Source organism: Aulonocara stuartgranti, assembly GCF_965226115.1.
Source record: "Aulonocara stuartgranti genome assembly, chromosome: 16".
Taxonomy (NCBI): Eukaryota; Metazoa; Chordata; class Actinopteri; order Cichliformes; family Cichlidae; genus Aulonocara; species Aulonocara stuartgranti.
In genome coordinates this window covers 33,368,244-33,512,422 of record NC_138952.1, presented here as the reverse complement: position 1 = coordinate 33,512,422, position 144,179 = coordinate 33,368,244, and the positions used below count along the sequence as shown (strand labels likewise).

The window sequence follows — 144,179 nt, the reverse complement described above, 5'->3', positions numbered from 1 at the left end:
GATAAGCACAGAGGCCAACTTTGACATTAAAAGGTCTTCAAACAAGTACAAGATATTTACAATAAGCAGACCTCAGTGCAAGAAAGAGTCTTTCCAACACGGAAAAAGCACAGAGGCCAACTTTGACATAAAAGGTGTAAAAACAAGTACAAGATATTTACAATAAGCAGACCTCAGTGCAAGAAAGAGTCTTTCCAACACGGAAAAAGCACAGAGGCCAACTTTGACATTAAAAGGTGTTCAAACAAGTACAAGATATTTACAATAAGCAGACCTCAGTGCAAAAACGTGTCTTTCCAACACTGACAAGCACAGAGGCCAACTTTGACATTAAAAGGTGTAAAATCAAGTACAAGATATTCACAATAAGCAGACCTCAGTGCAAGAAAGAGTCTTTCTAAAACTGCAGAAGCACAGAGGCCAACTTTGACATTAAAAGGTGTAAAATCAAGTACAAGATATTCACAATAAGCAGACCTCAGTGCAAGAAAGAGTCTTTCCAACACTGAAAAAGCACAGAGGCCAACTTTGACATTAAAAGGTCTTCAAACAAGTACAAGATATTTACAATAAGCAGACCTCAGTGCAAGAAAGAGTCTTTCCAACACTGATAAGCACAGAGGCCAACTTTGACATTAAAAGGTGTTCAAACAAGTACAAGATATTTACAATAAGCAGACCTCAGTGCAAGAAAGAGTCTTTCCAACACTGATAAGCACAGATGCCAACTTTGACATTAAAAGGTGTAAAAACAAGTACAAGATATTTACAATAAGCAGACCTCAGTGCAAGAAAGAGTCTTTCCAACACTGATAAGGTCAGAGGCCAACTTTGACATAAAAGGTGTAAAAACAAGTACAAGATATTTACAATAAGCAGACCTCAGTGCAAAAACGTGTCTGTCCAACACTGAAAAAGCACAGAGGCCAACTTTGACATTAAAAGGTGTTCAAACAAGTATAAGATATTTACAATAAGCAGACCTCAGTGCAAGAAAGAGTCTTTCCAACACTGATAAGCACAGAGGCCAACTTTGACATTAAAAGGTGTTCAAACAAGTATAAGATATTTACAATAAGCAGACCTCAGTGCAAGAAAGAGTCTTTCTAAAACTGCAGAAGCACAGAGGCCAACTTTGACATGAAAAGGTGTAAAAAAAAGTACAAGATATTTACAATAAGCAGACCTCAGTGCAAGAAAGAGTCTTTCCAACACTGAAAAAGCACAGAGGCCAACTTTGACATTAAAAGGTGTTCAAACAAGTATAAGATATTTACAATAAGCAGACCTCAGTGCAAGAAAGAGTCTTTCTAAAACTGCAGAAGCACAGAGGCCAACTTTGACATGAAAAGGTGTAAAAACAAGTACAAGATATTAACAATAAGCAGACCTCAGTGCAAGAAAGAGTCTTTCTAACACTGCAGAAGCGCAGAGGCCAACTTTGACATTAAAAGGTGTTCAAACAAGTATAAGATATTTACAATAAGCAGACCTCAGTGCAAGAAAGAGTCTTTCCAACACTGAAAAGCACAGAGGCCAACTTTGACATGAAAAGGTGTTCAAACAAGTACAAGATATTTACAATAAGCAGACCTCAGTGCAAGAAAGAGTCTTTCCAACACTGAAAAGCACAGAGGCCAACTTTGACATTAAAAGGTGTTCAAACAAGTACAAGATATTTACAATAAGCAGCCCTCAGTGCAAGAAAGAGTCTTTCTAAAACTGCAGAAGCACAGAGGCCAACTTTGACATTAAAAGGTGTAAAATCAAGTACAAGATATTCACAATAAGCAGACCTCAGTGCAAGAAAGAGTCTTTCTAAAACTGCAGAAGCACAGAGGCCAACTTTGACATTAAAAGGTGTAAAATCAAGTACAAGATATTCACAATAAGCAGACCTCAGTGCAAGAAAGAGTCTTTCTAACACTGCAGAAGTGCAGAGGCCAACTTTGACATTAAAAGGTGTTCAAACATGTACAAGATATTTACAATAAGCAGACCTCAGTGCAAGAAAGAGTCTTTCCAACACTGAAAAAGCACAGAGGCCAACTTTGACATGAAAAGGTGTAAAAACAAGTACAAGATATTTACAAAAAGCAGACCTCAGTGCAAGAAAGAGTCTTTTCAACACTGAAAAAGCAAAGAGGCCAACTTTGACATTAAAAGGTGTTCAAACAAGTACAAGATATTTACAAAAAGCAGACCTCAGTGCAAGAAAGAGTCTTTTCAACACTGAAAAAGCACAGAGGCCAACTTTAACATTAAAAGCTCTTCAAACAAGTACAAGATATTTACAATAAGCAGACCTCAGTGCAAGAAAGAGTCTTTCCAACACTGATAAGCACAGAGGCCAACTTTGACATTAAAAGGTGTTCAAACAAGTACAAGATATTCACAATAAGCAGACCTCAGTGCAAGAAAAAGTCTTTTCAACACTGAAAAAGCACAGAGGCCAACTTTAACATTAAAAGCTCTTCAAACAAGTACAAGATATTTACAATAAGCAGACCTCAGTGCAAGAAAGAGTCTTTCCAACACTGATAAGCACAGAGGCCAACTTTGACATGAAAAGGTGTAAAAACAAGTACAAGATATTTACAATAAGCAGACCTCAGTGCAAGAAAGAGTCTTTCCAACACTGATAAGCACAGAGGCCAACTTTGACATGAAAAGGTGTAAAAACAAGTACAAGATATTTACAATAAGCAGACCTCAGTGCAAGAAAGAGTCTTTCCAACACTGATAAGCACAGAGGCCAACTTTGACATGAAAAGGTGTAAAAACAAGTACAAGATATTTACAATAAGCAGACCTCAGTGCAAGAAAGAGTCTTTCCAACACGGAAAAAGCACAGAGGCCAACTTTGACATGAAAAGGTGTAAAAACAAGTACAAGATATTCACAATAAGCAGACCTCAGTGCAAGAAAGAGTCTTTCCAACAGGGAAAAAGCACAGAGGCCAACTTTGACATTAAAAGGTGTTCAAACAAGTACAAGATATTTACAATAAGCAGACCTCAGTGCAAGAAAGAGTCTTTCCAACACTGACAAGCACAGAGGCCAACTTTGACATGAAAAGGTGTTCAAACAAGTACAAGATATTTACAATAAGCAGACCTCAGTGCAAGAAAGAGTCTTTCTAAAACTGCAGAAGCACAGAGGCCAACTTTGACATTAAAAGGTGTAAAATCAAGTACAAGATATTTACAATAAGCAGACCTCAGTGCAAGAAAGAGTCTTTCCAACACTGAAAAAGCACAGAGGCCAACTTTGACATGAAAAGGTGTTCAAACAAGTACAAGATATTTACAATAAGCAGACCTCAGTGCAAGAAAGAGTCTTTCTAACACTGATAAGCACAGAGGCCAACTTTGACATTAAAAGGTGTTCAAACAAGTACAAGATATTTACAATAAGCAGACCTCAGTGCAAGAAAGAGTCTTTCTAACACTGATAAGCACAGAGGCCAACTTTGACATTAAAAGGTCTTCAAACAAGTACAAGATATTTACAATAAGCAGACCTCAGTGCAAGAAAGAGTCTTTCTAACACTGATAAGCACAGAGGCCAACTTTGACATTAAAAGGTCTTCAAACAAGTACAAGATATTTACAATAAGCAGACCTCAGTGCAAGAAAGAGTCTTTCTAACACTGATAAGCACAGAGGCCAACTTTGACATTAAAAGGTCTTCAAACAAGTACAAGATATTTACAATAAGCAGACCTCAGTGCAAGAAAGAGTCTTTCTAACACTGATAAGCACAGAGGCCAACTTTGACATTAAAAGGTCTTCAAACAAGTACAAGATATTTACAATAAGCAGACCTCAGTGCAAGAAAGAGTCTTTCCAACACTGAAAAAGCACAGAGGCCAACTTTGACATTAAAAGGTGTTCAAACAAGTACAAGATATTTACAATAAGCAGACCTCAGTGCAAGAAAGAGTCTTTCTAACACTGAAAAAGCACAGAGGCCAACTTTAAGATTAAAAGGTCTTCAAACAAGTACAAGATATTTACAATAAGCAGACCTCAGTGCAAGAAAGAGTCTTTCTAAAACTGATAAGCACAGAGGCCAACTTTGACATTAAAAGGTCTTCAAACAAGTACAAGATATTTACAATAAGCAGACCTCAGTGCAAGAAAGAGTCTTTCCAACACTGAAAAAGCACAGAGGCCAACTTTGACATTAAAAGGTCTTCAAACAAGTACAAGATATTTACAATAAGCAGACCTCAGTGCAAGAAAGAGTCTTTCCAACACTGAAAAAGCACAGAGGCCAACTTTGACATTAAAAGGTGTAAAAACAATTACAAGATATTTACAATAAGATGACCTAAGTGCAAGAAAGAGTCTTTCCAACACTGATAAGGTCAGAGGCCAACTTTGACATAAAAGGTGTAAAAACAAGTACAAGATATTTACAATAAGCAGACCTCAGTGCAAGAAAGAGTCTTTCCAACACGGAAAAAGCACAGAGGCCAACTTTGACATTAAAAGGTGTTCAAACAAGTACAAGATATTTACAATAAGCAGACCTCAGTGCAAAAACGTGTCTTTCCAACACTGACAAGCACAGAGGCCAACTTTGACATTAAAAGGTGTAAAATCAAGTACAAGATATTCACAATAAGCAGACCTCAGTGCAAGAAAGAGTCTTTCTAAAACTGCAGAAGCACAGAGGCCAACTTTGACATTAAAAGGTGTAAAATCAAGTACAAGATATTCACAATAAGCAGACCTCAGTGCAAGAAAGAGTCTTTCTAACACTGCAGAAGTGCAGAGGCCAACTTTGACATTAAAAGGTGTTCAAACATGTACAAGATATTTACAATAAGCAGACCTCAGTGCAAGAAAGAGTCTTTCCAACACTGAAAAAGCACAGAGGCCAACTTTGACATTAAAAGGTCTTCAAACAAGTACAAGATATTTACAATAAGCAGACCTCAGTGCAAGAAAGAGTCTTTCCAACACTGACAAGCACAGAGGCCAACTTTGACATTAAAAGGTGTTCAAACAAGTACAAGATATTCACAATAAGCAGACCTCAGTGCAAGAAAGAGTCTTTTAAACACTGATAAGCACAGAGGCCAACTTTGACATGAAAAGGTGTAAAAACAAGTACAAGATATTTACAATAAGCAGACCTCAGTGCAAGAAAGAGTCTTTCCAACACGGAAAAAGCAAAGAGGCCAACTTTAACATTAAAAAGGTCTTCAAACAAGTACAAGATATTTACAATAAGCAGCCCTCAGTGCAAGAAAGAGTCTTTCTAACACTGCAGAAGCACAGAGGCCAACTTTGACATTAAAAGGTGTTCAAACAAGTACAAGATATTCACAATAAGCAGACCTCAGTGCAAGAAAGAGTCTTTCCAACACTGATAAGCACAGAGGCCAACTTTGACATTAAAAGGTGTTCAAACAAGTACAAGATATTTACAATAAGCAGACCTCAGTGCAAGAAAGAGTCTTTCCAACACGGAAAAAGCACAGAGGCCAACTTTGACATGAAAAGGTGTTCAAACAAGTACAAGATATTTACAATAAGCAGACCTCAGTGCAAGAAAGAGTCTTTCCAACACGGAAAAAGCACAGAGGCCAACTTTGACATGAAAAGGTGTAAAAACAAGTACAAGATATTTACAATAAGCAGACCTCAGTGCAAGAAAGAGTCTTTCCAACACGGAAAAAGCACAGAGGCCAACTTTGACATGAAAAGGTGTTCAAACAAGTACAAGATATTTACAATAAGCAGACCTCAGTGCAAGAAAGAGTCTTTCCAACACTGAAAAGCACAGAGGCCAACTTTGACATTAAAAGGTGTTCAAACAAGTACAAGATATTTACAATAAGCAGACCTCATTGCAAGAAAGAGTCTTTCCAACATTGAAAAAGCACAGAGGCCAACTTTGACATTAAAAGGTGTTCAAACAAGTACAAGATATTTACAATAAGCAGACCTCAGTGCAAGAAAGAGTCTTTCCAACACTGATAAGCACAGAGGCCAACTTTGACATTAAAAGGTGTTCAAACAAGTACAAGATATTCACAATAAGCAGACCTCAGTGCAAGAAAGAGTCTTTTCAACACTGAAAAAGCACAGAGGCCAACTTTAACATTAAAAGCTCTTCAAACAAGTACAAGATATTTACAATAAGCAGACCTCAGTGCAAGAAAGAGTCTTTCCAACACTGAAAAAGCACAGAGGCCAACTTTGACATTAAAAGGTGTTCAAACAAGTACAAGATATTCACAATAAGCAGACCTCAGTGCAAGAAAGAGTCTTTCCAACACTGATAAGCACAGAGGCCAACTTTGACATTAAAAGGTGTTCAAACAAGTATAAGATATTTACAATAAGCAGACCTCAGTGCAAGAAAGAGTCTTTCCAACACGGAAAAAGCACAGAGGCCAACTTTGACATGAAAAGGTGTTCAAACAAGTACAAGATATTTACAATAAGCAGACCTCAGTGCAAGAAAGAGTCTTTCCAACACGGAAAAAGCACAGAGGCCAACTTTGACATTAAAAGGTGTTCAAACAAGTACAAGATATTTACAATAAGCAGACCTCAGTGCAAGAAAGAGTCTTTCCAACACGGAAAAAGCACAGAGGCCAACTTTGACATTAAAAGGTGTTCAAACAAGTACAAGATATTTACAATAAGCAGACCTCAGTGCAAGAAAGAGTCTTTCTAAAACTGCAGAAGCACAGAGGCCAACTTTGACATTAAAAGGTGTAAAATCAAGTACAAGATATTTACAATAAGCAGACCTCAGTGCAAGAAAGAGTCTTTCCAACACTGAAAAAGCACAGAGGCCAACTTTGACATGAAAAGGTGTTCAAACAAGTACAAGATATTTACAATAAGCAGACCTCAGTGCAAGAAAGAGTCTTTCCAACACTGATAAGCACAGAGGCCAACTTTGACATTAAAAGGTGTAAAAACAAGTACAAGATATTTACAATAAGCAGACCTCAGTGCAAGAAAGAGTCTTTCTAAAACTGCAGAAGCACAGAGGCCAACTTTGACATTAAAAGGTGTTCAAACAAGTACAAGATATTTACAATAAGCAGACCTCAGTGCAAGAAAGAGTCTTTCCAACACTGAAAAAGCACAGAGGCCAACTTTGACATTAAAAGGTGTTCAAACAAGTATAAGATATTTACAATAAGCAGACCTCAGTGCAAGAAAGAGTCTTTCCAACACTGAAAAGCACAGAGGCCAACTTTGACATGAAAAGGTGTTCAAACAAGTACAAGATATTTACAATAAGCAGACCTCAGTGCAAGAAAGAGTCTTTCCAACACTGATAAGCTCAGAGGCCAACTTTGACATGAAAAGGTGTTCAAACAAGTACAAGATATTTACAATAAGCAGACCTCAGTGCAAGAAAGAGTCTTTCCAACACTGATAAGCTCAGAGGCCAACTTTGACATGAAAAGGTGTTCAAACAAGTACAAGATATTTACAATAAGCAGACCTCAGTGCAAGAAAGAGTCTTTCCAACACTGATAAGCACAGAGGCCAACTTTGACATGAAAAGGTGTAAAAATCAAGTACAAGATATTTACAATAAGCAGACCTCAGTGCAAGAAAGAGTCTTTCCAACACGGAAAAAGCAAAGAGGCCAACTTTAACATTAAAAGGTGTTCAAACAAGTACAATATATTAACAATAAGCAGACCTCAGTGCAAGAAAGAGTCTTTCTAACACTGATAAGCACAGAGGCCAACTTTGACATGAAAAGGTGTAAAATCAAGTACAAGATATTTACAATAAGCAGACCTCAGTGCAAGAAAGAGTCTTTCCAACACTGAAAAAGCACAGAGGCCAACTTTGACATTAAAAGGTGTAAAATCAAGTACAAGATATTTACAATAAGCAGACCTCAGTGCAAGAAAGAGTCTTTCCAACACGGAAAAAGCAAAGAGGCCAACTTTGACATGAAAAGGTGTAAAAATCAAGTACAAGATATTTACAATAAGCAGACCTCAGTGCAAGAAAGAGTCTTTCCAACACGGAAAAAGCAAAGAGGCCAACTTTAACATTAAAAGGTCTTCAAACAAGTACAAGATATTTACAATAAGCAGCCCTCAGTGCAAGAAAGAGTCTTTCTAACACTGCAGAAGCACAGAGGCCAACTTTGACATTAAAAGGTGTTCAAACAAGTACAAGATATTTACAATAAGCAGACCTCAGTGCAAGAAAGAGTCTTTCCAACACTGAAAAAGCAAAGAGGCCAACTTTGACATTAAAAGGTGTTCAAACAAGTACAAGATATTTACAATAAGCAGACCTCGGTGCAAGAAAGAGTCTTTCCAACACTGAAAAAGCAAAGAGGCCAACTTTGACATTAAAAGGTGTTCAAACAAGTACAAGATATTTACAATAAGCAGACCTCGGTGCAAGAAAGAGTCTTTCCAACACTGAAAAAGCACAGAGGCCAACTTTGACATTAAAAGGTGTTCAAACAAGTACAAGATATTCACAATAAGCAGACCTCAGTGCAAGAAAGAGTCTTTCCAACACTGATAAGCACAGAGGCCAACTTTGACATTAAAAGGTGTTCAAACAAGTACAAGATATTTACAATAAGCAGACCTCAGTGCAAGAAAGAGTCTTTCCAACACGGAAAAAGCACAGAGGCCAACTTTGACATGAAAAGGTGTTCAAACAAGTACAAGATATTTACAATAAGCAGACCTCAGTGCAAGAAAGAGTCTTTCCAACACTGAAAAGCACAGAGGCCAACTTTGACATTAAAAGGTCTTCAAACAAGTACAAGATATTTACAATAAGCAGACCTCAGTGCAAGAAAGAGTCTTTCCAACACTGAAAAAGCACAGAGGCCAACTTTGACATGAAAAGGTGTAAAAACAAGTACAAGATATTTACAAAAAGCAGACCTCAGTGCAAGAAAGAGTCTTTTCAACACTGAAAAAGCAAAGAGGCCAACTTTGACATTAAAAGGTGTTCAAACAAGTACAAGATATTTACAAAAAGCAGACCTCAGTGCAAGAAAGAGTCTTTTCAACACTGAAAAAGCACAGAGGCCAACTTTGACATGAAAAGGTGTTCAAACAAGTACAAGATATTTACAATAAGCAGACCTCAGTGCAAGAAAGAGTCTTTTCAACACTGAAAAAGCACAGAGGCCAACTTTAACATTAAAAGCTCTTCAAACAAGTACAAGATATTTACAATAAGCAGACCTCAGTGCAAGAAAGAGTCTTTCCAACACTGATAAGCACAGAGGCCAACTTTGACATTAAAAGGTGTTCAAACAAGTACAAGATATTCACAATAAGCAGACCTCAGTGCAAGAAAGAGTCTTTCCAACACTGATAAGCACAGAGGCCAACTTTGACATGAAAAGGTGTAAAAATCAAGTACAAGATATTTACAATAAGCAGACCTCAGTGCAAGAAAGAGTCTTTCCAACACTGAAAAAGCACAGAGGCCAACTTTGACATTAAAAGGTGTTCAAATAAGTACAAGATATTTACAATAAGCAGACCTCAGTGCAAGAAAGAGTCTTTCCAACACTGATAAGCACAGAGGCCAACTTTGACATGAAAAGGTGTAAAAATCAAGTACAAGATATTTACAATAAGCAGACCTCAGTGCAAGAAAGAGTCTTTCCAACACTGAAAAAGCACAGAGGCCAACTTTGACATTAAAAGGTGTTCAAATAAGTACAAGATATTCACAATAAGCAGACCTCAGTGCAAGAAAGAGTCTTTCCAACACTGATAAGCACAGAGGCCAACTTTGACATTAAAAGCTCTTCAAACAAGTACAAGATATTTACAATAAGCAGACCTCAGTGCAAGAAAGAGTCTTTCCAACACGGAAAAAGCACAGAGGCCAACTTTGACATGAAAAGGTGTAAAAACAAGTACAAGATATTCACAATAAGCAGACCTCAGTGCAAGAAAGAGTCTTTCCAACAGGGAAAAAGCACAGAGGCCAACTTTGACATTAAAAGGTGTTCAAACAAGTACAAGATATTTACAATAAGCAGACCTCAGTGCAAGAAAGAGTCTTTCCAACACTGACAAGCACAGAGGCCAACTTTGACATGAAAAGGTGTTCAAACAAGTACAAGATATTTACAATAAGCAGACCTCAGTGCAAGAAAGAGTCTTTCTAAAACTGCAGAAGCACAGAGGCCAACTTTGACATTAAAAGGTGTAAAATCAAGTACAAGATATTTACAATAAGCAGACCTCAGTGCAAGAAAGAGTCTTTCCAACACTGAAAAAGCACAGAGGCCAACTTTGACATTAAAAGGTCTTCAAACAAGTACAAGATATTTACAATAAGCAGACCTCAGTGCAAGAAAGAGTCTTTCTAACACTGATAAGCACAGAGGCCAACTTTGACATTAAAAGGTCTTCAAACAAGTACAAGATATTTACAATAAGCAGACCTCAGTGCAAGAAAGAGTCTTTCCAACACTGAAAAAGCACAGAGGCCAACTTTGACATTAAAAGGTCTTCAAACAAGTACAAGATATTTACAATAAGCAGACCTCAGTGCAAGAAAGAGTCTTTCTAACACTGAAAAAGCACAGAGGCCAACTTTAACATTAAAAGGTCTTCAAACAAGTACAAGATATTTACAATAAGCAGACCTCAGTGCAAGAAAGAGTCTTTCTAACACTGATAAGCACAGAGGCCAACTTTGACATTAAAAGGTCTTCAAACAAGTACAAGATATTTACAATAAGCAGACCTCAGTGCAAGAAAGAGTCTTTCCAACACTGAAAAAGCACAGAGGCCAACTTTGACATTAAAAGGTCTTCAAACAAGTACAAGATATTTACAATAAGCAGACCTCAGTGCAAGAAAGAGTCTTTCCAACACTGATAAGCACAGATGCCAACTTTGACATTAAAAGGTGTTCAAACAAGTACAAGATATTTACAATAAGCAGACCTCAGTGCAAGAAAGAGTCTTTCCAACACTGAAAAAGCACAGAGGCCAACTTTGACATTAAAAGGTGTTCAAACAAGTACAAGATATTTACAATAAGCAGACCTCAGTGCAAGAAAGAGTCTTTCCAACACTGAAAAAGCACAGATGCCAACTTTGACATTAAAAGGTGTAAAAACAAGTACAAGATATTTACAATAAGCAGACCTCAGTGCAAGAAAGAGTCTTTCCAACACTGATAAGGTCAGAGGCCAACTTTGACATAAAAGATGTAAAAACAAGTACAAGATATTTACAATAAGATGACCTAAGTGCAAGAAAGAGTCTTTCCAACACTGATAAGGTCAGAGGCCAACTTTGACATAAAAGATGTAAAAACAAGTACAAGATATTTACAATAAGCAGCCCTCAGTGCAAGAAAGAGTCTTTCCAACACGGAAAAAGCACAGAGGCCAACTTTGACATTAAAAGGTGTAAAATCAAGTACAAGATATTTACAATAAGCAGACCTCAGTGCAAGAAAGAGTCTTTCCAACACTGAAAAAGCACAGAGGCCAACTTTGACATTAAAAGGTCTTCAAACAAGTACAAGATATTTACAATAAGCAGACCTCAGTGCAAGAAAGAGTCTTTCTAACACTGATAAGCACAGAGGCCAACTTTGACATTAAAAGGTCTTCAAACAAGTACAAGATATTTACAATAAGCAGACCTCAGTGCAAGAAAGAGTCTTTCCAACACTGAAAAAGCACAGAGGCCAACTTTGACATTAAAAGGTCTTCAAACAAGTACAAGATATTTACAATAAGCAGACCTCAGTGCAAGAAAGAGTCTTTCTAACACTGAAAAAGCACAGAGGCCAACTTTAACATTAAAAGGTCTTCAAACAAGTACAAGATATTTACAATAAGCAGACCTCAGTGCAAGAAAGAGTCTTTCTAACACTGATAAGCACAGAGGCCAACTTTGACATTAAAAGGTCTTCAAACAAGTACAAGATATTTACAATAAGCAGACCTCAGTGCAAGAAAGAGTCTTTCCAACACTGATAAGCACAGAGGCCAACTTTGACATGAAAAGGTGTTCAAACAAGTACAAGATATTTACAATAAGCAGACCTCAGTGCAAGAAAGAGTCTTTTCAACACGGAAAAAGCACAGAGGCCAACTTTGACATTAAAAGGTGTTCAAACAAGTACAAGATATTTACAATAAGCAGACCTCAGTGCAAGAAAGAGTCTTTCCAACACTGAAAAAGCACAGAGGCCAACTTTGACATTAAAAGGTCTTCAAACAAGTACAAGATATTTACAATAAGCAGACCTCAGTGCAAGAAAGAGTCTTTCTAACACTGAAAAAGCACAGAGGCCAACTTTAACATTAAAAGGTCTTCAAACAAGTACAAGATATTTACAATAAGCAGACCTCAGTGCAAGAAAGAGTCTTTCTAACACTGATAAGCACAGAGGCCAACTTTGACATTAAAAGGTCTTCAAACAAGTACAAGATATTTACAATAAGCAGACCTCAGTGCAAGAAAGAGTCTTTCCAACACTGAAAAAGCACAGAGGCCAACTTTGACATTAAAAGGTCTTCAAACAAGTACAAGATATTTACAATAAGCAGACCTCAGTGCAAGAAAGAGTCTTTCCAACACTGATAAGCACAGATGCCAACTTTGACATTAAAAGGTGTTCAAACAAGTACAAGATATTTACAATAAGCAGACCTCAGTGCAAGAAAGAGTCTTTCCAACACTGAAAAAGCACAGAGGCCAACTTTGACATTAAAAGGTGTTCAAACAAGTACAAGATATTTACAATAAGCAGACCTCAGTGCAAGAAAGAGTCTTTCCAACACTGAAAAAGCACAGATGCCAACTTTGACATTAAAAGGTGTAAAAACAAGTACAAGATATTTACAATAAGCAGACCTCAGTGCAAGAAAGAGTCTTTCCAACACTGATAAGGTCAGAGGCCAACTTTGACATAAAAGATGTAAAAACAAGTACAAGATATTTACAATAAGATGACCTAAGTGCAAGAAAGAGTCTTTCCAACACTGATAAGGTCAGAGGCCAACTTTGACATAAAAGATGTAAAAACAAGTACAAGATATTTACAATAAGCAGCCCTCAGTGCAAGAAAGAGTCTTTCCAACACGGAAAAAGCACAGAGGCCAACTTTGACATTAAAAGGTGTAAAATCAAGTACAAGATATTTACAATAAGCAGACCTCAGTGCAAGAAAGAGTCTTTCCAACACTGAAAAAGCACAGAGGCCAACTTTGACATTAAAAGGTCTTCAAACAAGTACAAGATATTTACAATAAGCAGACCTCAGTGCAAGAAAGAGTCTTTCTAACACTGATAAGCACAGAGGCCAACTTTGACATTAAAAGGTCTTCAAACAAGTACAAGATATTTACAATAAGCAGACCTCAGTGCAAGAAAGAGTCTTTCCAACACTGAAAAAGCACAGAGGCCAACTTTGACATTAAAAGGTCTTCAAACAAGTACAAGATATTTACAATAAGCAGACCTCAGTGCAAGAAAGAGTCTTTCTAACACTGAAAAAGCACAGAGGCCAACTTTAACATTAAAAGGTCTTCAAACAAGTACAAGATATTTACAATAAGCAGACCTCAGTGCAAGAAAGAGTCTTTCTAACACTGATAAGCACAGAGGCCAACTTTGACATTAAAAGGTCTTCAAACAAGTACAAGATATTTACAATAAGCAGACCTCAGTGCAAGAAAGAGTCTTTCCAACACTGAAAAAGCACAGAGGCCAACTTTGACATTAAAAGGTCTTCAAACAAGTACAAGATATTTACAATAAGCAGACCTCAGTGCAAGAAAGAGTCTTTCCAACACTGATAAGCACAGATGCCAACTTTGACATTAAAAGGTGTTCAAACAAGTACAAGATATTTACAATAAGCAGACCTCAGTGCAAGAAAGAGTCTTTCCAACACTGAAAAAGCACAGAGGCCAACTTTGACATTAAAAGGTGTTCAAACAAGTACAAGATATTTACAATAAGCAGACCTCAGTGCAAGAAAGAGTCTTTCCAACACTGAAAAAGCACAGATGCCAACTTTGACATTAAAAGGTGTAAAAACAAGTACAAGATATTTACAATAAGCAGACCTCAGTGCAAGAAAGAGTCTTTCCAACACTGATAAGGTCAGAGGCCAACTTTGACATAAAAGATGTAAAAACAAGTACAAGATATTTACAATAAGATGACCTAAGTGCAAGAAAGAGTCTTTCCAACACTGATAAGGTCAGAGGCCAACTTTGACATAAAAGATGTAAAAACAAGTACAAGATATTTACAATAAGCAGCCCTCAGTGCAAGAAAGAGTCTTTCCAACACGGAAAAAGCACAGAGGCCAACTTTGACATTAAAAGGTGTTCAAACAAGTACAAGATATTTACAATAAGCAGACCTCAGTGCAAAAACGTGTCTTTCCAACACTGACAAGCACAGAGGCCAACTTTGACATTAAAAGGTGTAAAATCAAGTACAAGATATTCACAATAAGCAGACCTCAGTGCAAGAAAGAGTCTTTCTAACACTGCAGAAGTGCAGAGGCCAACTTTGACATTAAAAGGTGTTCAAACATGTACAAGATATTTACAATAAGCAGACCTCAGTGCAAGAAAGAGTCTTTCCAACACGGAAAAAGCACAGAGGCCAACTTTGACATTAAAAGGTGTAAAAACAAGTACAAGATATTTACAATAAGCAGACCTCAGTGCAAGAAAGAGTCTTTCCAACACTGATAAGCACAGATGCCAACTTTGACATTAAAAGGTGTAAAAACAAGTACAAGATATTTACAATAAGCAGCCCTCAGTGCAAGAAAGAGTCTTTCCAACACGGAAAAAGCACAGAGGCCAACTTTGACATTAAAAGGTGTTCAAACAAGTACAAGATATTTACAATAAGCAGACCTCAGTGCAAAAACGTGTCTTTCCAACACTGACAAGCACAGAGGCCAACTTTGACATTAAAAGGTGTAAAATCAAGTACAAGATATTCACAATAAGCAGACCTCAGTGCAAGAAAGAGTCTTTCTAACACTGCAGAAGTGCAGAGGCCAACTTTGACATTAAAAGGTGTAAAAACAAGTACAAGATATTTACAATAAGCAGACCTCAGTGCAAGAAAGAGTCTTTCCAACACTGATAAGCACAGATGCCAACTTTGACATTAAAAGGTGTAAAAACAAGTACAAGATATTTACAATAAGCAGACCTCAGTGCAAAAACGTGTCTGTCCAACACTGACAAGCACAGAGGCCAACTTTGACATTAAAAGGTGTAAAATCAAGTACAAGATATTCACAATAAGCAGACCTCAGTGCAAGAAAGAGTCTTTTCAACACTGAAAAAGCACAGAGGCCAACTTTGACATTAAAAGGTGTTCAAACAAGTACAAGATATTTACAATAAGCAGACCTCAGTGCAAGAAAGAGTCTTTCCAACACTGATAAGCACAGAGGCCAACTTTGACATTAAAAGGTGTTCAAACAAGTACAAGATATTTACAATAAGCAGACCTCGGTGCAAGAAAGAGTCTTTCCAACACTGATAAGCACAGAGGCCAACTTTGACATGAAAAGGTGTAAAAACAAGTACAAGATATTTACAATAAGCAGACCTCAGTGCAAGAAAGAGTCTTTCCAACAGGGAAAAAGCACAGAGGCCAACTTTGACATTAAAAGGTGTTCAAACAAGTACAAGATATTTACAATAAGCAGACCTCAGTGCAAGAAAGAGTCTTTCCAACACTGACAAGCACAGAGGCCAACTTTGACATGAAAAGGTGTTCAAACAAGTACAAGATATTTACAATAAGCAGACCTCAGTGCAAGAAAGAGTCTTTCTAAAACTGCAGAAGCACAGAGGCCAACTTTGACATTAAAAGGTGTAAAATCAAGTACAAGATATTTACAATAAGCAGACCTCAGTGCAAGAAAGAGTCTTTCCAACACTGAAAAAGCACAGAGGCCAACTTTGACATGAAAAGGTGTTCAAACAAGTACAAGATATTTACAATAAGCAGACCTCAGTGCAAGAAAGAGTCTTTCCAACACTGATAAGCACAGAGGCCAACTTTGACATTAAAAGGTGTAAAAACAAGTACAAGATATTTACAATAAGCAGACCTCAGTGCAAGAAAGAGTCTTTCTAACACTGATAAGCACAGAGGCCAACTTTAACATTAAAAGGTCTTCAAACAAGTACAAGATATTTACAATAAGCAGACCTCAGTGCAAGAAAGAGTCTTTCTAACACTGATAAGCACAGAGGTCAACTTTGACATTAAAAGGTCTTCAAACAAGTACAAGATATTTACAATAAGCAGACCTCAGTGCAAGAAAGAGTCTTTCCAACACTGAAAAAGCACAGAGGCCAACTTTGACATTAAAAGGTCTTCAAACAAGTACAAGATATTTACAATAAGCAGACCTCAGTGCAAGAAAGAGTCTTTCCAACACTGATAAGCACAGATGCCAACTTTGACATTAAAAGGTGTTCAAACAAGTACAAGATATTTACAATAAGATGACCTAAGTGCAAGAAAGAGTCTTTCCAACACTGATAAGGTCAGAGGCCAACTTTGACATAAAAGGTGTAAAAACAAGTAAAAGATATTTACAATAAGCAGCCCTCAGTGCAAGAAAGAGTCTTTCCAACACGGAAAAAGCACAGAGGCCAACTTTGACATTAAAAGGTGTTCAAACAAGTACAAGATATTTACAATAAGCAGACCTCAGTGCAAAAACGTGTCTTTCCAACACTGACAAGCACAGAGGCCAACTTTGACATTAAAAGGTGTAAAATCAAGTACAAGATATTCACAATAAGCAGACCTCAGTGCAAGAAAGAGTCTTTCTAACACTGCAGAAGTGCAGAGGCCAACTTTGACATTAAAAGGTGTTCAAACATGTACAAGATATTTACAATAAGCAGACCTCAGTGCAAGAAAGAGTCTTTCCAACACTGAAAAAGCACAGAGGCCAACTTTGACATTAAAAGGTGTTCAAACAAGTACAAGATATTTACAATAAGCAGACCTCAGTGCAAGAAAGAGTCTTTCTAAAACTGATAAGCACAGAGGCCAACTTTAACATTAAAAGGTCTTCAAACAAGTACAAGATATTTACAATAAGCAGACCTCAGTGCAAGAAAGAGTCTTTCTAACACTGATAAGCACAGAGGCCAACTTTGACATTAAAAGGTCTTCAAACAAGTACAAGATATTTACAATAAGCAGACCTCAGTGCAAGAAAGAGTCTTTCCAACACTGAAAAAGCACAGAGGCCAACTTTGACATTAAAAGGTGTTCAAACAAGTACAAGATATTTACAATAAGCAGACCTCAGTGCAAGAAAGAGTCTTTCCAACACTGATAAGCACAGATGCCAACTTTGACATTAAAAGGTGTAAAAACAATTACAAGATATTTACAATAAGATGACCTAAGTGCAAGAAAGAGTCTTTCCAACACTGAAAAAGCACAGAGGCCAACTTTGACATTAAAAGGTGTTCAAACAAGTACAAGATATTTACAATAAGCAGACCTCAGTGCAAGAAAGAGTCTTTCCAACACTGATAAGGTCAGAGGCCAACTTTGACATAAAAGGTGTAAAAACAAGTACAAGATATTTACAATAAGCAGACCTCAGTGCAAGAAAGAGTCTTTCCAACACGGAAAAAGCACAGAGGCCAACTTTGACATTAAAAGGTGTTCAAACAAGTACAAGATATTTACAATAAGCAGACCTCAGTGCAAAAACGTGTCTTTCCAACACTGACAAGCACAGAGGCCAACTTTGACATTAAAAGGTGTAAAATCAAGTACAAGATATTCACAATAAGCAGACCTCAGTGCAAGAAAGAGTCTTTCTAAAACTGCAGAAGCACAGAGGCCAACTTTGACATTAAAAGGTGTAAAATCAAGTACAAGATATTCACAATAAGCAGACCTCAGTGCAAGAAAGAGTCTTTCTAAAACTGCAGAAGCACAGAGGCCAACTTTGACATTAAAAGGTGTAAAATCAAGTACAAGATATTCACAATAAGCAGACCTCAGTGCATGAAAGAGTCTTTCCAACACTGAAAAAGCACAGAGGCCAACTTTGACATTAAAAGGTGTTCAAACAAGTACAAGATATTTACAATAAGCAGACCTCAGTGCAAGAAAGAGTCTTTCCAACACTGATAAGCACAGAGGCCAACTTTGACATTAAAAGGTGTTCAAACAAGTACAAGATATTTACAATAAGCAGACCTCAGTGCAAGAAAGAGTCTTTCCAACACTGATAAGCACAGATGCCAACTTTGACATTAAAAGGTGTAAAAACAAGTACAAGATATTTACAATAAGCAGACCTCAGTGCAAGAAAGAGTCTTTCCAACACTGATAAGGTCAGAGGCCAACTTTGACATAAAAGGTGTAAAAACAAGTACAAGATATTTACAATAAGCAGACCTCAGTGCAAAAACGTGTCTGTCCAACACTGACAAGCACAGAGGCCAACTTTGACATTAAAAGGTGTAAAATCAAGTACAAGATATTCACAATAAGCAGACCTCAGTGCAAGAAAGAGTCTTTTCAACACTGAAAAAGCACAGAGGCCAACTTTGACATTAAAAGGTGTTCAAACAAGTACAAGATATTTACAATAAGCAGACCTCAGTGCAAGAAAGAGTCTTTCCAACACTGAAAAAGCACAGAGGCCAACTTTGACATTAAAAGGTGTTCAAACAAGTACAAGATATTTACAATAAGCAGACCTCAGTGCAAGAAAGAGTCTTTCCAACACTGATAAGCACAGAGGCCAACTTTGACATTAAAAGGTGTTCAAACAAGTATAAGATATTTACAATAAGCAGACCTCAGTGCAAGAAAGAGTCTTTCTAAAACTGCAGAAGCACAGAGGCCAACTTTGACATGAAAAGGTGTAAAAAAAAGTACAAGATATTTACAATAAGCAGACCTCAGTGCAAGAAAGAGTCTTTCCAACACTGAAAAAGCACAGAGGCCAACTTTGACATTAAAAGGTGTTCAAACAAGTATAAGATATTTACAATAAGCAGACCTCAGTGCAAGAAAGAGTCTTTCCAACACTGAAAAGCACAGAGGCCAACTTTGACATGAAAAGGTGTAAAAACAAGTACAAGATATTAACAATAAGCAGACCTCAGTGCAAGAAAGAGTCTTTCTAACACTGCAGAAGCGCAGAGGCCAACTTTGACATTAAAAGGTGTTCAAACAAGTATAAGATATTTACAATAAGCAGACCTCAGTGCAAGAAAGAGTCTTTCCAACACTGAAAAGCACAGAGGCCAACTTTGACATGAAAAGGTGTTCAAACAAGTACAAGATATTTACAATAAGCAGACCTCAGTGCAAGAAAGAGTCTTTCCAACACTGAAAAGCACAGAGGCCAACTTTGACATTAAAAGGTGTTCAAACAAGTACAAGATATTTACAATAAGCAGCCCTCAGTGCAAGAAAGAGTCTTTCCAACACTGAAAAGCACAGAGGCCAACTTTGACATGAAAAGGTGTTCAAACAAGTACAAGATATTTACAATAAGCAGACCTCAGTGCAAGAAAGAGTCTTTCCAACACTGAAAAGCACAGAGGCCAACTTTGACATTAAAAGGTGTTCAAACAAGTACAAGATATTTACAATAAGCAGCCCTCAGTGCAAGAAAGAGTCTTTCTAAAACTGCAGAAGCACAGAGGCCAACTTTGACATTAAAAGGTGTAAAATCAAGTACAAGATATTCACAATAAGCAGACCTCAGTGCAAGAAAGAGTCTTTCTAAAACTGCAGAAGCACAGAAGCCAACTTTGACATTAAAAGGTGTAAAATCAAGTACAAGATATTCACAATAAGCAGACCTCAGTGCAAGAAAGAGTCTTTCCAACACTGAAAAAGCACAGAGGCCAACTTTGACATTAAAAGGTCTTCAAACAAGTACAAGATATTTACAATAAGCAGACCTCAGTGCAAGAAAGAGTCTTTCCAACACTGATAAGCACAGAGGCCAACTTTGACATTAAAAGGTGTAAAAACAAGTACAAGATATTTACAAAAAGCAGACCTCAGTGCAAGAAAGAGTCTTTCCAACACTGATAAGGTCAGAGGCCAACTTTGACATGAAAAGGTGTAAAATCAAGTACAAGATATTTACAATAAGCAGACCTCAGTGCAAGAAAGAGCCTTTCCAACACTGATAAGCACAGAGGCCAACTTTGACATAAAAGGTGTAAAAACAAGTACAAGATATTTACAATAAGCAGCCCTCAGTGCAAGAAAGAGTCTTTCCAACACTGAAAAAGCACAGAGGCCAACTTTGACATAAAAGGTGTAAAAACAAGTACAAGATATTTACAATAAGCAGACCTCAGTGCAAGAAAGAGTCTTTCCAACACTGATAAGCACAGATGCCAACTTTGACATTAAAAGGTGTTCAAACAAGTACAAGATATTTACAATAAGCAGACCTCAGTGCAAGAAAGAGTCTTTCCAACACTGATAAGCACAGAGGCCAACTTTGACATTAAAAGGTGTAAAAACAAGTACAAGATATTTACAATAAGCAGACCTCAGTGCAAGAAAGAGCCTTTCCAACACTGATAAGCACAGAGGACAACTTTGACATGAAAAGGTGTAAAAACAAGTACAAGATATTTACAAAAAGCAGACCTCAGTGCAAGAAAGAGTCTTTCCAACACTGAAAAAGCACAGAGGCCAACTTTGACATTAAAAGGTGTTCAAACAAGTACAAGATATTTACAATAAGCAGACCTCAGTGCAAGAAAGAGTCTTTCCAACACTGAAAAAGCACAGAGGCCAACTTTGACATTAAAAGGTGTTCAAACAAGTACAAGATATTTACAATAAGCAGACCTCAGTGCAAGAAAGAGTCTTTCCAACACTGATAAGCACAGATGCCAACTTTGACATTAAAAGGTGTTCAAACAAGTACAAGATATTTACAATAAGCAGACCTCAGTGCAAGAAAGAGTCTTTCCAACACTGATAAGCACAGAGGCCAACTTTGACATTAAAAGGTGTAAAAACAAGTACAAGATATTTACAATAAGCAGACCTCAGTGCAAGAAAGAGCCTTTCCAACACTGATAAGCACAGATGCCAACTTTGACATTAAAAGGTGTTCAAACAAGTACAAGATATTTACAATAAGCAGACCTCAGTGCAAGAAAGAGTCTTTCCAACACTGATAAGCACAGATGCCAACTTTGACATTAAAAGGTGTTCAAACAAGTACAAGATATTTACAATAAGCAGACCTCAGTGCAAGAAAGAGTCTTTCCAACACTGATAAGCACAGAGGCCAACTTTGACATGAAAAGGTGTAAAAACAAGTACAAGATATTTACAAAAAGCAGACCTCAGTGCAAGAAAGAGTCTTTCCAACACTGAAAAAGCACAGAGGCCAACTTTGACATTAAAAGGTGTTCAAACAAGTACAAGATATTTACAATAAGCAGACCTCAGTGCAAGAAAGAGTCTTTCCAACACTGAAAAGCACAGAGGCCAACTTTGACATGAAAAGGTGTTCAAACAAGTACAAGATATTTACAATAAGCAGACCTCAGTGCAAGAAAGAGTCTTTCCAACACTGAAAAAGCACAGAGGCCAACTTTGACATTAAAAGGTGTTCAAACAAGTACAAGATATTTACAATAAGCAGACCTCAGTGCAAGAAAGAGTCTTTCCAACACTGATAAGCACAGAGGCCAACTTTGACATTAAAAGGTGTTCAAACAAGTATAAGATATTTACAATAAGCAGACCTCAGTGCAAGAAAGAGTCTTTCTAACACTGAGGAAGCGCAGAGGCCAACTTTGACATTAAAAGGTGTAAAAAAAAGTACAAGATATTTACAATAAGCAGACCTCAGTGCAAGAAAGAGTCTTTCCAACACTGAAAAAGCACAGAGGCCAACTTTGACATTAAAAGGTGTTCAAACAAGTATAAGATATTTACAATAAGCAGACCTCAGTGCAAGAAAGAGTCTTTCTAAAACTGCAGAAGCACAGAGGCCAACTTTGACATTAAAAGGTGTTCAAACAAGTACAAGATATTTACAATAAGCAGCCCTCAGTGCAAGAAAGAGTCTTTCCAACACTGATAAGCACAGAGGCCAACTTTGACATTAAAAGGTGTTCAAACAAGTACAAGATATTTACAATAAGCAGACCTCAGTGCAAAAACGTGTCTTTCCAACACTGACAAGCACAGAGGCCAACTTTGACATTAAAAGGTGTAAAATCAAGTACAAGATATTCACAATAAGCAGACCTCAGTGCAAGAAAGAGTCTTTCTAAAACTGCAGAAGCACAGAGGCCAACTTTGACATTAAAAGGTGTAAAATCAAGTACAAGATATTCACAATAAGCAGACCTCAGTGCAAGAAAGAGTCTTTCTAACACTGCAGAAGTGCAGAGGCCAACTTTGACATTAAAAGGTGTAAAAATCAAGTACAAGATATTTACAATAAGCAGCCCTCAGTGCAAGAAAGAGTCTTTCCAACACTGAAAAAGCACAGAGGCCAACTTTGACATGAAAAGGTGTAAAAATCAAGTACAAGATATTTACAATAAGCAGCCCTCAGTGCAAGAAAGAGTCTTTCCAACACTGAAAAAGCACAGAGGCCAACTTTGACATAAAAGGTGTAAAAACAAGTACAAGATATTTACAATAAGCAGCCCTCAGTGCAAGAAAGAGTCTTTCCAACACTGATAAGCACAGAGGCCAACTTTGACATTAAAAGGTGTTCAAACAAGTACAAGATATTTACAATAAGCAGACCTCAGTGCAAGAAAGAGTCTTTCCAACACTGAAAAAGCACAGAGGCCAACTTTGACATTAAAAGGTGTTCAAACAAGTACAAGATATTTACAATAAGCAGACCTCAGTGCAAAAACGTGTCTTTCCAACACTGACAAGCACAGAGGCCAACTTTGACATGAAAAGGTGTAAAAACAAGTACAAGATATTTACAATAAGCAGACCTCAGTGCAAGAAAGAGTCTTTCCAACACTGAAAAAGCAAAGAGGCCAACTTTGACATTAAAAGGTGTTCAAACAAGTACAAGATATTTACAATAAGCAGACCTCAGTGCATGAAAGAGTCTTTCCAACACTGAATAAGCACAGAGGCCAACTTTGACATTAAAAGGTGTTCAAACAAGTACAAGATATTTACAATAAGCAGACCTCAGTGCAAAAACGTGTCTTTCCAACACTGACAAGCACAGAGGCCAACTTTGACATGAAAAGGTGTAAAAACAAGTACAAGATATTTACAATAAGCAGACCTCAGTGCAAGAAAGAGTCTTTCCAACACTGAAAAAGCACAGAGGCCAACTTTGACATTAAAAGGTGTTCAAACAAGTACAAGATATTTACAATAAGCAGACCTCAGTGCAAAAACGTGTCTTTCCAACACTGACAAGCACAGAGGCCAACTTTGACATTAAAAGGTGTTCAAACAAGTACAAGATATTTACAATAAGCAGACCTCAGTGCAAGAAAGAGTCTTTCCAACACGGAAAAAGCAAAGAGGCCAACTTTAACATTAAAAGGTCTTCAAACAAGTACAAGATATATTTACAATAAGCAGCCCTCGGTGCAAGAAAGAGTCTTTCTAACACTGCAGAAGCACAGAGGCCAACTTTGACATGAAAAGGTGTTCAAACAAGTACAAGATATTTACAATAAGCAGACCTCAGTGCAAGAAAGAGTCTTTCCAACACTGATAAGCACAGAGGCCAACTTTGACATGAAAAGGTGTAAAAACAAGTACAAGATATTTACAATAAGCAGACTTCAGTGCAAGAAAGAGTCTTTCCAACACTGATAAGCTCAGAGGCCAACTTTGACATTAAAAGGTGTAAAAACAAGTACAAGATATTTACAATAAGCAGACCTCAGTGCAAGAAAGAGTCTTTCCATCACTGATAAGCTCAGAGGCCAACTTTGACATGAAAAGGTGTAAAAACAAGTACAAGATATTTACAATAAGCAGACCTCAGTGCAAGAAAGAGTCTTTCCATCACTGATAAGCTCAGAGGCCAACTTTGACATGAAAAGGTGTAAAAACAAGTACAAGATATTTACAATAAGCAGACCTCAGTGCAAGAAAGAGTCTTTCCATCACTGATAAACTCAGAGGCCAACTTTGACATGAAAAGGTGTAAAAACAAGTACAAGATATTTACAATAAGCAGACCTCAGTGCAAGAAAGAGTCTTTCCATCACTGATAAGCTCAGAGGCCAACTTTGACATGAAAAGGTGTAAAAACAAGTACAAGATATTTACAATAAGCAGACCTCAGTGCAAGAAAGAGTCTTTCCATCACTGATAAGCTCAGAGGCCAACTTTGACATGAAAAGGTGTAAAAACAAGTACAAGATATTTACAATAAGCAGACCTCAGTGCAAGAAAGAGTCTTTCCAACACGGAAAAAGCAAAGAGGCCAACTTTAACATTAAAAGGTCTTCAAACAAGTACAAGATATTTACAATAAGCAGCCCTCAGTGCAAGAAAGAGTCTTTCTAACACTGCAGAAGCACAGAGGCCAACTTTGACATGAAAAGGTGTAAAAACAAGTACAAGATATTTACAATAAGCAGCCCTCAGTGCAAGAAAGAGTCTTTCTAACACTGCAGAAGCACAGAGGCCAACTTTGACATGAAAAGGTGTAAAAACAAGTACAAGATATTTACAATAAGCAGCCCTCAGTGCAAGAAAGAGTCTTTCCAACACTGATAAGCACAGATGCCAACTTTGACATTAAAAGGTGTAAAAACAAGTACAAGATATTTACAATAAGCAGCCCTCAGTGCAAGAAAGAGCCTTTCCAACACTGAAAAAGCACAGAGGCCAACTTTGACATTAAAAGGTGTAAAAACAAGTACAAGATATTTACAATAAGCAGACCTCAGTGCAAGAAAGAGTCTTTCCAACACTGAAAAAGCACAGAGGCCAACTTTGACATGAAAAGGTGTAAAAACAAGTACAAGATATTTACAATAAGCAGACCTCAGTGCAAGAAAGAGTCTTTCCAACACTGAAAAAGCACAGAGGCCAACTTTGACATTAAAAGGTGTTCAAAGAAGTACAAGATATTTACAATAAGCAGACCTCAGTGCAAAAACGTGTCTTTCCAACACTGACAAGCACAGAGGCCAACTTTGACATTAAAAGGTGTTCAAACAAGTACAAGATATTTACAATAAGCAGACCTCAGTGCAAGAAAGAGTCTTTCCAACACGGAAAAAGCAAAGAGGCCAACTTTAACATTAAAAGGTCTTCAAACAAGTACAAGATATTTACAATAAGCAGCCCTCGGTGCAAGAAAGAGTCTTTCTAACACTGCAGAAGCACAGAGGCCAACTTTGACATGAAAAGGTGTAAAAACAAGTACAAGATATTTAAAATAAGCAGACCTCAGTGCAAGAAAGAGTCTTTCCATCACTGATAAGCTCAGAGGCCAACTTTGACATTAAAAGGTGTTCAAACAAGTACAAGATATTTACAATAAGCAGACCTCAGTGCAAGAAAGAGTCTTTCCAACACTGATAAGCACAGAGGCCAACTTTGACATGAAAAGGTGTTCAAACAAGTACAAGATATTTACAATAAGCAGCCCTCAGTGCAAGAAAGAGTCTTTCTAACACTGCAGAAGCACAGAGGCCAACTTTGACATGAAAAGGTGTTCAAACAAGTACAAGATATTTACAATAAGCAGACCTCAGTGCAAGAAAGAGTCTTTCCAACACTGAAAAAGCACAGAGGCCAACTTTGACATGAAAAGGTGTAAAAATCAAGTACAAGATATTTACAATAAGCAGACCTCAGTGCAAGAAAGAGTCTTTCCATCACTGAAAAAGCACAGAGGCCAACTTTGACATGAAAAGGTGTTCAAACAAGTACAAGATATTTACAATAAGCAGACCTCAGTGCAAGAAAGAGTCTTTCTAACACTGCAGAAGCACAGAGGCCAACTTTGACATTAAAAGGTGTTCAAACAAGTACAAGATATTTACAATAAGCAGACCTCAGTGCAAGAAAGAGTCTTTCTAACACTGCAGAAGCACAGAGGCCAACTTTGACATTAAAAGGTGTTCAAACAAGTACAAGATATTTACAATAAGCAGACCTCAGTGCAAGAAAGAGTCTTTCTAACACTGCAGAAGCACAGAGGCCAACTTTGACATGAAAAGGTGTTCAAACAAGTACAAGATATTTACAATAAGCAGACCTCAGTGCAAGAAAGAGTCTTTCCAACACTGATAAGCACAGAGGCCAACTTTGACATGAAAAGGTGTAAAAACAAATACAAGATATTTACAATAAGCAGACCTCAGTGCAAGAAAGAGTCTTTCCAACACTGATAAGCTCAGAGGCCAACTTTGACATGAAAAGGTGTAAAAACAAGTACAAGATATTTACAATAAGCAGACCTCAGTGCAAGAAAGAGTCTTTCCAACACTGAAAAAGCACAGAGGCCAACTTTGACATTAAAAGGTGTTCAAACAAGTACAAGATATTTACAATAAGCAGACCTCAGTGCAAGAAAGAGTCTTTCCAACACTGATAAGCACAGAGGCCAACTTTGACATTAAAAGGTGTTCAAACAAGTACAAGATATTTACAATAAGCAGACCTCAGTGCAAGAAAGAGTCTTTCCAACACTGATAAGCACAGAGGCCAACTTTGACATTAAAAGGTGTTCAAACAAGTACAAGATATTTACAATAAGCAGACCTCAGTGCAAGAAAGAGTCTTTCCAACACTGAAAAAGCAAAGAGGCCAACTTTGACATTAAAAGGTGTAAAAACAAGTACAAGATATTTACAATAAGCAGACCTCAGTGCAAGAAAGAGTCTTTCCAACACTGAAAAAGCACAGATGCCAACTTTGACATTAAAAGGTGTAAAAACAAGTACAAGATATTTACAATAAGCAGACCTCAGTGCAAGAAAGAGTCTTTCCAACACTGAAAAAGCACAGATGCCAACTTTGACATTAAAAGGTGTAAAAACAAGTACAAGATATTTACAATAAGCAGCCCTCAGTGCAAGAAAGAGTCTTTCCAACACTGATAAGCACAGAGGCCAACTTTGACATTAAAAGGTGTTCAAACAAGTACAAGATATTTACAATAAGCAGACCTCAGTGCAAGAAAGAGTCTTTCCAACACTGAAAAGCACAGAGGCCAACTTTGACATGAAAAGGTGTAAAATCAAGTACAAGATATTTACAATAAGCAGACCTCAGTGCAAGAAAGAGTCTTTCCAACACTGATAAGCACAGAGGCCAACTTTGACATGAAAAGGTGTTCAAACAAGTACAAGATATTTACAATAAGCAGACCTCAGTGCAAGAAAGAGTCTTTCCAACACTGATAAGCACAGAGGCCAACTTTGACATTAAAAGGTGTTCAAACAAGTACAAGATATTTACAATAAGCAGACCTCAGTGCAAGAAAGAGTCTTTCTAACACTGCAGAAGCACAGAGGCCAACTTTGACATGAAAAGGTGTTCAAACAAGTACAAGATATTTACAATAAGCAGACCTCAGTGCAAGAAAGAGTCTTTCCAACACTGATAAGCACAGAGGCCAACTTTGACATGAAAAGGTGTAAAAACAAGTACAAGATATTTACAATAAGCAGACCTCAGTGCAAGAAAGAGTCTTTCCAACACTGAAAAAGCACAGAGGCCAACTTTGACATTAAAAGGTGTTCAAACAAGTACAAGATATTTACAATAAGCAGACCTCAGTGCAAGAAAGAGTCTTTCCAACACTGATAAGCACAGAGGCCAACTTTGACATTAAAAGGTGTTCAAACAAGTACAAGATATTTACAATAAGCAGACCTCAGTGCAAGAAAGAGTCTTTCCAACACTGATAAGCACAGAGGCCAACTTTGACATGAAAAGGTGTTCAAACAAGTACAAGATATTTACAATAAGCAGACCTCAGTGCAAGAAAGAGTCTTTCCAACACTGATAAGCTCAGAGGCCAACTTTGACATGAAAAGGTGTAAAAACAAGTACAAGATATTTACAATAAGCAGACCTCAGTGCAAGAAAGAGTCTTTCCAACACGGAAAAAGCACAGAGGCCAACTTTGACATGAAAAGGTGTTCAAACAAGTACAAGATATTTACAATAAGCAGACCTCAGTGCAAGAAAGAGTCTTTCCAACACTGAAAAAGCACAGATGCCAACTTTGACATTAAAAGGTGTAAAAACAAGTACAAGATATTTACAATAAGCAGACCTCAGTGCAAGAAAGAGTCTTTCCAACACTGAAAAAGCACAGATGCCAACTTTGACATTAAAAGGTGTAAAAACAAGTACAAGATATTTACAATAAGCAGCCCTCAGTGCAAGAAAGAGTCTTTCCAACACTGATAAGCACAGAGGCCAACTTTGACATTAAAAGGTGTTCAAACAAGTACAAGATATTTACAATAAGCAGACCTCAGTGCAAGAAAGAGTCTTTCCAACACGGAAAAAGCACAGATGCCAACTTTGACATTAAAAGGTGTAAAAACAAGTACAAGATATTTACAATAAGCAGCCCTCAGTGCAAGAAAGAGTCTTTCCAACACTGATAAGCACAGAGGCCAACTTTGACATTAAAAGGTGTTCAAACAAGTACAAGATATTTACAATAAGCAGACCTCAGTGCAAGAAAGAGTCTTTCTAACACTGATAAGCACAGAGGCCAACTTTGACATGAAAAGGTGTTCAAACAAGTACAAGATATTTACAATAAGCAGCCCTCAGTGCAAGAAAGAGTCTTTCCAACACTGAAAAAGCACAGAGGCCAACTTTGACATGAAAAGGTGTTCAAACAAGTACAAGATATTTACAATAAGCAGACCTCAGTGCAAGAAAGAGTCTTTCCAACACGGAAAAAGCAAAGAGGCCAACTTTAACATTAAAAGGTGTAAAAATCAAGTACAAGATATTTACAAAAAGCAGACCTCAGTGCAAGAAAGAGTCTTTCTAACACTGCAGAAGCACAGAGGCCAACTTTGACATGAAAAGGTGTTCAAACAAGTACAAGATATTTACAATAAGCAGACCTCAGTGCAAGAAAGAGTCTTTCCAACACTGATAAGCACAGATGCCAACTTTGACATTAAAAGGTGTAAAAACAAGTACAAGATATTTACAATAAGCAGCCCTCAGTGCAAGAAAGAGTCTTTCCAACACTGATAAGCACAGAGGCCAACTTTGACATTAAAAGGTGTTCAAACAAGTACAAGATATTAACAATAAGCAGACCTCAGTGCAAGAAAGAGTCTTTACAACACTGAAAAAGCACAGAGGCCAACTTTGACATTAAAAGGTGTTCAAACAAGTACAAGATATTTACAATAAGCAGACCTCAGTGCAAGAAAGAGTCTTTCCAACACTGAAAAAGCACAGAGGCCAACTTTGACATTAAAAGGTGTTCAAACAAGTACAAGATATTTACAATAAGCAGACCTCAGTGCAAGAAAGAGTCTTTCCAACACTGATAAGCACAGAGGCCAACTTTGACATGAAAAGGTGTAAAAACAAGTACAAGATATTTACAATAAGCAGACCTCAGTGCAAGAAAGAGTCTTTTCAACACGGAAAAAGCACAGAGGCCAACTTTGACATTAAAAGGTGTTCAAACAAGTACAAGATATTTACAATAAGCAGACCTCAGTGCAAGAAAGAGTCTTTTCAACACGGAAAAAGCACAGAGGCCAACTTTGACATTAAAAGGTGTTCAAAGAAGTACAAGATATTTACAATAAGCAGACCTCAGTGCAAGAAAGAGTCTTTCCAACACTGATAAGGTCAGAGGCCAACTTTGACATAAAAGGTGTAAAAACAAGTACAAGATATTTACAATAAGCAGGCCTCAGTGCAAGAAAGAGTCTTTCCAACACTGAAAAAGCACAGAGGCCAACTTTGACATTAAAAGGTGTTCAAAGAAGTACAAGATATTTACAATAAGCAGACCTCAGTGCAAGAAAGAGTCTTTCCAACACTGAAAAAGCACAGATGCCAACTTTGACATTAAAAGGTGTAAAAACAAGTACAAGATATTTACAATAAGCAGCCCTCAGTGCAAGAAAGAGTCTTTCCAACACTGATAAGCACAGAGGCCAACTTTGACATTAAAAGGTGTTCAAACAAGTACAAGATATTTACAATAAGCAGACCTCAGTGCAAGAAAGAGTCTTTCTAACACTGATAAGCACAGAGGCCAACTTTGACATGAAAAGGTGTTCAAACAAGTACAAGATATTTACAATAAGCAGCCCTCAGTGCAAGAAAGAGTCTTTCCAACACTGAAAAAGCACAGAGGCCAACTTTGACATGAAAAGGTGTTCAAACAAGTACAAGATATTTACAATAAGCAGACCTCAGTGCAAGAAAGAGTCTTTCCAACACGGAAAAAGCAAAGAGGCCAACTTTAACATTAAAAGGTGTAAAAATCAAGTACAAGATATTTACAAAAAGCAGACCTCAGTGCAAGAAAGAGTCTTTCTAACACTGCAGAAGCACAGAGGCCAACTTTGACATTAAAAGGTGTAAAAACAAGTACAAGATATTTACAATAAGCAGCCCTCAGTGCAAGAAAGAGTCTTTCCAACACTGATAAGCACAGAGGCCAACTTTGACATTAAAAGGTGTTCAAACAAGTACAAGATATTAACAATAAGCAGACCTCAGTGCAAGAAAGAGTCTTTACAACACTGAAAAAGCACAGAGGCCAACTTTGACATTAAAAGGTGTTCAAACAAGTACAAGATATTTACAATAAGCAGACCTCAGTGCAAGAAAGAGTCTTTCCAACACTGAAAAAGCACAGAGGCCAACTTTGACATTAAAAGGTGTTCAAACAAGTACAAGATATTTACAATAAGCAGACCTCAGTGCAAGAAAGAGTCTTTCCAACACTGATAAGCACAGAGGCCAACTTTGACATGAAAAGGTGTAAAAACAAGTACAAGATATTTACAATAAGCAGACCTCAGTGCAAGAAAGAGTCTTTCCAACACGGAAAAAGCACAGAGGCCAACTTTGACATTAAAAGGTGTTCAAACAAGTACAAGATATTTACAATAAGCAGACCTCAGTGCAAGAAAGAGTCTTTTCAACACGGAAAAAGCACAGAGGCCAACTTTGACATTAAAAGGTGTTCAAAGAAGTACAAGATATTTACAATAAGCAGACCTCAGTGCAAGAAAGAGTCTTTCCAACACTGATAAGGTCAGAGGCCAACTTTGACATAAAAGGTGTAAAAACAAGTACAAGATATTTACAATAAGCAGGCCTCAGTGCAAGAAAGAGTCTTTCCAACACTGAAAAAGCACAGAGGCCAACTTTGACATTAAAAGGTGTTCAAAGAAGTACAAGATATTTACAATAAGCAGACCTCAGTGCAAGAAAGAGTCTTTCCAACACTGAAAAGCACAGAGGCCAACTTTGACATGAAAAGGTGTTCAAACAAGTACAAGATATTTACAATAAGCAGACCTCAGTGCAAGAAAGAGTCTTTCCAACACTGATAAGCACAGAGGCCAACTTTGACATGAAAAGGTGTTCAATCAAGTACAAGATATTTACAATAAGCAGACCTCAGTGCAAGAAAGAGTCTTTCCAACACTGATAAGCACAGAGGCCAACTTTGACATGAAAAGGTGTTCAAACAAGTACAAGATATTTACAATAAGCAGACCTCAGTGCAAGAAAGAGTCTTTCCAACACTGATAAGCACAGAGGCCAACTTTGACATTAAAAGGTGTTCAAACAAGTACAAGATATTTACAATAAGCAGACCTCAGTGCAAGAAAGAGTCTTTCTAACACTGCAGAAGCACAGAGGCCAACTTTGACATGAAAAGGTGTTCAAACAAGTACAAGATATTTACAATAAGCAGACCTCAGTGCAAGAAAGAGTCTTTCCAACACTGATAAGCACAGAGGCCAACTTTGACATGAAAAGGTGTAAAAACAAGTACAAGATATTTACAATAAGCAGACCTCAGTGCAAGAAAGAGTCTTTCCAACACTGATAAGCTCAGAGGCCAACTTTGACATGAAAAGGTGTAAAAACAAGTACAAGATATTTACAATAAGCAGACCTCAGTGCAAGAAAGAGTCTTTCCAACACTGAAAAAGCACAGAGGCCAACTTTGACATTAAAAGGTGTTCAAACAAGTACAAGATATTTACAATAAGCAGACCTCAGTGCAAGAAAGAGTCTTTCCAACACTGATAAGCACAGAGGCCAACTTTGACATGAAAAGGTGTTCAAACAAGTACAAGATATTTACAATAAGCAGACCTCAGTGCAAGAAAGAGTCTTTCCAACACTGATAAGCTCAGAGGCCAACTTTGACATGAAAAGGTGTAAAAACAAGTACAAGATATTTACAATAAGCAGACCTCAGTGCAAGAAAGAGTCTTTCCAACACGGAAAAAGCACAGAGGCCAACTTTGACATGAAAAGGTGTTCAAACAAGTACAAGATATTTACAATAAGCAGACCTCAGTGCAAGAAAGAGTCTTTCCAACACTGAAAAAGCACAGATGCCAACTTTGACATTAAAAGGTGTAAAAACAAGTACAAGATATTTACAATAAGCAGACCTCAGTGCAAGAAAGAGTCTTTCCAACACTGAAAAAGCACAGATGCCAACTTTGACATTAAAAGGTGTAAAAACAAGTACAAGATATTTACAATAAGCAGCCCTCAGTGCAAGAAAGAGTCTTTCCAACACTGATAAGCACAGAGGCCAACTTTGACATTAAAAGGTGTTCAAACAAGTACAAGATATTTACAATAAGCAGACCTCAGTGCAAGAAAGAGTCTTTCCAACACGGAAAAAGCACAGATGCCAACTTTGACATTAAAAGGTGTAAAAACAAGTACAAGATATTTACAATAAGCAGCCCTCAGTGCAAGAAAGAGTCTTTCCAACACTGATAAGCACAGAGGCCAACTTTGACATTAAAAGGTGTTCAAACAAGTACAAGATATTTACAATAAGCAGACCTCAGTGCAAGAAAGAGTCTTTCTAACACTGATAAGCACAGAGGCCAACTTTGACATGAAAAGGTGTTCAAACAAGTACAAGATATTTACAATAAGCAGCCCTCAGTGCAAGAAAGAGTCTTTCCAACACTGAAAAAGCACAGAGGCCAACTTTGACATGAAAAGGTGTTCAAACAAGTACAAGATATTTACAATAAGCAGACCTCAGTGCAAGAAAGAGTCTTTCCAACACGGAAAAAGCAAAGAGGCCAACTTTAACATTAAAAGGTGTAAAAATCAAGTACAAGATATTTACAAAAAGCAGACCTCAGTGCAAGAAAGAGTCTTTCTAACACTGATAAGCACAGAGGCCAACTTTGACATGAAAAGGTGTTCAAACAAGTACAAGATATTTACAATAAGCAGACCTCAGTGCAAGAAAGAGTCTTTCCAACACTGATAAGCACAGAGGCCAACTTTGACATTAAAAGGTGTTCAAACAAGTACAAGATATTAACAATAAGCAGACCTCAGTGCAAGAAAGAGTCTTTACAACACTGAAAAAGCACAGAGGCCAACTTTGACATTAAAAGGTGTTCAAACAAGTACAAGATATTTACAATAAGCAGACCTCAGTGCAAGAAAGAGTCTTTCCAACACTGAAAAAGCACAGAGGCCAACTTTGACATTAAAAGGTGTTCAAACAAGTACAAGATATTTACAATAAGCAGACCTCAGTGCAAGAAAGAGTCTTTCCAACACTGATAAGCACAGAGGCCAACTTTGACATGAAAAGGTGTTCAAACAAGTACAAGATATTTACAATAAGCAGACCTCAGTGCAAGAAAGAGTCTTTTCAACACGGAAAAAGCACAGAGGCCAACTTTGACATTAAAAGGTGTTCAAACAAGTACAAGATATTTACAATAAGCAGACCTCAGTGCAAGAAAGAGTCTTTCCAACACGGAAAAAGCACAGAGGCCAACTTTGACATTAAAAGGTGTTCAAACAAGTACAAGATATTTACAATAAGCAGACCTCAGTGCAAGAAAGAGTCTTTCCAACACTGATAAGGTCAGAGGCCAACTTTGACATAAAAGGTGTAAAAACAAGTACAAGATATTTACAATAAGCAGACCTCAGTGCAAGAAAGAGTCTTTTCAACACGGAAAAAGCACAGAGGCCAACTTTGACATGAAAAGGTGTTCAAACAAGTACAAGATATTTACAATAAGCAGACCTCAGTGCAAGAAAGAGTCTTTTCAACACGGAAAAAGCACAGAGGCCAACTTTGACATGAAAAGGTGTTCAAACAAGTACAAGATATTTACAATAAGCAGACCTCAGTGCAAGAAAGAGTCTTTCCAACACGGAAAAAGCACAGAGGCCAACTTTGACATTAAAAGGTGTTCAAACAAGTACAAGATATTTACAATAAGCAGACCTCAGTGCAAGAAAGAGTCTTTTCAACACGGAAAAAGCACAGAGGCCAACTTTGACATTAAAAGGTGTTCAAAGAAGTACAAGATATTTACAATAAGCAGACCTCAGTGCAAGAAAGAGTCTTTCCAACACTGATAAGGTCAGAGGCCAACTTTGACATAAAAGGTGTAAAAACAAGTACAAGATATTTACAATAAGCAGGCCTCAGTGCAAGAAAGAGTCTTTCCAACACTGAAAAAGCACAGAGGCCAACTTTGACATTAAAAGGTGTTCAAAGAAGTACAAGATATTTACAATAAGCAGACCTCAGTGCAAGAAAGAGTCTTTCCAACACTGATAAGGTCAGAGGCCAACTTTGACATAAAAGGTGTAAAAACAAGTACAAGATATTTACAATAAGCAGACCTCAGTGCAAGAAAGAGTCTTTCCAACACTGATAAGGTCAGAGGCCAACTTTGACATGAAAAGGTGTAAAAACAAGTACAAGATATTAACAATAAGCAGACCTCAGTGCAAGAAAGAGTCTTTCCAACACGGAAAAAGCAAAGAGGCCAACTTTGACATGAAAAGGTGTAAAAATCAAGTACAAGATATTTACAATAAGCAGCCCTCAGTGCAAGAAAGAGTCTTTCCAACACTGAAAAAGCACAGAGGCCAACTTTGACATGAAAAGGTGTTCAAACAAGTACAAGATATTTACAATAAGCAGCCCTCAGTGCAAGAAAGAGTCTTTCCAACACTGAAAAAGCACAGAGGCCATCTTTGACATGAAAAGGTGTTCAAACAAGTACAAGATATTAACAATAAGCAGACCTCAGTGCAAGAAAGAGTCTTTCCAACACTGAAAAAGCACAGAGGCCAACTTTGACATTAAAAGGTGTTCAAACAAGTACAAGATATTTACAATAAGCAGACCTCAGTGCAAGAAAGAGTCTTTCCAACACTGATAAGCACAGAGGCCAACTTTGACATTAAAAGGTGTAAAAACAAGTACAAGATATTAACAATAAGCAGACCTCAGTGCAAGAAAGAGTCTTTTCAACACTGAAAAAGCACAGAGGCCAACTTTGACATTAAAAGGTGTAAAAACAAGTACAAGATATTAACAATAAGCAGACCTCAGTGCAAGAAAGAGTCTTTCCAACACTGATAAGCACAGAGGCCAACTTTGACATTAAAAGGTCTTCAAACAAGTACAAGATATTTACAATAAGCAGACCTCAGTGCAAGAAAGAGTCTTTCCAACACTGAAAAAGCACAGAGGCCAACTTTAACATTAAAAGGTCTTCAAACAAGTACAAGATATTTACAATAAGCAGCCCTCAGTGCAAGAAAGAGTCTTTCTAACACTGCAGAAGCACAGAGGCCAACTTTGACATGAAAAGGTGTTCAAACAAGTACAAGATATTTACAATAAGCAGACCTCAGTGCAAGAAAGAGTCTTTCCAACACTGAAAAAGCACAGAGGCCAACTTTGACATGAAAAGGTGTAAAAATCAAGTACAAGATATTTACAATAAGCAGACCTCAGTGCAAGAAAGAGTCTTTCCAACACTGAAAAAGCACAGAGGCCAACTTTGACATGAAAAGGTGTAAAAATCAAGTACAAGATATTTACAATAAGCAGACCTCAGTGCAAGAAAGAGTCTTTCCAACACGGAAAAAGCAAAGAGGCCAACTTTAACATTAAAAGGTCTTCAAACAAGTACAAGATATTTACAATAAGCAGACCTCAGTGCAAGAAAGAGTCTTTCTAACACTGCAGAAGCACAGAGGCCAACTTTGACATTAAAAGGTGTTCAAACAAGTACAAGATATTTACAATAAGCAGACCTCAGTGCAAGAAAGAGTCTTTCTAACACTGCAGAAGCACAGAGGCCAACTTTGACATGAAAAGGTGTTCAAACAAGTACAAGATATTTACAATAAGCAGACCTCAGTGCAAGAAAGAGTCTTTCCAACACTGATAAGCACAGAGGCCAACTTTGACATGAAAAGGTGTAAAAACAAGTACAAGATATTTACAATAAGCAGACCTCAGTGCAAGAAAGAGTCTTTCCAACACGGAAAAAGCACAGAGGCCAACTTTGACATTAAAAGGTGTTCAAACAAGTACAAGATATTTACAATAAGCAGACCTCAGTGCAAGAAAGAGTCTTTCCAACACTGAAAAAGCACAGAGGCCAACTTTGACATTAAAAGGTGTTCAAACAAGTACAAGATATTTACAATAAGCAGACCTCAGTGCAAGAAAGAGTCTTTCCAACACTGATAAGCACAGAGGCCAACTTTGACATTAAAAGGTGTTCAAACAAGTACAAGATATTTACAATAAGCAGACCTCAGTGCAAGAAAGAGTCTTTCCAACACTGATAAGCACAGAGGCCAACTTTGACATGAAAAGGTGTAAAAACAAGTACAAGTTATTTACAATAAGCAGACCTCAGTGCAAGAAAGAGTCTTTCCAACACTGATAAGCTCAGAGGCCAACTTTGACATGAAAAGGTGTAAAAACAAGTACAAGATATTTACAATAAGCAGACCTCAGTGCAAGAAAGAGTCTTTCCAACACTGAAAAAGCAAAGAGGCCAACTTTGACATTAAAAGGTGTAAAAACAAGTACAAGATATTTACAATAAGCAGACCTCAGTGCAAGAAAGAGTCTTTCCAACACTTAAAAAGCACAGATGCCAACTTTGACATTAAAAGGTGTAAAAACAAGTACAAGATATTTACAATAAGCAGACCTCAGTGCAAGAAAGAGTCTTTCTAACACTGATAAGCACAGAGGCCAACTTTGACATTAAAAGGTGTTCAAACAAGTACAAGATATTAACAATAAGCAGACCTCAGTGCAAGAAAGAGTCTTTACAACACTGAAAAAGCACAGAGGCCAACTTTGACATTAAAAGGTGTTCAAACAAGTACAAGATATTTACAATAAGCAGACCTCAGTGCAAGAAAGAGTCTTTCCAACACTGAAAAAGCACAGAGGCCAACTTTGACATTAAAAGGTGTTCAAACAAGTACAAGATATTTACAATAAGCAGACCTCAGTGCAAGAAAGAGTCTTTCCAACACTGATAAGCACAGAGGCCAACTTTGACATGAAAAGGTGTTCAAACAAGTACAAGATATTTACAATAAGCAGACCTCAGTGCAAGAAAGAGTCTTTTCAACACGGAAAAAGCACAGAGGCCAACTTTGACATTAAAAGGTGTTCAAACAAGTACAAGATATTTACAATAAGCAGACCTCAGTGCAAGAAAGAGTCTTTCCAACACGGAAAAAGCACAGAGGCCAACTTTGACATTAAAAGGTGTTCAAACAAGTACAAGATATTTACAATAAGCAGACCTCAGTGCAAGAAAGAGTCTTTCCAACACTGATAAGGTCAGAGGCCAACTTTGACATAAAAGGTGTAAAAACAAGTACAAGATATTTACAATAAGCAGACCTCAGTGCAAGAAAGAGTCTTTTCAACACGGAAAAAGCACAGAGGCCAACTTTGACATGAAAAGGTGTTCAAACAAGTACAAGATATTTACAATAAGCAGACCTCAGTGCAAGAAAGAGTCTTTTCAACACGGAAAAAGCACAGAGGCCAACTTTGACATGAAAAGGTGTTCAAACAAGTACAAGATATTTACAATAAGCAGACCTCAGTGCAAGAAAGAGTCTTTCCAACACGGAAAAAGCACAGAGGCCAACTTTGACATTAAAAGGTGTTCAAACAAGTACAAGATATTTACAATAAGCAGATCTCAGTGCAAAAACGTGTCTTTCCAACACTGACAAGCACAGAGGCCAACTTTGACATTAAAAGGTGTAAAAACAAGTACAAGATATTTACAATAAGCAGACCTCAGTGCAAGAAAGAGTCTTTCCAACACTGATAAGGTCAGAGGCCAACTTTGACATAAAAGGTGTAAAAACAAGTACAAGATATTTACAATAAGCAGGCCTCAGTGCAAGAAAGAGTCTTTCCAACACTGAAAAAGCACAGAGGCCAACTTTGACATTAAAAGGTGTTCAAAGAAGTACAAGATATTTACAATAAGCAGACCTCAGTGCAAGAAAGAGTCTTTCCAACACTGATAAGGTCAGAGGCCAACTTTGACATAAAAGGTGTAAAAACAAGTACAAGATATTTACAATAAGCAGACCTCAGTGCAAGAAAGAGTCTTTCCAACACTGATAAGGTCAGAGGCCAACTTTGACATGAAAAGGTGTAAAAACAAGTACAAGATATTAACAATAAGCAGACCTCAGTGCAAGAAAGAGTCTTTCCAACACGGAAAAAGCAAAGAGGCCAACTTTGACATGAAAAGGTGTAAAAATCAAGTACAAGATATTTACAATAAGCAGCCCTCAGTGCAAGAAAGAGTCTTTCCAACACTGAAAAAGCACAGAGGCCAACTTTGACATGAAAAGGTGTTCAAACAAGTACAAGATATTTACAATAAGCAGCCCTCAGTGCAAGAAAGAGTCTTTCCAACACTGAAAAAGCACAGAGGCCATCTTTGACATGAAAAGGTGTTCAAACAAGTACAAGATATTAACAATAAGCAGACCTCAGTGCAAGAAAGAGTCTTTCCAACACTGAAAAAGCACAGAGGCCAACTTTGACATTAAAAGGTGTTCAAACAAGTACAAGATATTTACAATAAGCAGACCTCAGTGCAAGAAAGAGTCTTTCCAACACTGATAAGCACAGAGGCCAACTTTGACATTAAAAGGTGTAAAAACAAGTACAAGATATTAACAATAAGCAGACCTCAGTGCAAGAAAGAGTCTTTCCAACACTGATAAGCACAGAGGCCAACTTTGACATTAAAAGGTCTTCAAACAAGTACAAGATATTTACAATAAGCAGACCTCAGTGCAAGAAAGAGTCTTTCCAACACTGAAAAAGCACAGAGGCCAACTTTAACATTAAAAGGTCTTCAAACAAGTACAAGATATTTACAATAAGCAGCCCTCAGTGCAAGAAAGAGTCTTTCTAACACTGCAGAAGCACAGAGGCCAACTTTGACATGAAAAGGTGTTCAAACAAGTACAAGATATTTACAATAAGCAGACCTCAGTGCAAGAAAGAGTCTTTCCAACACTGAAAAAGCACAGAGGCCAACTTTGACATGAAAAGGTGTAAAAATCAAGTACAAGATATTTACAATAAGCAGACCTCAGTGCAAGAAAGAGTCTTTCCAACACTGAAAAAGCACAGAGGCCAACTTTGACATGAAAAGGTGTAAAAATCAAGTACAAGATATTTACAATAAGCAGACCTCAGTGCAAGAAAGAGTCTTTCCAACACTGATAAGCACAGAGGCCAACTTTGACATTAAAAGGTGTTCAAACAAGTACAAGATATTTACAATAAGCAGACCTCAGTGCAAGAAAGAGTCTTTCCAACACTGAAAAAGCACAGAGGCCAACTTTGACATGAAAAGGTGTAAAAATCAAGTACAAGATATTTACAATAAGCAGACCTCAGTGCAAGAAAGAGTCTTTCCAACACGGAAAAAGCAAAGAGGCCAACTTTAACATTAAAAGGTCTTCAAACAAGTACAAGATATTTACAATAAGCAGACCTCAGTGCAAGAAAGAGTCTTTCTAACACTGCAGAAGCACAGAGGCCAACTTTGACATTAAAAGGTGTAAAAACAAGTACAAGATATTTACAATAAGCAGACCTCAGTGCAAGAAAGAGTCTTTCCAACACTGAAAAAGCACAGATGCCAACTTTGACATTAAAAGGTGTAAAAACAAGTACAAGATATTTACAATAAGCAGCCCTCAGTGCAAGAAAGAGTCTTTCCAACACTGATAAGCACAGAGGCCAACTTTGACATTAAAAGGTGTTCAAACAAGTACAAGATATTTACAATAAGCAGACCTCAGTGCAAGAAAGAGTCTTTCCAACACGGAAAAAGCACAGATGCCAACTTTGACATTAAAAGGTGTAAAAACAAGTACAAGATATTTACAATAAGCAGCCCTCAGTGCAAGAAAGAGTCTTTCCAACACTGATAAGCACAGAGGCCAACTTTGACATTAAAAGGTGTTCAAACAAGTACAAGATATTTACAATAAGCAGACCTCAGTGCAAGAAAGAGTCTTTCTAACACTGATAAGCACAGAGGCCAACTTTGACATTAAAAGGTGTTCAAACAAGTACAAGATATTTACAATAAGCAGCCCTCAGTGCAAGAAAGAGTCTTTCCAACACTGAAAAAGCACAGAGGCCAACTTTGACATGAAAAGGTGTTCAAACAAGTACAAGATATTTACAATAAGCAGACCTCAGTGCAAGAAAGAGTCTTTCCAACACGGAAAAAGCAAAGAGGCCAACTTTAACATTAAAAGGTGTAAAAATCAAGTACAAGATATTTACAAAAAGCAGACCTCAGTGCAAGAAAGAGTCTTTCTAACACTGCAGAAGCACAGAGGCCAACTTTGACATGAAAAGGTGTTCAAACAAGTACAAGATATTTACAATAAGCAGACCTCAGTGCAAGAAAGAGTCTTTCCAACACTGATAAGCACAGATGCCAACTTTGACATTAAAAGGTGTAAAAACAAGTACAAGATATTTACAATAAGCAGCCCTCAGTGCAAGAAAGAGTCTTTCCAACACTGATAAGCACAGAGGCCAACTTTGACATTAAAAGGTGTTCAAACAAGTACAAGATATTAACAATAAGCAGACCTCAGTGCAAGAAAGAGTCTTTACAACACTGAAAAAGCACAGAGGCCAACTTTGACATTAAAAGGTGTTCAAACAAGTACAAGATATTTACAATAAGCAGACCTCAGTGCAAGAAAGAGTCTTTCCAACACTGAAAAAGCACAGAGGCCAACTTTGACATTAAAAGGTGTTCAAACAAGTACAAGATATTTACAATAAGCAGACCTCAGTGCAAGAAAGAGTCTTTCCAACACTGATAAGCACAGAGGCCAACTTTGACATGAAAAGGTGTAAAAACAAGTACAAGATATTTACAATAAGCAGACCTCAGTGCAAGAAAGAGTCTTTACAACACTGGAAAAGCACAGAGGCCAACTTTGACATGAAAAGGTGTAAAAACAAGTACAAGATATTTACAATAAGCAGACCTCAGTGCAAGAAAGAGTCTTTCCAACACGGAAAAAGCACAGAGGCCAACTTTGACATTAAAAGGTGTTCAAAGAAGTACAAGATATTTACAATAAGCAGACCTCAGTGCAAGAAAGAGTCTTTCCAACACTGATAAGCACAGAGGCCAACTTTGACATGAAAAGGTGTAAAAACAAGTACAAGATATTTACAATAAGCAGACCTCAGTGCAAGAAAGAGTCTTTACAACACTGGAAAAGCACAGAGGCCAACTTTGACATGAAAAGGTGTAAAAACAAGTACAAGATATTTACAATAAGCAGACCTCAGTGCAAGAAAGAGTCTTTCCAACACGGAAAAAGCACAGAGGCCAACTTTGACATTAAAAGGTGTTCAAAGAAGTACAAGATATTTACAATAAGCAGACCTCAGTGCAAGAAAGAGTCTTTCCAACACTGATAAGGTCAGAGGCCAACTTTGACATAAAAGGTGTAAAAACAAGTACAAGATATTTACAATAAGCAGGCCTCAGTGCAAGAAAGAGTCTTTCCAACACTGAAAAAGCACAGAGGCCAACTTTGACATGAAAAGGTGTAAAAACAAGTACAAGATATTAACAATAAGCAGACCTCAGTGCAAGAAAGAGTCTTTCCAACACGGAAAAAGCAAAGAGGCCAACTTTGACATGAAAAGGTGTAAAAATCAAGTACAAGATATTTACAATAAGCAGCCCTCAGTGCAAGAAAGAGTCTTTCCAACACTGAAAAAGCACAGAGGCCAACTTTGACATGAAAAGGTGTTCAAACAAGTACAAGATATTAACAATAAGCAGACCTCAGTGCAAGAAAGAGTCTTTCCAACACTGAAAAAGCACAGAGGCCAACTTTGACATTAAAAGGTGTTCAAACAAGTACAAGATATTTACAATAAGCAGACCTCAGTGCAAAAACGTGTCTTTCCAACACTGACAAGCACAGAGGCCAACTTTGACATTAAAAGGTGTTCAAACAAGTACAAGATATTAACAATAAGCAGACCTCAGTGCAAGAAAGAGTCTTTTCAACACTGAAAAAGCACAGAGGCCAACTTTGACATTAAAAGGTGTAAAAACAAGTACAAGATATTTACAATAAGCAGACCTCAGTGCAAGAAAGAGTCTTTCCAACACTGATAAGCACAGAGGCCAACTTTGACATGAAAAGGTGTAAAAACAAGTACAAGATATTTACAATAAGCAGACCTCAGTGCAAGAAAGAGTCTTTCCATCACTGATAAGCTCAGAGGCCAACTTTGACATTAAAAGGTGTTCAAACAAGTACAAGATATTTACAATAAGCAGACCTCAGTGCAAGAAAGAGTCTTTCCAACACTGAAAAAGCACAGAGGCCAACTTTAACATTAAAAGGTCTTCAAACAAGTACAAGATATTTACAATAAGCAGACCTCAGTGCAAGAAAGAGTCTTTCCAACACTGAAAAAGCACAGAGGCCAACTTTGACATGAAAAGGTGTAAAAATCAAGTACAAGATATTTACAATAAGCAGACCTCAGTGCAAGAAAGAGTCTTTCCAACACTGAAAAAGCACAGAGGCCAACTTTGACATGAAAAGGTGTAAAAATCAAGTACAAGATATTTACAATAAGCAGACCTCAGTGCAAGAAAGAGTCTTTCCAACACTGATAAGCACAGAGGCCAACTTTGACATTAAAAGGTGTTCAAACAAGTACAAGATATTTACAATAAGCAGACCTCAGTGCAAGAAAGAGTCTTTCCAACACTGAAAAAGCACAGAGGCCAACTTTGACATGAAAAGGTGTAAAAATCAAGTACAAGATATTTACAATAAGCAGACCTCAGTGCAAGAAAGAGTCTTTCCAACACGGAAAAAGCAAAGAGGCCAACTTTAACATTAAAAGGTCTTCAAACAAGTACAAGATATTTACAATAAGCAGACCTCAGTGCAAGAAAGAGTCTTTCTAACACTGCAGAAGCACAGAGGCCAACTTTGACATTAAAAGGTGTTCAAACAAGTACAAGATATTTACAATAAGCAGACCTCAGTGCAAGAAAGAGTCTTTCTAACACTGCAGAAGCACAGAGGCCAACTTTGACATGAAAAGGTGTTCAAACAAGTACAAGATATTTACAATAAGCAGACCTCAGTGCAAGAAAGAGTCTTTCCAACACTGATAAGCTCAGAGGCCAACTTTGACATGAAAAGGTGTAAAAACAAGTACAAGATATTTACAATAAGCAGACCTCAGTGCAAGAAAGAGTCTTTCCAACACGGAAAAAGCACAGAGGCCAACTTTGACATTAAAAGGTGTTCAAACAAGTACAAGATATTTACAATAAGCAGACCTCAGTGCAAGAAAGAGTCTTTCCAACACTGAAAAAGCACAGAGGCCAACTTTGACATTAAAAGGTGTTCAAACAAGTACAAGATATTTACAATAAGCAGACCTCAGTGCAAGAAAGAGTCTTTCCAACACTGATAAGCACAGAGGCCAACTTTGACATTAAAAGGTGTTCAAACAAGTACAAGATATTTACAATAAGCAGACCTCAGTGCAAGAAAGAGTCTTTCCAACACTGATAAGCACAGAGGCCAACTTTGACATGAAAAGGTGTTCAAACAAGTACAAGATATTTACAATAAGCAGACCTCAGTGCAAGAAAGAGTCTTTCCAACACTGATAAGCTCAGAGGCCAACTTTGACATGAAAAGGTGTAAAAACAAGTACAAGATATTTACAATAAGCAGACCTCAGTGCAAGAAAGAGTCTATCCAACACTGATAAGCTCAGAGGCCAACTTTGACATGAAAAGGTGTAAAAACAAGTACAAGATATTTACAATAAGCAGACCTCAGTGCAAGAAAGAGTCTTTCCAACACGGAAAAAGCACAGAGGCCAACTTTGACATGAAAAGGTGTTCAAACAAGTACAAGATATTTACAATAAGCAGACCTCAGTGCAAAAACGTGTCTTTCCAACACTGACAAGCACAGAGGCCAACTTTGACATGAAAAGGTGTAAAAACAAGTACAAGATATTTACAATAAGCAGACCTCAGTGCAAGAAAGAGTCTTTCCAACACTGAAAAAGCAAAGAGGCCAACTTTGACATTAAAAGGTGTAAAAACAAGTACAAGATATTTACAATAAGCAGACCTCAGTGCAAGAAAGAGTCTTTCCAACACTGAAAAAGCACAGATGCCAACTTTGACATTAAAAGGTGTAAAAACAAGTACAAGATATTTACAATAAGCAGACCTCAGTGCAAGAAAGAGTCTTTCCAACACTGAAAAAGCACAGATGCCAACTTTGACATTAAAAGGTGTAAAAACAAGTACAAGATATTTACAATAAGCAGCCCTCAGTGCAAGAAAGAGTCTTTCCAACACTGATAAGCACAGAGGCCAACTTTGACATTAAAAGGTGTTCAAACAAGTACAAGATATTTACAATAAGCAGACCTCAGTGCAAGAAAGAGTCTTTCTAACACTGATAAGCACAGAGGCCAACTTTGACATGAAAAGGTGTTCAAACAAGTACAAGATATTTACAATAAGCAGACCTCAGTGCAAGAAAGAGTCTTTCCAACACTGAAAAAGCACAGAGGCCAACTTTGACATGAAAAGGTGTAAAAACAAGTACAAGATATTTACAATAAGCAGACCTCAGTGCAAGAAAGAGTCTTTCCAACACTGATAAGCACAGATGCCAACTTTGACATTAAAAGGTGTAAAAACAAGTACAAGATATTTACAATAAGCAGCCCTCAGTGCAAGAAAGAGTCTTTCCAACACTGATAAGCACAGAGGCCAACTTTGACATTAAAAGGTGTTCAAACAAGTACAAGATATTAACAATAAGCAGACCTCAGTGCAAGAAAGAGTCTTTACAACACTGAAAAAGCACAGAGGCCAACTTTGACATGAAAAGGTGTAAAAACAAGTACAAGATATTAACAATAAGCAGACCTCAGTGCAAGAAAGAGTCTTTCCAACACTGATAAGCTCAGAGGCCAACTTTGACATTAAAAGGTGTTCAAACAAGTACAAGATATTAACAATAAGCAGACCTCAGTGCAAGAAAGAGTCTTTACAACACTGAAAAAGCACAGAGGCCAACTTTGACATTAAAAGGTGTTCAAACAAGTACAAGATATTTACAATAAGCAGACCTCAGTGCAAGAAAGAGTCTTTCCATCACTGATAAGCTCAGAGGCCAACTTTGACATTAAAAGGTGTTCAAACAAGTACAAGATATTTACAATAAGCAGACCTCAGTGCAAGAAAGAGTCTTTCCAACACTGAAAAAGCACAGAGGCCAACTTTAACATTAAAAGGTCTTCAAACAAGTACAAGATATTTACAATAAGCAGACCTCAGTGCAAGAAAGAGTCTTTCCAACACTGAAAAAGCACAGATGCCAACTTTGACATTAAAAGGTGTAAAAACAAGTACAAGATATTTACAATAAGCAGCCCTCAGTGCAAGAAAGAGTCTTTCCAACACTGATAAGCACAGAGGCCAACTTTGACATGAAAAGGTGTTCAAACAAGTACAAGATATTTACAATAAGCAGACCTCAGTGCAAGAAAGAGTCTTTCCAACACTGAAAAAGCACAGAGGCCAACTTTGACATTAAAAGGTGTTCAAACAAGTACAAGATATTTACAATAAGCAGACCTCAGTGCAAGAAAGAGTCTTTCTAACACTGATAAGCACAGAGGCCAACTTTGACATGAAAAGGTGTTCAAACAAGTACAAGATATTTACAATAAGCAGACCTCAGTGCAAGAAAGAGTCTTTCTAACACTGATAAGCACAGAGGCCAACTTTGACATTAAAAGGTGTTCAAACAAGTACAAGATATTTACAATAAGCAGACCTCAGTGCAAGAAAGAGTCTTTCCAACACTGATAAGCACAGATGCCAACTTTGACATTAAAAGGTGTAAAAACAAGTACAAGATATTTACAATAAGCAGCCCTCAGTGCAAGAAAGAGTCTTTCCAACACTGATAAGCACAGATGCCAACTTTGACATTAAAAGGTGTAAAAACAAGTACAAGATATTTACAATAAGCAGACCTCAGTGCAAGAAAGAGTCTTTACAACACTGAAAAAGCACAGAGGCCAACTTTGACATGAAAAGGTGTAAAAACAAGTACAAGATATTAACAATAAGCAGACCTCAGTGCAAGAAAGAGTCTTTCCAACACTGATAAGCACAGAGGCCAACTTTGACATTAAAAGGTGTTCAAACAAGTACAAGATATTTACAATAAGCAGACCTCAGTGCAAGAAAGAGTCTTTACAACACTGAAAAAGCACAGAGGCCAACTTTGACATTAAAAGGTGTTCAAACAAGTACAAGATATTTACAATAAGCAGACCTCAGTGCAAGAAAGAGTCTTTCCAACACTGATAAGCACAGAGGCCAACTTTGACATGAAAAGGTGTAAAAACAAGTACAAGATATTTACAATAAGCAGACCTCAGTGCAAGAAAGAGTCTTTCCAACACTGATAAGCTCAGAGGCCAACTTTGACATGAAAAGGTGTAAAAACAAGTACAAGATATTTACAATAAGCAGACCTCAGTGCAAGAAAGAGTCTTTCCATCACTGATAAGCTCAGAGGCCAACTTTGACATTAAAAGGTGTTCAAACAAGTACAAGATATTTACAATAAGCAGACCTCAGTGCAAGAAAGAGTCTTTCCAACACTGAAAAAGCACAGAGGCCAACTTTAACATTAAAAGGTCTTCAAACAAGTACAAGATATTTACAATAAGCAGACCTCAGTGCAAGAAAGAGTCTTTCTAACACTGATAAGCACAGAGGCCAACTTTGACATGAAAAGGTGTTCAAACAAGTACAAGATATTTACAATAAGCAGCCCTCAGTGCAAGAAAGAGTCTTTCTAACACTGCAGAAGCACAGAGGCCAACTTTGACATGAAAAGGTGTTCAAACAAGTACAAGATATTTACAATAAGCAGACCTCAGTGCAAGAAAGAGTCTTTCCAACACTGAAAAAGCACAGAGGCCAACTTTGACATTAAAAGGTGTAAAAATCAAGTACAAGATATTTACAATAAGCAGACCTCAGTGCAAGAAAGAGTCTTCCTAACACTGCAGAAGCACAGAGGCCAACTTTGACATTAAAAGGTGTTCAAACAAATACAAGATATTTACAATAAGCAGACCTCAGTGCAAGAAAGAGTCTTTCCAACACTGATAAGCACAGAGGCCAACTTTGACATTAAAAGGTGTAAAAATCAAGTACAAGATATTTACAATAAGCAGACCTCAGTGCAAGAAAGAGTCTTTCCAACACTGAAAAAGCACAGAGGCCAACTTTGACATGAAAAGGTGTTCAAACAAGTACAAGATATTTACAATAAGCAGACCTCAGTGCAAGAAAGAGTCTTTCCAACACTGATAAGCACAGACGCCAACTTTGACATGAAAAGGTGTAAAAACAAGTACAAGATATTTACAATAAGCAGACCTCAGTGCAAGAAAGAGTCTTTCCAACACTGATAAGCACAGAGGCCAACTTTGACATTAAAAGGTGTTCAAACAAGTACAAGATATTTACAATAAGCAGACCTCAGTGCAAGAAAGAGTCTTTCCAACACTGATAAGCACAGAGGCCAACTTTGACATGAAAAGGTGTTCAAACAAGTACAAGATATTTACAATAAGCAGACCTCAGTGCAAGAAAGAGCCTTTCCAACACTGATAAGCTCAGAGGCCAACTTTGACATGAAAAGGTGTAAAAACAAGTACAAGATATTTACAATAAGCAGACCTCAGTGCAAGAAAGAGCCTTTCCAACACTGATAAGCACAGAGGCCAACTTTGACATGAAAAGGTGTTCAAACAAGTACAAGATATTTACAATAAGCAGACCTCAGTGCAAGAAAGAGTCTTTCCAACACTGATAAGCACAGAGGCCAACTTTGACATTAAAAGGTGTTCAAACAAGTACAAGATATTTACAATAAGCAGGCCTCAGTGCAAGAAAGAGTCTTTACAACACTGAAAAAGCACAGAGGCCAACTTTGACATGAAAAGGTGTAAAAACAAGTACAAGATATTAACAATAAGCAGACCTCAGTGCAAGAAAGAGTCTTTCTAACACTGCAGAAGCACAGAGGCCAACTTTGACATGAAAAGGTGTTCAAACAAGTACAAGATATTTACAATAAGCAGACCTCAGTGCAAGAAAGAGTCTTTCCAACACTGAAAAAGCACAGAGGCCAACTTTGACATGAAAAGGTGTAAAAATAAGTACAAGATATTTACAATAAGCAGACCTCAGTGCAAGAAAGAGTCTTTCTAACACTGCAGAAGCACAGAGGCCAACTTTGACATGAAAAGGTGTTCAAACAAGTACAAGATATTTACAATAAGCAGCCCTCAGTGCAAGAAAGAGTCTTTCCAACACTGATAAGCACAGAGGCCAACTTTGACATGAAAAGGTGTTCAAACAAGTACAAGATATTTACAATAAGCAGACCTCAGTGCAAGAAAGAGTCTTTCCAACACTGAAAAAGCAAAGAGGCCAACTTTGACATTAAAAGGTGTTCAAACAAGTACAAGATATTTACAATAAGCAGCCCTCAGTGCAAGAAAGAGTCTTTCCAACACTGATAAGCACAGAGGCCAACTTTGACATTAAAAGGTGTTCAAAGAAGTACAAGATATTCACAATAAGCAGACCTCAGTGCAAGAAAGAGTCTTTCTAACACTGCAGAAGCGCAGAGGCCAACTTTGACATTAAAAGGTGTAAAATCAAGTACAAGATATTAACAATAAGCAGACCTCAGTGCAAGAAAGAGTCTTTTCAACACTGAAAAAGCACAGAGGCCAACTTTGACATTAAAAGGTGTTCAAACAAGTACAAGATATTTACAATAAGCAGACCTCAGTGCAAGAAAGAGTCTTTCCAACACTGAAAACCACAGAGGCCAACTTTGACATTAAAAGGTGTTCAAACAAGTACAAGATATTTACAATAAGCAGACCTCAGTGCAAGAAAGAGTCTTTCCAACACTGAAAAGCACAGAGGCCAACTTTGACATGAAAAGGTGTAAAAACAAGTACAAGATATTTACAATAAGCAGACCTCAGTGCAAGAAAGAGTCTTTCCAACACTGAAAAAGCACAGAGGCCAACTTTGACATGAAAAGGTGTAAAAACAAGTACAAGATATTTACAATAAGCAGACCTCAGTGCAAGAAAGAGTCTTTCCAACACTGAAAAGCACAGAGGCCAACTTTGACATTAAAAGGTGTTCAAACAAGTACAAGATATTTACAATAAGCAGACCTCAGTGCAAGAAAGAGTCTTTTCAACACGGAAAAAGCACAGAGGCCAACTTTGACATTAAAAGGTGTTCAAAGAAGTACAAGATATTCACAATAAGCAGACCTCAGTGCAAGAAAGAGTCTTTCCAACACTGATAAGGTCAGAGGCCAACTTTGACATAAAAGGTGTAAAAACAAGTACAAGATATTTACAATAAGCAGACCTCAGTGCAAGAAAGAGTCTTTCCAACACTGATAAGGTCAGAGGCCAACTTTGACATGAAAAGGTGTAAAAACAAGTACAAGATATTAACAATAAGCAGACCTCGGTGCAAGAAAGAGTCTTTCCAACACGGAAAAAGCACAGAGGCCAACTTTGACATGAAAAGGTGTAAAAATCAAGTACAAGATATTTACAATAAGCAGACCTCAGTGCAAGAAAGAGTCTTTCCAACACTGAAAAAGCACAGAGGCCAACTTTGACATGAAAAGGTGTAAAAATCAGGTACAAGATATTTACAATAAGCAGACCTCAGTGCAAGAAAGAGTCTTTCCAACACTGAAAAAGCACAGAGGCCAACTTTGACATGAAAAGGTGTAAAAATCAAGTACAAGATATTAACAATAAGCAGACCTCGGTGCAAGAAAGAGTCTTTCCAACACGGAAAAAGCACAGAGGCCAACTTTGACATGAAAAGGTGTTCAAACAAGTACAAGATATTAACAATAAGCAGACCTCAGTGCAAGAAAGAGTCTTTCCAACACTGAAAAAGCACAGAGGCCAACTTTGACATGAAAAGGTGTAAAAATCAAGTACAAGATATTTACAATAAGCAGACCTCAGTGCAAGAAAGAGTCTTTCCAACACGGAAAAAGCACAGAGGCCAACTTTGACATTAAAAGGTGTTCAAACAAGTACAAGATATTAACAATAAGCAGACCTCAGTGCAAGAAAGAGTCTTTCCAACACGGAAAAAGCACAGAGGCCAACTTTGACATGAAAAGGTGTAAAAATCAAGTACAAGATATTTACAATAAGCAGACCTCAGTGCAAGAAAGAGTCTTTCCAACACTGAAAAAGCACAGAGGCCAACTTTGACATGAAAAGGTGTAAAAATCAAGTACAAGATATTTACAATAAGAAGACCTCAGTGCAAGAAAGAGTCTTTCCAACACGGAAAAAGCAAAGAGGCCAACTTTAACATTAAAAGGTCTTCAAACAAGTACAAGATATTTACAATAAGCAGCCCTCAGTGCAAGAAAAAGTCTTTCTAACACTGCAGAAGCACAGAGGCCAACTTTGACATGAAAAGGTGTTCAAACAAGTACAAGATATTTACAATAAGCAGACCTCAGTGCAAGAAAGAGTCTTTCCACCACTGAAAAAGCACAGAGGCCAACTTTGACATGAAAAGATGTTCAAACAAGTACAAGATATTTACAATAAGCAGACCTCAGTGCAAGAAAGAGTCTTTCCAACACTGATAAGCACAGAGGCCAACTTTGACATGAAAAGGTGTAAAAACAAGTACAAGATATTTACAATAAGCAGACCTCAGTGCAAGAAAGAGTCTTTCCAACACTGAAAAAGCACAGAGGCCAACTTTGACATGAAAAGGTGTAAAAATCAAGTACAAGATATTTACAATAAGCAGACCTCAGTGCAAGAAAGAGTCTTTCCAACACTGATAAGCTCAGAGGCCAACTTTGACATGAAAAGGTGTTCAAACAAGTACAAGATATTTACAATAAGCAGACCTCAGTGCAAGAAAGAGTCTTTCCAACACTGAAAAAGCACAGAGGCCAACTTTGACATTAAAAGGTGTTCAAACAAGTACAAGATATTTACAATAAGCAGACCTCAGTGCAAAAACGTGTCTTTCCAACACTGACAAGCACAGAGGCCAACTTTGACATTAAAAGGTGTTCAAACAAGTACAAGATATTTACAATAAGCAGACCTCAGTGCAAGAAAGAGTCTTTCCAACACTGAAAAAGCACAGAGGCCAACTTTGACATGAAAAGGTGTTCAAACAAGTACAAGATATTTACAATAAGCAGACCTCAGTGCAAGAAAGAGTCTTTCCAACACTGAAAAAGCACAGAGGCCAACTTTGACATTAAAAGGTGTTCAAACAAGTACAAGATATTTACAATAAGCAGACCTCAGTGCAAAAACGTGTCTTTCCAACACTGACAAGCACAGAGGCCAACTTTGACATGAAAAGGTGTTCAAACAAGTACAAGATATTTACAATAAGCAGACCTCAGTGCAAGAAAGAGTCTTTCCAACACTGAAAAAGCACAGAGGCCAACTTTGACATGAAAAGGTGTAAAAACAAGTACAAGATATTTACAATAAGCAGACCTCAGTGCAAGAAAGAGTCTTTCCAACACTGAAAAAGCACAGAGGCCAACTTTGACATGAAAAGGTGTAAAAACAAGTACAAGATATTTACAATAAGCAGACCTCAGTGCAAGAAAGAGTCTTTCCAACACTGAAAAAGCACAGAGGCCAACTTTGACATTAAAAGGTGTTCAAATAAGTACAAGATATTTACAATAAGCAGACCTCAGTGCAAAAACGTGTCTTTCCAACACTGACAAGCACAGAGGCCAACTTTGACATGAAAAGGTGTTCAAACAAGTACAAGATATTTACAATAAGCAGACCTCAGTGCAAGAAAGAGTCTTTCCAACACTGAAAAAGCACAGAGGCCAACTTTGACATGAAAAGGTGTAAAAACAAGTACAAGATATTAACAATAAGCAGACCTCAGTGCAAGAAAGAGTCTTTCCAACACTGAAAAAGCACAGAGGCCAACTTTGACATGAAAAGGTGTAAAAACAAGTACAAGATATTAACAATAAGCAGACCTCAGTGCAAGAAAGAGTCTTTCCAACACTGATAAGCACAGAGGCCAACTTTGACATGAAAAGGTGTAAAAACAAGTACAAGATATTTACAATAAGCAGACCTCAGTGCAAGAAAGAGTCTTTCCAACACTGATAAGCACAGATGCCAACTTTGACATTAAAAGGTGTAAAATCAAGTACAAGATATTTACAATAAGCAGACCTCAGTGCAAGAAAGAGTCTTTTCAACACTGAAAAAGCACAGAGGCCAACTTTGACATTAAAAGGTGTTCAAACAAGTACAAGATATTTACAATAAGCAGACCTCAGTGCAAGAAAGAGTCTTTCCAACACTGAAAAAGCACAGAGGCCAACTTTGACATGAAAAGGTGTAAAAACAAGTACAAGATATTTACAATAAGCAGACCTCAGTGCAAGAAAGAGTCTTTCCAACACTGACAAGCACAGAGGCCAACTTTGACATGAAAAGGTGTAAAAACAAGTACAAGATATTTACAATAAGCAGCCCTCAGTGCAAGAAAGAGTCTTTCCAACACTGAAAAAGCAAAGAGGCCAACTTTGACATTAAAAGGTGTTCAAACAAGTACAAGATATTTACAATAAGCAGACCTCAGTGCAAGAAAGAGTCTTTCCAACACTGATAAGCACAGATGCCAACTTTGACATGAAAAGGTGTAAAAACAAGTACAAGATATTAACAATAAGCAGCCCTCAGTGCAAGAAAGAGTCTTTCCAACACTGAAAAAGCACAGAGGCCAACTTTGACATGAAAAGGTGTAAAAACAAGTACAAGATATTAACAATAAGCAGCCCTCAGTGCAAGAAAGAGTCTTTCCAACACTGATAAGCACAGAGGCCAACTTTGACATTAAAAGGTGTAAAATCAAGTACAAGATATTTACAATAAGCAGACCTCAGTGCAAGAAAGAGTCTTTCCAACACTGAAAAGCACAGAGGCCAACTTTGACATTAAAAGGTGTTCAAACAAGTACAAGATATTTACAATAAGCAGACCTCAGTGCAAGAAAGAGTCTTTCCAACACTGAAAAAGCACAGAGGCCAACTTTGACATGAAAAGGTGTAAAAACAAGTACAAGATATTTACAATAAGCAGACCTCAGTGCAAGAAAGAGTCTTTCCAACACTGATAAGGTCAGAGGCCAACTTTGACATAAAAGGTGTAAAAACAAGTACAAGATATTTACAATAAGCAGCCCTCAGTGCAAGAAAGAGTCTTTTCAACACTGAAAAAGCACAGAGGCCAACTTTGACATTAAAAGGTGTTCAAACAAGTACAAGATATTTACAATAAGCAGCCCTCAGTGCAAGAAAGAGTCTTTTCAACACGGAAAAAGCACAGAGGCCAACTTTGACATTAAAAGGTGTTCAAACAAGTACAAGATATTTACAATAAGCAGACCTCAGTGCAAGAAAGAGTCTTTCCAACACTGATAAGGTCAGAGGCCAACTTTGACATAAAAGGTGTAAAAACAAGTACAAGATATTTACAATAAGCAGCCCTCAGTGCAAGAAAGAGTCTTTTCAACACGGAAAAAGCACAGAGGCCAACTTTGACATTAAAAGGTGTTCAAACAAGTACAAGATATTTACAATAAGCAGGCCTCAGTGCAAGAAAGAGTCTTTCCAACACTGAAAAAGCTCAGAGGCCAACTTTGACATGAAAAGGTGTAAAAACAAGTACAAGATATTAACAATAAGCAGACCTCAGTGCAAGAAAGAGTCTTTCCAACACTGAAAAAGCACAGAGGCCAACTTTGACATTAAAAGGTGTAAAAACAAGTACAAGATATTTACAATAAGCAGACCTCAGTGCAAGAAAGAGTCTTTCCAACACTGATAAGCACAGAGGCCAACTTTGACATTAAAAGGTGTTCAAACAAGTACAAGATATTTACAATAAGCAGGCCTCAGTGCAAGAAAGAGTCTTTCCAACACTGAAAAAGCTCAGAGGCCAACTTTGACATGAAAAGGTGTAAAAACAAGTACAAGATATTAACAATAAGCAGACCTCAGTGCAAGAAAGAGTCTTTCCAACACTGAAAAAGCACAGAGGCCAACTTTGACATTAAAAGGTGTAAAAACAAGTACAAGATATTTACAATAAGCAGACCTCAGTGCAAGAAAGAGTCTTTCCAACAATGAAAAAGCACAGAGGCCAACTTTGACATTAAAAGGTGTTCAAACAAGTACATGATATTTACAATAAGCAGACCTCAGTGCAAGAAAGAGTCTTTCCAACACTGATAAGCACAGAGGCCAACTTTGACATTAAAAGGTGTAAAAACAAGTACAAGATATTTACAATAAGCAGACCTCAGTGCAAGAAAGAGTCTTTCCAACACTGATAAGCACAGAGGCCAACTTTGACATTAAAAGGTGTTCAAACAAGTACAAGATATTTACAATAAGCAGACCTCAGTGCAAGAAAGAGTCTTTCCAACACTGAAAAAGCACAGAGGCCAACTTTGACATGAAAAGGTGTTCAAACAAGTACAAGATATTTACAATAAGCAGACCTCAGTGCAAGAAAGAGTCTTTCCAACACTGAAAAATCACAGAGACCAACTTTGACATTAAAAGGTGTAAAAACAAGTACAAGTGTTAACTCAAAATACACGACGTCGTACTCTCAGTCACAGCGCTTTATTTGTTCCGCCATTTTTCATACGGACAACAACAACAACCCTTCGCGGGCTACAGTACTCTCGCGATAAAATAGAAAATAACAAGTTAACAATCTCCCTCTTTCTTAAAATAAAATAAAATAAAAGTATAAACACACCCCTGTAAACATTTGTATACATATATGTATATATTTATATAAACAAAAAAAATTTTCAAAAGTGCTTTGCTTTACTTAAAGCATACTATCATTGCACACAATAAACAATGGTACATTTGAATGCAAAGACAACTTTGTAAACAAAGGATTACAGTATCCAGAGTCCTTCATCTAGCGCCTTTAGAAGGGTTAAAGGTGAAACTCCCTTTTTTGTCAGACAATCAGCAAGTTGAGATTTTGAATCTGACCAACAAACCTGTCTGATTTTCTTGGCTTGTATGAGCTCTTTAATGCTGCTCATTTCTAGCCCCAGTCTCTTCTCTGTAACCTGCTTAGTAGACTTGAGTGCATCAAACAAGGAATGATTATCAGTCACACAGATCAAAGGAAGAGCGTTTAGACCAGTGTAAGACCAGTTGTAAGCTCAGAAAAAAGTGTTGCCAGGAAGACTGCACTGTCTATTCCATCTGACATGGCAAGAGTTTCTCCTGCCAGTGTACTTCTGACCACGCGCCTGATTTTTTTAGACTGCCAGAAGAGAGGACAAAACTTTCCTCCTTTACCCATAAGGACGATTAATGCCCCTCCTTGAGTACCGCCATCAGGAAGGTTGCCAAATGAAGCATCACTGAAAACAACCAATGCCAGATCCTCACTGTTACCCAAGTGCTGAAACTTAAGAGTCACTTTCTCTGCCTTAAGTTTACGGATTACTTTGTTCACTTCATGAATAGACTGTACAGTTGCATCTTTGATATTAGATCCAAGGCTACATGTGTCAAACATAACATCAGGCCTTGTTTGTTTGGCAACCCACAAAATCTGTCTTATTTTTGACCTGAGTTGCTCACGTTCTGTTTCACTTAAGGAAGCCTCCCTCTGTACAGCCCGTGCTGCTTGTAACTGAACCGGTTGTAGGTTGTCAATGTAAAGTTGTTGATGCACCTCTATTACATCATTAACTGTACAAATGTCCATACCAACATAAGAAAAGCTGTCATGTTCTTCACGGCCCACAAGGAAGGTAGATTTCAGTACAGGAATGATATGAGTTGCAAAGTGACTTGAACCAGCCCAAAGGAAATCATCAACGTGACATGCAAGCACTCCTGTAACCTCAGATTGTTCATTCTGCCAATAGAACACTGCAGGATCAACCTGTGATATTTTACCACCAGTTTTGAGCATAATGTCTTTGACCTTATTGTACCAATAAAGTGAAGCATCTGCAAGTCCATAAACACACTTTTTCAGTTTCCATAGAACATTGTCCTTGCCAGCTTCAGGTGGGGGACGAAGATAGATGCCTCTTGACAGTTCCATTCCCTGCAAGAAGGCAGATTTAATGTCCATTGAATTTACTCTCCACTTGTTTTGACATATCACAGCTAGCACCAGTCTGAGGGACTCAGACGCACATGTTGGAGAGTCTTTCTGTAGTGCTTTAGTATTTACCTCTTCAAACCCCCGTGCCACAAGTCGAGCCTTTGGGACAACACCATTAGTAGTTTCTTTGAGTGTACAGACCCATCTAGTAGACAGACATTTTTGACCCAGTTCTTTCACTTCATCAAACACACCATTACTTTGCCAGCTCTCAATCTCCTGCTGCTTATCAGAATCAAAGGAAATATCTTTTGTTATGAGTACATCTGCATCTCTGTTTTCACCTTCACTACCATCATGCTCAAGATATTGCACATTGTACCAGTTTTTGTATTGCCCTTTTGCTTTTCCCGCTCTGCCTAGCACTCTGGCTGTGTGTTGAACACCGTTGTCTCTGTTGGTAAAAGCAATCAGCTGTCCTGATCTTAATTTTACATTTGCAGAGACGTGATCAGTGGGTGTAGAGGGCTCATTTGCAGTTTGTGTGACAGACATGTTTTCTGTAGTGTTGGTTTCTCTGTCAATAGTGATGTCTTCTTCCTCACTAATACTCTGTTCACCATCGGGTGTGTCAGTGTCATCATTTTCAACTGCGTCTTTGTTGTCATCATCAGTAGTACTGTGTGGTATTTGTTTATCTCCAGTCTGTGAATCCACTTTAGTCAATCTTGACTGGTGTACTCTTACAAGAGTCCCCCCATGTCTTACAAATACAACAGTTCCATCCTGCCCAATAACTACACCTGGACCCTTCCACTCTGTACAGTCGACTCGTTTGTAGTATACTTTATCTCCTGCCTCATATTTGTCATCTGTAGGCCTAAGTTGTTTGCGTAGTGCTCTCCTGATCCTTTCTGAACACTCTGCCTCAGTAAATGCTTTCCTGGAAGCATGTAATGCTGAGATATGTTCAGCTACTCTTGCACTTACAGTTGTGCCCTCTAAGGCAGGTGGCTTATCCATCAACACAGAAGGAAGGTTGGGGTTTTGGCCAAACACAAGTTGATGTGGACTATAACCATGTACATTAAGCATACTGTTTTTGGCCATAAGGGCCCAGTCTAGCGCAGTGTGCCAGTCACATCCACGTTCCTTTTTTACCTTCAGGAGGATTTCTGTAAGTGTCATGTTATGTCTCTCCAGTAGTCCGTTGCTCCAGGGACTATACCCCGCCGTTGTTTTTACCTCAATGTTGAAGTTTTCAGCCATGTCCCGAATGTCTGTGTTGTTGAACTCTCCGCCGTTGTCTGTGTAGAGCCGTCTGGGGGCACCGTGAATGCTTATCCAGGTGTGAATGAAGGAGTTGATGATCTCTGCAGCTTTCTTTGTCTTTACGATGCTGCCGGCACTGAAGCGTGTGAAGTGGTCGATGATGTGAAGGTACCACACATTGGGCTCCAGCTCATGTAGATCCATCGCTACTGTCTCATTATACTCAGAAGCCAGGGGTAGACCAACAGCAGGTCTCGGCTTGGTTTTGCAATATTTCTGACAAATGTCACAGTCATGAACTATCTCTTGTAGAATAACTGCACATTGTTTATCTGTATTGCCAGAATTTTGGATGAGCCTCAATAACCTCTCTGCAGATGCATGACCAAACTGCTTATGAAGTTTCACAAGGACTTTCTGTTTCTCTTTTGTAGACATTTCAGCAGTTACCATGAGAACTTCATTTTCATTGCAACTTTCTGTAGTATTTTCATCTCTAATGTCCATGCAATAGTGTCCCGAACTAGTGAGCTCTAGAGGAACAGGCTGCTTGAACATGACAACACTGTCATTCTCCATGTCTAGAACAGTCCCTGCTTTCTTGAGAGACGTTTTGCTCAGTAGTAGTGGAATGTCAACAGGAACTACTTCACTTTCAATGTCACATTTTGTTTGTCCAATTTTGGCTGGAAGTTTCACTTTTCTGCTGGAATACACTACAATACCATCCCCAAAGCGAAATGGTCTGGAGCTGGGGGTTTCTGATTGCAACAGCTTGTTTACTTGGCCTTGGCTGAGGTCACGCATGTAACTATCTAGCCACTTCTGACCACAAACTGTACGTGTACATGCAGTATCAATAATGGTTGACCCCAGTGCCTCAGTCAGGAAAATTTCAGCGTCTGTCATTGAGGCTTTAGTGTACAAAGTAATGTTACACTCCTCCACTTTTTCATCCGGTTATAACGCTGTTCAAAGTCTATAATGTAGTCTGCCATGGACACGCTGTGGTTCTTTGCAATGGAGTCAAAACACGAGTAGGCTTCATAAGCGTGGTCTTTCTCTTCTCTCTGAAACACCGCGTCAAGTTTTGCAAGCAGTATTTCCATACCGTCATCTTTGTCTGCGGGTATCTCCATGGCCGTTTCTCTGGCTCTTCCCTCGAGGCCCAGCACCACCGCGAGTGCCTGTTTCTTTTTATCCAGCTCCGTAACTCGTCTCCAGATGTTGACTTCATTCTTCCAGCATTCGTATGGCCTGGCTTCATCAAGCTTTGGTGGTACTTTGTAATTGGAAACCATCCTCTGCTACCAATGTTAACTCAAAAGACACGACGTCGTACTCTCATTCACAGCGCTTTATTCATTCCGCCATTTTTCATACGGACAACAACAACAACCCTTCGCGGGCAACAGTACTCTCGCGATAAAACAGAAAATAACAAGTTAACACAATATATTTACAATAAGCAGACCTCAGTGCAAGAAAGAGTCTTTCCACCAATGAAAAAGCACAAAGGCCAACTTTGAAATTAAAAGGTGTAAAAACAAGTACAAGATATTTGCAATAAGCAGACCTCGGTTCAAGAAAGAGTCTTTCTAACACTGATAAGCACAGAGGCCAACTTTGACATGAAAAGGTGTAAAAACAAGTACAAGATATTTACAATAAGCAGACCTCAGTGCAAGAAAGAGTCTTTCCAACACTGATAAGCACAGAGGCCAACTTTGACATGAAAAGGTGTAAAAACAAGTACAAGATATTTACAATAAGCAGACCTCAGTGCAAGAAAGCAAGGTGGGGAGGGGGTACTCACCTTCCACTTCACTGACACGCATCAGCATCCAGTTCTTCATGAGAAGAGGGGGAGGATGAGAGGGCGATGTACTCACCTTTACTGACACGCACGGTATCAGTGTCCCACGCTTCATCAGAAGAGATGGCGCTCAGGAGACTGTCATCAAGGATCCTGATGACTTCAGAAAGGTCTCGTTCTTGGGACGTTCAACAATGTAGTCAAGACAGCCTGTAAGGAAACAAAGTTTAAAATAACAGTAGGAATGTAGTAAGCACCCAGTGCTAAAGCTACAGGCTACATTCATATCAGACTGAATGACACTTTACTTGTTCATGTGAGAAGAAAACAAGATTTCAACTATGTCCACAATCATTAAGTGAAGCATCCAAATCTCTGCCAAGGCAGCTCACTCTGTGCACACTACACTTTTAAGGTAACAGTATTGTATTTTGTATACATTCATTTTGTTTATTTGTTCTTTTTAAACCTTTATGCAAACACTACGTTGGACTAGGTCATGGATAATAGGTACTGATTTGTAAAGAACTGGACATGAATAGCATACTGCAGAAAATCCATAAATAATTTAGCAGCTCATTCTCATATTTTTTTTAATTCTTTCATTAACGATGTAAAATATAATGAAACATTTAATCTCCCCATGTACCAATTCCATGTCCTAAATATTGCTAATGCAAAAAAGGCAGTAGAACTCCACACACAATTTTAAAAATAAAACACATTTTTGTAACAGTTTGACTTTATGATTATTTTTGACTATGATTGATGTTTTAATATTCTTTTTTATATTATTTCATTTTATTTTATTTATCATCGCATATGTAGCTGGGGAAAAGTTATAGTTTATTCAAATGAAGCCTTTGAGAAGAAAATGATGTCAGGACCTACAGGGGACCTGGTGTGTTTACTCCTATATGTCCTAACATTGTGAGGAGATGCTGTTACCATAGAAACCGATATACACATATACATATGTATATTTGGGGAGGGGGGCATTTTACGAATTTTAAGCTAATTTTAACCATTTCATTGGAAAAAAGTGTCAAATTTGAAGGCTTCAAATCAAAGTAAAACCTTTTTTCACATTCATACACCAGTCGGTAATAAATTCTACACCTCTCCTGGAAAATTTAAAGCATAAAAGCGATTTGCCAGGAAAAGTCTTAGAACACACTTATTTTGATCACATTAAAACGTGATATTCACACTGGAACCTGTAAAATTACTATAGTCATCTAGTGATTCTTGAAATAATTGAAGAAATTTTGAAATGTACCTGGTGGCTGTCGACGAGTCGGGGTCCACGATCTTCAAGCTTTGCTGTTATGATGAAACACAAGTACAAAAGATCCAAAGATGCAGTAGTTGTTGTCGCTTTGTAGTAAAATCCGCTTTCTGTAGAAATATTCTCCAAAAGTTATCTTTCCACAAGCTGAGCTTGGAGCAGGTCAAGACAAATCCAAGAGCAAGTGTAAAGGAACAGCTGGAACCTTGCGCAGCATTCATATACCAACAGCCTGCATGGTTACGGTTGCTAACATGCGTGTGCACGTGATATAACTATATGAACTGAGCCCATCAGTGTAATTTACAGTAAAGTTATGGTCATTTATAGTTACTGCCTTTGTCACCCTTTATGTGGGATGTCTAATAACCATGTAGGTATATTCAGAAATAAACACAGATATTAGAAAGCAGTAAGTCAGTACCTGAGATGTTTGTTTCAGTGAATAACATTAGCATAGCTCATGCTAATATTACAGCTTCACATTTTTCTTTTCAAAGGTAACAAAAACTTTGCGTTCTCGCTACTTACCATGCTGTAATACAGGTATATGCTAGCAATGACAACATTTAACAGATGTTTTTTAAATGCTAGCCGTGCTAATTAGCCTTAGGATCGCTTGAGGTCTTGTTTCCAGCTCTAGTTGTCATAAGGGAACTTAGGCCTGTGCGAGCCTTTGGCACGAAAACGAGTCTCGTAAAGCTCACTATTAAACTGACAAAAAGCCTTAGAACCTAGAAACTATTATTCTTACAACTGTGCTGTGTTTATGTTATAACATATAGCAAGAACCTATAACGATAATTGACATTTGACCTCACTGTATGATTATAGCAGCTGTGTGTTATGTCATGGCATGTTTTTAAAATGCCACCTGAAATTTAGGAGGGGGGTTCTTGAGAGTTTTGTACTTTCATCTGATAACACATACTGTTTATGTATATTTAACACAACAGGCAAGGGATTGTGGTATAATTAGAATTAACACAGATTGTGTAGTCTTTAAATAGACGAGCATTTTTTAAAGCACACATATTATTTGAACACTTCCGTAACTTATTTTTAGTTTTGCTGCACATAAGTTGAATGCAATTAAATCTCATTACCTTTTATTATCCTTGAACTTATTTCATTACACGTAATATAAACACTGCTTATTTAGAAAATAATAATTAAAACACTCCTTGTAATGCGTTAAAATCAGCCCAACTTTTATTTTCAAATTTAAAGCATTTCAGCCAACATACTGGACACTGTTCTGCTGAACAACACACATATTTCCAATATTGTAGCTGGTGTTACTTAATAATTTATTATTTTATTTGTCACACACTTTAAAACTTTAATAACTTTTCAATGAAACAAAGTCTCAGATTTAATTATTCTGAAACTAAGTTTAAGCTTCCCATAACTTTTTATTGCAAGTTACATTACTAATATAATAAATATAAAATGTTTTTATTGTTCATCCACAAGTGCAGTCTCTGGCTCAAACAACACAGAAGCTTGGTATGTTCGTTTGTCAGTCGAGGCATTACTGCTTGAGTGCCTGTCATGAATTTAGCTCATCCAAATGCAATTGTCTGAAGAAAGTCTTTAACATTGTCCCAACTTCCCTTAAGTACAGTGGCAGTAGATGTGGGCTGGAGATGCAATGACCTTGAACCTGCAGGTGACCACACCATCTGTGATGGAGGGCTCATCTCTCCTGGTGTCCTGCAAGGAAACAACAATATTCTTTAGAACACCAAGTTATATTTGATCTACTTATTTCACTTATCTGTGACCGGGTTGTGGGGGCAGCAGCCTAAGCAGAGAACTCCAGACCTCCTTTTCCACACCCACCTCCTCCAGCTTATCTAGGGGAACTCCATCATGTCTTGGGTCTGATTCAGGGCCTCCTCCTGGTGGGAGCTCGTCCAGTACACCTCACCTGGGAGACGTCCAGGAGGAATCCTTGTCAGATGCCAGAACCACTTTAACCTGCTCCTTTTGATGTGGATCTTTGAAAAATACAGAAAAAACCCAATAATCATATGATTTCTGATGAGCATGCGCTTTGACAACAGTGGGAAGGAAAAACTCCATTTTAAAAGAAAGAATCCTCCAGTAGCACCAGGCTGAGGAAGGGACAGCCATCTGCCACAACCTGTTGGGATGAGCAGAGGAAGACAGGACAAAAGATAAAACTGAAGGCTCTGCCTCCCATTCTACTTTTAACAGGGAGCCATAGTCTGTCCCCCAGTGCATGTAGCAGGCATGGAGGAAATCCAGGCCCCAGACACCCAGAGGCCCCCAGAATGTGAGAGCCCAAGGAGGACCATCGGAGTTGCAGCCATGCCACCCTCCTGGGAAGCGCTGAGGAGAGCCCCAGATTAGAGGTCACCCAGCAGCCACGGAGCAGAAGCCACAGGGGGCCCGTGATGTGGCTGTGGGCTCTGCCGGCAGACAGCTGTGGCAGAGTGACCTGAGCCACAGGCCCAGAGGCCAGAGGACTGAGAGCCCCCCACCCCCCGGAAGTGGCCTGACGGAGCCACGGGTGCCAGACCTCGCCAAGCAGTCACTGGGAGTGAGCCGGTACATACCTGAGCGCCCAGCCCCGGACACCAGAACCACCAACACACCGACGCCTGAGGGCATCAACTAACGGCAAGGAGTGTGGTGAATCGAGATAGGCCTCCATACCTTGGAGGGCCTGAGATGTTCCCAGAGACGTGGAGTGTAACCGACCTGACATACAGACACAGTCGAACAGGCGCACGCAGCCACCAACGGGCATTCCCACCCTCATGCACACATATTCAAATACTCCACAATCACCCAATGTGGAGACAGACACAAATGGACACTGTACACAGTCCTCTTTTAAGGAAGAAAAATCATTGCAGATTCATGCATTACTCACTTTGAAACAGTTACAACAACATATCTAATAAAATGGACATTCTCAGTCACCCACACATGAAGTCCTACCCCACCACCCTCGGGAAAAAACATACGTTACTTATGTTGTTTCTTTTTATGTGTTTTACAACTGTGAAAGATTCACTGACTCTTACTAAATGACCTCACACAGTGCCTAATTTCTAAAAAGGATTTCACACTAATAGAAACACATCAACTTCTCTTTTTCTCAGAGAGAAACATGTAAACCTGCACTCACACTGTATTCTTTTTGTTAAACCGTCACTGGCTCCTTCACTGGCCTCCTCATGTTTGGGTGACACTTAACAGCTAATTACTGAAATGTTCTCATTGCATGTTTGTATATCAACTAACGCACGGTTGGATCACCCAGAGAACTTTCTACTCACACGAAACATTTTTGCAAATGCATCCTGACGCTAATTTGACCTGCAGGCTTTCAATTGCTCCTCTGTTGTAAACCCCACAGTAGCTTTTTCAGGCCAAAAGAAGGTTTTGCACTAGCACAGAATCTGACCCTGAATATCACCATGATAGCTCTGACCACTTGATTTCTCGTTATTAACTTTATCAAATGAAACACTCTGAAGATGACAGCTGAATTCCAATCAATTAAACTAACTCTGCATATTGTATTCCTGTCTTGGGATCAAAGTGCTGGAGAGGTGATCCGGTGAGTTCCTGCAGGACAACGTGATGTGAAAAATTCTTGTTTGGTTTGAACAACAAAACTGATGAGTTGCTGACTGTGAGCTGCAGCTAGTGTAAATCATGCTTTTGATGGATATTTCTCACTGACACACTTTTTGACCTCCTCTAATAACAAATGTTACCTGAGTTCAGTGTGCACTGCTTTCGTGTCAAGCAGATATGTGTCATATGTCATATGTGTTCTTGATTGAACCTCCTGCTCTGGTTGTTTCATGCAGGCTATACTTATGTTCTTGATCAAAACCGACCTCAAAAATAAATGATGTTTATCTTAAGATAGACACTCAGTGATGCTGCAATAGCAGGAACTGACCTACAAACCCTCATCCTGCCCTGCACCAGTGGTCACAGTGGGAGATTGAAGTAGTTTAAGCAGTTTTGTCCTGTTGAAATCATCTTTAGTGAGCCCCTCTGATAAATATTTAGACTTTCACACATTTCAGGTTGTAGGAGTGGGCTGATTAAAGTGTCTACTTTCTTCACTTTACAAGCAGCTTAAATATTGTACAAGGACATTGCTCAAAATTTTATAACACATCTGTTCTGCTATCCCTCCTGTCAGCTAAGCACAGAAAGCTGAGGCTACAGTTCATATGGGTTTGGAAAATTGGGAAACAATGCTGAGTCTCAATTTCAATCTTGTTGTAACACAGATTATATTTTTCATGAATAGAGTCAGCCAGGACACAGCCTTCCCCTGCACCCATACCTACTCCTAATACCTAATACACAGAAGAGTAAACACAGTCAGTAAGCTTGTCACTTACGGAACTCATCAGGAATCAGAAGACTGCAAATCCTGTAAAAGAGTTAAAGATGCAGCGTTAAGAGCATATGAGCTGGCATTATGGTTAGTTTATTGAAATTTAATTTTACACTTTTTTATTTAACAAGCAGACCTCAGTGCAAGAAAGAGTCTTTCCAACACTGAAAAATCACAGAGACCAACTTTGACATTAAAAGGTGTAAAAACAAGTACAAGATAAAAATGTAGGAGACTCTCACCCACGCTTGACTGCAAAAGGTAGAGATAACTTAAACAACCAGAGGAGAAGTAGGGCAAGGTCGTAGCCTTGCTGGAGCTGAGTAAAGACGTTTAGCAGCTAATAGACAACAACCTATGAGTACGCTATGCAACGTGCCTACCGAATGCTTGTGTAACACTGTTGTTTAGACTAGAGTGGGAAAACTGTTAAGCACACACCGTCATTTCGAGATTGGCAGCAGAGTGCCATGCAGGACACATCTCCCTTTTGTAAGAAATAAAAGTGTAAAATAAAAGTGTAAAATGGTCTACTGAGTGGCTCAGTAGACCATGTGCTGTCTTCCATCAGATGCCTATGAGGAATTAAACGAAACACGAAGTGTTGATACTTAACAATATTTATGGCTGAATCTTATAGAATTCAACATCCCCATGTTGTGCAAATGTTTTTTGCAGCTGTTTGATTTAAGATTTTCAAGTTACTCACAAAATAAAAAACTATAATTTGTTTTGTTTGAGAATGCCAAATGCATGTAACAGTAAGCATTACATGCAATAAAGCGTTTTTCTACAACTTCATATAAATAGCTGTAACTTTTGATAGAAGACTCAGACACACATATTTATGGCTTTATCTTAAATAATTCAAAATCCACGTGTTGGGAAAACAGGTTTTGCAGCTGTTTGAGCTAAGATTTTCAAGTTATTCACAAGATGAAAACCTATACTTTGTTTCGGTCGAGAACTCCATTCAAATGCATGTAATAGTCAGAAACGCACTGTCTTGGCGAAATAAAGCCTTTTTGTACAACTTCATGAAGTTAACTGTACCTTTTGATCAAAAGACTCAGATATACGCATTCATGGTTTTATCTTATAGACTTCAATATCCCCGTGCTGAGCAAACAGGTTTTGCAGCTGTTTGAGCTAAGATGTTAAAGTTATTCACATAATGAAAAACTTTTTTTTGTGCGAGAAAAGCACTGGCCACGGTGTAATGTTGATGGAATCAGCCAGCAACACAGGCCCTGGTGAAATGTGAATGGTATCAGCGAGCAGCACAGGCCCTGGTGTGGTGAATATGGCCTCACAGAGACCAGTGGCCCTGGTGCAATGTGAATGTCCTCAGCCAGCAACACTGGCCCTTGTGTATTGTGGATGGCAACAGCCACCAACACAGGCCCTTGTGAAATGTAGTTGGCCTCAGCCAGTAGCACAGGCCCTGTTGTAATGTCTCATCTAACAACACTGGCCCTGGTGAAATATGGATGGTATTGGTCAGCACCACGCACCCTGGTGTAATGTGGATGGCCTTAGCTAACACCACTGGCCCTGGTGAAATGTGCATGATATCGGTCAGCACCACAGGCCCTAATTTGGATGGCATCAACAAGCAGCAGAGGCCCCGGTGGGGTGAAGATGGCCTCACAGGAAGCACTGTCCCTGGTGTAGTGCGGATGGTAGAAGCCGGCATCACAGGCCCTGTTGTAATGTGGATGGTATTAGCCAGAACCATAGAACCTGGTGTAATGCGGATGGCCTCAGCCAACAGCACAGGCCCTGGTGTGGTGAAGATGGCCTCACAGGAATCACAAGCCCTGGTGTAATGTGAATGTCCTCAGCCAACAACACTGGCCCCAAGATGAAAACCTATACTTTGTGTCTGGCGAGAACTCCATTCAAATGCATGTAACAGTGAGAAACGCACTATCTTGGCGAAATAAAGCGTTTTTCATCAATTTCATAGAGATAGCTGTAACTTTTGATAGAAGACACATATTTATGGCTTTATCTTATAGAATTCAGCATCATGGTGTTGGGCAAACAGGTTTTGCAGCTGTTTGAGCTAAGATTTTCAAGTTATTCACAAGATGAAAACCTACACTTTGTGTCTGGCGAGAAGTCCATTCAAATGCATGTTACAGTGAGAAACGCACTGTCGTTGCCTGTTACCCACCAGCTTACCGCATTTTTATGTTTGTTTGTTTTTGTAATGGTATAAACAATGAAAGGAGGTGGATTAGCCAATTTGTCATGAGCAACTCTGGGCTGGACCAATTACAATACACAGTAGCGGTTATAGATACGGGCGACACTGGCGGTTGCCCGGGGCGGCATCGTGGTGGGGGGCGGCATCACGGGCATCGGCAAAAAAATTTTTTAAAAAAATGCTCGTACTCGTGCTGCCCTGACGTCAGCCAGCGCATATTGGGAATGGCATAGGCACCGATCGGTTTTCTATCGCCCATTTCCTGGGAGTATAGGGCGCCCTTCGTTTGCGAGGTGCGCCTGCTGCTTGCGGCGCAGAGAGGAGAGGGCGGAGCGGCGGGGGATTCTCTGACCGGCTGGAGCAGCATCTAATAACCAACTCGCAAAATAAAACAAAATAAAAACAAAACAACAAACACGAAAACACCAGACATTATAATACAGACTTATAATTTGCACCGGTGTTTTTTCGAAATTCTATACATGAAAAGTGAACGCGAGAGCCCTCGGTGCACCTGCTTGCTGCTGAAGTCAAAGTAAACTTTATTGTCATCTCCGCTACAGTCCAGTATATAGAGAGACGAGACGACGAGGCTCCAGTTACAGCAGTGCAAGTAAACAAACAATATATATAAGAAGAGTAAGAAAATAAAAATACACTTTAGGACTAGGGATAAAGGGATCAATAACAATTTAAAATTTACAGTTTGATGATTTAAAGTCTCACACACAAGCCGTCGAAAGGGGAGGGGGGCTTCCAAATAGAGCGCATTTCATTTATAATGTTGTAAATCCAAGCCTCACAGGGAGAAAATCTCAAATCTCAGAAATGCACCTTAGACAAAGTGAATCTGTGAACTAAGATGTAGGTGTGTTAGATCATGTTGGGTTGAGGGATGGGTGTTCATACTGGAGTGCAAAATTAAAACCAATGGAAGATGGACAAGAAAAGTTCAAAGCCATCAGGTCCTCAGTTTAGAAAAAAGAGAAAAGAAGAGGAAGAGAAACGAGCAAAAGATACAGGGAGGGAGTGTTCGCCCAGGGCGCCAAACAGGCTAGGACCGCCACTGAGAAGAACAGTACCAAAAAAGATGTGTCATAGTTTATGGATGATCCCTACATAAAATACTTCTAGTATTTATGTCTCTTTTAATTATGTTACTCACGAAGCCGTGCTAAGTTTGCCCGTCACTATGGCAGTGGGTGGGCCTGGACTCCGCAGTGGATCTGCCCATTATCCCATTTCTTATTAAATAAACACTCTTTTCTACAGTCATGGGCGCTTCATTACTCCCCATAATTCTTTAGAATGTAACTGTGTTGATTTGACACATGGATGCAATGAACAAGAGGAGAGGTGATTAGAGATCTGTAAAGTTTAGGGCCAGGGAAGAACAGAAGGAGACTCTTTTCGAGAATAATTAATTAGCATAGAGTTGAACTGATTGTAATTAACTAGTGAACCTGAAGGAGGCAGTAATGCAACACTTAGGATGCTGATTGTCGTTAAACCGGAGAGAAGAAGAGAAGCTGACGCTGCAGCCAGCTGATGTGCGCTGTGAGCGGAAGTAGAAAGTGACAGGCTGACTGGGCTTTAGGTTTGGTAAGCCTAGCTGCTCATCCGTGTCTCCAAAGCAGAAACACAGAACTCAGCTTGCAATGATGCTTTGGTTTCAGGGTTCAATTCCCGATGCCATTAAATCGGCTAAACAACGGAGTTTGGTCTTTGTCGTTGTCATCACAGGTAACAGTGGAAAACATGCGAAAACTCTACATGGTGCTAGCCAGTTAGCGTTGGAAGCCATTGTAGCCATTAGCTAATTAGCATAGTCAGTGTGGTATGAAAGAAGTCGTCATATGTATTTGATGAATACCCATCGACAGCAAGAATACAGAAGTCTAGTAACGTATCTATGGTGTACACGGTGTGTCGGTGTAACGTCCTGTGCAACAGCACCTGCTGTCCTCACAGCTGAACCGGGCTGACGTAACGCTAGCGTTAGTTGTTTGCATTCCGCAGGCCAGTCCGAGGATTTCATAAATGACGGACCGTCCGTCCACTTCCAGAACAGTAGCCGAGTACACTCGTGTGGCCAGCCGCGGCGCCTTCGTCGTTACATCACAGTATGACAGGGCACTCTGGAGCAAAAGGAGCTCCACATAGTCAGCATGGTTCACGATATGCCGCATATATCTCTGTGTTTTGTAATTAATCAGAAAGCGAAATGTAAAAAGAAACACATTTATGGAAAGGCCTACGATCATATGTATAATAAATAACGAATTATAAAGAACTAGACCCATGGCATGGTCTCCTTTAAACAGCTCTCTACAATAAGTCTCAGCATCACACTGGACCAGGTATAAACAGCCTGTGTTAGTAGTATACAACAGTTTATTGATTTTAATGTGACTTTTGATCTGAACAGATGTTGTCAAGCACAAAGCTGACACAAAGTGAAAAGCAGCTTCTGTTTTCTGTGGGGTAAAAAAAAGGTTTTGTGTCTCCGTCCTGGCACAGTTGTGTTTCTGTAATACATCAGTGCATCACAGAAACACTGAGAACAGAAGAGAGAAAAGTGGATCCCAGATTACGCAGAGGGACGTTACTGTAAGAGTTGGAAAAGATGAGACTTGCACTCTTCTGCAGTTCCATCTGTGAAGCTGGACCCATAGTTTTGACCACATGTCTCATCAGTTTTCTGTCACTCTGTCCTTAGGAGAAGATGAACAGTCAGCACAGCTGATGTCCAGCTGGGAGGATGACAGGGTCTCAGAGGCAGCCCAGAAATGTTGCGTGGCCATCAAAGTGGAGGCCAAGAGGTAAAGAGTCATTTTAGTTGAAAGTAAACTGCTAAATGATGAACCAGGATTTAAAGTTACCTGTGTGGAATTAACTGTACATAAAATCAACAATAGATTGAGGTGTACTAGCAAAACTTGCTGTGGTGACTTTAAAATCATATGACAGGGTGCTTCATGGATGTTTGTAGATATGATCTGTTACACATCATTTTGTTTCAGCTTCTCAATATTGAATCAGTTGAACATGACCTAAGTCTGTGTGTACCCTGTCTCCTACTCACCGTGTCGGCCAATCTGAATGAAACTCTGCATAAACATTGTCATAGGTACGGCGATTATGAATATTGATTGACATCGCATGTCACAGCATGATTTATTGACATAAAAAAGTTATTGTATTTGGCGATTAGACCCCGATGATCCATCATAGCAGGATGAATCACAGCAGTGATGGGATTTGAGACAGGACGCCCTGGAGTCTAGACTCTGGTGGCGATGAAGATGAAGACTGAGGCTTGGATGGAGCTATGACTGAGGTGTCTGAGGTGGAGATGGGGAGGAGGTTGGTTGCATGGACGAGAGTCTTTTTAAACCAGAGGCTAATTGGCTCAAAGAAGGTGGACAGGAAGATGATTGGACTAGAGTAATGATGCAAGTATTGAGCTTGACAGTGTGAGAAAGTAGAAGAACAGAAAACCAGACCTTATTAAACTTATGCATAAACTTATTGTTTTTAAAAAGATGTGTTATAAAGTCTTCTGTTACCTGTTCGTAGCTTAACAGTCACCAAAAATTGTATGTGCTGTGGAATTTTGTGTGAGTCACCACTAAATGTCGAATGAAGAATTTAGAAAAGTATTGATCATTGTGGGTTTTTGCCTTTTGATGTAGATCTCGATCACTCTGTCAGTCTAACAAGCATTTGATGTAATACCTCTAAACAGATGTTAATGTACATGGAGTTAAACCATGAAATGTTTCAATTTTTTCTTCTTTCCCCACAGTGACACGTGTGCACAGTTCTCCCAGATTTGTATCCTTCTGTTGTGCGAGGTTTGAACTTATTAACTAAACTTATTACTGACTTGTCTTTGGGAACTGGGTGTCTTGCCGGAGCCTCACAGTAAGAAAGTTCTGACTTGATCTGATTTTAGAGCTTTCTGTGAGCACGTTTTGCTTGTGTGGCTTTTCTCCAGGCTGCTGTGGCTTATCCTCACAGTTCAACAAAGGAGTTTTTAGAATTGTTGCTCAAGACAACTTAAAAACTTTACACAGAAGTCTGCCTTCATAGAAGCAAAATCCAAGGAAATGAAGGCAGGCTTGAGATGCTTGCAAAGTACTGTAAATTGAGACAACAGATGCTGATGTTAGCCCATATTTCTTAGCTTGAAACTGAGGTCACAGTACATGTTGCCTCTGTTTAGATATTTTTCTTAACTTTTAACTCTTAGCATTGTTATATTTATACTATTATTTCTAAGTTCTCGTCTCTTTTTAATTTCTCAGCCTCTGCTGATGATAATGTTGGGCACCTAGTAAACTCTTTTAATGAACATTGCCTTGCCATTATGATCAGGTTGCTCCTTACAAATATATAAAGTAATTGCTTTAATTTTACCTAATAGGCTGAAGGCTTTGGCTGGTGTTTCTGTCTCAGCACTTGACTGATTTTCCCCCTGTTTATCTGGAAGGACGTTCTCCTTTAGGGCAGCTTCTCCTCCTACACTGCTTGTTTGACCTGCGGTGTCTCTCAGGGTTCCATCCTGGGTCTGTTGTTATTCTCCTTTTACATGCTTGCTTTAGCCGGTATCATTCAATCTTTCTCTGGTGTTTTGTTTTTTACCATTTTTAAGCCAATGACATTCGATTGTAAGTAGAGCAGGGCGATATGATCAAAAATATTTATCACGATATACATTTGAAAATTTGCGATAACGATATAACTGACGATATAATTGACACTAGACAAAATACTTTACAACTCCACAACTTTATTAGTGCAAAAAACCCCATTAATGTATTTTCACTTAAACAAGCAGCTGTTTTTTAAGTGCATTAAAGTTATATAAAAATGTAACAGTGCAAAGGCAAATTACTTGCTGACAGTTTAACCAAAAGGCATTTCCAGTGGAAATTGGCCGACGTATCCTCAGCATAACCATGTATAATATCCACAAAACTTAAAAAGAGCTTATACACACACAAGATGTTGAAGCACATTACGTATCACTCCGCGAGGCTCCTGCCTACGATAGCCTTAATGCTCCGACAATCCATCAAGCGGTGCGGGTTCGTAGCTTAGCAAAGTCGTACTGAAACATTTGAGAGAGTTTCGAGCGCCGTGTACATAAACTCGTTTCGAGGTCAGTAAACACAACCAGAGTTCATACATAAGGCACACGGGATTATAAGAGGCACTGTCGACTTTCAGAAAAATCAAAGGATTGATTTTAAGTGTGCCGTATTTTCCAAGCAACACGGTAATAACGACGGCCCGCTAGCATGCGCTACCAAAAATAGTGCTTTGTTGTGTATCTGAGGGACGAAAGCTAAACCAGTTTCACACCACTGAAGCTGCAGCATTTTTACAAACCAGTTCTGGTTCATCCGTTTCATTTAACGATCTGCTTTCGCTCTTCTCATTCTGCGTCGCCGCCATGTGCGTATGTAAATATAGGCACTGCGCATGCGCGTTTTACCCATATTTTATCGCGATATTTCATTTTCCTATCGTTGCCCAAAATTACACCGGTATTACCGTGAACGGTATGATATGGCCCAGCCCTAATTGTAAGTGTCTTTTAAGCCTCACCAGCTGGATTGGCTGTCCACCCTAGTTGACTGTTAATCCCGCATTAGTGACCGGCTCACCGATAATTCCCTCATTTTAAACTCCAACAAGACTGAAGCCGTGATTATAACTCCTCCTCAGATACACTCAAGAATCAGTCAGACAATTGAAGTGTTAATGACGTGTGTGATATGAACTGAGATGGTAAGGTTTAAAGCCTTCAAAGAAAATAATGAGAGTAATGATGAGAACCTGCTACCAAGATCCATCTGCTTGTAACTAATGACTGGAATAAGTAACGTCGGGCTTGAATGAATGAGCACATTTTTTTTGCAGTTCTTAATGTCAGTTATCGTATTGTCATTTTTAGAAGGAAATGCAGTAAAGATTGTGCACATTCATGCTACCCTCACAAAGTCTCGTAGGTCAGCAGGCGTACTCAAATGTTTGGTGTTGTTTTGGTGTATTGTGTTTATTGGCAACCCTTTCTGCTCTGTATGCCTGTGGACTAGAATCCACTAGAAACCCTTTTAATGTAAATGATGTGTGCTATTTAAAGACTCAGTCAGTTCACATCACTCATGTGAGTTGCTTGAAACTTGGGCCTTAACAAAACCACCCTTAAGATCCAGTGGTGTGCGTACCATCGAGCTTCTTCATTGGAGAGAACGGGATTCCTTTGGAGGTCATCGCTGGAAGTGTGTCTGCTGAAGAACTGATAAAGAGAATCAACAGAGTTGATCAGGTACTGATGCAATGTGTGAATTATGTACAGTTACTTTTACAGCTACGGGCAACCCTACTGTTAATTATTTTTTTGAAATAACTGTTCCTGGAGTCGTGATTCTATTTTGCAGCTCAGCAATGTGATGTTTGTGTGTGTCTGTGTGCACATGACAAATTCTTTTAAATGAAGATGGCAGCAGAAATCAACCATACTTTGTCAGTACTTGGTATCCCGTTGGTAGAGAGATTGTGCCAGAGACCCTTTAAAGACTCACACTCTGGCCTTTGTAATGAGGTGACAGGTCATTTTTGTTTGCACAGTCATGCTGCACACTGTATCAGTGCAACATTATATTGATGTTAGTTAAAAGTTGCTGCTTTTGCAGTGGAATTGAGGTTCTTTTATCTGCTCATGACGTTAAAGTTCCATATGTTGTGAGGTTGAGCACGTATGATTTTATAGCCCTTCCAGTAGTGAGTTTCATAATATACAGTGCTCATCAAATGTATTAGACCACCACCCAATGTTACACATGAATTATACTTCTGTGTCAGATCTACGTCGTAATTTACACCACAAGGAGAGCCCCACCAAACGCAGCAGCCTTGTACATAACCTGGTGTGTACCTCCTGAGAAATGTAACTACACGTAGCGTTGACAGATAGCACAACGACTTGGAAGGTTGTGCTGTAAGGATACCAGTTACTATGTAAGCTGGGACATGAATTTCCTGAAGAATGCCACAGCTGCTCTAAATTATCAGTATTGGTAATAACCAAATACATGTAATGTTTCTTGGTTAACACGAGATATTTAATTCAAATAATTTTTTTGTGTTATGATTTTTCTCCCTGCTTTCTGGTAGATGCACACTCAGGAGAGTGGAAGTGGGACAGTGTCATCAGAGGCAGATGATCCTGTAGCGACCAGCTCAGCCACAGAACCTGCCTCAGCTTCAGCAGTGCCTCTATCATCTACAGAAACCACAGAGCCTGTAGCAGAAGCAGCAGGAGGTGATTGAGCCTGCGCCACATACTTTCCTCTTAGTGGAGGAAATTTTAAATCCAGTGCACCAAAGTTTAGAAATATGCTCTTTGACCACCTGAGAGTTTGTGTTTAAAAAAAAAAAAAAAAAAAACATGTCAGAAAAAAAAGTCCACCCTAGATTTGGGGATCATGTGTGATCGCTGTTCAGATAGCAATACCTGCTGTTAATGAAGCTATACAGCAAACAATCGTTGTTAACTGAAGATCTGAAACGGTCACTTGTTCAGACCACTAGCTGTGGAGATTTTGATCCATTTCCATTTTTTGATGGATCAGGAATTTAACGAGGTTGTGTGGATGTAGGGAAAAGATTATGCTCAGACTGTGTTCATGCTGACAAGGTCTTAACTCTGTGCTTCTCTTCTGCGTCCCTGTTCTACATAGTGTCTCCCTCAAGTCCAGAGAATGCATCTTTAGATCATCCGACTCAGGGTGAAGAAAACTTGGATGCTAAGGTGGAACGGTGGGTACACAAATGCATGTCAGGCTGAGTGTGATCTAAACAGAGGATGTTCTTTGTGTTAAATTGCAAAAAATGGCAACTTTTACAGCAGAATAACAATCAAGTCTAATGTTTCACTGCAGTATTAATAAAAATGTGAGAGTAGCTTTGTGAAGCTGTGCTTTGATCTTTGTGTTTGTAAGCTTAACGTCTGAGACGCTGCTTTTTTGACCCCTCAGCTATAGAAGGCTGATATTGCCAAAACCCTACTGGGCGGGTGGGCAACGTGGACAGTTTGAAAATACGATAACTCGTGAACAAGGCAACATGTGATTTTTTTTTTATTTTTTTTTTTAATTAAATTGATAGCAAAGGTGGAGCTACTAAAAATCTCTGATGAGTTTGCCTTCCAGTGACCTTAACCTCAAAGTCAGGTCGACTTTTCTGTAAATGTTCACATTTTCATCATAGATGGGTCTATTGGGAGGCCCAGGGGTAGCACTGGTGGCTGCCAGTATTCTCCAGGGTTCTAAGACACAAGCTTAGAACCCTGGAGAAATATTGGCAGCGTATTAAGGTGTGGCGTGATGGATGTCAACCAAACCTTCTGTGCCATAGCTCGATTAAAACATTACACGTAACCAGCAAAGAACAACAAAGACTCAGACTGCCAAGTTTAATCATAATTAATTTTGGCATTTCGGGACTGGGTTACGATTGACATGAGACTGGAAAGATAAAATACCAGCTCGATGTGTGATTGGATCATTTTCTTACTTTGTCAGATTGACCAAGAAGCTGGAGGAGAGACGAGAGCAAAGAAAGAAAGGAGAAGAAGAGGTAAGACATTTTGAACACTGAAAACTGTTTAACCAGAAAGAGCACAGTGTTTGTAGGCCCTGGTTTTTTGCAATGATGCTTACATAAAGTGAAAAGTGTAATATCAGAGAAACATAACAAATCCGATGCCTGGCCATAGCATAGCCCATTTATCTTTGTTTACGCTAAGGGAACAGTCAGACCACACTTGAAGGATTTTCACCATGTGATCCACTGGGGCATCTACAACAGCAATGTGTTGTTTCAACAGATATGAGTTAATTACCTTTGAGCTGAGGTCACACGAGGGCAAAGTGGGCTCTTCTGTGAAGGTGGCGTGGTGTTTTGATGCGCTCTGTTTATTCGTAAACTCTGCTTTGCATTCAACCAGAACTTCTTACACCAGAGATAAGCTGATGAACATAAGGGCTGCAACCCATTAAGACTTATTTCTATCATTCATCACCTCAACTGCCAACATTTGGACCGTTCTTATTCACAACGTGAGACACCGTAGGAGAGGAAAGCCAGACAGTGTGCTCGTGTGTCTCTTTCCTCTCCAGTGTGTCCTCACCAGTGTTGGTCAAGTTACTTGAAAAAAGTAATCAGTAACTAATTACTGATTACTTCCCCCAAAAAGTAATCCCATTACTTTACTGATTACTTATTTTCAAAAGTAATTAATTACTTAGTTACTTTTTTAAAACACGATTTACAACCTGAATAGGTGATAAAGTGATAGATCTTTCAGCCCAATTCTACTTTTTCTACATAATCCATCATACAAAATGTAATCCAATGGAAAAGTCCCTTTTTAAAACTTGTTTTATTAGTTTTAATCTTTTAACTTTATGCATCAAGCAAAAATTTAATTACATGCAACATTCTCTGACTGGAAGAAATTTGTTTAATATTTAAACCTATTTTCTGCACATTCCAGCACATAAAATAAAATATTTTTTTTGTGTGTTTACACTCACTAGATGCAAGTAAAACACAGCAGAAAATAAATAAAATCAAAGACTAGCGGTCCTTTTGCTCTATTTTCACCTGTAAAGCAGGAGTAGGGAAGGCGGAGGTTTACCCTGGTGCAGGTGTGCCGCAGCGGGCAGTGGAAGAATCCACGAGTTTCTCTGTGAATTTCCCATTACGTCGTAGCGCACTCGGTGCTTGCTTGGAAGTTTAGGGTTTTTTTTCGCTGTAAAAAGAAGTTTTCTTCCCACGCACAATGGACGCTAATGTTTTTGCCACGTTTTATGTAATCAAACTCAAAGTAAGATCAGTACTTCCACACTTTAAACGCTGCACGCTCATACTCTCTCCCGCACTCGATATATTGTTGATAACATTGTTGATCTGCACACAGCTGTTGTCACGAACCTCGCACTCACTTACGTCACTGTCATGAGACAGTCTCGCCAAAAAATCACGGTTTTAGTAGCGCAGTAACGCAGCGTTCCTACGGGAAAGTAACGGTAATCTTATTACCGTTTTTGCAATAGTAATCCCTTACTTTACTCGTTACTTGAAAAAAGTAATCGGATTACAGTAACGCGTTACTGCCCATCTCTGGTCCTCACAATAAAACAGATGAACTCCAGCGATTGAGAGGGAAAAACAGAGACCCCTCTTCATCGGCTGTTTTGTGGAAATGTAGCTGTGCGGATCAATATTGGGCTCTGCGATGCAGCTGGCAGGATTCCACTTCTTCAGAGCAGATTGGCACACGGAGATCTGCAGCAAGACAAAAGCTGGAGGAATCTGTGTTTATATAGGCAGTGGTTGGTTTAACCATGTGACTGTTATTTAATAACATTGCTATCCTTACCTAGAAACTTGTTTCATCCACTGCAAACCTTTTTCCCCGTTTTGAGTATACTTCAATTATTTTGCTCAGCGTGATTATTCTTCCAAAGGCCAGCGTACAGGAGGCCCAGTGTGTGGAGTGAACAAACCCAGAATCCTCAGGTATTGTTCTTGGTGATTTTAACAAAGCAAACCTCAGACAGGAACTCCCCAAATACAGACAAGTTATTAAATGTCTGACCAGAGAAGACAACATTTTGTTACGTCATAGTAAACAATGCCTACAGCTGTATACCATCATGCACCAGGGTGAGTTATAATGATAAGTCCTGGTTCCCAGCTAAGGAGGCCAAAGCAAGAAAAGAGGAAGTGTTTCAGAGTTGAGACAGCGACTGTTTCAAGTCATCAAAGTAAAGGTTTAGCAAGGCAGTATGAGAGGCTAAACAGACAGAAGAAAATACAGTGGCCGTCAGCTTATGACTCTCCTTCTGTCTGGAAAGGGCTCGAGAAGTTAACCAATTACAAGCCTAATGCCACCCAGTCCACCAACAGATCACCAACAACCTGAACAGCTTTTTCTGTCACTGACAAACAGTGAAAGAGTGACCTGCCCACCCCCCGACTCCAATACAGGAAATGGATTACTTATTACTAGGGGCAAGAATCTGGCGATGTGATATATATCACAGTACAGGGGAGACGATACGATATATTGTGATACTAAAAACCAGACTATATTTGTGATTTTTAAGACTGAATTTAATTGTAGGAACTAACAGTAAACAGTCCAAACTGTTAAATGCTTAACATCTCAACCAAAATAAATTTCACTAGAGGAAACAAAAACACTTGCTCTTTAAGTTCAAAAGAAATGGAGAAATTAACATCTTTATCAAAGTCATTTCAAATAAATAAAAAAAGGCAGTCACTGTAGTGTTACGTTCCCCTAAAAGGGTCCAGGCGATGAGAGAAAGTAACAAAAAAAGGAGACAGAGAAGCAAAATGGTTAAATTAAAGAGTTTTATTAAAGGTTCTATTAATAACTCAACTAACAGAGACTGACAAGCCGCTATCACCATTTAAAGAAACAAAACAAAACTGAAACGTTGGTCAGTAAACTGAAAAGTAAGTCAGAAAAGGGTTAGTAACTAAGCCAAGCCACCAAGCAGGACCAAACAACCAGCTGCAGCCACTCACATGGCACTCTGGCACCGGAGCTCACCTTTCTCTTGGCTGAAATACTTTTACTTGCTGATGGAAGGCAGCTGTACAAAAGAAAAAGGTGGCACCTAAGGCAGGAGAGCTGGTAGGACCACACAGGCAACTTCAGGAGGAGGCCCCGATAGGGCCGTAACAGTAGCAACACAAACACAACTACTTTCATCAAATATCAACTCTTTTGAATAACATGAAAAAATATGTGAACAAGGTAACATTGAGGTCTTTCTTATTAAGTACTTTGATTTTAAAATACTAACCCAAAAAATGCTCTCAGCAACATCAAAACAAAGCACTTTTATGTTACTTTAAGATACACGAATATAAATCAAAAATGAAACTGCCTGAAAAATTAACCAAGTAAATACTGACAAACAATATGTGCTATTACAATAAAGTACAGCCCTGCAATGTCCATCAGTAGAACACTTTTTGTGCAACCTGAAAAAGGAAATTTACTCGTCTTCCAATGTAAATAAGTGCCTATGAGACGGATGAGACCAAAATATCAAACTCAAACCTGACATTTTACATGTTCTAACTGATGCTCACGAGCGTTTGGTACCACAGTGTGTTCAAACACTGCAGACAGAGGGGGCTGTAAGTGACCCGGAAAAGTTTGAACACCTGTAGGAATTAGTAACACAAGCTTTCAAAGCTCGATCAACCCCCATTGGTGCAGAACAGCTTTAAACTGTGTTTAATCCTTGTTTTTATAGACAGCGGCACTTTTCATATCATGGGTATTGTCAGTAGTGCTTTGTTTTCATTTGGTGACTAATTTGTTTTGTAGTGTTCCTCTTAAACATGTTGTTACAGCTCTGACCTGTTAGTAGTGTGTTGGATGATGTCTTTTTAGAATATGAGCCACTCCACGCTTAACCTACCTGTGTTTTGTCTCTGATTCAGAATGAAATCAGAAAGGAAATGGAGAGACGGAAAGTGGGGAAAGACATGCAGGACTTCAAGAGGAAACAAGAAGAGGAGAAAACCAAGCGACTCTTAGAGGAAAGGAATAGAGAGAAGGCAGAGGAGAAGGCTGCCAGGGAACGGGTCAAACAGCAAATTGCTATGGTAACCTTATCTGCTCTGTTTGGAAGGAATACCAAAAACAATCATGTCCCCCTCAGAGAAATCTGTCCTTTGTGTTTTACATCATCAGACCTTTAGATAGTTGTTAAGTTATATATTAACTTATGCTCTATTTAGCATGTGTTGAGCTACTGTTGCTAAATCAGTTTTACCCCGGTTCTTTTATTCGTCGAGGCATCCAGAGACGGCACCGGAACTCAGTAGTTATTTCACAAAACCTTTATTCATCTTTATTCATCTTCATTTAAGCATGCATCTTCTAGAAGGGAAGCCTTGCCAGGCCGGTGCCCCCCTGCAAAATCTTCCCCCCTTTGTCTGTGAAACACAGTTTTGTAGGGGCGACCCTATCATAAAACCCCCACGGTGGGCTGTCTGTGTGTCTATGTGCACGAGCACATGAATGCCTACATGTGCGCGTTCCCGCATGTCTATGTGAGTGCTTGTGAGTGAGTGTGCGTGTGGATGTGTGTGCGTGACAGTTAAAACACTGTGGGTGTAGGTGACTCCCTAGAGGTCATAAAACCCATCTCCCTTCCAGACCACAGTTATCCAGTTACAAATGTTGAGACCCCCACCCAAACATTCTCTGGGGAATTTCCACTCAGCATTAACTCCTCTCTGTTTTACTTTCACAGTTCAACTGGGGAGGGTCTCCTATACTATACTCCTAAGTTCATGACACAGTCAGGCCTTTATTACATTGAGGGCAGTGTCAGTGTCTCTACAATAATTCTAGATTCTATGTTTACACATTTCTAAACTCTAAATCAGCTAAACATTTCTACACTACTTGCAGTATATATCTGTTTATCCCATTGTGGTCCCAGCTGTAATGGAGCGAGAGGTCAGTACACACTTGTACAGGCTGGAAGTCTGTGGAAGGGCTAACACAGAAAGTCCTGAAACACCCCTGCTGTGTCAGCTCTGTGACAGGAAAGAAAATGGATGGATGTGTTTTCATTTTGGTTTGGGTGAAACTTGAAAGAAAGGCATCAGAGCTCAAATGTGACATATTTAAAGTCTTTATACAGTATTTTCAACATGTTGACTACACACAAAGCACACTTGTAGGAATCCTAGTCTCTTCAGTTATAACAGTTTGTGTCACTGCTGAAAAAAATGTATCAGTAAGTTGAGCGTGAAGACTTCGGTGGATGTAAGGCACATTTTAATGGATCGTTTACATGACCCCATTGTTCACCCCTACAGAATTTTTTTCAAATTCATTCAAAACTTTTTCAGCTGTCTTGTTTACAGACAGAATGACACAAGCGTAGATGCAACCAAAAACATAACCTGGTAGAGGTGATTAAGTGTAGTCATGTGTTAGATTACTGGATTACAGACATCTTAACAGATTTTCTAACGTCTGTTTGAATTCCCATGCTAAGGACAGTTGTAGAGTTTACTGTGAAAGACCAAAGGTTTTGACAGTAAATTTTATTTCAGTTGTTGTAAACATCTTATAATCTGATATTTGAAATTTGCCCCACTCACATCCTGGGTGTAAAGGCGTCTGGGAAAGGATCTAAAAACTGGATTATAGATGGCAGACAGTTGGTGTCGTAAGCCCCGCCCTCCGGTCAAAGATGGTCGTTCACAGTGGACATAGATGGCTTCTTTCACTCCTCTTTCCATCTTCTCTGTCCAAAATGTGAACACTGGCATCCTCGAAAGAGTGACCTTTGTCCTTTAGATGCAGATGGACCGCCAGGTCCATGACCCTCTTGGGACGCTCCCATAGGGCTTAAAATCTGGGACTCTCCACCAGTTGCTCTTAGAACCAAAGAAGCTTCTCGGATGTGAGGTGAATCGTCTTCAAGGAAACTTAAAGAAATTCCAGACGCTTTTCTTTCCAAGCTTCTTAGACTACGATGACCTGGATCACTGAGGACATTCACAGACATTCTGTTTTGCGTTCTTCACTTTCTACCCCTCAGCTGTAAAAACCTGGTGGGGTGTTGTTGTCACCCTGCTGAGTGAGCAATGTAGACACCCAAGTTTTTAGATGCAGTAAGTCGAGAATGATGCGATCTAGGAACTTCAAATGAATACAATAGGTACATCTACTAAAAATCTTGGACGAGTTTGAATTTTGACCTCAACGTCAGAGTAAGTTTTCCAAAGATCTTGTGAATTTGATAACTTGAGAACAAGGTTACATAGGATTTTGAAATTAATACCATAGGTGTGTGTACTAGGGGCTGAGGGGTAGGACTGGTGACTGCCTGTATTTTTGTACTATTGGTTTTATTTAATTGGTGGCTGTAACAGAGTGATTTCCCAGTTTGGAGAGAAAATAGCATTTTTATTTTATCCTGTTTTTTATTTATTGCAAAAAGTAATTGTTACTACAGTATTGCATTACTTTGGAATGTGTTGTGCCCAACTCTGGCTGTATCTGCTTCCTGTCTTTGTGTTTTGCAGGACCGAGCTGACAGAGCAGCGCGCTACACCAAAACACGAGAGGACGAAAAGGCTGCTAAGCTGGCGCTGCTGCAGGCCAGGCAGGCAGAAGAGGAGGCCAGGAAGGAGGCATTAGTTAGGGAGAGGAGGTGAGTGGACCATTTAAATTTAAGAAGTAATGTACAGCAATCACATGCATTATTGAGTCAACTGATAGGTGAAGCGAACAATCTCTTCACATTTAGAGTCCGACTGATTTTTAAGACTGATGTAGATATTTGGTCAGTTAAAATTTGATATGTGAGCCAATATTTTTCCTTTCAAACTAATAAAACCTAAATATCTCAACATTTGTTGCGTAGTTACATATGAGTCCTTAATAAGATGACAATGGTATTTAAAAATACGTTTCTTTTATTGTCACAAGTTACTTGACTGACTGTGCTTGGATCAGCTGCTTTTTGCGATTGTGGCGTTCAAAACCAACATGGAAGTTGCAAAGTGCCCTCTGGTTGACAAACTATACAGTATAATATGGTTGAAGGGTGTTTATCCAGTCCTTTTTTTACTTTAATTTTCTCATACCAATATATTTTCAAATAGCCAATATTGGCCTTGAGCTCTAATCACAATCTGAATGAGCATCCACAAAACCCACACAGAACCCAAAAGATCCACTGCCAGTTTGAGAATTGCAGGTTAAGTAAGGGCACTGAGAGGAGATCCAGCATTATATGGTAAATTGACTTCTTATATAGCACTTTTTCTGCTCTACCTGAGCACTCAAAGCGCCTTGTTCACCCATTCAAATAAGCACTTTTTTTCTATACTTTTCTGTGTAAGTGTTCTCTAACAGTCACACACATTCATAGTGGTTTATACTCTAATGGATGCATCAGAGAGCAACTTGGGATTAGGCATGCAGACTGGAGTACCAGCCTTCTGATTGGTGGATGACCTGCTCATCTTCCTGAGCGACAGCCACCCCACATTTACATTTGATTTCCTGTTTGTTTCAAACTGGACTTATGACAAAAGGGACCCGAGGCATCATCATCGATTTTGGTAAGTTTAATGTGTAATTTGTTATCTGTTCAGTAATGAGTCTCAGCTAGCTAGCGCACAGTCAGCTATCAGAGGAAAGCCAGGGTAGATAATGCATGCACAAAAATGAAGTTCCTTACCCCAACTAAGGAAATCACTCTGTTGTGCTTAAATGTTAATTAAATGTCAGTGCTGTTGTTTAGCTATTAGCTTTGCTGGTCATACTGTAGTCGACTGAAGGATGTGAAGATCTGCAGCAGGTGTTGAAACTGTTGACATGAGAAACTGAGAAGTTATTAAGCTTGCCCCAGTCAGTAACCATTACTGTGCGTTTATTGTAAGTGATAGCAAGCGGAACTTGCTATTAAATGTAATTATGAATTTGCTACTAATGACAGGGAAAACACAGCATTAACCAAAGATAAATTACTGAGAAATCTGAACACTTTCCCACAGTATTTTGGGCTGAATTCACACACTGTTGGTGATATTAATTGAAATATGGATTAAATACTGAAAACACAGCTGATAACCATAAAATAAAAGAAACAGGGTTTAACTAAAGCTGTCTATGTGTGGCTGAGCTGTTACAGCTCAGTTTGTAATTCACATTAAAACTAGTTAGAGCCTGGTAAACTCAATCTGTGACTACTGGCGTTACATCAAGGCCTTATCACATCTAAAACTATATACAAAATTAAACTTTAACAAAGCAAATTGACATCTCCTTTCATTTCATAGAGCACTATCATAAAGCTCCTCATCCGTTTGCATTGATCATTTACATTACTTACCGCAGTGAGGCTATTTTCACCACAAGCTGCGCTTGTTTCGCACTTATAGGAGATTGATGCTGTCTCCGTTTTACAGGTGTTTCTGTCTCCCATTTATAATAACTTGAGATAGGCAAGCTGAGAAGCCAGCAGCTATTTTCTCATGGTTTACACATTGTGGATACATTTTTGGCCTTTGACAGTAAACTGATCAGAGACTTTTGCTGGTCTGAGATCATTTCTGTGGAAAGCTGTGTTCTGTGGAAGCACAGCAAGCATTACCGTGTAACCAAGTTCAGTAATTTGTCATTGTATTAGATCAGAGTATAAGAGATTGTGTCCTGGGGATCTCCTCCTAATTCTGGACCAGGGCATCACTGAGCTCCTGGACAGGGCATCACTGATCTCCTGGACAGTCAGGTGCAACCTGGCAGTGTCAGCAAAGCATCATTTCCCAGAGCTCTTCAATTAGATTTAAATCAAGCGAGCTTGGTGGCCACTCAATGGCATCAATTCCTTAATTCTTCAGGAACTGCCTGTATACTCTCACCACACGAGGCACCAGGAGGAACCCAGGACCCACTGTAGCAGTGCAGGGGTCTGACGATGGGTCTAAGAATTTCATTCTGGTACCTAATGGCAGTCAGGGTGCCATTGTGTAGGCTGCATGATTTAGGATGTTAGTGAGGCACTTTGAACTCTTCTTAGCAGAGTTCGAACCACATATGAGGAGGTAGAGAAATCATTTCAGAGAGCCAAGTGAGCTGGAGTATTGTTCAGCTGTGTGTCTGAGGTAAAACTGTATTTATTTTATTATTTTTATATCATTGCATATTCAGTACAATTGCGCAATTTGAGCCATGAGTGCAATTGTTGCCAAATGCAGTGATCTGATTGTCGGATCCGTTTATTCGGATCCCAAAATATTTTTACCCTTGAAATATTCACATGAATTTTACACATCCGGTGTGAAAGGGTCTTTACTCTGCTCAAAAAAAGTTAATCGGTACAGTGCTTAATCAGTCTTTTAAAAGGACAAAATTTTGAGAAATTTTTCAGCACCACATTTTAATATTTTTATTACAAAAATGTAGATACATACTGAACACATCAAATATATGAAGCAAGATATATGGAATTATGTATTAAAGAAGAAATTGATTTAAAAAAAAAAAAAGTCTGATATTTTAGATTCCTGAAAGTAACCACCCTTTACTTTCCAAAAGTTGATTCTGTTCATCTGGACATTTTCAGTGGGAGAAACGTTTCGTCACTCATCCAAGTGACTTCTTCAGTCTCAGATGACTGCAGGTTTCCAACTTTATAAACAGAACATTACCACAATGACTGAAACTAGCACCACTTAATGAACAACGGGCTGTGAGGTCAGTTCCTTCATCATAAATATGCAAATTGTCATGACCATTGATTAACAACTACTGATCACAGACCACTGATCAATGGCCATGAGTACCATTCACAGAGAGTTGGGGAATGGCTGCAATCACAGCATTGTAAGATGGTTAAAGATGTACCCTTAGGCCCCCTAATTGATTCAGAGAGGGTATTTCCCTTTTCACGTAAATGGCTCCTTGACTCCCCGCACAAACCAGTATTCTCTCCTGTCCAGGATGTGTACTTCCTCATCGTTGAAAGAGTGTCCACTGGCCTGAGCTGAGACTGAAGAAGTGACTTGGATGAGTGACCAAACGTTTCTCCCCCTGAAAACACTACGTCCCGAAGAACAGAATCAACCTTTTGTGACCAAGCTGTGTAAGGGCTATTTGACAAAAAAGAAGAGTGATGGAGTGCTGTGCCATACAGCCTGGCCTCCACAGTGACGTAAACCCAATCGAGATGGTTTTTTGATGAGGCGGACTGCACAGTGTAGGCAAGAAGGCCAACAAGTGCTTAGCATCGAGCAGGGATAGCTCAGTAGGTAGAGTGGTCACCCCATGATTGGAAGGTCGTGGGTACTAATGCACTGAATGCAAGGCTACCCTGAGGCATCCTTGTGCAAGGTTTTGTCTCTACACATTGCTCCCCCTGGCGCTGGACTGGTAGCTGCCCACTGCTTTGCTGAGTGAATGGGTTAATGTAGAGGAGGGGTTTGAAATTAAAAATCTCTGGGAACTCCTTCAAGACTGTTGGAAAACCATTTCAGGTAACTACTTTATAAAGCTCATTGAGAGAATGCCAAGAGTGTGCAAAGCAGAGGGTGGCTGTTTGAAGAGTCTAAAATATAAAACGTTTTGAGGTATTTCTTACTTTTTTTGTTTACTACTGTGTCCATTCATAGTTTTAATGTCTTCAGTGAGAATCTACAATGTAAATAGTCACGAAAATAAAGAAAAATGGATAAATGAGAAAGTATGTCCAAACTTCTGACTGGTAGTGCATGTTGTCAACTTCTAGGGCAGCAGATTAATATAATTGTGTTAATACCTCTGTATGTTTTGCTCTGTTTTTTTTTTTTTTTTTTTAATGTTGACAATGCTCGACTGGCCTGATCTTTGCTCAAAATAGGTAAAATAGTCTGCATTAGTAAAAATCTAAGAGCTGAGAAAATCAGGACCTGTTTCAGGACAGGGATGGACTTTATTTCAGCTTTGAGGGACAAACTGAACAGTTAACTATTTGTGATCATTGTTTTCTCTTTGTGATTTCAGGAGCTGCCCTCCGATTCAGAGCCCAGCAGCACACAGAGACGACATGGGCAAATCATTCTACGTGTCTAGTTCTTATACTGAACACACTTGTTTTTATATTGTAAATAAATCTAATTACCAAATACATCAAATGTATGTAATGTATGTATATATTAAAATTAAGTGATACCTTAAATATAAGTCATGACAAAAGCACGTTATGAGCTGTCAGTAGAAACTGTAGTTTCACCAACAAAATAAAAGAGAAAAAATTCAATAGGGATTAAATATGTTAATATCATCATTATATATCCACACGTACTCTGCTTCTCCTACTTTTGTATTTTAGGAGTATAAACTGTGATTTGGTGTTTAACAAAAAAAAATCCACTGTTACAAGCCGAAAAGTTGCTAATCTAAATGGGCTTGTGTCTGATACAAGTATGTTTTGAGAAAAATTAAAGCTGCAGAATAGCTGACACATAAATGTTAAAATAATGATGAAAGCTCTTTTCTTATAGCCTTCTGTAGGAAATTAGTTGAAAAGGAAATTTTCCACTAATAAGTGTGATGGCTGAAACCCAGTGGTGTTTCCCACTTGAGTTGTCATTCTTTTAATATTTTATCTAATTCTTTTCTGTTGATGCCGCTTTCTCCTGTAAAATGCACCGTGAAACAGCACAAATGTCATGCAGTAGTGTGCAGTGAAACAAAATCTAAAATATCCACTGATTCTTTAGATGACTTGGTTTGGAAATCTTTGACTTGGCTAAGTTTGGCCACAATGAAAGCGAGGATGATCACCCTCTTCATGTAAAACAGAGTTTGGTGCTCATGACATTTGTATCCTGTTGGGACTAAATGATGTGAATTTGAAACTGTAAACATTACCTGATTGTGTTAGGAATAATTGCTGCTTTTTAATCACTGTGAGGGAGGGAGAGTGTACTTTATGTGTCTGAAAATGTGAGGAGTAGTTAGATAACAACTCACGCATTTCAGTTTGTGTAAATGTGAAGGTCTCGCCTCGTCACACCACCGCCACCGCTGAAAGCCTTCTATAAGTGATGTCACCAATGGATGGATGTTGCACGTATTACACAACAAAAGTGAATGAGACATGAGGCAATTACAGAAGATTAAAAAAAAATGTTAAGACTGAATCCAAAAAACTAATGTGAAAGTGGAGAAATTATGTGTTTTTGTTTTTAGTGCAACTATAAATTAGTATGAAAATGTATCAAGTTGAGTTTACTTTAGGTAACCACGTGGAGTTTCCACAGCTTGCATTATTTCAATAGATAAACTACTATTATAGCAATTTGCTAACTTGAATTGTTAAAAGTCAATATAATGCATATCGAAAACATGACTAATTCATACGTGTACAATACAAAGTTCCCAGGCTCTGGCCCTAAAAAGTGGTTTCCCCTTCAGCAGGACTAACCTTTGCTTGACTGTAGCTTCTAGCAGTTCTGTGAACAGTCTGATGTGCATGTGTATATGCATATGCTGCTCAAATTTTATCCTCTCCTCGCTCTTCTTCAGTACCATAGCAAGGATCCAGTTCCGCCTCCCAGACGGCTCCTCCTTCACCAACCAGTTCCCCTCACAGAGTAGACTGCAGGAGGCTCGAAACTTCGCTGCTCAGGTCTGTCTTGATTCTTGAATTTCACATCCTCTCTGCTCTTGTTGAGCAGTCCAGATATCCTAATATATAAATATTAGGATCAGGTTATCTTTGTCACAATCGGCTCAAAGGATATGACAACTGGGAGACCACACACAGGCTTTTAAAGGCTGTAAGATATATTAATGAAATAAAGTAAAGAAACTCAAACACAGTTTAAATGTTACAAAGGCCATAACAGAACATAACCAAGGGAGCATAATGAGCCACAGACGGGGAGAGACAGAGGTTCAGTCAAAGTGGCTTTATAATGCACCATGACTGGATTTCTCTGGTGTGCTGCATCTGTAATTGGGTCAGCTCCTGAGACTTAAAACATGCGGTTGAACTACTAAAAGCAGAAGACAAATCAATAGGTCTGGCAGGACACCTCTCTCTTTCCAAGTGTTTAAGGAGCAAGTTAAGATATGTAGCATCTTCCACTCCTCTGTGGGGCTTGTAAGCAAACCGTAGAGGATCCAACATAAAGTCTCTTGCCTGGATGACTGTGGGACAATTACAGCATCCTCCCAGACACTAAGGAGATGTTGTCATTTTAAGGACTGATTAAAGATGTTGTGAAACACTGGACTCTGCTCCTTCGCACACTGTTTAAGGAGCTGTCCACTTATATTGTCTGGTCCACGGCACTTTTTACCTGAATGTGAAGAAATTTCTCACAACTGTTATAAAAGCAGTTTAGAGCATTGACAAATTCTGTGTGAATTAATACCCTCTAAAATATCCTGAGCACTGGTCTTTGCATCCTGGATTCCTACAGTGTTTTTTTTTTCTTTTCTTTTGCAATACCAAGCCAAGTCCAGGTTATTGCAGACGTTTTATTTTTGAAGAGGAAAAAAAAGTCTTTGTTCACAGCCAGCTGGATTTCTCCTCCTCAAATTTCTGCGGATCGATGAAAGGCTTGTCGGCTTGTTTAGCCTTTAGGATTTCTCCTTTCAGCTCTTTGGTAGCTGTCTGCAGCTCTGATGCCTCATTCTTTAAATTGTGGACAAAACTGCCCAGATTGCTTGAAGACATCCCATTCAGTGCATTGTAAACAGCCCCACAGGCAGAGCACTGCTTCCTCATTCCAGTTCTTAATGTACATGATTTGGACTTTTTCCCTCCTGACAACAGTTTTATAGCTAGGCAGATGTACACAGTTATGATGTGTCGATCCCAGAGGTGGGAATCTGAGGGATTTAAGAAAGACATGCTGATAAAGGTTAATGTTTTTGGGTGTTTTTTAAGACATACATGATTATAATCATCCAAAATAAAAATTCGGGGCACCAGGGATAGTGTTTGCACAGTGTTAACAACTAGAGACAGAGGCAGGCCTTCTGGTGAATGTACACTGTGGTACTAAATGTATCGCTTTCAGCTGTAGTGTGTAATGTATGTGTGGTTGCGCTGCATTTTTGCTAATTCAAGCATCAGGATGATTTTCTGCTTGCTGATTTTTGTAGCCTGTGTGTTAAACAAAGCTCTTCATTATTCAGAGTATGTTAAAGCATGTCACCCAGCACTGTATCACTTCATGCTAAGTCACTGTAAAATGTTTGTCCTGGTGTCCTCAGGAAGTTGGCAACCGCTATGGAAACTTTTCCCTCGCAACCATGTTCCCTCGGCGCGAGTTCACCAGTGAAGACCTAAACAAGACTCTGCTAGAACTGGACCTGGCTCCAAGTGCTTCTGTTGTTCTTTTGCCAGTGAGTAGTCTACTTTTTAGTAGTTAGTTACTAAGTTACTCAGAGAGTTTCATATTCAGCCCAGGCCTTGGCCTTAACAGGTTTCCTTGGCAACAATTGAAGTTTCACCTCAGCGGGTTTAGCAGAACGTGGAAATCCCTGCTAAACCTAAAAAAAAAAAGTTTCTTTCTACAAACCTTGACTAAATTAAAAACTGCAGATTTCTTTTATGGTTGGCAATATGTCTGTGAAGGTTTATGGTTTATGGTTGGCAAACATTTACAATACTCAAATGTCTTAAGTCACTTGTCATTGCTTTTCTGAAGGAATGTACTGTATTACCTTGTAACTTTTTACCCCTCAGCCATAAAAGGCTTGTATTGTCATCCTGGACGGACACAAACTTGGACGTCCAAGTTTGTGAATGTGATAACTAAGAACAAAGTGATTTAGTAGTTTCGAATTGATACTATAGGTGAAAAATCTCAGATAAGTTTAAATCTCATGCCAAGGTTAGAGCTCAAATTTTCTGAAAGTCTTGTAAATGTCATAACTTGAGAACAATGGGACCATTGGCAGTATTTTTAAAGTGGTCTTGAACAGTAGTTCTCCAGGCTTAAGAAATTACTTTCAAGTCAAGTCATCTTTATTTATATAGCACATTTAAAAGACATCAAGTGTCGGCCAAAGTGCTGAACAGAGGGATAATATAATAAAATAATTAAAATAGAAAGAAAACATTTTAAAAAAATAATTGTAAGACATGTAAGAGTATATAGCATATAATGTACATGCATATATGCACATACATATACAAAACTGTACACATTCACACACAAGCACACATATGTGAACATAACGTATATACACATACAACACCATCCAATAAGATAAGAGACCAAATAGACAGAATCAAAAAGATATCAAAGTCCCGTTTTTTCAGGGTTTGCTGTGGTGATATTTTTATGTTAAGTATTCTATTATACGGGGGGCTTTCCAGTACAGAGAGTGGATCTGGGCAGGTAAGCTGACCCTGAACCACTCTCGCCTCAAGGCACTTTATGTTGCAAGGTAGACCCTAAATAATACGCACAGAGAAAAAGCAAACAATCATGACCCCCTATGAGCAAGCACTTTGGCATCAGTGGGAAGGAAAAACTCGCTTCTAACAGAAAATAACCTCCAGCAGAACCAGGCTCAGGGAGGGGCGGGGCCATCTGCTGTGACGGTTGGGATGAGAGAAGAAAGACAGGATAAAGACATGCTGGTGAAGAGAAACGCAGATTAACATGTAGAGGGAGCCATGAAATTCTCTGAAATTTTCTTTGACTTATGCACAAACTCAGTTTAACATAGAAAAGTGTGGACACACACACACACACACACACACACACACGTGTGCATGTTTGAAAAGGTGAATCCTTTTTAAATGCGCCTCCTGTGACAGTGTATGAACTCTTCTTCTCAGCAATCAGGCAGGCCTGCAAACACAGTGGTCCAGTCCTCTGGTGGTGGCATTTGGGCAGTTCTGGGTACACTCCTCTACCCTCTGCTGGCTGTATGGAGATTTCTCAGTTCCTTTGTGTTTGCAACACCACCCCCCTCTGCAGCATCTGTCCAGCCCAGGGGTCCCGCTCAACAGTCCAGCTCTTACAACAGCTCATCAGCCTCAAACAAGGCAAAGAGGTGAGGGCCATTTTGCAGTCTCCACACATGTAGAAGCACACATCATTAATGCGCATATAATGCGACTTTAATGAGGTTCTTCTTAGGGCTAACATTGAATCCCTGATTTTCTGTATTTTTTTCTTGCAGAAATTCACATTAAAGGCCTTGACACCTGTGTGTAACATTTGTGCAGATATTTCCTATTTTTAAAAATATTTTTTGTACTTAATTGTTCTTAACGCAGTCTTTCATATCCAGCGCTTAGTGTCATTAGACATATTTGCAGCATTTCTTTTTTTGACCCAAGCTTTTTTCCACAGTATTTCTGATCTGACCAATCAGACCACTGCATTTGACAACAAGTGTGCAGGTAGCACAAAACACGCGCTGCTACTGAATATACAAATAGTTTTAAGTCAGACACACAGTTACATGCTGCTCCGGGTCACTCAGCTTCGTGAAATTACTTCTCTGCCTCCTCAGATGTGCACTGAAATATATACAAAAGCTTCCATGATGTTCCTGCTGAAGCCTCCTGTTGGGAATCGGATGACCCATAATCTCAGTTTTTTCTTTTCTTGTCTAAAAACATCAAGACCAACTCATTATCGCTTGATGTCGACTTCCTTTTTCTTTCTTCATTTTCAAGTTTGGATCGGGAAAATTCTAAATGTTGTTGTTTTTTCACAACGTGTGATGGCCTTAATATAATGACATTTTTAGACATCAGATGTATTGTTTCTTTTTCTTGATTTGGAGAGTTTATGTTCTGAATGTGGTAACTGGCTTACTGTCCTGTTATTTTCCATTTCAGGGGAAATCTCTCCAAACACACGTTGGAGAACCGTCCCAAGGAATTCAAGAAAGATGGTAAAGTCTGTAGGCTCAGGACTCAGGAGGACAGTGAGGATGACAACAACACTTGGAATGGAAACTCCACCCAGCAGATGTAGTACATTCAGTAACAGCAGCTTCTCCTTCCTCTCACTCTGTTGCTGTGAATTAGTTCAGTCTGACCAGTTCCAGATTTCTCATGCACGTAGACCTGATCTCTTTTTCGTTTTCTCTTACTGTGTTCCAGCCCTATGCTCTGCACCATGGGTAGCTCGGTTATAATAATCCACAGAGCCTCCTTTGGGCTTAATCTCAGTGCTTTGTGTTAATTTTGACATGATTCTGACACTTAATTAGGCTCCGATTTTAGCAGGTTGAAACCCCTGCGACCATAAAAGACTACACCAGCACCACCTCTTTCAGTTACAGCTCCTATGTGATTACTGTTAAGTACATGAGACTGTTAAACCAAACTGACTTTGTGGAGAAAATGACAGGAAAGAGTTGACCTACAGGTCTTGTAATCTGAGTCCAGCTTTATGTTTTGGAGTCACTGCGTTTTGAAAAGCGCGCACTGGTATGTCTGCTGCTGCAGTCAGAGTTCTACCAAGTGAGACGCAGCACACCTTCACAGGACTGTTGGGATTAGTTGGCAGTGGGTGACTGTTGTAGTTCTTCTAATTCAACATTAAAAATCAAAGCAGCTTGGTTTTGTTTTGTTTTGGGTTTTTTTTTTTTTAATAAAATCACTTAAACTGTGTCTGACTGCTTTAGTGATGTCATCTGAATTCAGACAAACTGGTTCAACAGACTCACTGTACTGTGGTTGCTTTTAAAACTGGAAGCGACCTGGTGACCAGAGACCACAGAATGAATATTTGCCTGTACGTAGTTTAGCATTTGTCGGCAATTTACCCAATTTAAGTGGATAAATTTTGGGACCCTTGCAAACTTAACTTTGCAGGAGCTGCAGTCTTTGAAGCTGACTTCTTGTGCCCCTCTTTGTTTAAAATTCAGTCATTTTCAAGTTTCACTCTTCCATTCACATTAAAATATGAAGAAGGGCATGAGAGAGTTAAAAAGTCAGCTTAATATGTATATAAAAACATATCAGAGAGGGGAAACAAATTGGCCCAGCCACTGCTACAGATATGCGGACGACACCTGGGTCAAAATCAAAACTCAAGAAGTATCCTTCACTGCAAACATAAACGCTGTGGATAAAAACAAAGTTCACCAGGGAAGACATAAAGAATAACTGTTTGCCAATCCTGGACTGTGCCGTGCACATTGAAGGGAATGGAAACCTCAACATTAAAGTTTACTAGAAGCCCACACATACGGACTAGTACCTCCTCTTTTACTCCCACCACCCTCTGGAACACAAACGTGGAGTAATCCGGACCCTACAACACCAGGCAAAAATATTCCCTCTAAGCCTGAAGGGGAAAAGAGGTAACGCACACCTGTAAAGAAAGCGCTTAAAACGTGGTTATCTTAACTGGGCTTTTATCAAGTCAGCAAAGATGCACAGAAAAGAAGATCAGACACCAACTAAGGATAAGAAGAACAATTGGAACAAAATTGTCATCCCCTATGTAGCAGGTTTATCAGAGAAACTCAGGAGTTTTCTCCAAGCACGACATCCCAGCTTACTTCAGACCCATCCACAAACTCAGACAAAAACTGGTTCATCCCAAAGACAAAACTCCTAAACACAAACTTAACAACGTAGTGTATGATGTACAGTGCAGCGAGGAATGCCCAGACCCAGGGCTGGACTGGGACAAAAAATCAGCCTGGGCATTTTGACTAGAGACTGGTCCACCAGGTATTATAGGAAAAACCATAAAGCCTTTCAATGAAAACAAACGTCGTTGTGACAGTGATGTACACTGTCTTGTACACTGTCTCTAATATTAGGGGACTTTAATCATGTCTCGCTGGACTCCACACTGCCCACCTTCACCCAGTATGTGACCTGCCCCACCGTAGGCAATAAAACATTGTACTTAATGTATGCCAATGAAAAAGTGGCATACAGTTCATCACCTCCCCCTGCCCAGGGAAGATCCGATCGTAACTGAGTGCGTCTTGTCCCTGTGTGCAGCCCTTACTGTGCAGGGAGCCACTAATCACCCACGCAGTGCAGAGATGGTCCGCGGAGGGCATATAAATAAATAATAAAAGCAAGTAAATGACAGTATGCTCTTTCTGAAACAAACAAAAGGAGACCTTAACTTTTATGAAAATACCGCTTTACTCAGTTTAAAGTAATACCACTGTATAATAGCCTTCAAATTTAATAATGTTAACAGTATCTCAGGAATATTTTTCAAATCTCACCTTTTCCCCTTATTTTTCAGAGATTACAAGTTCATGTGTGACATTTATTTAAACCACCATGTAGCTAAAAGTAAAAACAAACACTGTAGAAGCACTTGTGGCTGTGTCCTTTGTGAACACACATTAGGGAAAATGAAAAACATTCATTTATAGAGTGTTTGATCTATAAACATGTACCACTGTGTAATCCTGTTTTTGGATGAACTGAGGCTTAAAAATATAGGCTAGAAAGCGACTGTTCATTTCAGGGATTTTGGTTCCTTATCAGCGGAGTCAGACAGCATGAATATGATGAGGCTTGTAGAGATGACAGTAGGCAAGCAGACAAGTTTCCTGAGGTTGGGCTGAATGAACCTAGAACACAGGAAGAAACCTAAACAAGCATAAGGAACTTTAGCTAAATATATTGTCACGTACAGCCAAATGACAGTAATAAAGAAGGTAAGCCGTGACCATAGAAAAAGCAAAGCAATCACTGGATTGACTGTCCAAATTGCTACACACTTTTTAAGCATCGTTCACCAACAAACTGAGTCTAACAAATCATTTTCTTTACTTTGGTAATTACAGTTATTGCCTTATGTATAAAATATAATTTTAATACCAGTGTTCATTATCTTGACATTATTTTTTTACAAAAAAAACACTAGCTTTACAGCCATCATCTCTTACATAATTCTACCACAATACTACCAAATTCTACCACATTTACATAATTGATTTTTAACCAGGTTATAGTAAAAGGCCAGGTGCCAATCTCAGAGTTAACGCCGGAGTTTAAAGTCAGTTTGTTAAAACTGCTTTGTTCTCGAAAGCAGTAAAATTAATTCATAACTTTTAATTCTGAGTTGAGATGGATTCTTCAGTTCTTGGTTTGAGAACAGATGAGGGTAAATTCATTTAACCTTTTACCTTGACTTAAGCACATAATTGTACTTCATAGCCCTCGTCAATGGAACCCAATACCAGTATTTGACAGTAACAGGTAAGCCTCAAATTTAATTTTTAAATAGACAAGACACCATGAGAACTGACATTACAATATTTTATTTTACAAAAGTCAGTGTCTTTTAGTTCAAAGTTTGTCTGGCATCTCTTGTACATCTTGAAAATAAATAAATAAATAACTAAAAAAACCCACACTCTATGCAGTGTACTATAATTGAACATAAACAACAATTTTCCAAAAGAATATTTCTAGATGAATTGTCATTTGAACTATTTCCTGGAAACTTTCTGAACACCACTTATTTTGCATGGCTTGATGCATGAATACCCTAGTTGTCTTAACTGGACTATAAATATAACTATATACACAATGAACAGTCATTTGTAAAAACACTTTTAAAATGTAAAATCTTTAAGAAGCCTGAGTGCCAGGAGCAATCCCCTTTAAGAACACTTACAATAACAACTTCATCCCAAAAGGCCACAGGTTTTAACCACAGCTTCCCAGCATCAGTTCATGTATGCAGCTACACCTTTCCAAATCCCAGGGATCCTTTTAATGCATCGTTCATAAGATCTTTGAATTGATCTTCATCTGCAACACCTCTTGGGAGATACAGGGATAAGCTGCACATTGATTTGTATGGGAAGCGCCGCATCCCTGACTCCTGATCGTAAAAGTCTATGTTGCAGGACTGTGGGAACCCCAGTGGTGGAAGTAAGTCAGCCCCAGTTATAAAGACCAGCAGCTCTTCAAATGTGTGGTCCACCTCTTGCTCTGTTAAAATACATACAAGTGTTAAATAAGGTGCAATGTGTAGATTTATAATCAGTTACACTGACTGCATAGTAGAGCAGTTGCGTTAATGACTATTTTGGAGTCAAAAACAGGTTTTTAGGCAAAACCATTATTGCAAAGCATTGTATTAAAAAAAAAAAATACTCAAAGCAATCCTGCCCTCCTAAGACAGGAAATTAATTTTGGTCCTCCAAGTCAGACCTATATGTCAAGGACTGTTTATGCAATGTGTATTTTTTTTTTAAAGTTATTCATTCTGTCCTTGCAAGAGTACATTGGCTTTCTAGTGATGTCACATTTGCGCGGGTGTTGTCATTGCACCACTCGATTACCCTAGGACACTAATATACAGGAGGTTTCGTTATAGTCAATGGAATACCTGAAGGTTCTTCTAGTTAGGCAGTGCATCTAATTAACAAATGACACAAATAACACAATTTGAAACCTGTCTTAAACACTGCAAAAATACTGGGGGCGATCGTGGCTCAAGAGTTGGGAGTTCGTCTTGTATTCGGAAGGTTGCCGGTTCGAACCCCGGCTCGGACAGTCCCGGTTGTTGTGTCCTTAGGCAAGACACTTCACCCGTTGCCTACTGGTGGTGGTCAGAGGGCCCGGTGGCGCCAGTGTCCGGCAGCCTCGCCTCTGTCAGTGCGCCCCAGGGAGTCTGTGGCTACAATGTAGCTGCCATCACCATTGTGTGAATGGGAGAACGACTGACTCTAGTCCTTAGGGACTAGTAAAGCGCTATACAAATACAGGCCATTTACCATTTACTTAATTCTCAGATGTGCTAATACAATTGAATCTTAAATTTTACCATATTTTAAATACAAGTATGTAATATAACTATTTAATATTTTAGTGTTAGGAGATGTTTTCGGTCATGTAATAAAAATAATGTTTTACCAGAAATCACAATGAAAATCAAATTACATCCTATCAGTCTAAACAAGATCTGGTAGAGATGACAGAGGATAAAAGAAATAATCTTCAAAAAATATTTGTTGTAGGTGGTTTCCTTTCAAATACCTCACCTAAAAGGTAAAATAGTCAAAAACTTCCTCATATGCTCTAAGAAGGGGTGGATTTTGCAAAGTTCTAAGGTTTTATTGCACCCAAGTGTTGTTTCGATTTAGTTGTCTGTATTTTGTATTGTGGACACTGTATTTAACATGAAATGCCTGAAGCAATTCAAACAGAAACAAGACATGTGTTGTATTCTATGTACTCACCCTGAATGGCCATAAGCCACCATTCCCACTGAAAGATGGTGGCTTTTTCACGTCTGTCACTTCCAGCTGGACTCCATCCAATGGTGAAGAGATCCTGGAAGCTGTTTCTTGTAAGTTTATTTCCTGCAATTGTAAATACAGGAAGGAACTGCTTCCAGCATCTCTTCACCATTTGCCAGAACCGACCACACGAGTCCATACTGGCAACAAACTGCTGAATCATGCTGGCAACCCTGTTGACCACAGATTGTACTCTCAATTCATACAACATAGCAAAATTGTGAAACAAAACAAAAAGTTTTGTCAAAACAAAAAGTTTTCTTTTGTCAATTTAAACACCACCTTAACTGCAATACAGATATCAACTCAGCAGATTGATGATTTGTTTAAGTGTTAACTATTAGGGGGGAACACAATGGGAAGACGAGCCCTGACCAGGAAACTACTTTGGAATTTTCTAGCAAATTCTCACCTGTGAAATGCAAAATGAGATACAATCTTGCCCCTTATCCTCTTAACATCAAGTAGTGTGGCAGTGTAGATGTCAGGGATACCACAGCCTGCAATCCAGTCCCCAAGGTGACTTTTCAAGTCTGCCAGGTCTTCTAGGGTGCTGAAGTTGGAAACCTTGAAAATCAGGCACCTCCATAAATACATACGTTTAAAGCATTCACTAAGTGCACTTACATTTTGAGACGTTCCACTTATGAGTTAAGCTATGCATCGTTTCATTGAATTTAATTACACCTCAGCATGCACACAGCTTTACCTTTTCTATGTTCTGTTTGATGTCTTCGTCCATGAAGACCTCTACATCGAAGTCATCAAGAGATGTCTTCTGGCCACACATCATACAGAACAGGTGTCTGTTGATACACCGTGGCCCTGGCCCATTGTGTGCTATCGACCAAGCAATCAGTTTACCAGCCGTATAAAACTTGTTGCTTGACAGCAACTGCTGGCTATAGCTGAACAACAGACTGCCAGGCTTCCCCTCAAAAATCCCTAGGGAATTCTGAGTTTCGACCATAAGTAAGCTGCAGGAAAAGATAGTAAAAAATAAAAAAAATTGAGTCAAATTGTGATTTCATCTTTGCAACAACAAAAAACACATTCACACATTCTATTATTGTGTGGGAGAGATGGGAATGGGTTACCGAAAAAATTCCTGCCTTGGGCCTCCATAATCATCGGCCATTTCACCAACAAATTCAATATTTGGCAATTTATGCCAGGCAAAATATGACTTAGAAAGTGCCATGCAGGCACTATGTAGGATTTTCCTTCGTCTGGCTATTATTGTACAATAATTGCTGGTGTCAAGATGTGTGTCCTGGAAATCTTTCAACACAGTCGCAAGGTCCATCTCGTCCTGAAGAAAAGGGGGGGGGGGGAGAGAAAGGTCATGACTACATGAAACACATACACAGCAGTTCTGGCAGTGTTGTTCATGAGACATACATGTGAATCATTTCGTTCAGGGGAAGCCAGGACAGCCTCATCCAGGTCTGATACTTCTGACTCTGCAGAGTCGATGTAAAACTCTTCCCTAAACAGAACAAATGCATTTGATTTTTTTAATATCATGTGTACATACTGAAATGGAATGACTCATATGATAAAAGAATCTGATTTCACATTCTTTTACTGTATAGATACAGGCACTTAAAATGGCCATGTGGTCCTTGATTGCATCTGTTGGAGCCCTTTGTCTTTTAACAAATTTCAAAATATTAAAATATAAAGTTTGTTGTTAGTTTACTTCTATTTTTGGGCTAATCATTTTTTATTTGTAGGTTAATGCTCATTCCATTGTTTTGTTGTTTATCTTATCAAGTCAGCCAGGAAGAATTTCAGGGCTATTTTTGATAACTTAAGAGACTGGTATAAGACCAGCATGCACTGAGATGGGCCTTTTGTTTTGTTTTGTTTTTAATTCGAGAGACAAGCAGCATGAAGCAACAAAAATGGATCTTGTTATTGGTTGCCAAAATGGATCAATAAACTATACAATGCAACTTTCAAGTTTTGACAGTGCAGTTTTCCCTGCGCACAAAAGATTATCACAGGGCAGCAGTGTCTTCTTTTCCTTTTTTTGTGAAACATAAGGAACTGCCACTACAGGGCCCATTTACTGGGAATAGTTTGGGTGATTTGTAGTTCCAAGTGTCTGAATGGTCAGGCTGACTAAAGTGTTATCGATGCATTTTCAGCAATTAAAAATACCAATATCATGACATCAACAAATCAGAAAAACATGAAAAAGCAAAACAGAAACCGAATGAGGCAATTAAACCATTGGTCTATATTCAGGGCACATAAATGTTATCAGTTCAATACATGCAACCTTTAAAATTTTAATATTCGCTGGTCTCACCCCGTATATTGTACTAATTGAGTGTCTATTTACCTATGGTGTGTGCTTTATAAGTTCCAGTTTACACTTAAGTTTTGGCATGTTATTCAACAACTACCACTTGCCTGTTAACCTCTGGTTCCTGGAGACCATGCCTACTAGAATGAGCTGTATGGTTTTCATGCAGACCACTGCAAAGGAATAGCAGAAATATTTCATAGCAGGAAGAGGACCCCAATGCAGATATTTATTGATCTAGACTACACGAAATGATCCAAGTTATAATAATGATAGAATTAGTTTGTACAACAGTTGTTTTACCAAAAAATAAAATAAAATTGTGCAATAGTTTAAGATTAAAATTCCAACTCATAAACAAACAGAGTGCCATTTACCTGATAACCTCTGGCTCCTGTACATTGTGCCTGCCATGGTCAGGTGTCTCGGTGTCATGCAGCACACTGCAATATGGTAAATATTGATGATGAGAGGGTGTAATGCATTTACAGTGCTACAGTCCAAAGGCAGTTGTCAAACACTTACATTGTCATTTCAGACTGCACAACTTCTCCACCAGTTGAGTCCTCATTGGCTTCTGTAATCTAAAACACCAGAGTATTAAAATATAAAAGAAATGGAACAACAAATGACAAACAAGAACAGAGGACAAGTCAAAGACAAGAACCAAAACAGCCACACCTAAAATGAATGAAAGCATAACCACAAAAGATCAGTCTTTGGGTAGGTATAACTTAGGATAACTGAGGGGGGAAAATAAATAAATAAATAAATAAATAAATGAATAAAGCAAAGGTTAAGGACATTAACAAAAGACAATGAAAAAGCCAAAACCCAGGAAACTGGGATTACAAGAACAAAATGACCCTAACCCTAAAATACTGTTAGACCACAGTTCAAGCTTGCTCTACTGCATTTCTGTTATTAACAGTGAATCAACTGAGGGGGAATTATTTAAGCATAGCCATCTGGCATAGTGATCAGATGAATGTCTCAAATCCTTTTGGGAAAATCACAGCATTTATTATTCTGAGCAGTAACATGTTAAAGATGTCTTATACAATACTAGGTTGACTGGAGCGCCACTGAGTTACAGTAATAGTGACAATTATGCCATATCAGCCACCCGAGTGGAACATTTGAATACCTTTGGACGGACATAAAGATTGGAGCGACCCAGTAGGTTTCTTGCTCTAATTTCTTGGGGCGTCTCCTCTTCAAGAGGAAGAATGAGCCGCTGTCCATTCACTTTGCATAGATCGAACTGCAAAGGTATGTCTGCAATATTGTCCCGTAGTGCCTGCCTGAATTCAGTTGCATTTAGGTTTACAGGAACGACCACTCGAGTAGCAGGAGTGGCATCTGTAATCAAATTTAAACCAAATTAGCTTTCCCTAAAAACGGAAAAGGGTAAATTGTCACATTGTAGTGTCTCAACATCAACTTATTGGTGCAAGGAAATAAAGATTACAAAGGTGCTAAAAATCTAATGCCAAATTCTACAATTTGTAAACAACTGACACCATGATGTAATTCTCTTTTTTCAAACCCATCACTCCAAATAATTAATATTAATATAAATATTGATTACCCCTATGGGATCGGTAGTGTGTCAGTGTCGGATTCCTTAGTTCTGACACCTTAAACGTTAACTGGCGATGTCTGGTTCTCCCGCCTCTTGGTCTGCGCACTGGTCCACCTCCGTGCTGTTGGCGGAAAACTCCAAAGCTATCATTAGACCATGAGATAATTTAAGTCAAACTAATGACACAGAGACCCCCCCCCCCCCCCCCCAAGAAAAAAAACGAAAAGAAAAAAAAAACCACCCAACACACTTAGAGTAAGGAATGAGTGTTCAACACATCGGTGTTTATTGCATGCATTTTTCGATTGTCTCGCAAATTAAATGCTCCCTGAAACTATGGGATATGCTACATTTATAAACTAAAATCTTTATGCATAAATGCACATAACAGGGATTAAAATGACTGTCATTTGAAGTCGTCGATCTAGGATAGATATTTATGATTACAGAATTTGTTGTTAAATGCTGTCGATTGAATTGTAACAGATAATTAGTAAACGAGCCATTTATTATTTAAAAATGTTAAAGTTATTTCGTTTTGCAAGAACAAAGAAGGCGCAAAGCTAAAAGCTTGCCAATAGAGTAACCACCACCAAAGCATTTCACCTTTGTAGAAGAGATGTCCCCTCTTCACTGTCATCTTGATTCAGTAGCCGGTTAAATTGGGCATTCATTCTGTCTCTGATATCAGTGAGTCTCCGTCGAAATGCAGCGCTCCGTTCAGACATGACTGTCCACAAAAAGTCCGCCAAAAGGCTGGGCATATATATATATATATATATATATATATATATATATATATATATATAGCATCCCGAAAATTCAAAGTACGGCGGGAGAAGGTACATTGTTTGTGATTGGATCAGCAAGACTGAAAGTTGTGGGGTTTTTTTAATCCACCCCTTACCACAACCTGTGATCAGAATTTGTGGTAACCAATCACAGTCAACCTCATTTTTATGTTGTCTCAATCAAGCTATGTGCAACAACCTACATACAGGTGAATGGATACGAAATCTCTGCACCAACAAAAAACACCGTAAGTACCCTAGTTAATCTCAATTACTGTTCGACTTTGCTAACTAAAAGCTAAGCGATGATTCAGAAACATTGCTTTGTCCTTTTAAGCGCATGTTACATGTTAGCTTTGTAATAAGCGAAAAAAAAAAAGTCATGCTAACCTTGGTCCGTTAGGAATGTTGCCAACATGCCATTTTAGGTGAGGCATGTTAATAAGGTCTTTAATATGGTACTCCGTTTAGCCACTTTATATTATTTAAAATACGGTTTTATAACGGGGCAGCACGGTGGCACAGTGGTTAGCACTGTTGCCGCACAACAAGAAGGTCCTGAGTTCAATTCCACCATCAGGCCGGGGTCTTTCTGTGTGGAGTTTGCATGTTCTCCCCGTGTTTGCGTGGGTTCTCTCCGGGTACCACCGTCCAAAGACATGCAGCTTGTGGGGATAGGTTAATTGATTAATCCAAATTGTCACTAGGTGTGAATGTGTGAGTGAGTGTGAATGGTTGTCTGTCCCTGTGTGTTGGCCCTGCGACAGACTGGCGACCTGTCCAGGGTGTACCCCGCCTTTCGCCCTATGACAGCTGGGATAGGCTCCAGCGACCCTGAAAAGGATAAGCGAATGGATGGATGGACGGTTTTATAACACTTGTTACATTAGCCGGATTAGGCTAAACGGTACTGCACTGCCATCCCAGATAGCAAGACGATGTTGATTCTATAAAGTACCGGAGAAAGTAGATTGAATGTTCTTTTGTTATCACTGATTTATGGTCTAGTTACAGTTCACCAGCTATGTCGACGTGCAATTTATGTATATCTGACCGGGAAATTAAAGCAGCGATCACTTGGACTGTTCCGTATCACCCCTCTTACAGTGGTACATCCCTCCAGGTAACCATTCACAAGTCTTGTACAGTAGAGCGGGAATTACTCTCAGCGGAATTGAGAGGAGAAAGTGGATGCAAGCTACCGTTAAACTTGACTGAAGAAGAAGAGAGGAGAAAGCATATAAGTTCATGCACTTCACTGGCCTGCACCACGATTAGTATAAGGTAAGAATGAATGAATTATATTCTATTCTTTATTTATAGGTTGTTTACAGTACAGTAAAAAAAAAAAAAAAACTCGTTAATATACAGTTTCGGACAAAATGTGTAAGCCCGAAATTGTGTCTACTTTCATCTTATAGTCCGGCAACAAATAAATTGCACTGCGAACGCAGTCCATCAACAAAGAAAACATTTTCGTTTCATACTTTTCCACTAAGCTAAGGCTTCGAGGGTTCCTTTGTTAGCCTTGTCGTCGCCTCGGCCACCATTGACCCAGACTGTAGCTCTGTGGTTGCTTTTTTTGCATAGTACTAAAAAAATGTAAATCTGTGATAAATGGTAGGTAAACGTAAAGGTAACTGCATAAATGTGTTCAATGACTTTGTTACTTTTGATGATTGGAAAGCACCCGCTTCAGTTCGCACACGAAAACTTTAGACTCAGTTCGATTGCTCACGCGGCATGCCCACGTGACTTTACTTCGCAAGCTCACCGGAAAAATCAATGCGCAATTATGTGAGGTAAAAACTATAACTTTAATCTCAGCCAAACCCATTTACTCAGGAACAAATACAATAGTTTAAAAAGCCAAACAATAACATTTTTAAGTTATCTAAGTGACTTATATATATTTAACCTGAGTAGCGAAAGACGGCGGTGGGTTTGAAAACAATTTGCCAGGAGTCCGGTGTTCTCACGGCTCTAGCACTCGCATCCCCAGGCTTCTACCTTTCTACCTATAAAACCCGGAGAGCAGCCAAATGGCTGGTAGGCTTTTAGCTAAACTTTAGCTTCAGCCAAGTGGAAGCTTAATTGGCTTGTCATTCATATGTATATTAGGTTGTTACCTGGGAATTCTGGAGGGAGGGGAGTGGGGGTGTGTGATTGAGGGGGTGGGGGAGCTGCTAAAAGCTGTGCACTTCCTTTTGTGTTTCATCTTGATGCATTCTCAATCATCCAGGGAAATAAATCTCCAAAAGTCACCAACTTGGAGTGTTTCAGTTTGCCATCTTAGGGAGAAATCAACACACATGGGTGTATGTCCTTTGTTGCTGAGATTTATTGATAAAAACAGTACAAAAAACCAACCATTTTTACACATATTTACAAATAATAATAAAAAGTGAGTGAGTACATTTCAACATTTTCAGCAATCACTCACAATCCTGGCACTGCCATGGTATCTGTAGTCTGCATTTACCACATGTGTATCTGTTGCAGTGATATTTGAGGTTTACACAGCTACATTTCATCCTGAAAATATGTTAAATGTTTATTTTGTGACCCAGAAAGAATAATCAGAGTAATATTAAAACTAACTAGCTGCCGCCATTGTTGGAAACTGAGCAGGGCTGCGCTATGAATTCTGGGACAGAGCTACTACTTCTTCGGGGTTTAACGGCAGCTGGCATCCTTGTACATGCAGTGCTGCCATCTTCTGTTTCAGTCCATTATTACACTCTTAAATCCACAACGAGTAAAGAAATGAATAAAGAACAGTATATGCAGAAAATAAATAATAAAGTTAAAAGACAGCATGGTCTTCATGAACCCAGGGTACAATACAAAAATGTCGTTTTATTTAAGTGAACAAAACAATGTAGACCATGTTCATTTTGTTAATAAGTTGGAAAAAAAAACTAATGACAGCATTTAAAATAAACAAAGATAAATAACATAGATGGGAACATTTGACAATGGAATTGGAACATTATCAAAAATGATTTTTCAGATATGCAGAGTAGAAGATGCAGAGATTCAAATTTTTAACTTGGGTGTGTGTTTGAAATATGAAAATATTGGTTGACATCATTGACATACTGTTATTAAAGATAGGAATATGTATGAAACGTAGATTCAAAAGCTCTATTAACAGAACTATAACCTGTTAGAATCTGACATTTATTTCAGATGCATTCTGTAACTGTTCACAGTCCCAATACTTAGTGATGACAGAGTGTTTCCAAAAGTGCTCAGTCACAATTTTCAGAAGACTAATATGAAATTTTTTGATTTATTTAAATATATAAACCTGTTGAAGGTAATAATTTAATTTTTTGTCTTTGTGGGATCACAGTACAAAGTATGGCCTGGAGGATTTTCATCTCAAGGTGCAAGAACATTCTTAATGACTGTACACGGCGGCTGCTGATGGACGATGTTGGGCCAGATGTGCTACAGTTAGCGTTAAGGAGGTATGATCAAAGCATGATGGAAAACATTTAACATTTTAACTTGCATAAAATGTTTAAGGGGAATATGGCCTGAAAATATAACATGAATTAAGAAGTAATTTTTTGATATCTTTGAGGTTGGAGACAATGCAGAGAAGCCTTCGGTGGGCAAGAGGAAGACTGATCAGTGTAACTGCAGCAGATCAACTTCTGCGTGACTTGGCTGAATTGATTCAGGAGGTCGAACTGTCTACTCAGCATGGCCAACAAGGTAAGCACATATTGTGTCGATTCCTTGACTCATCAAAAGTGTGAAATAAATTATGACTCTGTCTTAACCCTTTTTTCCAAATACACCAAACGCTTATATATTTTCAGGCTCTTTTGGATACCAGGCACCAGTGGTTTTCAACAGAGGTAGAGGCAGATCCCTTTACCTTATCACTCGGGAACAGCTTTCATTCCTGAAGTCATGTGGATTCACTGCACCTCAGATGGCTGATATTTCGAATGTTTCACTTCGTACAATTCGAAGACGTCTGCGGTCAGTGACTTTTGAAACCAGTGTGACTTTCAGTTCTTTTGTGACACACACCCACTGTTTATTCAAATTAAATGGTATTGTGAAATTGTAAAAATTAGTATATTTGAATGTGCACTAACTAGTCAAGTAATGATGTATGTTGTTATGGCAGTGATAAAATACTCATGTTTTTTTTGTCTGATTTCAGACAGTATCATTTCACCCGTGCATCAATGTATGCGGAACTGACTGACAGTGCGCTGGATGAACATGTGCAGGACATTGTCGCTGGCAATGAACAAATTGGTCCTGAGGCTGTCAGAGCCTCCCTGCGAGTACGTGGACTACAGCGAAGGAGGGTTCGAGCAAGCATGCTACGGATAAATCCTGGAGCAGCTGCCATAAGAGCAGTTTTGCGGAGACCAGAACGAAGAACATATCAGGTTGCAGGTCCAAACTTATTGTGGCACATTGATGGAAATCACAAGCTGATAAGGTAACCAACCACACTGATTTGTTGAACACCTATTTTGACCAAAGTGAAATTCAGCATTACATCAAATATAATTGTTGAACAGTAAGACACGTCCAATAGAGCCAGGCCCTGGGATGGGCAGTCCTCTAACACAACTGGTTATGTTTAAAGGGGAAGATCAGAGAACACAGAGAGCGCAAGCAACGTACAGAGAAAAATTCAAACTTGACATGCAATAGTGCCATGTAAATCAATTAAGACTGTGTTTTCCATTGTTTCAATAACAAAGCAGAAATAATATTTTTCTTCTTATGGACCACGGTTTTAGGTGGAGGATAGTCATTCATGGGGCTATTGATGGATACAGTCGTCTTGTGGTCTTCCTTCATGCCTCAAACAACAACCGTAGCAGCACTGTTTTATCAAGTTTCATCAGAGCCGTGGTATCCTATGGTGTACCCTCGAGGGTCCGGACAGACAGAGGAGGGGAAAACAATGCTGTCTGCCTGATGATGAACATTTTCAGAGGCTTTGATCGTGGAAGTGCCCTAAGAGGAAGGAGTACCCATAATCAGAGAATTGAGAGGCTCTGGGGTGATCTGTGGCGAGGAATGACCAATGTGTACTGTGATTTATTTCACCACCTGGAGGAGGAAGGCATCATTGACATTGACAATGAAATGCACCTTTGGGCTCTCCATTACATCTATCTCCCAAGGATCAACAGAGATTTGAAAGACTTCACTCAACAGTGGAACAATCATGGCTTGCGGACAGAGAGACACTTGAGCCCATTACAGATTTTTGTCCGAGGCAGCCTCCAGCAACAGGGCCGAGCCTCAACTGCCATGCAGGACATCTTTCAGACCAGAGCAGCTGCTGCTGATGGGACTATTGGTGGGACAGCTGATGGTAGTGTGACAGCCACTGAGAGTGAGACGACTGCTGCTCAGGGCTCAGGTGCAGATTCTGGTGGTGGTGGTGGTGGTGGTGCTCATGGTACAGATGAGCTGGGATTGCTGGTTGACTGGCCTGAGAGGATTACTGCGCCAGACATTGAATTTACTCTGGACAGAACGGTGATGGAGCAAGTGGTAGAACTATTTAATCCACTAAGTGGCACCAGAGGGAGTCATGGTATTGAACTCATATCTGGCTTAATATACTTTCTGGACTCCACATATCACTGAGACAGGCGTGTCACAAATTTAGAGGAGAAATAGTTTGCTGCTTTATAAGAAAGCCCTCCGCAAAGCCAGAACATCTTACTATTCATCACTGATTGAAGAAAATAAGAACAACCCCAGGTTTCTCTTCAGCACTGTAGCCAGGCTGACAAAAAGTCAGAGCTCTTTTGAGCCAACAATCCCTTTAACATTAACTAGTAATGACTACATGAACTTCTTCACAAATAAAATTTTTATCATTAGAGAAAAAATTACCAGTAATCATCCCACAGATGTAATATTATCTACAGCTACTCTTAGTACCATTGATGTTAAGTTAGACTCTTTTTCTCTAATTGATCTTTCTGAGTTAACTTCAATAATTACTTCCTCCAAACCATCAACGTGTCTTTTAGACCCCATTCCTACAAAACTGCTCAAAGAAGTCCTGGCATTAATTAATTCTTCGATCTTAAATATGATCAACCTATCTCTAATGATCGGCTATGTACCACAGGCCTTCAAGCTAGCTGTAGTTAAACCTTTAGTCAAAAAGCCATCTGTAGACCCAGCAGTCTTAGCTAATTATAGGCCAATCTCCAACCTTCCTTTCATATCAAAAATCCTTGAAAGAGTAGTTGTCAAACAGCTAACAGATCATCTGCAGAGGAATGGCTTATTTGAAGAGTTTCAGTCAGGTTTCAGAGCTCATCACAGCACAGAAACAGCTTTAGTGAAGGTTACAAATGATCTTCTTGTGGCCTCTGACAGTGGACTCATCTCTGTGCTTGTCCTGCTAGACCTTAGTGCAGCATTCGATACTGTCGACCATAATATCCTATTAGAGCGATTAGAACATGCTGTAGGTATTACAGGTAGTGCACTGCAGTGGTTTGTATCATATCTATCTAATAGACTCCAATTTGTTCATGTAAATGGAGAGTCCTCTTCACACACTGAGGTTAATTATGGAGTTCCACAGGGTTCAGTGCTAGGACCAATTCTGTTTACATTATACATGCTTCCCTTAGGCAGCATCATTAGAAGACATAGCATACATTTTCACTGCTATGCAGATGACACCCAGCTCTATCTGTCCATGAAGCCAGATAACACACACCAATTAGTTAAACTGCAGGAATGTCTTAAAGACATAAAGACCTGGATGGCCGCTAACTTTCTGCTTCTTAATTCAGCTAAAACTGAGGTTATTGTACTCGGCCCTGAAAAGCCTAGAAATATGGTATCTAACCAGATTCTTACTCTGGATGGCATTACCTTGGCCTCCAGTAACGCTGTGAGGAACCTTGGAGTCATTTTTGACCAGGACATGTCCTTCAATGCACATATTAAACAAATATGTAAGACTGCGTTCTTCCATTTGCGCAACATCTCTAAAATTAGAAATATCCTGTCTCAGAGTGACGCTGAAAAACTAGTTCATGAATTTATTACTTCCAGGCTGGACGACTGTAATTCATTATTATCAGGATGTCCAAAAAACTCACTGAAAAGCCTTCAGCTAATCCAAAATGCTGCAGCAAGAGTACTGACAGGGACTAGAAAGAGAGAGCATATTTCTCCTGTTTTGGCTTCCCTTCATTGGCTTCCTGTTAAATCCAGAATTGAATTCAAAATCCTGCTCCTCACATACAAGGTCTTAAATAATCAGGCCCCATCTTATCTTAATGACCTTGTAGTACCATATCACCCTATTAGAGCACTTCGCTCTCGCTCTGCAGGCCTACTTGTTGTTCCTAGAGTATTTAAAAGTAGAATGGGAGGGAGAGCCTTCAGTTTTCAGGCCTCTCTTCTGTGGAACCAGCTTCCAGTTTGGATTCAGGAGACAGACACTATCTCTACTTTTAAGATTAGGCTTAAAACTTTCCTTTTTGCTAAAGCATATAGTTAGGGCTGGACCAGGTGACCCTGAATCCTCCCTTAGTTATGCTGCAATAGACGTAGGCTGCCGGGGGATTCCCATGATGCATTGAGTTTTTCCTTTCCAGTCACCTTTCCGCCACTCGGATGGCACCCTGAACGCACCATCCGAGTGGCGGAAAAAGCGGCGTTTGTTGGAACTGAACGCCGGTTTTTTCAGCGTTTTGAATGATTGAACGGCGTTTTTTACGCCATTTCTTAACCAAACGGGTTAGAAAAGTGGCGATTTTTGGCACTAATGGCTTACCATAGTTTGCATCGTCAAAACGCGTGAAACGCGCGTCAGTCTAGCGCGTCTGGCACGTTTGACTCGCGAAAAAAACCACGCGCGTTAGTTTTTGTGTTGCATTTTGTGCATACGCGCGTTTCGCAAGTACCACTCGAGTTGGAAAAATCTGAACTCCAGCGTCAAATCGCGCCGCGACAACCAATCAGCAGCCTGGTGACGTGGTTGTGACCTAGGTCAAAGAGGCAGATCCAGCCAAAGCCCTTCATTCTTCAATGGAGGGAAGGCTAATCAAAGCTGTAGCAAACAACCCGGAGCTGTACGACACCAGCTGCTTTCTGTACCGAGACAGGAATATAAAGGACCGAGCTTGGAGGAAGATATGTGAAGAGATCGGGCAACCTGGTAAGTTCATTCATTTGTCTTTTTTACATTTTTGACTGACCCGGGGAAGCCGCACAAAAGCTAGCAAGCCACCACTATTTTCCCACTGACGTACAAATACCGTTCTGCTTTTATGCATGTTGTCATATAGGAATATATTTTGTTCATTAATAAACAGCGCACAGTAGTCCCGCTCATCCGCCACTGCTTCGCTGTTTTGCTGATTTTTTATTGCACCGTACAGCATTGCATTCTGCAGCCTAATTGACAAATCTCCTCCGTGTCGTGTCTCCTGCGCTTGCCCAATTTATCATGTTTGGTTTTAATAACCATCATGTCCAATAGAAAAAACAGCACAAAAACACCCATAACTATGACCCTCATTCGGAAATAGACACCTGCACCGGCGCACGAAAGTGGCAGGCAGATGAAGACAAAACGCGGCATAATAATACTTTTACGTTTTGCAATCTACAAAGGTTTGCACTTTGAGAATCAGTTGTGAGAACTGTGACTAATGTTCGTGTGTGTGTGGAAAAAAGTGTATAAAGTGAAGTGTGTGGCGAGGGGCTAGTTATTCTGAGAACCCCTGATGCAGTAAATGAGGGACCACTGTATATACTTTCTCTAATTATATTCAACCTGTTAACATTTAATACTGTATTGATAGAACCAACTGATTCTGCAGCAGAGCATCCCCTGTTGTTTCTCATGGCTCCCCAGTCCCTGAGCTCCTGCTGCTGCACCCACAGGTAGTCAATTGTAGCATCAGATGTACAGCACGCACTGATAGCTTTGTACTCGGTGGGATTCCCTTGTGATCACCTTTACTAAATATCCACAACAAAACTGATTATATCCTGGTTTTTTTTGGTTTTTTGATGTTGAAATTAAAATCTAGTAGCAGCCTTCTCATTTCTTTGTGTTTTGTGCTGTGTTTTACAGGCCCACAGAGGAGGACGGCTCTGAGACAGATGAGGGACGGGTCCCAGGACGGTCCATCGGCGGTGGAGCTGGCCATCCTGGTGAAGAGGCCACACCAGTCTCCAATGGAGCATTTCCTCCTCAGCCTTGTTCCTGCTCTGGAGAGCAGCTGGGTCCTTTTTATTCCTGTCTCTCTGTAAATACTTATATTTTATATATTTATGTTTAATGTTTTTCTGTTTGAGAATTTTAATATTATTTCAAATAAATTTTTATAATGACTAATGTCTCAGTTCTACTACACAGCAAATGTTGGCACACGACTTGACACATGTACAATTTATTTCTTATTATACTAATGACAAAATACACTAATACAGTGGGATGCAAAAGTTTGGGCAACCTTGTTAATAGCCATTATTTTCCTTTATAATGGCTATTATTGTTGGTTGTTACAATAAAAAATGTCAGTTAAATATCATACAGGAGACACACACAGTGATATTTGAGAAGTGAAAAGAAGTTTACTGGATTTACAAAAAGTGTGCAATAATTTTTTAAACAAAATCAAGCAGGTGCATAAATTTGGGCACCACAAAAAAAGAATTGAAATAAACATTTAGTGTATATCAATGTGTGTGTCTCCTATATGATATATGGGGTGCCTTTGTCTGGACGTGCTTCCCATCCAGAGCTGCACAGCACAGAGGAAAGTTCCAGCGCTCCTGGAATCCCTCTGTGATGGACCGCCAGTCTCCAGGTGAAGGCACAGCCATGAAGTCGTCCACTAGACAGTCCCAGATGGCCGCCGCTACCTGTGGGGTGATCTGGCTCACCGTGGACACACCGACTCTGAAACTGAACGCGATGGTCCTGAAGGAGTCCCTGGTGGCAAGGAACCTGGACAAAATTGTTTAAAATTAGTATTATGTGTACTGCAGTTACAAAATACATTATTCAAATTCCAAAATACTTTTGTGATGTCAGATTTAAATTACAAATCATCAAATTTATAAAAAAAAACATTTTGCAATTATAAGGATAATTACATAATATATATTAGATATAAAACAGTCAGTTGTGTTTTGTTTTAACTTTAACATATCATAATGTGATTTGACTTTCACCCCTACAGTGAGCCAATCACTCATAATTCCTAAACATGTCAATCAGGTAGGGATGAAGTAAGACATTAATAGAAATAAAGAGTTGTATGTTGACATGTAGCCCTTTCCTTGCTTATATCATTGTTAATATTTTTGAAAAATTAACCTGTGATAAGACAGCATATCAAGATAGAATATGCTAGATAGAACCATATAACTAAAGATGAACCAAACTGTTCACAGTTTTATCAAACTCTCAGTTTAAAGAAAGGCTGGTGACCCCTGTTATAGAGTCTGACAGCTGCAGGGATTATATACAAATATTCAACTATACCAGAATTAAATCAGGTCTAAATAAAAAGGAGTGAGTATCACTACAAAGATTAACCCACAGTGGTCCTCGTACCAGTTTGATATCAGCAAACACTGAGAGCATATATTGATATGACACCACAGCCATGCTATCATTGCAAACACTGATAACAGCATAAATTGAATTAAATTGGGACTTGATGAGACCTTTCGAGTATCACTAGAAATATTATAAACAGTCGTCTCCATACCACAGTTTGCTATCAGTAAACACCAACGGCATTCATTGATAGCATACCACATCCATGTTAGCAGTCTATAAACGATAGTTTAGCATATATTAGCACAGGTATCAATAAAGGACTACCGTATTAAACACTTTTACTAACCTCAGGCAGATGGACAGGCGCTCTGCAGGTGGGATTGAGCGCCTGTAGTTGGTGTCTAGCCGGGCGATGCTTGGATCAACGCGGGACAGCAGGTCCTCAAACTGGGCGAGGGAAAGACGGCAATATCGCTGAAATGAACGTCATCCAGGCGCAGCTCCTGGAGCAAGTGGTGTGACAAGGGATTTCTTAAAATCACCCTGTAATTCTTCAGCTAAGACACCTGAGTTAGAAAACACAAACACTGCAGTCGTCTTTACACGCGTGGGCAGTGACGCACACTCTGCGATCTGTGTCTGCGTCTGCCTGTGTACTTTATTTATACATGTCTGTATGTCTGTGTGTGTGTGTGTACAAAAATAACAACGTCACTCAGAGCAACAGGTTCTTCCCCTTTTCTACATCTGCATGTTCTCAGAAAGAGCTGCGATTTTTCTTCTCTACAGCTAACTGTTCTCTGAAAACAGGAAGTGGTTTAGTAGCTGAATAAGTTCATCACAAAAGTTATTTGGTGAAAAGTCACATAGATATGTAGATTACTTAGTAAACAGAAAAAGCACATTTCATGAAGCTGATCAAATTATATAAAAAAAAATACTTTGACATGGTGAAACTCACCAAACTGCTCACACTTCAGGAGGACCTGATGGATCCAGGTATGGCGAGGACGTCCTTAACGCCGCTGCTCTGCTCTCCACAGTAAATAGAGCAGGGAGACTCTCTCTTCAAACGCTAGCTCGACAGCTGCCATCTAGCAAAGATACCGGTCTGGCACAACTTCCTCCCACATCCCTCCACATTTCCGGTTCACGCGCGTCAAAATATGCAATTTTGAGGCGCGATGGATTTTTCTTGGACACGCGTCGAGGTGCGAATATGCACGCGTCAAATTAGGGGCGTTTGGGGCGTTTTCGCTCGCGTCTATCGCGTTCGGTGTGAACACACCGTAAGAGGTCTGTGGGTCTCTTGTAAAAGGACAACATCTGCCTGTAGTTTTTTGAGTTGGTAAAATATTTTTAACCTCTTTTCTCTGGAGCCAGCTCCATTTATATTCCATGTAACGAACCTTAGTGCACCCATAGATGTCTGTGTATAACTAGGGGTGTATGCTGTGTGCGTCGCTTAGACAGGTGGAGAAAATACATCACTTGTTCATAAATAAAGAGAAGGAGAGAGAGAAAGAATGTGTGGCGAGAAATCACACTTAAGAGTCGCCCGTCCAGCTTCAAGCCAAGTTAGCTGGTGGGTCCGAGGAGCCCACCCAGCACCACGCCTCATCTGCTGGGGGTCCTGGAGGACCCAGCCAGCACATCCTCATGTCAACTGACGGTCCGGGGAAGTCTGTTCAGCCGTCACCTGCTGAATCATCCCCCGCGACTTCTACACCGTCACCTGCAGCATTCACATCACCGCCTGCAGCCTCACCGCCTGCTGCATCCACATCACCGCCTGCTGCATCCACATCGTTGCCTGCAGCATCATTGCCTGCAGCCCTGCAGCATGGCCACTGTCAGGTTCCGCAGCCGCCACGCTGCCGTCAGGTTTCGCAGCAGTGTCTTCATCTATGCCTGCAGCGTCAGCCTCATCCACACCTGGTCCTGCCTTGTCAGCTTCATCCACGCCTGGCCCAGCCTCTGTGTCTTTATCCACGCCTGGTCCTGCCTCGGTTGCTTCAGCCTCGTCTGGTCCTGCCTCGTCTGCTTCAGCCTCATCTGCTTCAGCCTCATCTGCTTCAGCCTCGTCTGCTTCAGCCTCGTCTGCTTCAGCCTCGTCTGCTTATGCCTCGTCTGGCCCTGCCTTGTCTGGTCCTGCCTCATCTGCTCCTGCGGTTGCCACACCGTCATTGGACCCAGGTCGTCCTGTTCCACTTCGCCTCTGCCAGCCGCTTTCCAGGCCTCTAGTTGGGCATTATGGCCATCAAGGCCGGCCTCCGGAGAGAGTTCGTCGCCACCGCTGGCTTCACTGCCGGCCTCCGCACCTGCTCAGTGGCCACCACTGCCTTCCAAGTGGCCGGCCTCCTGATAGGTTTTGTCTGCGCCGTTGCTGTGTGCACGGTCGGCCCCCAGAACTGTTTGCCCGTCGCCGCCGTTGCTGTCCGCACAGCCGGCCCCCTGAACTGTTTTTTGCACTGTGCTGTCGACCTCCGGGTTGACCCCCTGAACTTTTCATGGACTCTTGTTGAGCTCTAGTTTGGTTTTTTTGTTAATCTCTTTTCCTGTGTTCTGGACTCTTGTGCTTCTTTTTTTTTTGTTTGTTGTCTTGTCTCGTTAATTACTCCCAGCTGTGTCCACCACCTGTGTGTAATCCCCCTGTGTTTCTCTGTGTGTATTTAAGTTGTGTCTTCTGTCATTGTAGTTGCTGGTCCGTCTGTGTATCCACCATGTTTCATTCGTGTGTCCCCTGCCGTCATCATCATGTACCATCATCTTCCTTCCTTTATGTCCAGGTTTGTGTTCTTGTTCATGCTCAGTAGTTTAGTTGTCCCAGTATAGTTTAGTTCTCCGTTTTGCCGTTTGCCTATCTATATTTCGTGTTCAATAAATCACCTTCACACCTTCACGACTGCCTGCGTTTGGATCCTCCTTTACCTTTTCCGCACGGCTCTTCTCACTCGCCGTGACACCTGTCATAGGTTACAGAACAAGAAAATCTTGAACGCTCTCTTAGCTAAGCTTATAAGCTATATTAATAGATCAAAGTGTCTTCAAGGTTTACAGTAGCTCAGTTTGTTTTATTAAGTCTGTTGTTGTATTACCATCTTTTAGAGTTATCACAAGTTAACTTTTACTTTGGGTCATCTATAAGTTATGGATTTTTGGAATTTTATGGAATTTTGCTTTGCTTACATAAATTCTAAACAACCCTTCAACTATAGTATTGAAGTTACGTTAATCATTGATGGTTCTCATTTACATGACCTGCAGTAGGAGTTTATCTTCTGGAAACTGTTGCTTCAATATGGCAGACATCACACTGTAAGTGTAATCAGATTCTCTGACCACCACACTTCTCTTTTCCTAAGTTATGACTTAAATATTAAAATAATAATAACCACTTTAAGCACTCATATTTTTTGCTTTCCAGGCATTTGATAATACTTTTCCTCAGTCTTCATGGACATAAAAAAATTACCTCATCCTGATAGAACAAACTACCATGTTACAATTTAAAGCTAAAACTGCAAAGCAATTATAATTAGATCATCTTTAAGAAACTGCACAGAGGTTTTACGGGTTTTTTTCACAGATCCACTTATAAGAAGTTGAACACGAGCGATCATTCCAAGTCTTCTTCGTATCAGTTCTGACATGAACACAGTCCTCTTCACCCCAATATGAACTTCCGCCACCATTATCAGGTTGATCTTCTGCCCAGTTCCCAGCAGGTCTGTGATGACATTATACTATTATTAGTAAGAAAACGTTTTGACATTTGTTGTGGGTGTGTCAAAGCTCCTAAGTAAGCTAACTTTTCCATCAGCAGCTTTTATAAGCACACTGTAAATTATGATTGGAATATTTTAGATAGTCATGGCATGGTGGTTGTTAAAGAAGCCTACACAACGTATACAGTTAGTCAAACACAGTCAAACCTGCATGGATATCATGTCTTGAGTATCTTGTTTTCCCCCAATGTGGCCAAAACAAGTCATCTTACATCACACATCTTTAAGCTTTTGGCCTTGCAGTTTGGCTTAACCCACTGGCATGTAAGCTAACCACTGTGGATACAGCTGCATGATCTATAGATTTAACAAATATCTTTTGGAAAGTTAAGTAAAAAATGAACCAAGCTGAAAACTTACATCAGAGTCAGTGGAGTTCCATCTACCCATTTCCATGTTCCCTCCTGTTCTTTATCATTCAAACCAATCCAAGCTGCTGCTGTGGCAATATTTGAGACGGCAGTCTGTTTAACACACAAAAAAACCTATTTTATTATAGTTTAAAATGACAATTTTAGTCTATGCAGTTTATCCCACTTTTATAAATGTCACAGTTCTGGGTCTTTTTGACCCAGCATTTTCAGTTTCTTGTGTTTTGGTATTTTTCTATATTATGATTTATGTTCCGATTCTTTAGTTGTGCTGTTTTTATTAATATTGTAGGTTTAGTTCAATGACAAGTTTGCGTCTTTGTGATTTGTTTCTTGTTTCCGATTTTATTTTGATAGTCCCAGTCCTATGTCAGTGTATTCAGTTTTACCTCCTCATGTCTCGTTAGCCCTAATCTCTCCCAGCTGTGTCTCCCTCCTGTTTCCCATTCCCTGATTACTCCCCTGTGTATACGCCCTGTGTTTTTCTTTGCTGTCTGTCATGTCGTACTTTCTACTTGCTGTGTATTTGTCATGTTCCAGTGTTTCAGTTCCTCTGTTCTGAGGAACACACACACACATAAAACATATTAAGGATTGTACATTAACATAAAACTGTTGTCGGAACCATACTGAATTTCACCAGAGAAACACACACACACACACACACACACACACACACACACACACACACACACACATATGAAGAGAGAGAGAGAGTATACATAGTATGCAAACAGCTACCAAACAGCCATCATAATTCGTCATAGAACAGGACAAATCAACAATTGACAATGACTAATTAATATTAAAATCTGTAACATAATGTATTGTTTGGAGTTTAGTCTGTTACTGTTACTATTTTTACCATTTCTTTTTGGAGCAACTGTAATCCACATTATTTCCTTAGGGATTAATAAAGTATTCTGATTCTGATTGTTTCAGGATGACCTGCCATTATCCAGTGACACATCTGCTCATTTCTCTTCCTCTTCTTTTCTCTTTTTTCTAAACTGAGGACCTGATGGCTTTGAATTTTTCTTGTCCATCTTCCACTGGTTTTAATTTTGCACTCCAGTATGAACACAAATCCCCCAACTCGAGGATCACCACAACATAACCTAATAGACCGACACCTTAGTTCAGAGATTCACTTTGTCTAAGGTGTATTTCTGGGATTTCACACAACCCAGGATTCAGATCATGAATACATAATGGGCTTGGATTTACATCATTATAAATGAAATGTGCTCTAGTAAATAACAATCACCTAATGTTGTTCATGAGACTAAAGTCATCTTACTTTGGTAATGTAAATATAATATGGCCAATATTAAAGTTATTATTTCAATCATTATTAGTTATCACAGCAGTGAATGAACTCTGTTTCAAATACTGAGCTTCAGTAAAGATTCAAGCTGCATTTATTTATATTTCCTGTCACCTTAAATCTTCCCTCAAAGACAGGTTCTTTTGACACTGTATATATAAATGTATTATATGTAAGAGACAAATATTGTTCTTTTAATATGTTGGAATTACTAAATTTCTCTCAGTGCTTACTTTAAATATCCATGAAATCATCACATTCTCTGTAAAATTAAGGTCAACTATTGAACAAATAAAACACTGAAGAAGCCAAACAATAACATTTTCAAGTTATCTAAGTGACTTATATATCTTGTTCAACCTGAGTAGCAAAAGACCACGGGGAGTTTAAAAACGATGTGCCGGGAGTCTTAAAAGTTTATTTTATGACCTAGAAAAAGTAATGAGTGTTAGGAGGAGTTTTATAAAAAGTTGTCATTGTTGTACTTAAATTTGTAAACATTGTCTTGAACTGCATGTTCCCCTACACATCTAGGATGGTGAGGGATGCTATTTGCTATAGTGTTTAACTGCAGGCACACTGCGTGTAAGGTCCTGGGTTTCCTTATTTGGTAAGGAATGTTTACTTCCTGCCCTTTAGTCAAAGGAGCTTGCAAAGAAAAACGTCTGGACTTCTTTAAGTTACTTGAAGACGTTTCAACTCTCATCCGAGAAGCTTCTTCAGTTCTAAGGTCAAATGGTGGGGAGTCCCAGATTTAAACCTAGTGGGAGTATCCCCCCACAGAGGGACCAAAGGACCCCCTGATGATCCTCTAATCGCCTGAGCCAAGGTGTGAAACTGTGTGTGGGTCCCAATCAGCCAGAGTTTCGGGTGTGTTCATTGTGAAACCTGGCCCCACCTTATCATGCGAATTCCTGAGGTCAGATGGCCCAGGATGTGAGTGGGCGTTAAGGGGCCTGGGGAGGGAACTCAAAACTGGATTATAGATGGCAGACAGTTGGTGTCGTAAACCACCGCCTCTGTTCAAAGATGGTCGCTCACAGTGGACATAGATGGCTTCTTTTACTCCTCTTTCAAACCATCTCTCTGTCCAAAATGTGAACATTGGCATCCTCGAAAGAGTGACCTTTATCCTTAAGATGCAGATGGACTGCTGAGTCTTGTCCTGTGGAGGTGGCTCTTCTGTGTTGTGCCATGCACTTGTGAAGTGGCTGTTTGGTCTCTCCAATGTAGAGGTCTGGGCATTCCTCGCTGCACTGTACAGCATACACCACATTGTTAAGTCTGTGTTTTGGAGTTTTGTCTTTCGGGTGAACCAGTTTTTGTCTGAGCGTGTTGCTGGGTCTGAAATGCACTGGGATGTCATGCTTGGAGAAAACTCTCCTGAGTTTTTCTGATACACCGGCTACATAGGGGATGACAATGTTGTTGCGTCTGTCCTTCTTATCCTCCCTCGCTGGTGTCTGGTCTTCTTTTCTGTGCCTCTTTGCTGACTTTAAGAACGCCCATTTAGGATAGCCGCACGTTCTGAGTGCTTCCTTTACATGTGTGTGTTCCTTCTTTTTCCCTTCAGGCTTAGAGGGAACACGTTCTGCCCGGTGGTGTAGGGTCCAAAAAAAAAAGAAGGAACACACACACACAGTGCATTTAACTTTCATGACACACCACAAGGTTGTACAATGGGTGTTTGGGTAACTGTTTGTCACTGAATAAAAGGTGGCAAGGGGACACTGTTTTTTTGGAGTCAACTGAGTGCGGTTGCAGAGCTTGCTGCTCTGAGATTCCGACCGGGCTCCCCTTGCAAGTTAAAATGGATCGAGCTCTGTCTTGCTTTGTTCACCGTGGATATGTCTCTGAACCAGCGGGGGCCTGCGAGTGCAGACCTAACAATGAGAGTAATATTAAAACTAAGTAGCTGCCGTCATTGTTGGAAAGTGGAATTGGCTGGGCTGCACTATGAATTGTGGGATAGGTTGGGCCACGAAGGATGCACCCGACCAATCCTTCAAATCTGGGGATATGAAGGACGCATTTGGAGGAGTCTAAGAATTTAGACAGCCTTCGTCGCTGCCTACAAATGCAGCCTCAGAGGGATGCAGCCTCTGAATTTGGACACAGCTAGTGCTGTTGAGTAAGGTGAGGGAAATAATGGGGAAGGGCTCCTCTTGAAGTCCACTGTCTTCTTTACAGCTTTGTGCATATTTTTTCTGACTGCAGCACAGTAAGAACAACCTATGCATACAGGCATGTGGTTGAACACGCTTGCATGTATTTAACCACATATCTGCATGCAGGCTCATCACCATCCTTGATGAGTCTGATGTCATGTCATCTGGAAACTTTACGATTCTAACAGTCCTTTGAGGTTTTAATCCAATTCTTAGCTTCATTTTTTTCATATTTTTGTTCAGCATGGGAAGAGTCATTTACATACAAAATTATGAGTTTAAATTTCCATATTCATTTACAAACACAATAACACACACATACATAAACACTGTACCTGATCCTCTGGGCTGTCAATAACCACCAGATCTGCTCCTCTGTCTCTGCAGTCCTTTCTGGCTGCATCCCAGGAAGCAGACCTTTCAGAGAGGAGATAGCAGCTACAACTGAATCTGCTCCATCCTGCAGGGCATGTTTTATCTGGAAGAAATTACAAAAACAAAAATTTTACATTAACAAATTCCTGGGGCCCATTTTCCTGGCCACCTAAGTAATAAAATAGCTATTTTATCAAGACAAAGGACCTGACAGAGGAGAGCTGCCGTTAATGAGTGTAGCTTTTAACTGTACTTAATTATCAGGGTTGTTAGTTAGTTGCATCATCACACTGAAAAAAGGCCATGTTGGATTTACTTGATTCAATAGTGGACATTGGTTGCACACAACTGCACGACTTTTAACTGTGGGAAGAAACCAGAATACCCAGAGAGAACCCAGTGCAAACTAGCCAGATTGTGGATTTGAACCCCAGATCTTCTTACTGTGAAGCAACAGCACCAACCACCATGCCACCAATCCAGCCTTAACAAAAGTAGGAAAGCTATGATTTCAAGGCTTGATGCAGAATTTTTTTGTACGTTTTGTGATTTTCCTACAGTTTGATATCTCGTGCAATCTTGTGAATTTCATGAGTTTAGCAACTAACCACTCTTACTAGATTGTATCATGTCATCTCAACAAGGACAAATTAAGTTGTTGAATTTCGTACAGATCCTTCATGATTTAATTACGTTCATAGAAGCATGAAATAATTGTGTTTAAATTACAAGTTAGACTTTTTTAAGGTAACAAACACCCAATTTACTTTTTTCAGTATACCAAAAAAAGTAGTGGAGGCAACTCGATTTGACTGAGATGGATGCCTTCCTGAAACCACGATCCAAAGCATACGGGACTGAAAGTTATTGACTTACTTCACTCGAACATGATATGAACAATTTAATCTAGCCTCTCTGCATATCATGTAGTTTCTACACCAGGGGTGCCCAATCCCGGTCCTCGAGAGCTACCGTCCTGCAGCTTTTAGATGCATCCCTACTCCAACACAGCTGAATCAAATGGTTTGATTACCTCTTCAGCATGCCATCGTGTTTGGCAAAGGCCTGATAACAAGCCATTCATTTGATTCAGCTGTGTTGGAGTAGGGATGCATCTAAAAGCTGCAGGACGGTAGCTCTCGAGGACCGGGATTGGGCACCCCTGTTCTACACTATATAGTTACACTTAACTTTAAAGCATGAGGCACTTATGTTAAATACACGCAAGATGCTTACGTAAATCCAAGAGTTGGCCAATCCCTTTTTTTCAGTGCAGAGGACAGCGGGATTGTTATCCTAATGTAGGCCTGCTAGAGCTAGCTAGAATCAGAAACTATAGGATAACTGGATCTAACATCTTCATGTGTTTGTGGAAGGAATATATTTTATCCTTATTGTATCAATCGGATTTTTCTTGTAAATGTGAATTTGTGATGAGCACTTCTACAATGCAGCTTTATATTGAATAGCAAAGATTAAAGAATACTGAAAACATAAATCATTATTCCTATGATAACGTTTTTTTAAAACTGAATTATTGAATTTCTGAGTAAAACACGCAACAGCTCACACAAGGACTCACTCTGATTGGACAAACAGAGCAGCCTTTTCAGCTCTTTGGTCTTTTCAGTCAGCAGGTCTCTCTCCTTGATCATCGAAGAAAGTTGACTACTCATAGCTGAGAGTTTCGTATTCAGAAGGTGTCTCTCCACAGTGATCGAAGAAAGATTGTTACTCACAGTAGAGAGATTTGCATTCAGAAAGTCTCTCTCCTCACCCATGGAGGAAAGTTGGTTATTCATTTCCGACAGCTGTTTAGCGGAATCATATACGCAGTTTTGGTCTGAAATGAAGAGAAATAACATTCATTTTTTCGACACACAAAAATTTAAGTTTCATTTTGAGATTTAGATTCATTTTATTTTAAAAATATATTTAAAATTTGCCAGTTGGTAATGAAACATTTGTAAGGTCTAAACTCACAGACCTCGCTGTCTTAGAGAACTGTTACTGTGAACCAAGCAAGACACTCAATTCAGTTCAATTCAATTCAATTTTATTTATAAACCACCAAATCACAACAAAAGTTGCCTCAAGGCGCTTTATGTAATATAATATGATAACTCAGAGCTCAATCGGTTTTACTTGCCAGCAAGGGCAGTGTCCAGTAGAGCACAAACCTGACTTCATTCTTCATTCTAATTTGTGTTGTACAGTTATTTCATTTTTAACCTTAATTTATATTCTATTCCTTCCTAGTTAAATTTACCCTTTTTAATTTTTCATATTTATTTCCTATCTTATTCATAGCCTTTTCCTTTTTTTGTTTTCTTTAGGTCACGAGCAGTTGTCCAAGCATTTCACTACATATCGTACTGTGTATGACTGTGTACGTGACAAATAAAAATTTGAATTTGAATTTGACTTCCCTCTTTGCCTCTTTTTATTGACAACAATAATGGATTGCATTTATATAGCGCCAGTGGCGGTCCTAGCCTGTTTGGCGCCTGGTTTTAATTTTGCATTCCAGTATGAACACAAATCCCCCAACTCGAGGATCACCACAACATAACCTAACAGACCTACACCTTAGTTCACAGACTCACTTTGTCTAAGGTGCATTTCTGGGATTTCACACAACCCAGGATTCAAATCATGAATACATAATGGGCTTGGATTTACAACATTATGAATGAAATGTGCTCTATTTGGAAGCAGCCGGCCCCTCCCCTGTATGTGTGAGACTTTAAATCATCAAAGTGTAAATTATAAATTTTAAATTGTTATTGATCGCTTTACCCCGAGTTCTAATCTGTATATTTATTTTCTTACTCTTCTTATATATATTGCTTGTTTACTTGCACTGCTGTAACTGGAGCCTCGTCGTCTCGTCTCTCTATATACTGGACTGTAGCGTAGATGACAATAAAGTTTACTTTGACTTCAGCAGCGAGCAGGCTCACCGAGGGCTCTCGCGCTCACTTTTCACGTATAGAATTTCTAAAAAACATCGGTGCAAATTATAAGTCTGTATCATGATGTCTAGTGTTTTTGTGTTTGTTGTTTTGTTTTTTATTTTGTTTTATTTTGCGAGTTGGTTATTAGATGCTGCTCCAGCTGGTCAGAGAATCCCCCGCCGCCCCGCCCTCTCCTCCCTGTCCCGCAAGCAGCAGGCGCACCTCGCAAACGGAGGGCGCCCTATACTCCCAGTAAATGGGCGATAGAAAACCGATCGGTGCCTATGCCATTCCCAATATGCGCTGGCTGATGTTGGGGCAGCATGAGTACGAGCAATTTTTTATTTTTTTTGCCGATGCTCGTGATGCCGCCCCGGGCAACCGCCCGTGTCGCCTGTATCAAAAAACGCTACTGTAGGCTTGGGAGAACCCGATTGTCCTGCAGAGACGTTTGCTGCTGGATACTCGATGGTCGGTTGCGTTGTGTGTCTGGTAACACTCTCGACGGAGGACATTGAACGACATGTACCAATTTGGAACCACAATAACAGAGTTCAGGCTGATTGGAGCTGGCTTGGACCTGGCTTATCGAAGAACAAGAACAAAATCCCATAAGGCTGGCCGACATGATAGACGATTGGCAGGGCTGTGAGTACTCAGACTGTGTTTTGAACGCAATATGGATAGGATCTTGGAGAAGCTCATGGCTCTGCAATATGGATAACATATTGTAGAAGAACAACGGGAATTGAGATAATTGGTGACCAGCAGAGATGGGCAGTAACGCGTTACAAGTAACGCGTTACTGTAATCTGATTACTTTTTTCAAGTAACGAGTAAAGTAAGGGATTGCTATTGCAAAATCGGTAATTAGATTACCGTTACTTTCCCGTAGGAACGCTGTGGGAGTATCAGCTTTCCACGTGTAGATATTTCTGTTGCATTTTTGTAAATAATACTTTGAATTGCGTTACTAAAACCGTGATTTTTTTGCGAGAATGTCTCATGACAGTGATGTAAGCCAGTGCGCCGTTAGTGACAACAGCTGTGTGCAGATCAACAATGGATCACATATCGATTGTGGGAAGTACTGACCTTACTTTGAGTTTGATTCCATAAAAAGTGACAAAAACATTAGCGTCCGTTGTGCGTGGGAAGAAAACTTCTTTTTACAGCGAAAAAAACCCCTAAACTTCCAAGCAAGCACCGAGTGCGCAACGACATAATGGGAAACTCACAGAGAAACTCGCGGATTCTTCAACTGACCGCAGCACACCTGCACCAGGGTAAACCTCCGCCTACCGTAGTCCTGCTTTACAGGTGAAAATAGAGCAACAGGACCGCTGAGTCTTTGACTTTATTTATTTTCTGCTGTGTTTTACTTGCATCTATTTGAAAGAGTGAGTGTAAACAAAAAAAATATTTTATTTTATGTGCTGGAATGGGCAGAAAATAGGTTTAAATGTTATACTAATTTATTCAAGTCAGAGAATGTTGCATATAATTAAATTTTTGCTTGATGCATAAAGTTAAAAGATTAAAACTGATAAAACAAGTAAAAAAAAAGAGACTTTTCCATTTGATTACATTTTGTATGATGATTTATGCAGAAAAAGTAGAATTGGGCTGAAAGCTCTATCACTTTATCACCTATTCAGGTTGTAAATCGTGTTTTTTAAAAAGTAACTAAGTAATTAAGTAATTAATTACTTTTGAAAATAAGTAATCAGTAAAGTAACGGGATTACTTTTTTGGGGAAGATTACTTTTTTCAAGTAACTTGACCAACACTGGTGACCAGTGATGGACATTAGACAAACTGTAAAAGTTGGATGCAGTTGTTCACACTAAACATAAAAATTCACCATCTTCACTCGTGCGGCTATCCCACTGGCGCCAGCTGAAGGCCTGCCAAGGTCGAAGTTGACTGCAACAACAAATTCTTCCCATGATAACAGGATTGTTGTCAGAACTCTTTGTACCTCCTTCAAGGCCACCTGGGTCCATTGGAGACTGTTGACCTTCGCTTAACCAGGCGTGGTGACACTTTCTCTCAGCTGAACACGGGATACACACACAAACATGCACATGCACGAAACATGTACACTGATACTAATACACCCTCACTATCATCCTCCCTCCGCCGAATCCAACGCCTCCTCCCATGCTTACCTCACATCCGATGTGGACACCGGATCAGCTGGAGGTACAATCGAAGATTGCAGCGGACCCAGATCAGCTGTACACACTGGAATACTCTCCCATGTTGCTTGTCTGTGTTTTATTGTGTTATGGTGTATTGATATCTGTGCATTCCTGGATTATCCTTCTGTGTTACACATTTCAATGTTTTTTTCCCTTGCTACCTAACCTGACCTGTCTCCCCAATGTGATGTTTGTGTATTGTATGTACGGTCAGCAAGGTCTGTCATCTCGATTGTGGCCAACTGCAACTGACAAATAAAGGCTATCTCATCTCATCAAAGCGCTTTACAATTCCACTATTCATTCACTCTCACATTCACACACTGGTGGAGGCAGCTACAGGTGTAGCCACAGCTGCCCTGGGGCAGACTGATAGAAGCGAGGCTGCCATATCGCCCCTCTGGCCAACACCAGTAGGCGGTAGGGTAAAGTGTCTTGCCCAAGGACACAACAACCAGGACAGAGAGAGCTGGGGATCGAACCGGCAACCTTCCGATTACAGATGAGCTTCCCAATCCCCCTGAACCACGGTCGCGCGTGTGTGTGTGTGTCTGCGTGCGTGCGTGTGTGTGTGTGTGTGTGTGCCAACATGTACAAAAAACTGTAAAAAGCAGAAGTCCTGCTAAAACAGGAACTTGTAGCTGGCTATGCTTGCCATAAAAAATTACCAAAGCTGAAAATAAATCTTCTAATCATCTAGCTCCTTCTGCACAATGACAACCATATTAGGACACATAGAAGCAATGGTCATGTGACTTTGCACAAATGACAATCTCAAAAGAATCAACTCTAACAACATGTTAAATATGTACATCAGTTTTATGCTAGTGTATGAGAATAAGGAGCCACTGTTGCTATGCTCTCATCATCTTGGTGTAGTTACTCTTGTTTGTCAACTTTTAGTAGAAGTGACAACTGAATTGAATTGTATTGAACTGAATTGAATATTTGCCTTTTTACTGTGGCTGATGGTGGCTGCTGGTCAGTGGAGCAAGTATTGATGAAAAACATGCAACTCACAGAAGAAACCGAGAGTGATCAGTCCAGCCAGAAGGAAAACACTCAGCAAGCTCAGAGAGAGAATAACGCCCAGATAAAAACTTCTCTTAGAGCTCCTTGGACCTGAAAAAACAAAGAAAGGAAAACAGGGAATCCAATAAAATGTACACAGTAATAACAGACGTTAAAATACCTATTTTCCTATGTGTGTTACTTCTTCCTTTCCTGTGTTGATTTGTTGCTTAAAACATTTGACCTTGATGTATATTTAGTACATTGCATGCAAGGATGGATGGATTATTTCTAACTGTTAGGGTCCCTGGGTCGTTGACCCAGTGTTTTGTGTTTTTGGTTCTTTGATTTTGTTATTTCATTATATTCTAGCTTTGCTTTATGGGTTTTAGGATCATTCTTAGTTTAGGTTCTCTGGGTGGGGTTGGTTAGAGTTTTAGTGTTCTGGTTTTCTGTCTGTGTTCCTTAGTTGCTGTCTCCCCTGTCTGCTGTATCCCCACATCCAGTCAGTGTCTGTGTCTGTCCTGGTCCCACGTCTCTGTTCCCTCTGTAGTAGTGCTTGCATGTGAGTCTGTGTCTTTTGTTCAGTCTGTGTTTTGGGTTTCCTGTTTTACTTTGAAAGTCCATGTCTCATGTTAATGTGTTTGGTTTTGTTTCTCCTTTGTCTCGTTAGGCCTGATTTGCCCCAGCTGTGTCTCCCTCCTGTTGCCCATCCCCTGATTGCTCCCTCTGTGTATTTAAGCCCTGTGTTTCAGTTTGTCAGTGTCGCGATCTACCGTTTATTTTGCTGTGTGTTCTGTCTGTGTAAAGTTTACCTTGGAGTCTCAGTTTTGTTACTTTTTTGGAGTTCAGCATTAAAGCTGTATTTAAATTCACCTTTGATTTCCGTGAGTCTGCATTTTGGGTCCTTCATATCACCACCCCTGCGTAGGGATGGGTATTGATAAGATTTTAACGATTCCGATTCCATTTTCGATTCTGTTTAACGATTCGATTCCTTATCGATTCTCTTATCGATTCTTTTTTTTTTTTTAAAGGAGAACACTAAAGTCGATTAGCTTAGAACTGTGTTTTATATCTTCTCTTTGAACAAGATAGAAATTTAGGAGTAACATGGCCTTTGTTGAAAACACGCAGTTCTTTGAATCTTTGGGCTGAAGGAAGGACAATACTCGGTGTATCAATGCTCAATCAACAATCATTTATTTCCATACAATTCAACAATAAGAGCATTACAACGTCCGGACGGGAGAGATGCTACCAGAGGGTCAGGCACATGTCTCTAAATGGTGACGGGTTGCTCAGCTTTTTATAGTCTCTAGTGGCCCCCAGCTAGTCGTAAAAGCCAAAACATCACATTTTTTCTCTGTTACAGCGCCTAAGTTATGACCTCGGCAGTTGTTTCTCTGCTTTCTGTAAGGTGGGGGTGTGGAATGTGGTCTATCTATCTCCCCTGTCTTTAGACACAGAGTCTCCTGCTTACAACCTTCTCTTCATGATTCAACAATTAAGCATGTCAAGAAAACAGTGTAACACATTCCCAGCAGATCAAGGATACAGAGTGATGCACATTTATCTAATGAACTAATATGTGACTATGTTCTGTTAACTCAAAAGTATAATGAGAACTAAACTACATACAGCTCACACACTCTATATTAAAGGGTATAATGTGATCTACAGCAGTATTCTAATTCAACTACTTTGATTACATATATAAGATAACATAAAATAACAGAATAATTTAATAATTCCCCCTTTTGATCTCTGAAAGAGATCACTTACAACATGCACTCCAGGGTCGCAAGGTCCAGGTTTTCTTGATCCTGAGGCCCTCTGTCCCCCTTTAACGGGTGGACCATATGTGGGATGACCTCTGTGTTCACGCAGTTCAGATGCAAGCAAAGTTAGATTTACAACCATAACAGCAGTTACAGATGACACTCCCATCATTCCCAATTTTCCCACAGCTTTATTTTGGTGCTCCAGTTTTCCACTCCCATTTTAATGCCCCCTTATACCTTTCAAATGTACTTAGACTAGAACCTCTGTCTAAGGAGCTTTTAACCTTTATTTTTATTGCTGCAGCTACCAGTGTCTTCCAGTTGGGTGATTCTCAGCTTCTTTCTTCGACCTCCGGGGTTAGACCACCCTTTAGTCATTGCACAGTTCTGGGGATTATTCTGCCCCGATTTCAAACAAGGATCTGTGTATTTTGGGGTCACCGGCGTGTCCCCCTTTTTGCCAAGAGCCTCTCGAACCTCGTTGGTCTGGTGTTCCTGGTTTTCGCCAACCCCTTCATGGTTATTGCTGTGTTTGTGGGATCCATCTTCTCCAGGAGCCCAAACGTCATGACACTTGACCCCAGTTGCTGTCTCGGCAGTCCCTACATCTGTCCCTACTGTGAAGGGTCCTCACATCTCCGGGTCCCCGTCTGGTGTCTGTTCTTTTCTCTGCAAGAGACAGAAAACCAAAACACCTCTCTCCCTAGCCTTGATAATCTAATATTGTTATCCATTGTTCTTCTAATGATTCAAATTTGGTTTAAAATATTATGTTCAGGACCTATTCTAATCATAATCTATGTGTGTGTAAAAGAAATCAAAAATTAATGAACCATTTCTAAGTCTACCACATTATAAGCTTAAGTTTTACCATAGCTAAATTATTAAACACACAAATAAAGTCAAAATGTTCATAACACCATTGTTTGATGTTCGGACTCAACTCCCCCTTTTTGACACACTCCCATGTGTCAATTCATTGGAGCTAGACACTTAAAAGAGAAGGTTAGTGACATCATATCTGGTAACTGGTCCATCCAGAGCTGTAACATTTTGAAATGTACATACAACAAGCCAAACCACACCTTGGTCACACCAACCCTTTTCTGCCCCGAAGATGTCCAATGCCATCCTAGTATGGACTGTCAAAAGTGGCTTTAACGCTGACTATCCTGACAATCCATTTTATAACGTTTCCTGGTCAGATTTGCCAATCTCTGCACCAGGGTTTTAAACTTTTCGCCATTTCCATTAGTTGTTATTTTTATTTAGTTTCGACTCCAGATTTTCAATTTTTACCAGTGAGATCTTAAGAGAGCCACAGCCTACGGCTCTTCAATGGGGTGTCACAGGGTCCCCAGGAAAAAAAATGTATATGTAAAATAATAAAATAAATATTCTCCTGTAGCAATAACAAAGTTTAACATAAATTATTCTGTAGCAATTACACAAGAATATCCAGTAATGTCCTGCCTACAATTAAACACATTCACTTACCAAAGTGAAATCGGGGCATCTGCTGTGGCAAATGGGTGCAAGCCTTTGACCACAAACTTAGACACTGCTCGGTGACATTCGTCTATCCTGGCCTGAAAGGAGACGCTACCGGTAGACTGCAGCGAGAACTGCCAGCATCTGAGCCAGACTCTGTCTCTCTCATCATGGTTATCTAAATGCAACGCACAGTAATAGCAGGTTTTGTAATAAGGTAAATCGCGCTAACATAATATGCAATGCTAATTGATTAGTTACCTGCAGTATTAACGGGAGAGGACGTGGAAACGCTACCGCTGCTGCTGGGTTGAGCTTCACTAGTCCGGAGCGGATCAAAAACACGACATTCGTTGAACGCAATCGCGTGTTTTTTGAGCAAATGCTTTTGCATATTCGTAGTGTTTCCTCCCTTTGATGAAATCTCTACTTTGCAAGTATTGCACGTTGCCCTGTTGTCATCCTTTCTCATAAAGTGTAACCAAACTTTTGAGCGTTTGTGCCGCTCAGGCGCCGTGTTTCCTACTGGGTAAAAGACGCTACTCAACGTGATGACGTCATTCGGGGCGACTGGAATCGATAAGGGAATCGTTTTTAAAAGTGGCAAACGATTCCAAGGAATTGAAACAGTGGGAACCGGTTCTCAACAAGAACCGGTTTTCGATACCCATCCCTACCCCTGCGTGCACACAGCCTTCACATAACACTAAGAGCTCAGCTCTGCAGCACAGGTTATCTGAAGTGTTAAAGTATTACTGGTTTCAGTCTATTCTTTTTAGTTCTGAGGGAGTCACCCATTTCATATGTAGTTCATATGTGGTTTATGCAGCTCAGCCACCACTGAAACTGGACCTGTTCTCAAGCTTTGTATAAACTTTAGTTGTGTGAAAGGCTACAGAAGTCAAACTTCTTTTAATAGTTTTATTAATAACTTTTAAAATAACATTTCAAGAGAAGGAAAATAGTCAAGTATAGGTTACAGACAAAGACCTTATACACACACAAACAAACACACACAAACACAATGAGTTCCTGATGAAGGCTCTTAGGGTCCTGTTGATCTCGTACAGTTTTAGGCCTGAGAGTGCTAAAACTTGACTTCAGGTAGAGACTTGAATTGCGAAGAGTTTTTGTGTCATGACAGCAGTGGCGTCTCTGCCTGTGACCATCTTATTTTTAAAAAAGGGCAGCAGGTCATACTCGAACCCAGGCCATCAAAATAAATAAGGACCTCTAATTTGGAACAGAGACATTTAAAAAAATGTCTAACTGCTGGCTAGTTAAAATATTAAAAATTAATATTTAATCCCATATTTGAGCACACAGTAATAAAATACTTCACATTGCAAAAGAGTGACAATTTCTGAATGGCCTTTAGTTATATTTCACAATAATGTAACAAATTAAGCATATATAATATTTTTCAACAAGAAATTGTCTTTCACAGAAATTAAGAATTCATTCTACTCTCATGTTGGATTGAGCAAATACAGCAAGTTGGATTACAAAAGCAAAACAATAAGCAGATAGTGAAAGCCAATCTCTTGCCCTGGAATACTATGAAATTCAGGTTAAAATCTGTTACAAAGCAAAATATGCATATATTTAACAAAATTTAAAAAAAAAGGTTTAAAACAGTGTATAATAATATTTTTCTGACCTGACACATTATGGGTGTCAGGTCACTTATTTCCTACCTGTGTGATTTGTTGAAGGTGCTGGTTTGAAACATTCAAGATTCACATATATTTCGTCCATTGCATGGAAGAATGTAGATTATTTCTGAGAAGTGAGCTCTGCAGCCAGGTCTCATGAAATGCGAAAGTATCATCAATTTTAGTCTAATCATTGTTTAGCTCTGAGGAAGTCACACATTTCATATGTGGTTTATGTGGCTATGCCACCACTGAAACTGGATCTTTTCTTAAACTGTGTATAAACGGTAGAAGTCAAAAGTCAAACAACAGAAGTGAAACTTTTTTTCCATAGTTTTGTTAAGAACTTTTAATGTTTTTAAAAAGAAATAATGTACAGTAGTATAGGTTAGACAGACAGACAAAAACCTAAAATGCTGCACACACGCACACCACACACACACAACACTGCTCATTTTACTTCTCTTTTTTTTTTTTTTGCCTGTCCTGTTTGGTTTTTTAGCCGTCAGAATTGATGTCTGAAAGCCAACAAAGATACCCAATGGATTTACTTTGCCAAATGGATCATCACGGCCTTGCTGTATTGGTCCATTTGATCAACCTTTGTTGTTATTATTTATTTTATTTTATTTCATTTTCAGTTGTTACAGATGGGACAGACATGGCCGGGGATAGCAAAGGGAGAAGGAAAGATGAAGGGAAAGAAAAACAGAGGTGAAGAGTGACAGTGAGAAAGGGCACTTAAAAAGAGAAAAATCTCCTGGAACACCTGTTGAGAGAAAAAAAAGAAGGAAAAAAGAGAAAACAAGCAAAAAAAGAGAACAACATAATAAACACAGCACCATCGCATTAATCTAAGTAACAAAAAGAACAGTAAATACTAAATATTGACTGATATTGTGCAGCACGCAGGACCAACAGTGCACAATGTGCTTTGAGGTAGCAACCAAGAAAGGTGTAGTTTGTGTCTGTGAACACCTGCATGCACACCTGTGTGGATCAGCGCGCTTGTATTAAAAAGGTTTCTCCATGTAACGATCTGCTAGAGGGTGTAGGGAGCCATAGACCCATCCTACAGGGCATGAAGCAGGCATGGAGGAGATCCAGGCCTCAGACATTCAGAGGGCCCAGAGTGCGAGAGCCCAAGGAGGACCATCGGGGCATCCGTGCTACCCTCCTGGGAAAAGCTGAGGAGAGCCCCAGATGAGGGGTCACCCACCAGCCACGGAGCAGAAGCCAGAGGGGGGTGCAGTGGCGTGCACACGGACTCTGCCAGCAGCCAGCTGTGCCAGAGTGAACTGAACCGCAGGCCCAGAGGCCGGAGGACTGAGGGCCCCCCACACCCCGGAAGAGGCCCAACGGAGCCACAGGCGACAGCCCCCGCCATAGAGCCAACAGGAGTGAGCCGGTACATACCTGAGTGCCCGGCCCCGGACACCAAGAACCACCAACGCACCAACTTCTGAGGGCATCAGTCACACGCAGGGAGTATGGTGAGGGGAGATAGGCCTCCAGGTCCAGGTACCCTCACCCCCAAAGGAAGGAATCCCACCTAGACCCAGGAGATGTTACCCTTTCCCCCTGGGGTGGAGACAAGCTGCCGGCCCTGCAGCAGCAGGGAGGACCCTCATCCCAGATCCCAATCGGACGGCCAACACCGTCACCCAGCCCCTCCGCCCCAATGACTAACAGAGAACTGGGGTGTGTGAAGACCCCATACCTACCTCCTATTAGGTCCTGCGTGTTGTACTAAAGTACATTTAAAACACGGGAGGGCATGGTGCTTCCTGCCAGAGAGCAGCAGGTGTCAGTACGGCCCCTCCCGAGAACACTCAGTGTCTACATGCATTTAAAATTGAGAGGTGGGCAGAGGTGAGGTGGAACACACAGACCGTCCTTTGGACGCCGTGTAATGTGCCCATCCCCAAGGCCCTATATGTATGAGAGTGTGAGTAATGTGGATGTCTAAGTTGTGGAGTAAAATTGAGGTACAGGTAGCCAGAAGGGAACAGAGGAGGAATGCCTCCCCTGCACCCTGGTGACACACCTGCACTCCAAGGCCCTGCATGTGTGGGTGGGTGTGGTGGAGCAGGAAGGGCGAGGGAGTTGGGGATGGGAAGGGAAGGGCAAGTAGCCCTTTCTGGGGTCTCCCCCGCTGACCCCAGTAGGAACCCCTGCCCTCTGGACCCCACCAAGGAAACGGGGCCCAGGCCCATCCAGACTGGGGCCCATGGCAGCAGCACCGCCAAGCCCCACAGGACCCAGGGCAGCCCAACTGACCCCACCGCAGAGGAAACTGTACCCACAATCAATCAATCATCAATTCAGTTATCTCCCAGGCTACACAAGACAATAGATATCCAGGTTAAGTCCATTCTCCACCTCTCCTATATCTCTCCCCCACCTACAGCGTGAACTCCTGCATGGATGAAACAACCTCCCTGCCAGCTGAAGAGACCCCCAGTTAGGCTGATGCACCAGAGGCCCCCTGTGACCCTTCCCATGAGTGATTTGGGTAGAGATTTCTATCTAGTCAGATCGCCTTGTACTTTCTTTAGAAGTGGGGTGTGGTTTAATTTAGTTAAATCTGCAAGCTTAGGAGAGACGGACGATCTGATATTCTCGTGTTGGCGTTGTTCCCACATCATCATAATTAATGTTGTTCCAGGGTCCACATTACAAGTAACCAATCACCTTGTTGTGACGTCATACTTTTGCGACTTCGAAAAATACCCACCTTAAAAAAACAAATGTTCTTCGAGAAACCACCTTTTGTCTGCCGATTCAGCAATTTCAATTCCTCTCAAGATACTTTTCTTTAATAAACGGTAAGCATAATACATATGTTTTCCTTGAAATGGATAGCTGTTTGTTTGCTAGTGATAGGCTACTTGCGAACCAGTGTTCTCCAGACAGAGAATTGCGTGTCAATGTATTATGATTAATTATGAAAGTACAGGTGAATATAGCTCTCCCGTCAATATATTATGATATATAATAAATGTACAGGTGAATATAGCTGTGATAACAATGTCAGGCAAAATTGCAGTAGCTTCCCTGATCACTTTACAAACATAAGTGAAGAGAATTTGAACTAAAAGGCCTAGACTAATGGTTGTGTGCTGAATCTATGAATCAAACTATCACCTGGAAACATAATTAACTGGTCCATAGCTGTGAAACTGGACATGAGTTCTTGATTCTATGGAGATTAACAGTAATCCAGAAATTTACAAATTTGTCCTGGGCCATCTTGTAAATGTTGTCCCTGGGACATCGTGTTAAAGTTGCCAGACACATACCATATGAAAGTTTAGCCTCTTTTAGCCCCTGTTTGTTTAATATTATATATATATATATATTGTTTTAATATTATATTTAATATTTACATTGTATTGGAAAACAACCCAAAACAAGTTAAAATGAATTAATGAATATTGACTAATTAAACCTTTGTTATTTTACCACCAGAAATGCACGATATAATTAGAAGAAGTGTTCTGAATGACGAAAAAAAAGAACTGGAAAAGATACACAACTTTGTGTGCATGTGTCACAATGCCAGGAGGACCCATTCAGTGTCGTGTTAGAAAAACTGAACTCATTAACCCTTCATGGACATTATAAATGTTTAAATGTGGCCTCAGGTAAAGACAGGAAAAGAGACTATTACAAATTCAACTGCATCAGAGCTGGAAAAAAAAGTCGAAACAGCTACAGGGCAGTGGGCTGTAAGGCCTTTGTTTCATTTAAAGTACTCAAAGTACTTTGTTTTTTGCAGTACTCAAAAAACAGAGTAGGTGGATTTGCCTAAACCAGCTAAACCGGCACAGAGCATTCCTTTATAAAAGACGTGTGCAATTCCAATTTTTTTTAAAATAATACAGTCTTGATTTAAACTTTAAATTCCTTCAATTACAGTTACTAATCATTTCAAATAACTTTTTTTCAGATTTTTCCACTGCCTGAAATACCTTTTTTTTTTTTTTTTTTTTTTTTTAATCTGGCTACAAGAATATGTGTCTGGATGATCTAATTGAAGTGCTCCTAGGGAAGGCCGACGACTGCTTCTCAGTCATAAAAACCCTGCAAGATGTGGGCCGCATGAAAAACCGGTTTGCTGACACCTTGTCTCAAATTTCAGACTCTGCTTCAAGACTGATGGAAAGTGGTTGGGCTCTTAAAATTACAGTCAAGAACAGCCATGGAGTTAATGCATATCAAGTCCCATTTGAGTCAAGAGAAGTGTATGATGTCTGCCCTGTTGAGTCCTACTACAACTGTACATATGGCTTACGAGGACTTCTTTGCAAGCATCTAGTGTTACTTGCAAAATTAGCAGAGGTTGACAATGACATCTATCCAAACATGGAAACAGACATTTCTACCTTGGCAAGAATTGCAGTGAAAGAAAGGCATTACTTTGTACACTGTGAGGACTTGAAAATGCCAAGTTTGTTTGGAAATCTGTGTTTTTTTGCATCGGCTGAAACACTTCAGTGCACTTGTTGTACGTTCTCTCACTATAACACATGTGCTTGCCTGAAGGTGGCTTGTAGCTAAGGATGCAACGATACCAATTTTTTCAAACCGATCTGAGTACTTGCCGATACAGAGTTCAAAAACCGATACTTCTACCACACACACACAAATGCAATGAATTGGAAGACAGGTTTTATTTTATTCTCTGCCGATAATAAATATCTTAATAAAAATGACCACAAAAAATTTTCAAGTGAAAAATAAGCACTTCTGTTAAATTATTGCAATTGGTAAATGGCCTGCATTTGTATAGCGCTTTTCTAGTCCATAGGACCCCAAAGCGCTTTACACTACATTCAGTCATTCACCCATTCACACACACATTCACACACTGGCGATAGCAAGCTACATTGTAGCCACAGCTGCCCTGGGGCGCACTGACAGAGGCGAGGCTGCCGGACACAGGCGCCACCGGGCCCTCTGACCACCACCAGTATATTTTGTTAAATTATTGTAATTTAACAAAATATCACTGAACTATTGGCACTGGTCTCGAGCTTTCGGAATAATAAATAAACACTTCTGTTTGGAATAAAATAAACACAAATTAGGTTTGAGAATAAAATAAACTTTTAAATAGTTGCAGAGTGTCCATATTGTAAACAAACAAACAAAATAACGAAAGTATTTGGCATTGACGAACGAACTCCCCATCTGCCCGTGGATCATCAGTCCACTGTGCCGTTAAACCAAGGACTGACATCACGCACACACTGCTTGTCTTTACCTCTTTAGAAAGTTTTGGCACCATTATCTCCCTGATGTGTGGGCGACTGGGAATTTCCAGAGCGTTCTCACTCCCGAGGTGTAACATGTCGACGTTTTGTCACGTCCCGCGGCGTTCCTGAGGAACGCGAAAGGAGACCTTCGGCGTTCTTATGGTACGCGGCGGGTTATGGCTGGGATCCAGTGCAATGACGCTCCCGCGGTAATAGACGTTCCAGCCCTGTATTCCAGCCCTAAACCTAACCTTATCCCTAGCCCTGACCATAACCTTATTCCTGACCATAACCAGGACTTTAATGATGTTAAATAGCGTGTTTCTAAGCGATTTGAAGAAAAAGAGCGAACATGTGTAGATTCAGTCCAGACGGTTCTCATATTTCCTCTTTTTTCCGAGGTCGTCATTTAGGAACGTGGTGGGTAGCCGAAAACGTAATATGGTGATGATTTGTCACCTAGCGTAAAACGTTACGCTTTGGGAGTGAGAACGGGTTGGAATTTCATATCGCAGCTCGAGTATGCTGAGAAGAATTCTATGTTTTCCACGACTGGCATTGGCTGGTCATCCAGAGCGATAAAATGAGTCAGAGCCTCTGTTATTTTAACTGCGCGTGGATTTTCTCTTGACATTTTTCATCGCTTTTCCAAAACCTGAGTTAAAGTTGACTGTTCCGGTCCACTGCTGACATTTTGTTTAGCCTAGCTACAGCAGCCTCCAGTTTCTCTTTTTTTTTATCTGGAGCTGCCAGTCTGACTCGTCTAACCCTGTACCTGTTTAGCGCGGGATGTCCCCTAGTGGCCAATCTAAAAAACTTCTACAAAAATGACAAGCCACCCTCTGATTAATGAAATAAGTTAGTATCGGTTCATAACTTTTACGAGTATGAGTACACACACATTTTACAGTATCGGCCCCGATACCAGTATCGGTATCGGTGCATCCCTACTTGTAGCCATTTTAAACAAATGAAAAACGTCCTTTATCAACTTTGAATGACACTCCTGTAGTTGAAAGCACAGACAAAAAATGCACAGAAGATGCGGTAGGAAAACTAAATGCTGTTTTAGACACAGTTAAACAGTGGGCATTCATTCCAGAGGGCATTACTGCAATGATAGATGAACTGCATACAAATGTCTTAAAAACAAAACAAGAAGTAGGCAAAGGTATATGTCAGTACGAAATAAAGACGACAGATAATGCACGCAAAATTAGGCCATTGCATTCTTGCAAGAAACGTTTGGCCAGCATCGATATTCCAACAGTCTGTGAAAATGAATGTGAACAGTCGATAACCACTGAAAGAGAGACATCCTCTGGAGAAAATGAAAACATTTTGGAATACAAAACAAAAAAGAGAAGAGTTAAAGTTAAGTATATGCACAAGTAGACTTTTGTGTAAACATTTCAAAGGGACTGCATCCATTACTTCTGTTTATTGAAACCTAAAGCTGAATAGCTGTCTTAACTTTCTGCCAAGGAACAGATGAAAAGAAATTGTTTGGTCTCTCTCAAGCAGTTGTTTTTTATGTGTGTTATTCATTACTTTGGCTTGGTTGCTGTTTTTGATACAAATTCATCTGTGCCCATTGTAATATTTTCATATGTTACTATTTTTATATTGCTATGTATTATAAATAAAGGATTACTTATTACTATTAAAGGTCTGCATTTGTAATTGTTGGTATTATTTATAAAATATGCGCTCTTAAGTTTTTTGCTCCATAAAACGGTACCTGTCACTTTTTGGACATAGAGTATCTGTCACGGTTCTGGGTCCGTTGGACCCAGTAGTTTGAGTTTTATTATGTTTTGGTTTTAGTTTGCATCAGGGATTGTTTTCTTGTTCTCTTGTAGTGTTGATTATGATGATGTTTATTATTTGAGTTTCATGTTTCTGTGGTGTTTAGGATTTGTTCTTCAGTTGTGTCTGCTTAGTATTTGTCTAGCTCCATGTGCCATTTTCTGTCTGTCTCTCTATGTCGAGTTTGTGTCTTAGTGTGATGGTTGCTTGTTCCTGTTTTATTGTGATGGTCTGCGTCTCATGTGAGTGTGTTCAGTTTTACCTTTGTCTCGTCTTGTTGATTATTCCCAGCTGTGTCCACCACCTGTGTGTAATTCCCCTGTGATTCTCTGTGTATTTAAGTCATGTCTGTCGTCATTGTAGTTGCTGGTCCGTCTGTGTATTCCACCCTGCGTCATCTGTGTGTTTCCCTGCTGTCAACCGCCAAGTGTTTCTGCTCATGTTCAGGTTCGTGTTCTGTAGTTAGTTTGTTCCCAGTCTAGTTAGTCATAGCTCCCTTTGCCGTTTGTATTTACTTTCATGCTCAATAAACCACCTTCACACCTTCACGACTGCCTGCGTTTGGATCCTCCTTCATTGCCTCCACACGGCTCACCTCACTCGCCGTGACAGTATCAGCTTTTGAGGACCCCTGGCTCATACAAAATAGAAGTAAAAGGTTTCAACATCCAGCCTTTTTATGATTAAATATAAAGTGTAATAACAGAGTTATCAGGGTGTGATTTTGTTAATAGGTAATCATCCTTAATTGTAATTTAGAGTATGACTAAGTATAAGTTTAATAGTAATGATGAGTAAGAAAATATAGCCAGAGTAATGGAATGAGACTAATACCTGACCTCACACTGAGATTTGGTATGAAGTGGCATGTTTGTGCTAATGCTGAAATTGGGGCTCAGAGTTCCTCTGTGTGTATATATTTGTGAACGTTAACTTGGCTAATGTCCAAGGGTCTAACTGCTTTCCTGTTGGATTGTATCACACAGCAAAAATGTAAACATTACTTATATAGGTTAAAGCTATAGTTTTCAGTACCATTATGACATGCACTCCACATGAGTTCCCATCCTGTTGATGTGGGTGGCTCACATGTGACAAAGTCCACTCTCCAGTGCAGCCTCTTGCTGAAGCAAATGAGCTGAGAGATCGCAGTTATTACAAATAAAAAGCATATAGAGAAATCAATAACCACGTTTGGTAATGATTTCAATTAAATTAAATATGTTAAATATGTTTAATTGCCTCCAGTTTTTCAACACCGCACTTTTTCTGACCTCCGACTCTCCAAATGAATTCATATAGACTATGGTCCTCTTGGGTATGTCACAAAACTGTTTTGTAAAAAGATGGATATGGTAGGCTTGTGCCTTGAGCTTTCCTAATGAGGGACACTGAAAAGTATCATGCACTAGAGAGAGTGCAAAATCTGTGCAACTTACAAACAAGGTCCAGTGGCTGCCGTTTTCCAGACAGGCTCCAATCAATTTCTCATACATCTGAAAGATGTTTTTCTGGAAATAAAAAGAATGTGGCAAGTATGTTTTTCTGTCAAGAATGACACTGCAAAATTGCGAAAGCTTGTCAGGTGAGACTTGTAATTAATTCCGCAGATACACAAACATATAGAAAGTGTCATTTTTTTGTTTACATTAATTAAGGTCTATAGTGTGCATGAAACAAATCAAGACCACAGACTCAAAACGCACCACTCAATTTTTGGTGTTCTTTATCAGATGGCCAAGACAGAAATGTTTTAATCTGTGTGCATTGCTTTTGAGTAAATCTTTACACAGAAAAGGTTTCAGAAAGGTATTTTTCAGATTCTTCTGACAAGGCTTCAATTTTGGAAAATGCTGTTTGTTTATAGTGACAACTTATAAACCCTTTGTGATAAGAACATAGTTACCACAGTCCAAGTCATACCTTCAAAAAGTATGCACTTTGTGCTCTTGTGGACCCATCCAGCACACAACCATTAGCCTAGGACTTTTAGTTCAAATTCTCTTCACTTATGTTTGTAAAATGATCAGGGAAGCTACTGCAATTTGGCCTGACCCAACCCCCGGGCCACGAAACACCAAAAAAGTTGGGGAACGCTGGTCTAGAGAACACTGGTTAGCTAATGCTGTCGTCAAGTAGCCTATCACTAGCAAACAAACAGCAAGCCAAGTGAGGAACATATGTATAATGCTTACCGTTTATTAAAGAAAAGTATCCTAAAAGGACTTCAAATTCGGCGGACAGTTTCTCGCAAGTGAAGAAAATTTGTTTTGAGGCGGGTATTTCGAAGTCGCAGAAGTATGACGTCACAAGAAGGTGATTGGTCACTTGCAATGTTGAACCTGGAACAACATTAATTATGATGATGTGGGAACAACGCCAACACGAGGATATCAGATCGTCCCTCCTAGGAGACACATTAATAACTAAATATTTAATATTTCCAGATTGTAGTGGGGTAGAAGAAGAATTATGGAAGGAGCAATTAATTGGAAGAACTGTAAATTTTGAACAGTTAATTGAATAATCTGAAACCTCTTGAAAACGAGTTTATCAGTGTAATTACATTGTTGTAGCCTGTCTAATTGCTGCTGCTAGTGGTTCGTTAAGAAATTGCAAACAGTGAAGGGAAGAGAGGGGGCGTCCCTGCCATGGTGCCCCTCAGGAGACAGAAGCTGGAGGATGTCTGGTTATTTTTTCTGACACAAGCTGTTGGGGAATTATATAATATTTTTAGCCAGTTTATGAAAGAGGATCCAAAAACAAATTTGTGTAAAGTTGCAAATAAAAAATTCCAATTAACTCTGTCAAACGCTTCTTCTGCATCTAGAGACAATATTGTGGTTTCAATGTTTTTACTGTATGAGTAGTCTATTAAATTAGGTAATCTACTTGTATTTGTTGATGAGTGCCTACCTTTTATGAAACCAGTTTGGTCAGGATGAATTAGATGGGGGGGGGTTTATCTTCTCTAATCTTTTTGAGAGAGCTTTGCAGATTAATTATTTTGCGGTCTACATTTATAAGGGATATTAGACGATAGCTTGAGGGAAATACAGGGTCTTCCTGGTTTTAGCAGGAGACTAATGTTGGCATTATCGCCAGCATTCATAATCTGCCATTTTCCTTGATGTCCTTAAACATTCTGTGGAATACTGGTGCCAAAAATGTCCATATTTCTTTGTAGAATTCTGCAGGAAAGCCACCTGGACCTGGAGCCTTATTATTGGGCTACTTATCAGGGTTTCCTGTAGTTTACCTGGCGTCAGTGGCGAATCCAGTAACATTGCCTGACTGTCTAGTAATTTTGGAAGAGTTACGTTGTCAAGAAACTGATCAATTTCATTTTTAGACGGGTTTATTTGTGGTGAATATCAAGTTTCATAGTAATCCTTAAAAATGTTAATTCTTTCAGGGTCATATATTGTGTTCCCAGACAGCACATATAGTTGTTTTTTCTTCACTTATTTTTAACTGTTTAGCTAGAAATCGACTGGATTTGTTACTGTGTTCAAAATTCTGCAAGTGAAGTCTTTGTACAAGGAATTGAGGTTTTTTTTATTAATAAATTCATTTCATTCTAATTTTGTTTTGCATATTTTGACTTGGTCCATAAGGATTTTATGTTTTTTTCTAGTTCCTGAATATTTTTGTTTTCTTCTATCTTTTTATTTGATGAGAAAGAAATTATTTTGCCTCTCATCACAGCTTTCCCTGCTTCCCAGAGAACAGATGCTGATGTTCCAGGAGTGTCATTATAGTCTAAACATAAAGTCCACTCTTTTTTACAGGAAAACGCTGGCAGCTGGGGTTACCAGGGACTTCCTGTAAAAAATATAGTAGATAAGATAAGATAAGATAAGATAACCTTTATTAGTCCCACACGTGGGAAATTTGTTTTGTCACAGCAGGAAGTGGACAGTGCAAAAGTTATGACGCAAAAATTAGAATACGATAAGA

General features: G+C 39.4%; 4 protein-coding genes and 3 long non-coding RNA genes across 16 annotated transcripts; 2 read left to right on the top strand and 5 right to left on the bottom strand.

Annotated features, from left to right (window-relative positions):
* Positions 1-55,991: 55,991 nt before the first annotated feature.
* LOC309691221 (uncharacterized protein) lies at positions 55,992-59,494 on the bottom strand (the record flags this gene model as incomplete). The annotated part of the gene is made up of 3 exons (XM_082508814.1): positions 55,992-56,921; positions 57,051-59,015; positions 59,132-59,494. The coding sequence occupies 3 exons, from the start codon at positions 59,492-59,494 to the stop codon at positions 55,992-55,994; spliced, it is 3,258 nt and encodes a 1,085-aa protein (XP_082364940.1).
* A 415-nt stretch (positions 59,495-59,909) lies between these two features.
* Positions 59,910-61,964, bottom strand: LOC309691464. Its single transcript, XR_014272007.1, has 3 exons — positions 61,829-61,964; positions 61,289-61,332; positions 59,910-60,219 (listed from the first exon to the last, which is right to left on the bottom strand). It is a non-coding gene; the product is annotated as an uncharacterized lncRNA (long non-coding RNA).
* Positions 61,965-62,491: 527 nt separating this feature from the next.
* LOC309690362 lies at positions 62,492-63,480 on the bottom strand. Its single transcript, XR_014271721.1, has 2 exons — positions 63,143-63,480; positions 62,492-63,013 (listed from the first exon to the last, which is right to left on the bottom strand). It is a non-coding gene; the product is annotated as an uncharacterized lncRNA (long non-coding RNA).
* Positions 63,481-69,438: 5,958 nt separating this feature from the next.
* On the top strand, positions 69,439-94,148 carry ubxn4 (UBX domain protein 4). The gene is made up of 13 exons (XM_082509100.1): positions 69,439-69,651; positions 70,628-70,730; positions 71,717-71,745; positions 74,130-74,248; positions 75,097-75,244; positions 75,663-75,741; positions 76,506-76,560; positions 80,473-80,637; positions 83,083-83,210; positions 89,075-89,177; positions 90,776-90,907; positions 92,355-92,572; positions 93,369-94,148. The coding sequence occupies exons 1-13, from the start codon at positions 69,567-69,569 to the stop codon at positions 93,505-93,507; spliced, it is 1,503 nt and encodes a 500-aa protein (XP_082365226.1). The 5' UTR covers positions 69,439-69,566; the 3' UTR covers positions 93,508-94,148.
* A 2,617-nt stretch (positions 94,149-96,765) lies between these two features.
* Positions 96,766-142,534, bottom strand: LOC309691453 (G2/M phase-specific E3 ubiquitin-protein ligase-like). Of its 10 annotated transcripts, none has more exons than XM_082509101.1 (7): positions 142,143-142,534; positions 141,659-141,730; positions 99,871-100,085; positions 99,483-99,750; positions 99,186-99,340; positions 98,714-98,946; positions 96,766-97,460 (listed from the first exon to the last, which is right to left on the bottom strand). In XM_082509101.1, exons 2-7 carry the CDS (start codon positions 141,713-141,715, stop codon positions 97,210-97,212), a joined length of 1,179 nt encoding a protein of 392 aa, XP_082365227.1. In that variant the 5' UTR covers positions 141,716-141,730; positions 142,143-142,534; the 3' UTR covers positions 96,766-97,209. The 10 variants fall into 10 exon arrangements, 9 of the variants coding, with proteins under 9 accessions (XP_082365227.1, XP_082365228.1, XP_082365232.1 ...); XM_082509102.1 differs by having other exon boundaries at positions 142,415-142,534; XM_082509106.1 differs by lacking the exon at positions 141,659-141,730 and adding an exon at positions 100,175-100,262 and having other exon boundaries at positions 142,415-142,534.
* Positions 106,871-107,412, top strand: LOC309691336. The gene is made up of 3 exons (XR_014271962.1): positions 106,871-106,939; positions 107,056-107,189; positions 107,297-107,412. It is a non-coding gene; the product is annotated as an uncharacterized lncRNA (long non-coding RNA).
* On the bottom strand, positions 117,589-133,252 carry LOC309691457 (C-type lectin domain family 4 member E-like; the record flags this gene model as incomplete). The annotated part of the gene is made up of 6 exons (XM_082509112.1): positions 117,589-117,748; positions 118,167-118,270; positions 122,008-122,150; positions 123,630-123,890; positions 128,229-128,330; positions 133,192-133,252. The coding sequence occupies 6 exons, from the start codon at positions 133,250-133,252 to the stop codon at positions 117,589-117,591; spliced, it is 831 nt and encodes a 276-aa protein (XP_082365238.1).
* Positions 142,535-144,179: the final 1,645 nt, after the last annotated feature.

What these genes read in the sequence shown, in the direction of transcription:
- ubxn4 (XM_082509100.1), top strand. Translation starts at nt 69,567, where the DNA reads ATGATGCTTTGGTTTCAGGGTTCAATTCCCGATGCCATTAAATCGGCT. An exon ending in TGCACAGTTCTCCCAGATTT is followed by an intron (nt 71,746 to 74,129) that starts GTATCCTTCTGT and finishes ACCACCCTTAAG; the next exon opens with ATCCAGTGGTGTGCGTACCA. An exon ending in GCCTCAAACAAGGCAAAGAG is followed by an intron (nt 92,573 to 93,368) that starts GTGAGGGCCATT and finishes TTTCCATTTCAG; the next exon opens with GGGAAATCTCTCCAAACACA.
- LOC309691453 (XM_082509101.1), bottom strand. Translation starts at nt 141,715, where the DNA reads ATGTATGAGAAATTGATTGGAGCCTGTCTGGAAAACGGCAGCCACTGG. An exon ending in GCAGCCACTGGACCTTGTTT is followed by an intron (nt 100,086 to 141,658) that starts GTAAGTTGCACA and finishes CCTTTTCTTCAG; the next exon opens with GACGAGATGGACCTTGCGAC. An exon ending in CCAAGGCAGGAATTTTTTCG is followed by an intron (nt 99,751 to 99,870) that starts GTAACCCATTCC and finishes CTTTTCCTGCAG; the next exon opens with CTTACTTATGGTCGAAACTC.